The following is a 144179-nucleotide window of genomic DNA, read 5'->3' on the forward strand; positions in this document are numbered from 1 at the left end:
AGGGGGGGTTACAGGAAAGAGGGGAGGCTATGTTAAACAAAGTTCATTACTGCATGATGTAAATGAGTTTCTCACCAATGATGTCACTGATTGGCTGAGCTGCAGAGCTGGCTTCGAGCATGGCCGGATTGGCTGCTAGCTCTTCTGGTGCCTGCCTGCTTGGGCAGCGGTTGAACCAGATACTTTCTGTCTCTCTTGTTGTCGTTTGAAGCAAATCTTGTTCAGCCCAGCTGTGTCTCCATAGTAGTGGCACCCTAAGAGAGTCTCCCTCCTGCTTCCCACAGCCCGTCTGTGAGGCGGTCGCTGCTGTGAAATACCAGCGCTTGGCACCAAGCCCAGACAGCGTTCTCAGATCCATCTATAACACACACATACAAAAAGAAAAATTTTTTAAAAAGCAGTTCTTTCATCTGAATTGCATCCTAAGGAGGATTAAGAAGGCTTCTATTGCTACTGATTTGTGTCCTTTCAATTTGATGGCTAAAATAGTTTTTGAAACACAGTATCCTCTCATCTGCAGTAGAACACCATTGGTTCAAATGAGTTAAAAAAAAAAAAAAAAATAGGAGGGAAACCCCCTCTCCCATGTTTACCTTGATTACAGGAAAATAATTCTTCATTTCCCTCCTAAGCACCGTAACTGATGTTTATGGTCCCCTCCCAGAATTTTAAACTCTCAGCAGATTTCTAATTATATCCGAGTCATTATTTTCAGGTTAAGACAAGGGGTCTTAATTAGCATTCTCTTTTAGCTATGCAAAATGAGACAGGGCATGAAACAGAAACGATCTATGGAGAGGCAGAGAGAGAGAGAAAGAAAAAAAAAAATCTGTGCAGCTTTTACAGTTGAGCTGACACCCCCGCCTTCCCCACTCTCCCTCCACCCCCTTGCAAAAAAAAGAATGCAGTCATATGAACTTTACCAGACAATGGAGTACCTACAGGCTCTCCCCTAGACAAGTCCTTTATAACCAGCCAGTGCTATGTGCTGCAGACAGTGGCCAATCGGCAGGCTCCTTTCTGCAGCAGGGACACAATAGGTGCATTGGCCACACTGTCCTCCTAGCCCCTGACAGCAGTTCAGGTTCATTTATTGTACACTGGAAGGCACATATGTCTTTAATAGTCACTGTGAAATTATCAGTGAGGCTGTCTTTATTTCACCATAATTACATCAACCTAATTACTGCGCACAAGCTGCAATAGCACTGTTTGTACAGAGTGGCGCATGGGCATGCAAGCCGGAAAAATATGCATGAACATGCTTGCTTATTTCAATAATAAAATCCCCCAATTATTTCTTTCCTAGAGATTAATGCTTCCTCCAGAACACTCTAGTGGATATAGTCATCACTTCTTCTTTTCCAAAGAAAAAAAAGTGCAGATACATCCAAGTGTGTGTATGTGTACATGCATACGTGTATAATTTAAACACTATTTTAGCCATTTATAGGGGGGTAAGGTATAGGGGTGGAACCTAGTTAGCAAATAAAAGGTTGCTGAGGATCTAAGGCATGAACCCCTTATCACTAGGCATTAGAGCGAAATAATAAGCGAATCTGCACTCATCACCGTAGTCACACGTAGAAGCCGATTTATTTGGAGTCCAACTGTCATGAGCATTTGCATATGTCGCATTTATGTATTTCCATGTTACATAATTACAAAATTTTGGGCAACAATGACTCAAAATGCTTGAAAAACAAAAATCTTTACTTTTCCTCTATTAGTCAAACAGAGGTGGGTACAGTCTGAAGTGGGAAACGCCTGTTATTTTTTTTTTTATTTTATGCATGTTTCATTTACATATTCATGAACAGAATAGTTGTTATGACAGCTGATTCTGCAGCAGGAGATGAAAAGGCAGGATTCAGCATACAGAGTGTATTCATTTTGAGGGGGAGAGTGGCAGCATATGATGACCAGGAAGAGAAGATATTTGGGGTTTCATTTGGGAGTTACCTCATTATATAATAAAAGATCTGAGTAGACAACCTATCAAAAAATGTATAACGAACCTAGGAGGTAAAAGCAATTTGCATTGCTCATGGCCATTCAGTCAGTCACACTGTAAAGAAATATGCATTTTGAAACGGAAATTTCTGGCTTGAATCTTTGCAGGTAAATAAAATTGCATTTTGTTTTCTGGCTACTTAGACGATTACTAAAATGGAATGTGCTCAGCAGCTCTGTATTTCTCATTATTTTATAATTTACATACTTCTGTTCCAAAATCAAAATGCTAAACTTTAAGCACTGATTATAGTCTAAGATAGAATTTTACCAAATTTTACCTAAATTTCTTATATATTTTTATTTTTACCTTATGATTCTGTAATCAAGAATAGAATTCATCATCACGGGGGGCATATTTGGAGAAACAGTAACTCATCTATTTCCATATAGATACATGTATATAATACATATTCATCCCCACTACAGAGAAAGAATCCCATTAATGTTATTTTTATTGACATATTTTATCATCCCCTTTTTATTAACATTTGCAATATTTGTATTATAAAAGTATTCAAGTTTATTTTGCATTTTGTAAGCATGTGTATGTGTATGTGTGTGTCTGTGTTTTTAATACAGCTCTTCTATCTATACTTTCCCAAAATCTAGTTTTGGTAGGAGGGATAAGTGAGGCAAATTCCTAAGCAGACCGGTAAGAGACCACAAGACTCAGTTATAAAAAACAAAAATAATATAAGAAATGACTACATCTATAATTCTGAACTGCTATATACATTGAAATCAAAACACCTGAAATCAAAGGCATAATTTGGTTACTTGATACATAAAGTAAGATGCTTTTTCTCTATGTGATTGCAGGAAAACTTAAGAAGCTACTTGCAACACTTTATTGATGGTTTACCTATAAAAGATAGTCTTTCTAAATCTTCAAGAAAAACATGAAAAAGACTTCCTGGTAATCAAATTAAGATATGTAGACTTCTACATCTCTCTCATCCCTTTCTCCCTCCCTCCTCTCCTTCTCTCTCTCTGTCTCTCACACACACACACACACAGAGAAATAAACATATATAAAATCATGACTGTCCTTTTATTATAAGAATTTGCAATTCTTCTAGTTATCTCAATTGTTAGTCTCACTGAACAAAAAGCTTACAAAAGTCCAAACGGAAAAAGGTAATACTTAATTGCTAGTTATCCTTATTGCTAAGTAAAAATCAAAACAGGGGAGAAGGTTTCATAATATCGCATACATTTAGATTCCACTAGCACATAGAACATATTTGGAAATTCACTGTTATACAAAGGATTTTGATGAGTATGCTAATTTTAATAACAAGATTAGTTAATAGTCCATATCTGACTCCCTTAAACAAACAGAGATTTGCAAACAATGACCACTAGAAATAAAAGAGGCCTTCCTTAAGTACTACAGTTCATTAAACCACACAAGGGTTCCTACTCCTTGTTATAACATTCTGTCATAGTTTGAGTTACTAGATACATTTGAAAACATTACTTTTTTAATAATATTTTAGTATTACACTTTACTATTCTTCTTACATCTCAAATACAAAATGCAACTAGGAGCTATTAGCATGCTACCCAAACCAAAATAACTACAGTAAAATCTTATTTGGGATCATTGTACCAGAAAACTTAGAACTAAGCTATACCTTGGAGATTGAATCCATTCATTTTAGACATGAGACTAAAGAAAATTAATAACTACTTAATGTATTTCCACCCATTACCCTGACATCTATATTAAAAATATGGTTCTGACCTGTTGTCAGGATATTCTTAATTAGTAGAGTTTTACCAAAGATAGGGAATTCATGGCATCTCCCCATAAGATCAAAGACATGCATTTATAAGATAATGTATGGAGACTGCCATCTGTTTTCCCACAATGGAATTAAACTAACTCCTTTATAAAGATCAAAAGCATAACCTTAGACTTATAATCATGATCTCACCAAGAGTCAACTCAGCACAAATTGGCTGTAAGAATGTGAAATAACAGCCAATCACATTAACCTTATAAATAATAAAGGGCATTCCATATGTAGAGCCAACTTAGAGATGTGAAAATAATATGTTAAAGAGTAACTTGTCAGTCTCCTGATGTGACTCATTCTCATTAAAAAAATAATCCATTTTAATAAGTATGGGAAATATTCACAGTGTAAGAAACCACTGTTTATGTCTTTGTCAACACAATGACAAGCATCCAGATGACAAAACAAGATGCGGTTAATCATCAAGATAGCTCTAAATATCTGGCTTGTTTTTGCGCCCACAAACTCATTACTTGAAATATCAGTGTGTGTATGTTGGATTCAAAGTGAATATTCTTGAACTCATTAATAATGATCATCTTTATGGGATTTGAGAAACAGGATTTTTAGAGGCGTCACTTTTGGATTATCCAATACATAAATCTGTTTCCAAATAATACTTTTTAGAGCATAGTTATGATTAAGCTCATTTATGTTGACCTCAAAACTGTTAGCAGTGCACTACCTATGAAAATACAGCCCTTTATACCACAGTTTGTAAAACTCATTTCTCTTGCAATGTTTCCAGTTGTTTTAATTAAGATTGTTTTTAAAAGTGTACTTTATGGAAAAAATAACAAATTAAGACCTCTAAATACCCAATAGAAAAGAAAAAAATTTTTTCAAGCAGATTAATCACCTAAAAAGACTTGGAAAGAAAAATGAAAATCTTTCATCTGAGAAGTTGTCACCAAGTATCTGAAATATCTCAGTCTTTGTATAATAATTTTTTTCTAAGTAAAAACTGTTTTTAACATCTAGGATGAATAAAAAAGAAATGTTCTACATAAGATATATGCAAAATTATACTATGCAGTGGTTGCTAAATCTGTCATTAACAAAAAAAGTTAATCAAATTGTATCTCATAATATAATGCAGTGAAGTAAAAAAGAAAAAATTGAACTACAGCACAGATGAACAAGGAAATATGACTTCCCCATTTTAAAAGTGGTCTAATTTTTGTCAAATGCTCATCCCATTAGGTTGTTGGAGGTAGTAAGGGAAAATTATTTTCCAATTAATTTGTCATTCTTTTATGCTTCAATAGCCTCTTTTGAGTTATTCCCTGTGTGGCAGACATAATAATGGTTCTCCAAAAATGTCCACATCCTAATCCTCAGAATCTGTAACTATATTACATTAAATGGCAAAGGGGAATTAAATAAACTGATGGAATTAAGGTTGCTAATCAGATGATTTTAAATTAGGAAGATTAAACTAGATTATTTGCATAGGTCCAAATTAACCTCAAGGGTCCTTGAAAGTGGAGGAAGGAAGCAGGAGAGTTAGAGAGAGAGGTGATTATGGAAGAGTGGTCAGAGATGCAACATTGCTGACCTTTAAAATGGAAGAAGAGGGCTAGAAAGGTAGGCAATCTCTAAAAGTTAGAAAAAGAAAGAAATAGCTTCTACCTTAGAATCTCCAGAAACAGAACCTTGCCAGTACCTTGGTTTTAGCCTGGTGACACCCATTTTGGACTTCCAATCTCAAGAATTATAAGATAGTGTATTTGTATGGTGTTAAGCCACCGCTGCTGCTAATGTGTAGTAATTTGTTGCAGCAGCAATAGGAAACCAATAAATGCCATCTTTTGAATAAGTTAAGGTCTTAAGTTTAATCCCCCTGTCCTCTAAAATAAGAGGGGAGGAATGAACTTATAGATCTTGTGGTTCTGAGGAGTGGAGATCTGTCCTTGATGATATTTTCTTGACTATGTATTGTCTTGTCTCTGGGTTACTGTGTCTGGGTTTACTAAGGTAGAGTAGCTGATCTGGACCTATTGAAGCATTGCACTGGTTATGCAAATTCAAACTATTGCATATCACCACTTTTTCCTCCTCTCAGTATCTTCAGCATGTGTAGCCCCTTAATTCCAGCTTCAGGCTTTTGTTGCAAAATCAGCCCTTGCCATCTCATTGCATTTATGTACCTGGGTACCACAAAAATGTTTGAATACTCTATAAATTTTGTGATCATAATGAATTGGTAGATTATCTCCATGTTTTCATTTTCAACATCACATTCAGGGACTGCTAACCTCTTTTTTTAAATTAATTTATTTATTTTAGTTGGAGGCTAATTACTTTACAGTACTGTGGTAGTGTTTCCATACTTAGACATGAATCAGCCATGGGTGTCCATGCGTCCCACCATCCTGAAACCCCCTCCCACCTCCCTCCCCACCCCATCCCTCTGGGTTGTCCCAGAGCACCAGCTTTGGGTGCCCTGCTTCATGCACTGAATTTGCACTGGTCATCTATTTTACATATGGTAATATACATGTTTCAATGCTATTCTCTCATATCATTTTTTTTTCAATTTATGTCCAATTTCTTTGGGTATGAGAAGTTTCCCCTCTCCTTCTGCTCCCTTCAGTGGCAGCACAAAATTTATCTACTGGTGTATTTAATAAAAAAACAAAAACAACAACAACAAAAAAACCCTGGGACTTTAGCCCAGAGAAAGAAGAACAAGGACACACATATGTCCTATCTCTTGTTTTTCTTCCATTTGTCTTTCCCCACACTCACTTAGGTCAGAAGACTTAGGATTTTTTGTTCTCACATAATATTTTCTTTCATATAATACCATCTTCCTTCATGAAGTGGCACTCAACAATTCTTCTTCACTGAGGCTAAATAGAATGACAGTAGAGGAATATGGGAAATATGATTTTCCAGGATAAAAGTGTATTCATTTATTATTTTCTAAATATTGTACTCATGGACTTCTGGTTAAAATGGTAGTTATCATCTCAAAACTGTACTAAAACTACAGAAAACGTAGTATTAGTAAGGAAGAACAAAGAAGGAAAACAAAACAAAATTTTGAAAAGTGGAGCAAAATTTTGAGAGTTGGATAGTTACTGACTGACCTATAGCCCTGAGAAAACTAGATGCTAAGCCAGCAATAGATAAAGCCTAAAGGCCTCCCAAGAAATTTTAAAGAATCAGGAGCCCCAGATGCTTTGGGAAATGAGGATAGAGACAGGCATAGTTGAAAAATGGTTAGATTTTGTTTCGGTTGTGTTGTGTTGTGTTGTGTTAGTCGCTAAGTCATGCCCAACTCTTTGTGACCCCATGGACTATAGCCTGCCAGGCTCCTCTGTCCATGGGACTCTCCAGGCAAGAATACTGGAGTGGGTTGCCATTACCTTCTCCAAAGATTATGCTTACCAAGATGTCAAATCCTTGTAATTCTTTCTTCACTCCATGTTTGTAGGCAAATTCCTCTTTGTCACTGCAGTATAAGACTAGAACCTTATTTTCTGAAGAAGGTGAAACACAGTTCACATACTTGAGGAAGAATTCCCATACTCTAAGGAGTAGTTTTAAATCAATCTATACACTCTGGACTGGTGGAGGGTTCTGACAACATGTGGTCCACTGGAGAAGGGAATGGCAAACCACTTCAGTATTCTTGCTTTGAGAACCCCCAAAACAGTATGAAAAGGCAAAAATATAAGACACTGAAAGATGAACTCCCCAGGTCTGTAGGTGCCCGATATGCTACTGGAGAAGAGTGGAGAAATTACTCCAGAAAAATGAAGAGATGGAGCCAAAGCAAAAACAGTGCCCAGTTGTGGATGTGACTGGTGATGGAAGTAAAGTCTGATGCTGTAAAGAACAATATTTCATAAGAACCCGGAATGTCAGGTCCATGAATCAAGGTAAATTGGAAGTGGTTAAACAGAAGATGGCAAGAGTGAACGTTGGCATTTTAGGAATCAGTGGACTAAAATGGATTGGAATGGGTGAATTTAATTCAGATGACCATTATATCTACTACTGTGGGCAAGAATCCCTTGGAAGAAATGGAGTAGCCCCCATAGTTGACAAGAGTCCGAAATGCAGTGCTTGGATGCAATCTCAAAAACAACAAATGGATCTCTGTTTGTTTCCAAGGCAAACCATTCAATATTAGCATAATCCAAGTCTATGCCCCAACCAGTAATGCTGAAGAAGTGTAAGTTGAATGGTTCTATGAACCTACACGACTTTCTAGAACTAACACCCAAAAAAGATGTCCTTTTTATTATAGGGGCCTGGAATGCAAGTAGAAAGTCAAGAGATACCTGGAATAACAGGCAAATTTGGCCTTGGAGTACAAAATGAAGCAGGGCAAAGTCTAATAGAGTTTTGCCAAGAAAACGCACTGGTCACAGCAAATACCTTCTTCCAACGAGAGAAGACTCTACACCTGGACATCACCAGATGGTCAATTCTGAACTCAGACTGGTTATATTCTTTGTAGCCAAAGATGGAGAAGCTCTATAAAATCAGCAAAGCAAGACTGGAAGCCAACTTTGCCTCAGATCATGAACTCCTTACTGCAAAATTCAGACTTAAACTGAAGAAAGTAGGAAAAATGACTAGACCATACAGGTATGACCTAAATCAAATCCCTTGCAATTATACAATGGAAGTGACAAACATATTCCAGGGATTAGATCTGAAAGACAGTGCCTGAAGAACTATGGATGGAGGTTCATGACATTGTACAGGAGGCAGTGATCAAGACCATCTCCATGAAAAAGAAATGCAAAATGGCAAAATGGTTGTCTGAGGAGACCACAGAAATAGTTGAGAAAAGAAGAGACGTGAAATGCAAAGGAGAAAAGGAAAGATATACCTTGAATGCAGAGTTCCAAAGAAGAGCAAGGAGAGATAAGAAAGCCTTCCTCAGTGATCAATGGAAAGAAATAGAGGACAATAATAGAATAGGAAAGACTAGAGATCTCTTCAAGAAAATTAGAGATACCAACGGAACATTACATGCAAAGATAGGCTCAATAAAGGACAGAAAAGGTATGGACCTAACAGAAGCAGAAGATATGAAGAAGAGGTGGCAAGAATACACAAAAGAACTATACAAAAAAGATCTTCATGACTCAGATAACCACGATGGTGTGATCACTCACCTAAAGCCAGATATCCTGGAATGTGAAGTCAAGTGGGCCTTAGGAAGCATCACTACGAACAAAGCTAGTGGAGGTGATGGAATTCCAGTTGTGCTATTTCAAATCCTGAAAGACGATGCTGGGAAAGTGCTGCACTCCATATGCCAAAAAATCAGGAAAACTCAGCAGTGGCCACAGGACTGGAAAAGGTCAGTTTTCATTCCAATCCCAAAGAAAGGCAATGCCAAATAATGCTCAAGCCACTGTACAGATGCACTCTTCTCACACGCTAGCAAAGTAACACTCAAACTTCTCCAAGCCAGGCTTCAACAATACATGAATCGTGAACTTGGAGATGTTGAAGCTGGATTTAGAAAAGGTAAAGGAACAAGAGTTCAAATTGCCAACATTCATTGGATCATTGAAAAAGCAAAAGAGTTCCAGAAAAACATCTACTTCTGCTTTATTGGCTACTCCAAAACTTTGACTGTGTGGATCACAACAAACTTTGTGAAAAATTCTGCAAGAGATGGGAATACCAGACCACCTGACCTGCCTCCTGAGAAATCTGTTTTCAGATCAGGAAAAACAGTTAGATCCAGACATGGAACAACAGACTGGTTCCAAATTGAAAAAGGAGTACATCAAGGACATAAATTGTCACCCTTCTTATTTAACTCTTATGCAGAGAACATCATGAGAAACACTGGGCTGGATGTAGCACAAGCTGGAATCAAGATTGCCGGGAGAAATAACAATAACCTCAGATATGCAGATGACACCACCCTTATGGCAGAAAGTGAAGAGGAACTAAGAACCTCTTGATGAAAGTGAAAGAGGGGAGTGAAAAAGCTAGCTTCAGACTCAACATTCAGAAAACAAATATCATGGGATCTGGTCCCATTACTTCATGGCAAATAGATGAGGAAGCAATGAAAACAGTGGCTGACTTTATTTTGGGGGGCTCCAAAATCACTGCAGATGGTGACTGCAGTGATGAAATTAAGACGCTTGCTTCTTGGAAGGAAAGTTATGACCAACCTGATAGCATATTAAAAAGCAGAGACGTTACTTTGCCAACAAAGGTCCATCTAGTCAAGGCTATGGTTTTTCCATTAGTCATGTATGGATGTGAGAGTTGGACTATAAAGAAAGCTGAGCACAGAAGAACTGATGCTTTTGAACTGTGGTGTTGGAGAAGACTCTTGAGAGTCCCTTGGACTGCAAGGAGATCCAACCAGTCCATCCTAAAGATCAGTTCTGAATATTCATTGGAAGGACTGATGCTAAAGCTGAAGCTCCAATACTATGACCACCTGATGAGAAGAAATGACTCACTGGACATGACCCTGATGCTGCAAAAGAATGAAGGCAGGAAGATAGGGGGATGATATAGGATGAGATGGTTTGATGGCATCACCAACTAGATGGACTTGAGTTTGAGCAAACTCCGGGAGTTGGTGATGCCTGGTGTGCTGCAGTCCATGCGGTCACAAAGAGTCGGACTTGACCGAGTGATTGAACTGAACTGAACTGATAAACTCTAGATACTGAGAATACTCTTCCCAAGTTATTTTCTTCCCTAAGTGCTGCTGCTGCTGCTAAGTCATTTCAGTTGTGTCCAACTCTGTGCAACCCCATAGACCACAGCCCACCAGGCTCCCCTGTCCCTGGGAGTCTCCAGGCAAGAACACTGGAGTGGGTTGCCATTTCCTTCTCCAATGCATGAAAGTGAAAAGTGAAAGTGAAGCCATTCAGTCATGTCCAACTCGTATCGACCCCATGGACTGCAGCCTACCAGGCTCCTCCATCCATGGGATTTTCCAGACAAGAGTACTGGAGTGGGTTGCCATTTCCTTCTCCAATGCATGAAAGTGAAAAGTGAAAGTGAAGCCGCTCAGTCGTGTCCAACTCGTACGGACCCCATGGACTGCAGCCCACCAGGTTCCTCCATCCATGGGATTTTCCAGGCAAGAGTACTGGAGTGGGGTGCCATTGCCTTTTCCGTCTTCCCTAACTAGGTTGAGTCTAAAAACACTAGATTCTACATCTTCTCTTCTGAGCAATCTGATGTAGCAAGAACAATAAAATATATATACATTGTGGAAGTGATAACTGTGTATATAGCAAATATTATCATCTGTTTCCATAGCATAGATTTGCCCTTAGTAGAGGCTGCACAGACTGAGTCATATTTCCCATGCCCTACAAATATATATATGCAAAATGATGGTGATGAAATATGCGTGGACAAAATCTGCATCTCTTCTAGGCCTGGCAGGTCCATAAAACCTTTTTACATAGCTTTCCTCCATGTTCCCTTCTCTTTTGATCTGTTTGAAATTTATATGGCCTCCAAAGTAACCTTGAACATCATATATTACAGATGATAAAGCTGCCATTGGTCTAGACCACTAAATAATTGTGTGCAGAAGGGATGCTCTTTAACATAATTTTTGGTTCAATACTATTATATGAGCAAGAAGTATCTTTATATGTATTTTGGTTATTAAACACTTTGTCTTCACTAAGTACAGTAAATAGCTTCAGTTCAGTTCAGTCACTCAGTCATGTCAGACTCCTTGCGACCCCATGAATCGCAGCACGCCAGGCCTCTCTGTCCATCACCAACTCCCGGAGTTCACTGAGACTCACGTCCATCGAGTCAGTGATGCCATCCAGCCATCTCATCCTCTGTCATCCCCTTCTCCTCCTGCCCCCAATCCCTCCCAGCATCAGAGTCTTTTCCAATGAGTCAACTCTTTGCATGAGGTGGCCAAAGCTATACCTAAGTAATATACACAGTTTCACCAGATATAATTATGTATAGTGAAAATCATAGTTAATAAGCCTCACTCATGAACTCAGAGGTTCTGTCAGCTTTTTAATAATTATGTCTTAATCTTAAACAGAAAAAGAAATATATGGGATGCTGGAAGTGTAGCATAGAAGACAGGAAATGAAACAAACTAAAGAAAAAGTCAAAATGGAAGAATTAAGACTATATTAAAAAAACAAAACTTTTTAAATGACTATCATTAATGTTGTCAGAAAAAATATTTAAAAATATTATGTCCATGAAATAGTAAGAAGATGTTGCCAAAAAAATCTAAATAAGAAAAAGTTACTGAAAATTAAATTAAGATCATAATGATGAAAAAAAAAGCATCAAAAACTTGGAAGTTAAACTTAAGAAAACTCTTTCCTAAAGTAAAGAAAAAAGATGAATGTACAACAGAAGAGAAACTATGAGAAAGAAGAGAGATTTGGGAAAAGTAAAATTCAAACAATTGGAATCCATGGAAAGAGAAATAAAGAAAATTAAGGAGGAAAATCATCAATGACATAATTCAAGGAAACATTCTGGAACTAAAAACATGAGTCTCCAGAAATAGTTCCTAAGAAAGCCATGAGTGTGGATTCACAGCACAGTTATTAGTGCAGAATTTCCAAATACTTGAAATAGGAACTTCTAGCTCTGGTCATGGATGGAGTAGATAGCACTGAGCAATGTTCTTACTGAAAACAATTATAAAGTTGAATAAATATAAAAATTGACTATTTTTAATAACAACATAACCAAGTAAAACATTTTAAAAGTGACACCAAACATAAGCATACACTGCTGCTGCTGCTGCTGCTGCTAAGTCGCTTCAGTCGTGTCCGACTCTGTGCGACTCCATAGACAGAAGCCCACCAAGCTCCCCTTGTCCCTGGGATTCTCCAGGCAAGAACAACACTGGAATGGGTTGCCATTTCCTTCTCCAATGCATGAAAGTGAAAAGTGAAAGGGAAGTCACTCAGTCATGTCCAACTCTTAGCAACCCCATGGACTACAGCCTATCAGGCTCCTCCATCCATGGGATTTTCCAGGCAAGAGTACTGGAGTGGGGTGCCATTGCCTTCTCCAAAGCATACACTAGAAAACTAGAAAATGCCAAGTTGTATAGGTGTTTGCAAACATTTGGTTTATTCACTCTTTTTTTTTTTCACATTCTTCCAGATAGCTAAGATGATGTAGACATTTCCACAGTTAATATTTAAGAAGTGTTAAAATTGGTAGCATCTTCCTTCACTATGGAGGTGTAGAAATTAAAGTATTTACCTCCATTTATTTCTCCCTAAGATAATTAGCAATGAGTATTTCTGAAGTGGAAATTATGTAAAATGAATATTAAAGCAATCCTTAGTATACTGTATTGGTGTTTTTCTTCCTGGCTTACTTCACTCTGTATAATAGGCTCCAGTTTCATCCATCTCATTAGAACTGATTCAAATGTATTCTTTTTAATGGCTGAGTAATACTCCATTGTGTATATGTACCACAGCTTTCTTATCCATTCATCTGTTGATGGGCATCTAGGTTGCTTCCATGTCCTGGCTATTATAAACAGTGCAGCGATGAACGTTGGGGTACACGTGTCTGAGACAGCAAAAGAGACACTGATGAAATTAAGACGCTTGCTTCTTGGAAGGAAAGTTATGACCAACCTGATAGCATATTAAAAAGCAGAGACATTACTTTGCCAACAAAGGTCCGTCTAGTCAAGGCTATGGTTTTTCCATTAGTCATGTATGGATGTGAGAGTTGGACTATAAAGAAAGCTGAGCACAGAAGAACTGATGCTTTTGAACTGTGGTGTTGGAGAAGACTCTTGAGAGTCCCTTGGACTGCAAGGAGATCCAACCAGTCCATCCTAAAGATCAGTCCTGAATATTCATTGGAAGGACTGATGCTAAAGCTGAAGCTCCAATACTTTGACCACCGGATGCGAAGAAATGAGGACTTTTCTTATGGACTCTGTGGGAGAGGGAGAGGGTGGGGAGATTTGGGAGAATGGCATTGAAACATGTATAATATCATATATGAAACGAGTCACCAGTCCAGGTTCGATGCACGATACTGGATGCTTGAGGCTAGTGCACTGGGACGACCCAGAGAGAGGGTATGGGGAGGGAGGAGGGAGGAGGGTTCAGGATGGGGAACACAGGTGTACCTGTGGCAGATTCATTTTGATATATGGCAAAACTAATACAATATTGTAAAGTTTAAAAATAAAATAAAATTTAAAAATAAATAAATATATAAAATAAAAATAAATATTAAAGTAATCCAAAGGGAATAGCATAGACATGGCAAGGAAGAATAGGTTTGAGTCTTGGCTTTGAGGTAGAACATTCATTTATAAAACAGAGAAAATAAAGCTATTTTTAAAATGCTATGGTGATGATTAAATAACATGTTAAAATCGCCTCCTTGGTGCATGCATGCTCAGTTCCACAATCCCATGGACTATAACCCCCAGGCTCCTCTGTCCATGGGATTTCCAAGGCAAGAATACTGGAGTGGGTTGCCACGCCCTCTTCCAGGGGATCTTCCAAATCCGGAGACTGAATCCATCTCTCTTGTGTCTCTATTTTGGCAGGTGAATTTTTTTTACCACTACACAGCCTGGGAAGCCTCCTAGGCATCCAGCCCGAAATGTGTACTTGATGTATGTCATTTCTCTCTGTTTCCTTGATAATCAATATCCTAACACAAACAGCTTTTAGAATAGTTTTATTCTATTTATCTAATTCAGAATTTTGAAGATAAAGGTAAAGCTTCTTTACCCACCCTAGTATTTTTATATGAGCTTTATTCATATAAAGCTCAGAAAATTTTAAAATCCTTTTTAGGGTTAAAAGAAAAGATGAATTAGCCCTTTCCATAATTTGTCTGTCAGATGTAGGTTAGGAAAACAATGGAGTCTGACTCTCACATTGAGAACCTCCTGCCAGTATAGAATCAACAAAGTAGAATTTCAACAAAGACGGTCTTACAATATCTGAATTTTGAGAATGATGCTTAACTCTTCAAGGACTAATCCTTTTCTGTTTAATGATTATGTTCATAAGAGGTTGCTGATGTACCAGCCATCCAAGGGCCTGAATCAAAAGTCACTACTGTCTAAGTAAACTTGCCTTTTTCAGGTCTTCACACTCTGGCCTAGAGTAGATAAAGCCTATAGAATTATATATTAAAGCTTATAGTTTTGTTTTACCCTGGGCTTGCCGGTGAAAGTTTTATCTCTACTCTACACACGGAAAAGAAGCCTTGATTGTAGACAACATCACCACTCCAGGCAATGGCTGTTCAGGCTCCCCTGCCTGAAGCGATGTGTGGGAGGGGTAGGTTCTTACCTTTCTTCCTCAGTGGGATTTTCTAAAAGCAGGCGGTGTTCACATTCATTAAGACTGTCTCTAAAAAACTTCTTTTCCAAAGGAGAAAGTGCCTCATTTACTCTCTTAACCAGAACATTGATTTTTCATCAGCTGAAATCAACTTTTCTTTCAGCTACTCCTTCCAGGATGTACTGCCCCACTAAATAGAGCTTTCAAAAAGTGAAATCCCTGAAAACATAATCTGGGAGCCTCCCTAAAATGCCTCCATGAACCACAACAGAGACTTTGTTCCCTTAGGGCTCAATGAGAAAAAATTTCTTTTTTATCTTTTTCTAAACCCTGGTTAAAAGAAGGGTCTTCAGTGTTTCTCAGTGTCTTCTAAGCAAGGTCACTTCAATAAATCCCAGGGCTAGCAGTCTAAAGAAAAACATTACATCTTCAAGTGTACTTAGATGTTGTCATCAGAATATAAAAACTATCTAACCAAAAATGCCTCTCTTTTCACCTTTGATGTCAGAAATAGTGAAGCAAAACATGTTTTGCCAGTTTTGTAGTCTGTGTCTGCTCTTTTGCCTTGGTGGGATCTTTTTACTTTTAAATGTCTTCTCTTGCTCAGCTCTTTTATCTCTAATCTCTTTAGTCTTTTCTTAAATAGATGGGGTGATGTATTCATTCCCTATTGCTGCTATCACAAATTTAGTAATTTAAAAAGCCGGGACTTATCATCTTGCAGTTCTGGAGGTCAGAAGTTGAAAATGAGTCTCAGTGAGCTAAAGTCAAGGTGTTGGGAGGATTATGTTTCTTCTGGAGGCTGTAGGGTAGAACCTGAGTTTTGTTTTGTTTTGTCTTTTCTAGCTTCTAGAAACCACCCACCCACATTCCCTGCCTCATGGCATCATCCTCAGTTTTCAAAGCCAGCACACAACATCGCATCTCTCTGGCCATTCTGCCCTAATTACACCTCCTTCAGACTCTGTTGATTAGCAATCTTAATTCTATTTGCAATCATAATTCCTCTTTGTGATGTAATGGAATATATTTCCAGGTTCTGGGAACTGGGACATGAATGCCTTTGGGGACCCATTATTCTGCCTACCACATGGAACATGTCTTAAATTAACAATGCAGAATATAAAAAATATGGGTTGGGGAATCGTCTAGAGTCAAGAATACCAACGCACATCCCCTTGAAAAGGAGTGAGTAGCATTTGAAATAAGATTACCAGACAGAAATCATCAGGTTTGGGTGGGCATGGGATTGGAGGGTTCTCTCAAACAGACAGCTGGACAGACCTGGAAAGCAGACAGTCAACCACTAAGAAAAAGGGCCAAGATATCAAACCCCAGGTCACTCCCTGGTCTCCTTCCTCCACCAGACTCAACTTTTTTGTCTTTTGCTGGTCACAGATCTCTCATGGGCCTCCACTCCCAGTCTTACTATATGATTGGCTGATGCTGGGATTCAGAAATGTGAAGCTAAATATTAAACATGCAAAGTCAAGTGGGTTTTAGGAAGCATCATTATAAGCAAAGCTAGTGGAGGTGATGGAATTCCAGTTGAGCTATTTCAAATCCTAAAAGATGATGCTTGGAAAGTGATGAACTCCTTATGTCAGCAAATTTGAAAAATTCAGCAGTGGCCACAGGACTGGAAAAGGTCAGTTTTCATTCCAATCCCAAAGAAAAGCAATGCCAAAGAATGTTGAAACTACTATACAATTGCATTCATCTCACACACTAGCAAAGTAATGCTCAAACTTCTCCAACTTGCAGACATTCAAGCTGGATATAGAAAAGGCAAAGGAATCAAATCAAAGGCAAAGAGATCAAATTGCCAACATCCATTGGATCATCAAGAAAGCAAAAGAGTTCCAGAAAAACATCTAATTTCTGCTTTACTGACTGTGCCAAAGACTTTGACTGTGTGGATCACAATAAACTGTGGAAAATTCTGAAAGAGATGGGAATAACACAGCACCTGACCTGCCTCCTAAGAAATCTGTATGCAGGTTAAGAAGCAACAGTTAGAACTGGACATGGAACAACAGACTGGTTCCAAATTGGGAAAGGAGTATGTCAAGGCTGTATATTGTCACTCTGCTTATTTAACTTCTATGCAGAGTATATCATAAGAAACGCTGGGCTGGAAGAAGCACAAGCTGGAATCAAGATTGCCGGGAGAAACATCAATAACCTCAGATATGCAGATGACATCACCCTTATGGCAGAAAGTGAAGAAAAACTAAAGAGCCTCTTGATGAAAGTGAAAGTGGAGAGTGAAAAAGTTGGCTTAAAGCTCAACATTTAGAAAACTAAGATCATGGCATCTGGTCCCATCATTTCATGGCAAATGGATGGGGAAACAGTGGAAACAGTGGCTGACTTTATTTTGGGGCTCCAAAATCACTGCAGATGGTGATTGCAGCCATGAAATTAAAAGACAATTACTCCTTGGAAGGAAAGTTATGACCAATCTAAACAGTATATTAAGAAGCAGAGACATTACTTTGTCAACAAAGATCCGTCTACTCAAGGCTATGGTTTTCCCAGTGGTCATGTATGGATGTGAGAGTTGGACCATAAAGAAGGCTGAGCACCAAAGAATTGATGCTTTTGAACTGTGGTGTTAGAGAAGACTTTTGAGAGTCCCTTGGACTGCGAGGAGATCCAACCAGTCCATCCTAAAGGAAATCAGTCCTGGGTGTTCATTGGGAGGACTGATGTTGAAGCTGAAACTCCAATACTTTGGCCACCTGATGCAAAGAGCTGACTCATTTGAAAAGATCCTGATGCTGGGAAAGATTGAAGGGGATGACAGAGGATGAGATGCTTGGATGGAATCACCGACTCAACAGACATGGGTTTGGGTGGACTCCAGGAGTTGGTGATGGACAGGGAGGCCTGGCGTGCTGCGGTTTATGGGGTCGCAAAGAGTCAGACACGAGTGAGTGACTGAACTGAAATGAACTTAGTACACATTCCCAGATAGAACTTCTCAATTCAATTATTTCTATATTCAATTATATATTTTTCTATATTTAATTATATATATACGTGTATACACACACATCACTTCACTGAAATGTGTATTATCCCCAAATGAAATACAAAGCCATAACGAAGTTCTTTCTGTTATATATGTGTCCCATTTCTGCTCATTTTAGCATTTTTGGAGAGGGGGTTAAAACTGATTACCACCTTCTTAGTAATGTTTAACTTGCATATCTGTATACAACATACATATTTCATACATGGAAATATATATAAATTTATAGTAATAGTATTTGTGAAAGATGTACTTTTGCTTCTCTGTATACAAATACTCCAAATGTTACACTTACATATGAATGAAATTTTAAAGGCAAATAATATATACAAGATGATATTTATGTGCATACAAACATCACAATATTCAAATGTAATAAAATATTATATTTAACCCATAGGAACAAACATTGAAGATAATCAAAAGCATAAGAAAAAAAATCTGTTACATGCTATCAATACATATTGACTGGCATAATCCCTAATATTTGGCTGTTTTGCAGCTACATTATACCAAAGTAAACAGAATTGTAAAATGAATAGTAATGGAGCATGTGCTGACACAGACTCCAACTTACAAGAATTAATGTCCCAAAAGTTTAGCTGTAAGTTGACTGCTCAGAGTATATTTTTGTTGTTTTTTCCCCAACCCTATACCATAACAAATTTCAAGGTTTCCAAAAAGTTGAAAGAATTTTACAATAAGTAAGTGTATTCTCCCCAACCAATATTCTCTTGTTAACATTTACTATATTCACTATATCATCTATCTCAAAAGAATTAAATAATTACATTTTCTTTCTAATGGCAGGCTGCTGTTCAAAGTCACATAAATTGAATTAAGCTTACAGCATAGCACTAATTTACATTATGTTGTTTTACCTCCTCCAAATTAAAATGGTAATGTTGCATTTGTGTAATAGAAAACTAGTAAATGAAAGAAAATAGAAGAAATAGACCATCCATAAGTATATCACCAAAGATAACCATAGTAATAGTTTAAAAATTTTTTAAACATTTTAATTTTGCTCCCAGATTTTTTTTATATATTAGTAATCATATTTAGCAATTTTCATAGCTTTGGTTATCATTTTAAATAAGTAACAAGTAGCACACTGAATACATGTCTTAAATTTGCTTAATCATTATTTAAGCATTCACTTGTAATGTGATATTTGAACAGTTTCCATGTCTTGTTATCATAAAATGCTGAAATGAAGTACTTTGTGCTTTTTCTCCAACTGTTCTTCCTTAGATTCAGAAGTGGAGTTGTTATTTCAGTAGAAGAAAGAAGTGTTTTATTTACTTAATTCATATTAAGAATACTGGAGTGGGTTGCCATTTCCTTCTCCAGTGCATGAAAGTGAAAAGTCAAAGTGAAGTCGTTCAGTCGTGTCCGACTCTTAGCAACCCCGTGGACTGCAGCCTACCAGGCTCCTCCGTCCATGGGATTTTCCAGGCAAGAGTACTGGAGTGGGGTGCCATTGCCTTCTCCAGTATTAGTCCACATTTTATCTATTAACAAACATCCACGTTTTACACCTAAGGATGATAAAGAACAATAATGTCTTCCCTGCTGATATTTAAAATCTGCTTCTTTCCCATTTCAACAAAAAAAATGCCAGTCCAGGTTCAATGCACGATACTGGATGCTTGGGGCTAGTGCACTGGGATAACCCAGAGGGATGGTATGGGGAGGGAGGAGGGAGGAGGGTTCAGGATGGGGAACACATGTATACCTGTGGTGGATTCATTTTGATGTTTGGCAAAGCTAATACAATTATGTGGAGTTTGAAAATAAAATAAAACTAATTAAAATTAAAAAAAAAAAAGAAAAAGAAAAAAAAATGTTGTATTTCACATGTCTTTACATTGGGAAGTCTAATAATCCAAAACTTCAATATGTTTTTGAAGTATTCAGTGGGGAAAAAGCTAGGAAGAGTGTTCATTGCTATAGATGGAGACTGAAAGACAGGAACATGGCCACTCATTTCACTGAGACCAATCCATATGCCACAGGAGACAAAATCAAGCTAACTTGTGCTGAATTCTAATGCTGTCAGTTTCCATTTGACTTAGAATTTGCAGGCACACACTATCAAAATTATGAAAAATAGAAATACAGAAAAATTGCAAGTAATTTATGGAAGATTTTAAAGTGATTCTGCAGTGAGAGCTATGTAACAGTGTAAAGAAGAGTGAATTAAAAAGGATAGGAAATAAATTATTGAGTGAAAAATAAAAATGAAAAAAAAATCTAGCAGATTCGGTGCTAGGGAAAGGAGTATATTAACAACCAAAGGCAGAGAAACATCAAAAACTGTCTGAGGTCACACACTCTAAGATTGTCATACTATTATGATCTTTGTCTTTGATTGTATAACAATCTTGTTTGAATGATTAAAAACTCTAGTGTTCATACAACTGAGGAAGATTTCTTCAAAACAATATTAATAAAAAGCATTCTGGATCCTGGATACATTTATCCAGTTCCAAGGACATAACATAGTTTGTGAAAATCCTCTCAGTGACTATAATAAGAGAAATAGAAAGCTCATTTTATACATAGCTGACAGGGAACGCTCTCCTCCCACCCCAGGGTCATCATACAAGCAAGTTCAGTATAGAATATTACATCATGAAATATTACCTTTGAGTCTGGATATGTCCATGTTCAGCCCCAAGACACATCATTAGAATTCAGACATCACTACCTAAAACCTAAATATATCTTTTTAAACTGTTTTATGAATACATCACATTGACAGGCTGTTAATCACCTTCTCTATGTGCTACATTTCTCCATTCTTAATGGAAATTCTCATTGATTACTTAATCTTGTTATGCTTTCACTAAGTGAATTAATATGCTTAGGATATTAAATTGAAGGATCCCTGCTCATCTGCTCAAACTTTGTATTTTCACCAGGTTGACAGATTAATTTCCAAGAAAAAAAGATAATAGCAATAGTCTCCTCTCTGCTATTAAACATGACATATGAAATGAAAATAATTTGAAACAGCTGAAGCAGGACATTCCAGGGAAATATGTAAGGACTGTGCTCAGCGAAATATGAATCCATATTACTATGCTTAAATAAGGTTTGCTATATAGTTTAAAGTTCAATGTAACTTTTGGAGAATTGTCCCATAATCACTAGAAAGGAATGTATAGCAGTGGAAACCAGTTGCAGCTCTCCCCTTATCTGAGCCAAGAACAGAAAAAGGAACAGAAGTAACTGAAAGGATAAGAAAAAGATACCTCTCCAAAAAAGACATACCAATGGCCAATAAACATAAATGCTCAACATCGCTTATTATTAGAGAAATGTAAATCAAAACTACAAAGAGGTATCAACTTACACCAGTCAGAATGGCCATCATCAAAAAAAAAATCTACAAACAATAATTGCTGGAAAGGCTGTGGAGAAAGGGGAACCCTCTTGCACAGGTGGCACAGCCCCTATGGAAAACAGTATGGATATTTCTTTAAAAACTAGAAATAAAACTACCATATCTCCCAACAATCCCACTACTGGGTATATACTCTGAGAAAACCATAATTGAAAGAGACACATGTACCCCAGTGTTCATTGCAGCGCTATTTACAGTAGCTTCAACATAATGTAATAGCTTCAATGCAATATGGAAGCAACATAGACATTCATCCACAGTTGAATGGATAAAGAAGTTGTAGTACATATACACAATGGAATATTACTCAGCCAAGAAAAGAAAGAATTTGCATCAATTCTAGTGAGGTGAATGAATCTAGCACCTGTTATACAGAGTTAAGTAAGTAAAAAAGAGAAAAATAAACATTGTATGTTAATGCATATATACGGAATCTAGAAAAATGGTACTGATGAACCTCTTTGCAGGGCAGGAGTAGAGATGCAGATATAAAAAAATGGACTTGTGGACACAGAGGGGAAAAACAGGGTGGGATGAATTGAGAGAGTAGCATCAAAACATATACTTTACCATATGTAAAATATGGTAGCTAGTGGGAAGTTGCCATAAAACACAGGAAGCTCAACCTGGTGTTCTCTGACAACTGAGAGGGATGGGATGGGTAGGGAGATAGGAGGGAGTTTCAGGATGTATACTTATGGCTGATTAATATTGTAGTATGACAGAAAACAACACAAAAATGCAAAGCAACTGTCCTCCAATAAAAAGAAAAAAAGAAAAAATTTGATTAAAAAAGAAAGATTCTTGATACACTTTAATTATAATTGCTTGTTCACTATAAGTCACTGCCATTTTTCTAAAATCAATTACATTTTAGCTTTTGTATGTGGAATTGCTGAGGATAGTAGCTTCAGTCTAATACGTATTAGAAATTCATTTTCCAAAATTTAAATTACTGCAAACAAAATTGACTTTTTAAAAGGAAGCACCAAATCCTTAAATATTAGAGCTATATGCTAAAATATTTACAGATAAATTGATATGATGTCTATCTAAGAGGATTTGTTCAGCAGGGTGGAAAATTTGAGAAGAGTAGAGAAGATTAAATTAGCTATGTGTTAATAATTGTGTAAGCTAGGAAATAAGTACACGAAAGTTTTTATACTCTCCTCTCTACCTCACATACTCTTCACTCATAAAATTGCTCTTTAAAAAAAAAAACTCTAGAGCATTCATTTAAACTACCTCTAGTGATAACATATGTAAACATATATGAGAGAGAGAAATATCCAAAATGCAGAATGTTCTTAGTTTTCTAATAAACAAAATGGACTCACTCAAAGAAAGCACCCATTAAAGACAGGAGAGAAATCAGTACACGAATATCCTGATCAACAGGAAGAACCTAGAGATCAGTGGTAAAACTTTAGAAGTAGCTGGAGCTTCAGGAATTCTCTATTCTGACTCCTACTGAGCAAACTGCACCCAAGAATTGCAAAGTGACTTGTATACCACATAGTTGGTATACAAGTTTGTTGATTAACAGAACGTTTTTGAGCACATAATATGTGCCAATCATAAAATGAGGTGCTGAGGACATCAAGAAGTGAAGAACAAAATCATTCCCTTTAGTGAGGGAGATGATATTCAAATCAATAATTACATTATTGTTATGTGTATCAAACATATACATAACAAGTAATAGCGCCGAGTTATGAATAATACCATGGGAGAAGAGGGAAGAAAAACCCAATTCTTCACAGTAAGACCATGGCAAACTTGTGAAAGATCTGGGACTAGAATATATCATTTCTTATATCTAGTTTAGGGTTGTCTTTGTCAGAAAGACAAAGACATTTGGTCTAGAAAGAAAAAAATCATACTCAATCTAGATTTTCAAAGAGATATGTCATAAGGATACAGAGAATACTGCAGAAAATATAGGATCACAATAGCAGAAGATATTTTTAAAATGTAGGAATTTACCGAAAGGCAACTCTAGGGCTATATGCTTGCTTATTGCCACATCTTTTTTCTCCATTTGCTTTTATTTCTTTCTATGAACCTGCTTTCAGCTTACTTATCCACTTTCATATGAACCATATCATGGGGCTACCCTGAATTGAAGGGAAACATGTAATTCTAAACAACTCTGTTACAAAAATGGACTTAGTTTCTACCTGATTCCAAATTCCCTTGAGAGGAAATTTTGTGAATCATATTGGTATCAAGCATTATCCACCCTAAAATAATCTGCTGTGGGTCAGGGAGGGGAGGCCACTGGAGCTCGACCCTGTTAGGCTGTGGGTGAGTTGTGTGTGCTTGTGCTCAGCGGTGTCTGACTCTTTGCAACCCCATAGATCGTAGCCCGCCACGCTCCTCTGTCCATGGGATTTCCCAGGGAAGGATACTGGAGTGGGTCGCCATTTCCTACTCCAGGGCATCTTCCCCACCCTGGAATGGAACCCGAGTCTTTCATGTCTCCCAAATTGCAGATGGATTCTTTATCTGATGAGCCATCATTGAGGCCATGAGAGAGATGTGGTCCCTCGGACAGGGGCCCTGGGATGAAGGCTTGTGGTAAAGGGCTATTTCTACAACTTCTTTGATAATTGTATTATGGGAATTAATATCCTAACAGAAAGTTCTCTGACATTGCTAAAAGGGAAAGCTCTCTGATAATACTGTTACTTAATGTCGCCATAAGGTTGTCTTTCAGGAAAAAAAAAATCAAATATTAAACATCATAACTTAAGAGAGAAATTGTATCTATTGATCTTGCCAAAAGATGTTAGTTGATTTTTTGAAAGTTTACCCAAAACATAAACCAAAGTAGTAACAAAAATAGTACAATGAGAGGAGGAAAATTTGACTTATTTTAATAAAATTTCTCCAACTCCAATTCTTTAGTTTTCATAAAGAATTAGAAAATAAATATATAAATGCCCTAGTGTTACTACAATTAATCTTTTATAAATCAATGGAGTTGCATAATGTTGTGTTCAGAAAATAAAATAATCTTCAACACCAAAAAAGTCACTAATAGTGCCTCTAACACATATTGATTTCAATAAAACAGAGCATGTGAGACAGAAAGAGAAAAAAATTTTAAAAACATATTTAAAATCAAATGTACTTTATTTCCTTTGCCAGGAGCAGTTTGGCTGACACTTCTTCAATACTTCAGATTATAAAACATATATTCTAAAATAATTTTCAGCAATAATGAAACCACAAGAGGAGTTATGTGTGCAATAAATAATCTCAGACTAGCAGAAAGGGAATTAGGAATTAGAGATAATCTCATGCTAGGGGAGAAAGACATTTTGCCACACATATTTTTTCTGATGCCACACATATTTTTTCTTATTTACTCCTCCTATTTCATTTCTATCAATTCATTTTTACAATTAGTAGAATTGTAAAATAGTAATTACAGCAAAGCAAACAGGGTTAAAAAGGACAACAAAAATAAGAACACCAATAAAATATTTGTGTCTTGAGTTTCAAAAGTTTCAGAAGACAAGTCTAGGCTACTCATGGAATGAATTTCTGGGAAAGGCAGAAACTTAAGAACTGGCTGACAAAAAAAGTCTCTGCAAAAAATGAACTGAAAACAACAAATAAAAGTAGAAGAGTGGGAAACCTCTCTAATGCTTTACTGGATCTGCGTGCATGCTGTCATTTCTGACTCTGTAACTCCACGTACTGTAGCCTGCCAGGCTCCTCTGTCCATGGAATTTCCCAGGCAAAGATACTGGAGTGGGTTGTGATTTCCTTTTCCAAGGGATCTTCCCGACCCAGGGACTGAACATGTGTCTTCTGCCTTGGCAGGCAGATTCTTTACCACTTAGCCACCTGAGAAGATTTCACTGGACCTAGTGATGTAGTAGGAGAAGGAAATGGCAACCCACTCCAGTGTTCTTGCCTGGAGAATCCCAGGGTCAGGGGAGCCTGGTGGGCTGTCATCTCTTGGGTCGCACAGAGTCGGACACAACTGAAGGGACTTAGCAGCAGCAGCAGCAGTGAAGTAGTAAAGCCACGTGCCACAAACTTGGAAATTTTATCAAATACAGCACAATTTGGGTCAAACTGAAAAAAAGAAAAAATCATATTAGCTGAAACAGAAACTCTTTCCTTAAGAAAACATTTTGTTTTACACGAAATAACTGGTGAAATTGCCAGTGAAGCTCACTAATACTCCCCAGCTTGTAAAAACAAAAAAAAAAGGGGGATGTTTCATAGGACAGGGGAAAGACAGGTTTCCTGTTCCCCACTACTGATTATCAGTCTTCTGAAGCCATGGCCACCTGAGAGTGTGGCTATTCTCCAACCCAGAATCCCAGCAGAAGGCTGGAATCCTTGATTATGAGAGAGTCATGTTTATCTGGATCGGCAAGATCTGGAGGTGAGCTCAAGTCTGAAGTTATTAGAAATAAGAATCAACTTGGAGTGATTTTAAACTTAAGAAAATAATGTAAGAATGTTAAAAAAATAATAACCTGTATCATAACTGAATGCAGAAGCAATATTACAGAAAATCTAATCCACAGAATGAAATCCTCTACAACATAAAAGGGAACAGGAATGAAAGAAAAAGTTCTATGAGAAGACATGAAAATGAAAGACGTAATGATGATGGAATCTAAATGACTCAATGACTGTTTTTGAAAAAAAAAAAAGAACATAAATGGAAATAAAAAAATAACCAATTATAAAATAGACAAAATCTTGAGTAAACTGAAAATGTGAATCTTCAGATCAAATGTATTCATTATGTGGTAGGCCAAATTGACAAAATACAAAATCTGGAGAGTCTGGTAAAATATTCAATTTTAAGGATGGATTAAGGACTCTACAAGGTTCTGCTCATCAGCATGACTCACCAGAAGCCTACATTTACCATGCTTCCCTTTGGAAACTTGGCAGGACAAAAAGTCACTCATAAGAACAAAAATCAAGCAGGTGCCAGTCTTCCCCATGTACAATATTAGATGCCAGGAATGAACTAATAACTAGAGATAACTGACAAAGGTCATGATTCCAGAATTCTATTCTCATTTTTGCTGACATTTACTTAATAAAGCAACAGAAAGATTGAAATATACAAGAAATTAGAAACTATATATCTGCATTGTTTCATTGCCATGCAGAAAAGAAAAACTATCTGAAGAAACCTAAGAATGAATCCAAATAGAAAACTAATGATTTTAGAAATTGATATAAAGGTATTTTATAATAATTTGCTATGTGTAATTGTTAGTTTACAATTGGATTTTAAGGTAAGAGTCTAGGTCAATTAAATCAGATCCTTAGTGTAAATTATGTTGTTTGATATATAAAAAAAAAAAAAAAACACACTTTAATTCAGTAGCATCAAATGGTAGGGAAAGGGTCCCCAGGGAGAGAAAGGAAAGAAAAATGAGTTTATTACAACCCTGTCTACAGGATACAACTTTAGCCTACTTTCAGAGAATTTGATCTTCAAAATTTAGAATATTTTGGTAGTTGTCCCACAGGTGATTTGCAGCAGGAAATGGCTTCCTAGGACGTCTGCAGTTTCATAACTTGAGGGCAATCTCTATTTAAATCGTAAGAAGTAGTAGTAGTAATAGTAATGGTAGTAGCAGTAGTAATAGTAGTAGTGTTAGCAGTCATCCTCTGTCCAGAAAACTCCATGATTTCTAGAAGAGTGGCACTGACCATCTCCTCTCCTGCCCTGTGCCTAACTCATAGGTCTGCTCCCTTTATTATCACAGACACTTCTCAACAGATATCTCTTTATTTCCACCTCATCACAAGATTAGAAGGGCTTCCCAGGTGATGCTAGTGGTAAAGCATCTGCCAATGCAGGAGACATGAGACATGGGTTCGATCCCTGTGTTGGGAAGATCTCCTGGAGAAGTAAATGGCAACCCGCTCTGGTATCCTTGCCTAGGAAATCCCTTGGACAGAGGAGCCTGGTGGGCGAAAGTCCATGGGGTTGCATAGAGTCAGACACAACTGAAGTGACTTAGCACACATGCACATATGATTTAAAATAATAATAATAATAAAGAAAAAATATTTACAGTGGCAACCAAGCATTGAACTCACTTTTTAAAAGCAATACTTATGTAAAAATGGTTATACTCTAAAATGCCAGCATTAAATGAAACACTAAATATTATAGAATTCAATGTGAAAGTAATTTTAGTTAAATAAACTAAGGCCCAAATCTCACAATATATCAACAAAACTCGAAAAGTTGAGGGTGGGAGGTGAAGAAAAGAGGAAATACAAGTGTGCTAATTGCCTAAAATGTCATAGAGGAAATTAATACTTTTAAATTCTGAAGTTGACAAATACACGTTTGTGCATGTTACTGAAATCTATCAAAATAGCCCTTTATAGAACAACAGTAACATCAAAAGGCTGTGTACCTGCCATCAATAGATGACACAGATCTGTAGTCAAAAGCTGTGTTCTGGTAGTGATGGTTTACTGGAAGATAAGGTTGATTATTTCTATACTCCTAAGCCCACCTCATGGGAAAATACATGAAAGACTCTGGGGAACAATATTTAAATATCAGAAATATTCATTCATCTGACATAAGTGATGAGAAAATAGAATCACTTTAACTATGACAAAAACTAATAGTGCTCACAAATCAATATAGGTACCTACATCAAAGGGATCTGATGTGAAATACTTGCTTGTAGCAAACACCCAGGGCAAGAAATGACTTGTACCATCTTCTGTCTCCCTGTGAGCACCTTTCCCCACCAAAACATAGCATGTAGCTTAAAATCAAAATCAAAACTCTCAATTCCAATTCAGTTGCTTTCAAAGGACTTCAAAGAGAATTTTCCCCAAACTCTGTCCAAGAATATCATTAACTGTCAAAGAATGAGAATTTCTCCTTTGCAATTTCCACAGTAAGCTACAAAAGGAAAAAAGCAGCAATAGAATTAAAGGACTCCTTGAGCCAAATGGCCCTTAGAGGCATCCTCTGTCCCCCAGGAAGGACACTGACTTTGTTTCCCCGCCCTGCTCAGTCGCTGACTGGGAGCAGCTCATAGGAAGCATGGCTCTATCACACACCACGCAGTGGAGTTTTCAGGAGCTGGCACCCTCAGTCAGTTATACTTCCTGAGACTGGAGATCTGTGAATCTATGACCACCAAGCATGCAAGGCTTTGGAGGATAGACAAATTGCACTAATAAAAATTTAGAATGATATTTCCAACAGCATCTGCTGTTAGAAAATTATTTTAAAATATGAGGTTAAGCTTCTCTCTCTCTCTCTCTTACACACATACACAAACACACCTGCATTGTTCTGACACTATATTAACCACTGAGAAATTGGCCCCTGAGGGAGAGTGGAAAGGAAGTGGATCTCATTCTATAACTTTTACCATCCCTAAAAGGATTACACTAATACAAATACGTAGACTCCTTGCACTTGCCCTAAGGTTATTTGAAATCTAAAGGAGAAATGGACCGAACGTTTTTTCTGGATGTATTACATGTTATCTCACACCTCCTCATAACACTATCCTGATATATGTATAATTACCTCTATTTTCAGACATGAGGAATTGGATCTCCAATGATTTTTAAATTGGCTTAACATAGTCATTAGGTTTTGAATCTAGGTCTTTCTGTCAGCCTTTAAATTTATTCTACTGTACTCCACTGGAATCTTCCAAATAATCTTAGACTCAGAACAAATAGAATTCAAATTGAGAAGGAAGTGAAATTTTACTAAGTGATATATTTATATTTCTAAAAGACATAAAAATTCAGATACACATTTTGCTATAAAAATTCTTAGAGAAAATAATTCATTACATAAGCTATGAAAAAGAAAAGAGATGAAATGTAATATTCACCAATTATTTGAATCCGCAATACTTTGGCTATCTGATGTGAAGAGCTGACTCATTGGGAAAGACCCTGATGCTGGGAAAGAGAGAGGGCAGGAAAAGAATGGGGCAACAGAGGATGAGACGGTTAGATGGCATCAGTGACTCAATGGACATAATTTGAGCAAACTCTGGGAGATAGTGAAGGACAGGGAAGCCTGGCATGCTGAAGTCCATGGGGTCTCAATGAGTTGGACAAGATTTAGCAACTAAACAACAACTTCAGCATGTTATTGATCACAGAATACTTATTAACCTATATAAAAATAAGAATAAAATGTTCGCATCATAGAAATATTAAGAGATTGAATAGATATATGTGCAATGATGAGCTAACTACCTACAATTTGACTAAACTTCATAGCTTAAGGACATAGTCTTCCACACAAATGCCCTCACTTCAGAAGCCAGCTACAAACTTAAGGGTTCCTGCAACATTCACGCTTCTGCCCAACAGGCTAAACATTGGAAGATTTCCATTACCTCCTTGGATTCAATAATTTGCTAGAGGAACTCATAGAACTCAGGAAAGCAATGTACCTAAAATTACAACTTTATTATAGCAAAAATGGAAGCAGTGACAGAATTTATTTTCTTGGGTTCCAAAATCACTACAGATGGTAAATATAGCCATGAAATTAAAAAAGACATTTCTCCTTGGAATGAAAGCTATGACAAACCTAGAGAGCATATTCAAAAGCAGAGACATCAGTTTGCCAACAAAGGTTCATATAGTCAAAGTTATGGTTTTCCCAGTAATCATATATCGATGTGAGAATTGGACCATCAAGAAGGCTGAGCCCTAAAAAATTGATGCTTTCAAGTTGTGGTGCTGGAGAAGACTGTGGAGAGTCTCTTGGATTAAAAGGAGATCAAATCAGTCAATCATAAAGGCAATCAACCCTGAATATTCATTGGAAGGACTGATGCTGAAGCTGAAGCAAATTTGGCCACCTGATGCAAAAGGCTGACATTGGAAAAGACCCTGATGTTGGGAAAGATCAAAGGCAAAAGGAGAAGGGGGAGGTAGGAGATGAGATGGTTGGATAGCATAACTGACTCAATGGACATGAATATGAGCAAACTCCAGGAAACAGTGAAGACAAAGATGCTTAGCATGCTTACCGTCCGTGGGGGGCACAAAGAGTCACAAATGACTTAGTGACAGAGCAATATTACAGCAAAAAGGATACAAATCAGGACCTTCACAGAGAAGAAACACAAGCAGAAGCCTAGGAGGGTCCATCCCAACAAAAAAGGAAAGCTTCTAGGGTCTTCTCACCGTGGAATCAGCACACATATCTCTCCCAGTACATGATAAGCAACATTATGCAAAGAGAATCACTAACCAGAGAAGCTCATATGAGCATCAATATCCAGATATGTTATTGGGCTTTCATTGTGTAAGCATAATGACTGAACCACTGGTCATGTACTTAGACTCAATCATCAGTGCTTCCTCCCATCTCTGGTGGGCAGGCTGATATGATATAGACCAAATCCTTAATCCTCTAATCACAATGTTGGTCTTTCTGGAGTGGCCAGCTCCTACGCTGAGTCATCTTGTTAGCACCGATTATCCAGGACTCTCCACAGCTCACCTCATCATTATAAACTACTGTGATTTGTCATGAATAAAAAAGACACTCCTATCACTCAGGAACTTCCATGTCATTAGAGGCTAATTGCAGAAACAAGGGCCAGCCAATTTTTGATACTATTATTATACAATAATTTGTATAGCTCCCTGGTGGCTCAGACAGTAAAGAATCTGCCTTTGAGGCAGGAGACCCAGGTACGATCCCTGGGTTGGAACGATTCCCTGGAGAAGGAAATGGCAGCCCATATCAGTATTGCTGCCTGGGAAATCCCATGAACAGAAGAGCCCGGTGGGTCACAAAGAATAGGACATGACTGAGAAACTTTCACCTACGTGGTACAAAGCAAATATTGTCATGGTTGTTAATATTCATAGGATATTAATTAGAAAGAGAAAGTTTCAAACTGATCTATGATTTATCTTCTAGCCTCAGGGGCATTTCAGGGGTTGGCCTTTGCACATAAACCCAAGGAATCGTGAGAGCATACTAGAACCAAGGTTAATAAGGAGTCATCTGAGGTTACTCTTTTCCAGACTATACACTTACACATTATCATTGATAGTTTTTATTGAGTAACACATATACTGAGTAACACATTAGTATTTTCTTTATTGAGTAACACATACATATTCTGCTGCACTGGAAAATGGGGATCGGTCATATACATTTGAGGAAGATGTCATGTACATCTTCAAGGTATAAAAGCTGAAAGGATTTGCAGAGCGTAAGACTTTCCTGAATTGAGGTGGTTAGTATTTGTCTTATCTTGTCTCTTGTGACCATATTCATCTCAACAATGAAGTAAGGATATCAGAAGACATATCTAGGACTCCCAAGACATTTGACTTGTTGCTGCCATTACTGCAGTGTGGCCACCATATATACATACTGTCTTAAAGTTAAGAAAACTTAGACTTGGACAAAATGTATTTTGATTGTGAATTTAAGAATCAAGTAGAAGACCACAGCATTGCTACTGTTCAAGCAGACTGGCCATTATCCTAATGTTCTGTGAATCATTTTTTGAGAATTCACATTTTCACAAATGTGAAAAAATTCTTTAGAAACTCTAGACAAGGAAATTCAACAATGCTATAATGTTTTTAATGGTGAGAAACTATCTCAAGTTGGCTCAAACCTAAAAAGAAATTCATTAGCCCCCATAAAAGTCTAGAGACAGTATGAACTTCAAGTGGAATTCCATCTGGGTCTGTCTCGGTTCTCCAATCTAAATTCCTCTTTTTTCATACTGTCTGGTTTTTGTCATGGGTACAAAACAGTTTTAGTTGTTCCAGTATGATATCTTTTCGTAAAACTAGTACAGCCACTATGGAGAACAGTGTGGAGATTCCTTAAAAAACTGGAAATAGAACTGCCTTATGATCCAGCAATCCCACTGCTGGGCATACACACTGAGGAAACCAGAAGGGAAAAAGACATGTGTACCCCAATGTTCATCGCAGCACTGTTTATAATAGCCAGGACATGGAAGCAACCTAGATGTCCATCAGCAGATGAATGGCTAAGAAAGCAGTGGTACATATACACAATGGAGTATTACTCAGCCATTAAAAAGAATACATTTGAATCAGTTCTAATGAGGTGGATGAAACTGGAGCCTATTATACATAGTGAAGTAAGCCAGAAAGAAAAACACCAATACAGTATACTAATGCATATATATGGAATTTAGAAAGATGGTAACAATAACCCTGTGTACGAGACAGCAAAAGAGACACTGATGTATAGAATAGTCTTATGGACTCTGTTGGAGAGGGAGAGGGTGGGAAGATTTGGGAGAATGGCATTGAAACATGTATAATACCATGTATGAAACGAGTTTCCATTCCAGGTTCGATGCACGATACTGGATGCTTGGGGCTGGTGCACTGGACGACCCAGAGGGAGGGTATGGGGAGGGAGGAGGGAGGAGGGTTCAGGATGGGGAACACATGTATACCTGTGACGGATTCATTTCGATATTTGGCAAAACTAATACAATTTTGTAAAGTTTAAAAATAAAATAAAATTAAAAAAAAAAAAAAAAAAAAAACAACCAGAGGAAGAGTTGACCTCTCATGAGTACAAATATCAAATGAAATTCATGGTCTTCACTACACAGATGCTTAGATGCTGCCCAAATCTGAACAGTCACTAGTCAAAGTGGTGCTATGCACTAATGGTTTAGGTCCAGCCTTCATGTTTATCACTAAACCAAACATTGCTTACTTAGAAATAGAATTAAGTCTATTGGGTTGCTTTGTTTGTTTCAAGGGTAGGAGTGAGAGTAGAAATAATAAATAAGAGCTCTGTCTTTCCTTCCCAAGTTCAGAAACAAAGGCAAAATATCACATACAGGATAGACACATGGAGAGCAAAATATCTCCTTTGCTTACATAGACGGAGTGGAGAATATGATTTGGACTGTAGCTCAATGGGCTTGTTCACATTTCAACCAAAGATGTCTGGAGACCCTCGTTAAGGCAAAACTTGTGCTACTAAGGTTACTCGTGCTGCCTTGCTGAGGGGGAGAAAATCTAACAAGAAGGAAAAAGGTTGAGTTGAGAACACTGGATTTCTCCTTCCAGCTGACAATCAGCTATTATGTTTTTCCATAGGTAAGACTGTAGGAAGAGCTGAGAGTGTTACTCCACCTGAAATCTCTCCATATGGAAAAATAAAGCCAAGAACTAGAAGATTCTGGACTCTCCTTCCCATCAATGATAATGATTAGCGTGAGTCAAAAGGGCCCTCTTCTACAGAATCATATAGCGGGTAAATCAGAAGTCCTATTAACAATGGGAAAAGAGAAAAATGATTCCAGGGAGCTAAGTAGCTTTGTCCATCACAGAGAGTATATGAATATATCATGACTGAAAATTCCTTAAAAAAGTGACAGACACACATTTCTGTCTGCCTCCTCCAAAAAGAAAATGTACATACGTACAAGAAAAGAAGAGACACATTATCAAGAAATAAAACTATTCATGCAATTAAGTATGATAATAATATATTAATAATACTCATTCCTGAATAAACAAGTAGAATGGTTAAAAATGCAAATGTATCTCATCACAATATTAACTAAAATTATGACTGAAGTGGCATTTACATAGCCTAAAAAATAAAATCATTAACCCACAAGGCCAGAGAAAATGATAAAAGAAATAAAAGCATCCTAGTGAAGTCAATAAAATTTTGGAAGCATATGGATGGAATAACAGTAACAAGAAGCTAAGTGACTTTTTGGACAGCAGCCAGGATAAATAAGCCAATTTATGTCATAACACTTTAGAAAGACTCAGGAATTGAAGGTATGCACTATCTCCAGAGGAAAGGATAGAGGGCTGTGGGGATAAGGCATAAAACAAGAAGACTGATAGAAAACCTGAATCAAAAGTATTGTTTATATCGCCATTTTGAGGCTGTGATTAATCACCCCTCACTATAGCTGAGGTGTTGATTTGTGGAGAAACTGTGCCAAAAAGCAGAGAAACAATTGACAACAAGTATGAGATACAGAATTGCCAAAGAAGGAATAAGTGAAAGTCTGAATGCTGAATTAGAAGAGAAGCCCTCCAAACCCCATCATTACCCACACAACTATCCCAGGCTGACGAGTGTTGACAGCTCCGCCCATTGGAAATGTTGGGCATCCCTTTCTAAACACCCTTCAGTAAATACAAGCCTGTAAGCCTTGCCAAACCAGATAGAACTTCCCTTAAGAATGCTGGCAAACTATGAGATATAAATCAGTTCCCTAAGTTATTAAATATTTGCAGCTATTTTTGCTTTCCCTTCTTTTCAGATCAAGAAAAAAAAAGGTACATGAGATTAAGTAGAATGGTAGCGTATCATGATTTAGAAAACTTAGCTGAGAAATTCTACAACTGCTCAATAGAAGACCATCACAATAAACAATTCAAGAAAGGTATATAAAAATAATAATTCTGATAAATATCATTTTAAAAATATTTGTCCAAATTTAACAACTATTTACAAATAAAAACCAGTGAAAATGGAAATAAAATCTGATTACTTGTCAGGATAATGAATGTCTATCCTGAGATAACTGTCATAATATACTGAACAGAGATGTACATACATATAAGAAAGGAAGAGACATACCATTATCAATAAATAAAACTATTACATGCAAGTAAGTATAAGATAATGATATTATACCCTAAATTATCCCTAAATAACCAAGTAGGATGGTAAAATAAAGAGTATCTCATCACAATACTAACTAAAACTATATAAAACAAAAATCTGAATGAGAATATATATGACATACATTGCAAAAACTAGAAAACTTTGTTGGAAGAAAATTACATTCAACCAAATGTAAAGAAATAACAGGGCTTCCCTGGTGGCTCAAGACAGTAAAGAATCTACCTGCAATGCAGGAGACCATGGTTCAATCCCTGAGTCCAGAAAGACCATGGTTCAATCCCTGAGTCCAGAAGATTCCCTGGAGAGGGAAATGGCTACCCACTCAAGCATTCTTGCCTGGAGAATTCCAAGGACAGAGGAGCCTGGCAGGCTACAGTCCATAGGATCACAAAGTTTTGGACACAACTGAACAATTAACATATACATAAAAGAAATGACATGTTCCTGGATAGGAGGAGACAGTCATGTATAATATTCAGTTCAGTTCAGTTCAGTTGCTCAATCATGTCTGACACTTTGTGACCCCATGAATCGCAGCACGCCAGGCCTCCCTGTCCATCACCAACTCCTGGAGTTCACTCAGACTCAAATCCATCGAGTCAGTGATGCCATCCAGCCATCTCATCCTCTGTCATCCCCTTCTCCTCCTGCCCCCAATCCTTCCCAGCATCAGAGTCTTTTCCAATGAGTCAACTCTTCGCATGAGGTGGCCAAAGTACTAGAGTTTCAGCTTTTGCATCATTCCTTCCAAAGAAATCCCAGGGCTGATCTCCTTCAGAATGGACTGGTTGGGTCTCCTTGCAGTCCAAAGGACTCTCAAGAGTCTTCTCCAACACCACAGTTCAAAAGCATCAATTCTTCGGCGCTCAGCCTTCTTCACAGTCCAAGTCTCACATCCATACATGACCAATGGAAAAACCATAGCCTTGACTAGATGGACCTTTGTTGGCAAAGTAATGTCTCTGCTTTTGAATATACTATCTAGGTTGGTCATAACTTTCCTTCCAAGGAGTAAGCGTCTTTTAATTTCATGGCTGCAGTCACCATCTTCTGTGATTTTGGAGCCCCAAAAAATAAAGTCTGACATGTTTCCACTGTTTCGCCATCTATTTCCCATGAAGTGATGGGACTGGATGCCATGATCTTCATTTTCTGAATGTTGAGTTTTAAGCCAACTTTTCCACTCTCCTCTTTCACTTTCATCAAGAGGCATTTTAGTTCCTCTTCACTTTCTGCCATAAGGGTGGTGTCATCTGCATATCTGAGGTTATTGATATTTCTCCCAGCGATCTTGATTCCAACTTGTGCTTCTTCCAGCCCAGTGTTTCTCATGATGTACTCTGCATATAAGTTAACAAGCAGGGTGACAATACACAGCCTGGACATACTCCTTTTCCTGTTTGGAACCAGTCTGTTGTTCCATGTCCAGTTCTAACTGTTGCTTCCTGACCTGCATACAGGTTTCTCAAGAGGCAGGTCAGGTGGTCTGGTATTCCCATATCTTTCAGAATTTTCCACAGTTTATTGTGATCCACACAGTAGTATAACATTAATTCTTTTGAAAAATAATATGAATGTTTAATAAAAACTCAAAATCAAAAGTTCCTTCTTGGACCAAAATATTCAAATGATAAATTTTTTTGGACTATTAATTAGTAAAGAATATCTGAGAATAGTCTCAAAAGAAAAATAATTGAGGAACTAGATTAATTGGATATTAAAATATATGCTAATCAATCAGTAGAACAGTGTAGTACAAACATCAACACATTACATTATTGAGAAGTTGGGAAAACTGAAAATTAACCCATACATCAAAATTTTTAAATATGTTTTGAGTTAAAATATGCTTAGATAATAGTTTTACATGTATGGGAAAAATATCTATTCATATGATCACAAAATATAACAGCTCATCCCAAAACATTTTGGCATGCATTGTATATCATTATACAAAATATTAACAATATCCAAAATGCCCCAAATAAAATAAACTGGATGGTTAGCCCATAGTGGAAGGGTGATATGAAGTGGTAGTTGATAAATTTTGAGCTAGCTAAGAAAAAAAGGAATTTCCTTGCCCAAAACCAAATGAAATTATATAAAATTTTGGAATTATAGCCATAAATAAAAACTTAAAGTCTTTAAAAAATTTGGAGTAAATGTAACAAAAATTGATTAAAATGTAATTATACTTCCTGGTTTACCAACTAAGCTCAGGATACAAATGTGCAAATTCACCAGCAAGCAACTGTAAAGAATACTATTTTAGTAAGGAAATTAAAATATTTAGCCTCAACTATATTTCAAATGTACAATTTAAAGTCAGTGATATAATTGTTTACTGTACTAGTAAAATTAAATGATTTGTGCTTTGGCAGATAATATCTTAAAATAGGCATCTTCTGGAGAAGATCAACATGTCCTTTCACAAGAATGACACAGCAAAACAGGAAACATTTCATTTTTAAAAGAATACACTGAGAATACAGAATGCAAATCTCTGTTAATTTAAAAATGATAAAGTCATAATGAAACAATTCACCAAAATATGAAGTAATTTGGTATTCATCATAACTGTGAAAAAGATTTCTATTATTAATTCAAATCAGTGTGACATTTACCATTTGTTTAGTATGCATTAGGCATTATTCTAGTGCCTCAGAAAATTAAAGATTGAACAGTAAATATACAGTCTTATGTCTCTAGGAGCATATGATTTGCTGTAAGACTAGAAGTGGGACAGTAAAAAAAAAAAATTTTTAATTGGATGTAATACATGTTGGAAAGTAACAAAACTAATATATATGCTGTATTATGAAATTTAAATTTTTTAAAACCCTTTTAGAAAGAAGTTTGGCATTTCATACAATGAGCCATAAACATTTCATAACCATTTTTATTCAGTAATACGATTTCTGGAAATTTAGTCTAAGGAAATACATCCAAGGGAAAAAAAGCATAATGAATTAATTTATTAAGGCAGTAAGACCTGAAGGGTATTCTTTGGAAAACTGGTTACATTTAATAATCATTATGAAGATCATAGTAGTCAACATTAAAATTATACATACATTGTACAGACACATACATATGTATAGAAAACTTGAGATACATAGTTTTAGTATTACATTAAATGTTTCAAAAGCATAAACTTGGAAGAAGTCTGGAAGGAAATGACAATGTAGAGATGCATATGGTTGGATTAGGGATGATTTTCATTTATATTCAACATTTTTTAGCTTGCCAAATATATAGACTTCCCCTGGGCAAACATTCTCTAAAGCTATTGGATTCTTTAATAATTTTAACACAATTTAAAACAAAGGAGTTTTAGACCCTTCGCTAATACAAATTTTTGAACCCAAGAGTCCTACTCTTCTATTTTATTAGGAGGTCTTTTAGATTTACATTTTAACCTTCCAAGCTTTGACCATCCGTACTCTGATGCTAAGAACCGACTTATTGGAAAAGACCCTGATGCTGAGAAAGATTGAGGGCAGGAAGACAAGGGGTCGACAGAGAATGAGGTGGTTGGATGGCATCACCAACTCAATAACATGAGTTTGAGAAAACTTCAGGAGAGAGAGAAAGGCAAGGAAGCCTGGCGTGCTGCAGTACATGGGGTTGCAAAGAATCAGACATGACTTAAGCGACTGAACAACAACAACTCTTAGTTCCTTGAAATTTGACTTTTGTCTCTCAGTCCTTCAACACTGGACTTAGATTGGGGGTACTGAACTTTATCCAAGATTACAGAATCTAAGGCAATGTGGTTTTATCCTATTACATAGGAAAGAGGAAGTGGAACAGCATATTAGATGTTGTATGTAGGTGCAGGGAAAGGATAAACATTTTACCTATATTTTGCAAGGCATTCATTTAAAGATTTACTGTGAATAAACTGAGTAACAAATAATAGCATTAACTGCATGGTGCCCAGAAACAAACCCTCATCCATCTCCTGACTAATTCATTCCAAGAGTGGGCATACTCCTTTCCTTGACAACCACCCCAGCAACACAACCAAGTGAAATACCCAAGAAGCCTCAATGGTTCACAACATATTTCTCAAAGCTGTAGGCATTCCACCTTCAATAACCCACATGAGGCACATTATGACCATACTAAAAACCCAGCACTTAATATCCTGTTTGCAGATTTAGGTGATCTTCCTTTTCTCCCAAGGGCAAGACCACGAAAGTGAAAATGAAAGTGAAGTCTTGTCCAACTATTTGCGACCCCATGGACTCTAGCCTACCAGGCTCTTCGGTCCAGGGAATTTTCAAGGTACGAGTACTGGAGTGGGTTGCCATTTCCTTCTCCAGGGGATCTTCCTGACCCAGGGATCAAACCAGGTTCTCCCACACTGCAGGCAGATGCTTTTACCATCTGAGCCACCAGGGAAGCCAATAAGTTACTTGAAAAAATAAAAGTGCTAGTCCCTCATTCATGTCACACTCTTTGCGACCCAATAGAGATCTACCTTGTTGTTTTGGGTCCATACAGTCTCAGATCACAAAGAAAATCAACTTTTAGAAAAGAGAGAGTAGTTGGTTGTTGATGGATTGGAAGTGGAAAAGATTATTTCAGATTGAGGTGACTGAGGAAAAAAGAACTCAGAGGCTTTATTCTGCTTTGCTGGTTCAGGGAACTGTACTTAGTTCAGAGGGACACGGGGTTTAAAGTGCCCAAGAAATGCAACAGGACGTGCAGCCAGAGACTCAGGCTGGTACCTGGTCACTGAAATGTAAGGTGCTACACATTAACCTATGTTGTTTGCATTGCATAGGACAGATTGTTGTGTTATTTAGTTGCTAAGTTGTGTCTGACTCTTTTACAACCCCATGGACTGTGGCCTGTCAGGATCTTCTGTCCGTGGGATTTCCCAACCCACTGGAGTGAGTTGCCATTTCTTTCTCCAGGGGATCTTCCTGATCCAGGGATTGAACCTGAGTCTCTGGCATTGAAAAGCAGATTCTTTACCACTGGGTCACCAGGGATGCTCTTCCCAACTCCTTATTCATTGGAACACCCAGAGTGCAGAGCTGGAGCTATAAAGCCTTGTAAAGGGCCGTCAGCTGAGCCAGGGCTGGTTCAGGAACTCAGCTGATGCCATTCTGTGGATGACATTCCCTAGAGCAGAGACCTGACTTAGAACATGTATGTGACCTAGTCTGGAAAAACCGGCAAGACGCAAGGGTTTCCTGTGGACTTATGGGTATGAAGTTTTCTTGGTCTCTACGGAGAACCATCCACCACAAGGTGCTTATTCTTTGGTTGTCAGGAGTGAGAACGACCACATGGTACTGCTTCAACCAGTTTGTCATCAATTGGGAACTCTACAGCTAAAGGATGAAGTCCACACAGATGAGAGCAGAACTAAAGAGAGAAAAATAGTTGGAGAAATGGGCTTTCACCTGCCCCAAATTTCTTCCTGTTTCTGGACTTTAAGGTGGTTGTTGTTGTCCAGCCACTAAGTCATGTCTGACTCTTTGCAACCCCATGGACCTGCAGCACACCAGGCTTCCCTGTCCTTCGCTACCTCCCAGAGTTTTCTCAAAACCATGTCTGTTGAGTCAATGATGTTATCTAACCATCTCATCCTCTGCCACCCCCTTCTCCTCTTGCCCTCAATCTTTCTCAGCATCAAGGTCTTTTCCAGCTCTTCACATCAGGTGCCAAAGTGTTAGAGCTTCAGCATCTGTCCTTCCAATGAATATTCAGGGTTATTTCCTTTAGGATTGACTGGTTTGGTTTCTTTGCTGTCCAAGGGACTCTCAAGAGTCTTCACCAGCACCACAGTTTGAAAGCATCAGTTCTTCAGCACTCAGCCTTCTTTATGGTCCAACTCTCACATACATACGTGACTACTGGAAAAACATATCTTTGACTATACGAACCTTTGTCAGCAAAGTGATATCTCTGCTTTTTAATACACTGTCTAAGTTTGTCATAGCTTTTCTTCCAAGGAGCAAATGTCTTTTAATTTTGTGGCCGTAGTCACCATCTGCAGTCATACTGGAGCCCAAGAAAATAAAATCTGTCACTGTTTCAACTTTTTCCCCATCTATTTGCCATGAAGTGATGGGATAAGATGCCATGATCTTAGTTTTATGAATGAATTTAAGGTACAGAAAGCAATAAGCAGAGTAATATTCAAAATATGAAACAAGCTATATGCTATGACATACATGTTTATATGCAACATAAATATAACTCATACATCAGTCACAATATCATTCTGATAACTTCCAAACTTTTCCTTGATTTTAGAAACTGTTGTCTTGATCATTTCTTTGATATGCTACCTCAAGCTAAATGATACATCTATTTAAGTCATATTTGACAAAAAAAACTCCTTTCAAAAATTTCCCATGAAATTATTATGTGACATAATCTAAATAGAGAAATATAGTTCAGTATATGGAATCTTTTCCATGTTTCTGCTAAAATTAACAAAATTATATTCAAAATATGTCTAGCTTATAATGCTCTCGGTTTTTATATATTAAGTGTCTAATTCATGAGAACCATTTATTGGAATATAATTATTTAGCCTAGTTATATTGATTTTTATTAATCTTCAATCTACAAATAAAAATATTATTTGAAAAGAATTCAAAATAATACATTAAACAAACTTTGATGCTTATTAAATATTTTACTTTGCTATCACTTTTATGTGAACTTTCAGTGTATGTTATAATCTTTTCATTAGAATTATTTTGCTTCAAATGTTATAACATGCTTTTATATCTATATCTTGCTCTCTTTTTTAGATTTTTTAAATTTAATGTATATATTTAATCATTTTATCATGCATTAATCAGACAGCTTTAATAAAACAATTTTTTTCTTGTAAAACTAAACAAAGTGGAAAATATACTACTATTCAAACTCTAATTCCTTGAGGAAAAAGTCCACTTTCCCAGCTCCTAATTATTCCCACTGCAAAATTTCTACTACAATTGACTTTTGGATGCTTCTTAAAGTTTCCAGACCACATATGCTGCTCCAGTGGCACAGACTGCCAACAGAGATACGAATACTCCTCCAATTTTCATGATGTCAATTCCAAGCAAGTTAGTGTGTCATTTAATTCTCTCAAATATGTATCTAGGGCTTCCCAGGTGGTGCTAGTGGTAAAGAACCCGCCTGCCAACGCAGGGGATGCAAGAGACACGGGTTCCATCCCTGGGTCAGGAAGATTCCCTGCAGAAGGGCCTGGCAACCCACTCCAGTTTTCTTGCCTGGAAAATCCCATGGACAGAGGAGCCAGGTGGCTGCAGTCCATAGGGTTGTACAGAGCTGGACACAAGTGAAGCAACTTAACACACATACACACAGTGGTATCTAATACATGATGATAAAATCCATCAAGAAAGGAATTCAATCACGTATTGTTTACATGTCCTATTGCCTTATCGAGAAATAATTGAATGTGATAATGTACTGCCAAATTAAAACATCCAGAAATTTTAACAAAAATCTGGCTTAAACTCTAAACATTTTCCTTCCTATTATATTGGCCCAACTCTGTAAAAATATAAGATTTCCTTTCAGATGTTTCTCATTTAAGTTATTTTTCTTGAACACCAACAAAGAAGATTGGTAAGTTATTTCAGTAATTATATGTTTTCTCACAAGTCGAGCCATAAGTCTGAATTACAAAAATATGCATATAGTAGTAGAATTACTTGTGAAATCCTGTTAATATTTTATATCTAGACATGACTGAATATTTTTAATATAAAATAAAGTTCTAATGGTACTTTCTAAGTTATTTCAATATACTTTATTGATATTCTTTTAAGAAATCTTTTGGGCAGTTTATATTATTTCAATTATTTTATTATGTGATGTTATAGAGGTGATATTATATGAAACTGAACTGAAGACTAATGATTTTCCCCTTTGATGATTACAAATTTTCTCAATATGAACAATGAGCTTTAATGAAACAAGATTAACATTCTGATGAAATACATGTGTTTAGCACTTTCAATCATTATTGACAGAAAATTTTTGAATGCTCAAAACCCATGATAATATACTTATACATTTTCTTGAAATACAAATGATTTGTTTTCTTTTGTATTAATTCTTGCACATTATCTGAACTTTTCTGATTTTTTGCTCAACATCAGTTGTCCCAGGAGTAAGTTTATTATTTTATTTCATAAAATCATTGCTGTGCTCCTCCAAATTCTAAACATTCATCTTTATAACATCTATTCCTACATAAATTCTGACAGTCCCAATAGATTCTTAAAGTAAGAGATACCTATATTTCAAAGCAATAATGATTAACTAATTAAAAGACAATGGAAAATGTCAATTCTCCTAAAAAAAAAGAGCACTTTTTTCAGAATACATATTATGTGATACAGATTCATTTAGTGTTTGGAACTGCCAATATTTTGGGTATCACTATGGGAAGAGGACTACTTATTAATTCATAATGTGACATCATATGACAATTAACTTGGATCAACCAACTTGTAGTTTGATTTTTATCAGTGGCCTCACTACTTCACTATTCTTTGTATCCATGTCTTTGCTATGTAGCTTTGCAGTGCCATCTCAATCTGTTTCTGGGCTCCAAGTGACTTACTTGGGCAACATGATATCAGTAAGTATGATGCAGGTAGAAGTTTGAAGGAGACACAGGGAACGTAGTTTCAATCCCTGGGTTGGGAAGATCCCCTGGAGGATAAAACATCAACCCACTCCAATATTCTTGCTGAGAAAATCCCATGGACAGAAGAACCTGACCGTCTAGAGTCCATAGGGTTGCAGAGTTGGACACTACCGAGGGACTGAGCAACACGTTAATGGGTATGCATTTGCTTCCCTGTCTTTGCCAAGAAACCATACCTAGGCTAACTTTCTGCAGGATGGTCTGTGTGTGGAACAGAGCTGAGTCACTCCAACTGGGTAACTCAGAGTCATCCCTGAGAAATGCAACAAAGCCAGACAAGATCAGAAAGACACCTCCTGACATGCAGCTGACAGAAGCCACTTGAACATATACAGCTGAGATCAACTGAGCACATGAGATCATCTAAATCCTAGAAAAATCACAAGCTAAATGAATGGTATTGTTGCACACCACTGTGCTTTTGTGGCCATAGACACAAGTTTTATGGCTAATTTCTATTCATTAATTATTTTTACTCCTTATTGCCATTACTATTAGAGATTTAGCAACCAATGAAAACACACTATATATTTTTTAAAACTAGCATAACTATGCTGGTATGAATTGGCTAAACATCAGCCAAGCAGTGAGTGTCAGAATTTAGAGCTGTTTGCGTGGGTTTTCTGTTACCTATGTCCAAAATCAACAAAAATGATGTAATTTGTGCTTTCATCCTGGAAGTAATGGGAAAACACTCAGTGATGGCAACACTTCAAAGTCCCACAACATAATGGCCAATAATTTGTCTACATTTTCTGCACATCTGCTTGACCCAGAAACCAATTTTCCAATTTGAATATAAATATCTTACCATCTTCCTTTCCATTCTGAGCCAAGAATGATCACATGACTTTTAGTAACTTAGAGTAGTCATAAGTACAGAGATCAACATCAAATAACATCATATGAGGCCAGTAGAAACTTCAGATAAAACTTAACTTTTATAAATTTGATAGTTACTGAATTAACGATATTGGAGGGAAGAAGTTATACCTTAAAAGATAAAAAACTATTGGTAAACTGGAAATCAACATTTGTTTTTCATTTCTACAACTTTTTTTTTAATTTAATTTTATTTTATTTTTAAACTTTACATAATTGTATTAGTTTTGCCAAATATCAAAATGAATCCACCACAGGTATACATGTGTTCCCCATCCTGAACCCTCCTCCCTCCTCGCTCCCCATACCATCCCTCTGGGTTGTCCCAGTGCACTAGCCCCAAGCATCCAGTATCGTGCATCGAACCTGGACTGGCATCTCGTTTCTTACATGATATTTTACATGTTTCAATGTCATTCTCCCAAATCTTCCTACCCTCTCCCTCTCCAACAGAGTCCATAAGACTGTTCTATACATCAGTGTCTCTTTTGCTGTCTCGTACACAGGGTTATTGTTACCATCTTTCTAAATTCCATATATATGCGTTAGTATACTGTATTTATGTTTTTCCTTCTGGCTTACTTCACTCTGTATAATAGGCTCCAGTTTCATCCACCTCATTAGAACTGATTCAAATGTATTCTTTTTAATGGCTGAGTAATACTCCATTGTGTATATGTACCACAGCTTTCTTAGCCATTCATCTGCTGATGGACATCTAGGTTGCTTCCATGTCCTGGCTATTATAGACAGTGCTGCGATGAACATTGGGGTACACGTGTCTCTTTCCCTTCTGGTTTCCTCAGTGTGTATGCCCAGCAGTGGGATTGCTGGATCATAAGGCAGTTCTATTTCCAGTTTTTTAAGGAATCTCCACACTGTTCTCCATAGTGGCTGTACTAGTTTGCATTCCCACCAACAGTGTAAGAGGGTTCCCTTTTCTCCACACCCTCTCCAGCATTTATTACTTGTAGACTTTTGGATCGCAGCCATTCTGACTGGTGTGAAATGGTACCTCATAGTGGTTTTGATTTGCATTTCTCTGATAATGAGTGATGTTGAGCATCTTTTCGTGTGTTTGTTAGCCATCTATATGTCTTCTTTGGAGAAATGTCTATTTAGTTCTTTGGCCCATTTTTTGATTGGGTTGTTTATTTTTCTGGAGTTGAGCTGTAGGAGTTGCTTGTATATTTTTGAGATTAGTTGTTTGTCAGTTGCTTCATTTGCTATTATTTTCTCCCATTCTGAAGGCTGTCTTTTCACCTTGCTAATAGTTTCCTTTGATGTGCAGAAGCTTTTAAGGTTAATTAGGTCCCATTTGTTTATTTTTGATTTTATTTCCAATATTCTGGGAGGTGGGTCATAGAGGATCCTGCTGTGATGTATGTCAGAGAGTGTTTTGCCTATGTTCTCCTCTAGGAGTTTTATAGTTTCTGGTCTTATGTTTAGATCTTTAATCCATTTTGAGTTTATTTTTGTGTATGGTGTTAGAAAGTGGTCTAGTTTCATTCTTTTACAAGTGGTTGACCAGATTTCCCAGCACCACTTGTTAAAGAGGTTGTCTTTAATCCATTGTATATTCTTGCCTCCTTTGTCAAAGATAAGGTGTCCATAGGTGCGTGGATTTATCTCTGGGCTTTCTATTTTGTTCCATTGATCAATATTTCTGTCTTTGTGCCAGTACCATACTGTCTTGATAACTGTGGCTTTGTAATAGAGCCTGAAGTCAGGCAGGGTGATTCCTCCAGTTCCATTCTTCTTTCTCAAGATTGCTTTGGCTATTCGAGGTTTTTTGTATTTCCATACAAATTGTGAAATTATTTGTTCTAGCTCTGTGAAGAATACCGTTGGTAGCTTGATAGGGATTGCATTGAATCTATAAATTGCTTTGGGTAGTATACTCATTTTCACTATATTGATTCTTCCAATCCATGAACATGGTGTATTTCTCCATCTATTAGTGTCCTCTTTGATCTCTTTCACCAGTGTTTTATAGTTTTATATATATAGTTCTTTTGTTTCTTTAGGTAGATGTATTCCTAAGTATTTTATTCTTTCCATTGCAATGGTGAATGGAATTGTTTCCTTAATTTCTCTTTCAGTTTTCTCATTATTAGTGTATAGGAATGCAAGGGATTTCTGTGTGTTGATTTTATATCCTGCAACTTTACTATATTAATTGATTAGTTCTAGTAATTTTCTGGTGGAGTCTTTAGGGTTTTCTATGTAAAGGATCATGTCATCTGCAAACAGTGAGAGTTTTACTTCTTCTTTTCCAGTTTGGATTCCTTTTATTTCTTTTTCTGCTCTGATTGCTGTGGCCAAAACTTCCAAAACTATGTTGAATAGTAACGGTGAAAGTGGGCACCCTTGTCTTGTTCCTGACTTTAGAGGAAATGCTTTCAATTTTTCACCATTGAGGATAATGTTTGCTGTGGGTTTGTCATATATAGCTTTTATTATGTTGAGGTATGTTCCTTCTATTCCTGCTTTCTGGAGAGTTCTTATCATAAATGGATGTTGAATTTTGTCAAAGGCTTTCTCTGCATCTATTGAGATAATCATATGGTTTTTGTTTTTCAATTTGTTAATGTGGTGTATAACATTGATTTATTTGTGGATACTGAAGAATCCTTGCATCCCTGGGATAAAGTCCACTTGGTCATGGTGTATGATCTTTTTAATGTGTTGTTGGATTCTGATTGCTAGAATTTTGTTAAGAATTTTTGCATCTATGTTCATCAGTGATATTGGCCTGTAGTTTTCTTTTTTTGTGGGATCTTTGTCAGGTTTTGGTATTAGGGTGATGGTGGCCTCATAGAATGAGTTTGGAAGTTTACCTTCCTCTGCAATTTTCTGGAAGAGTTTGAGCAGGATAGGTGTTAGCTCTTCTCTAAATTTTTGGTAGAATTCAGCTGTGAAGCCGTCTGGACCTGGGCTTTTGTTTGCTGGAAGATTTTTGATTACCGTTTCAATTTCCTTGCTTGTGATGGGTCTGTTAAGATTTTCTATTTATTCCTGGTCCAGTTTTGGAAAGTTGTACTTTTCTAAGAATTTGTCCATTTCTTCCACGTTGTCCATTTTATTGGCATATAATTGTTGATAGTAGTCTCTTATGATCCTTTGTATTTCTGTGTTGTCTGTTGTGATCTCTCCATTTTCATTTCTAATTTTATTGATTTGACTTTTCTCCCTTTGTTTCTTGATGAGTCTGGCTAATGGCTTGTCAATTTTATTTATCCTTTCAAAGAACCAGCTTTTGGCTTTGTTGATTTTTGCTATGGTCTCTTTTGTTTCTTTTGCATTTATTTCTGCCCTAATTTTTAAGGTTTCTTTCCTTCTACTAACCCTGGGGTTCTTCATTTCTTCCTTTTCTAGTTGCTTTAGGTGTAGGGTTAGGTTATTTATTTGAGTTTTTTCTTGTTTCTTTAGGTATGCCTGTATTGCTATGAACTTTCCCCTTAGGACTGCTTTTAAAGTGTCCCACAGGTTTTGAGTTGTTGTGTTTTCATTTTCATTAGTTTCTATGTAAATTTTGATTTCTTTTTTGATTTCTTCTGTGATTTGTTGGTTATTCAGCAGGGTGTTGTTCATCCTCCGTATGTTGGAATTTTTAATAGTTTTTCTCCTGTAATTGAGGTCTAATCTTACTGCATTGTGGTCAGAAAAGATGCTTGGAAGGATTTCTATTTTTTTGAATTTACCAAGGCTAGATTTATGGCCCAGGATGTGATCTATCCTGGAGAAGGTTCCATGTGCGCTTGAGAAAAAGGTGAAATTCACTGTTTTGGGATGAAACGTCCTATAGATATCAATTAGGTCTAACTGGTCTATTGTATCGTTTAATGTTTGTGTTTCCTTGTTAATTTTCTGTTTAGTTGATCTATCCATAGATGAGAGTGGGGTATTAAAGTCTCCCACTATTATTGTGTTATTGTTAATTTCTCCTTTCATACTTGTTAGCATTTGTCTTACATATTGCGGTGCTCCCGTGTTGGGTGCATATTTATTTATAATTGTTATATCTTCTTCTTGGATTGATCCTTTGATCATTATGTAGTGACCATCTTTGTCTCTTTTCACAGCCTTTGTTATAAAGTCTATTTTATCTGATATAAGTATTGCTACTCCTGCTTTCTTTTGGTCCCTATTTGCATGAAAAATCTTTTTCCAGCCCTTCACTTTCAGTTTGTATGTGTCCCCTGTTTTGAGGTGGGTCTCTTGTAGACAACATATGTAAGGGTCTTGTTTTTGTATCCATTCAGCCAGTCTTTGTCTTTTGGTTGGGGCATTCAACCCATTTACATTTAAGGTAATTACTGATAAGTATGATCCCATTGCCATTTATTGTTTTGGGTTCGAGTTTATACACTGTTTTTGTGTTTTCTGTCTAGAAAAAATCCTGTAGTATTTGTTGGAGAGCTGGTTTGGTGGTGCTGAATTCTCTCAGCTTTTGCTTGTCTGAGAAGCTTTTGATTTCTCCTTCATATTTGAATGAGATCCTTGCTGGGTACAATAATCTGGGCTGTAGGTTATTTTCTTTCATCACTTTAAGTATGTCTTGCCATTCCCTCCTGGCTTGAAGAGTTTCTATTGAAAGATCAGCTGTTATCCTAATGGGAATTCCCTTGTGTGTTATTTGTTGCTTTTCCCTTGCTGCTTTTAATATTTGTTCTTTGTGTTTGATCTTTGTTAATTTGATTAATACGTGTCTTGGGGTGTTTCGCCTTGGGTTTATCCTGTTTGGGACTCTCTGGGTTTCTTGGACTTGGGTGATTATTTCCTTCCCCATTTTAGGGAAGTTTTCAACTATTATCTCCTCAAGTATTTTCTCATGGTCTTTCTTTTTGTCTTCTTCTTCTGGGACCCCTATGATTCGAATGTTGTAGCGTTTAATATTGTCCTGGAGGTCTCTGAGATTGTCCTCATTTCTTTTAATTCGTTTTTCTTTTATCCTCTCTGATTCATTTATTTCTACCATTCTATCTTCTAATTCACTAATCCTACCTTCTGCCTCTGTTATTCTATTATTTGTTGCCTCCAGAGTGTTTTTAATTTCATTTATTGCATTATTCATTTTATATTGACTCTCTCTTATTTCTTCTAGGTCCTTGTTAAACCTTCCTTGCATGTTCTCAATCTTTGTCTCCAAGCTATTTATCTGTGTTTCCATTTTGATTTCAAGATTTTGGATCAATTTCACTATCATTATTCGGAATTCTTTATCAGGTAGATTCCCTATCTCTTCCTCTTTGGTTTGGTTTGGTGGGCATTTATCCTGTTCCTTTATCTGCTGGGTATTCCTCTGTCTCTTCATCTTGTTTAAATTGCTGAGTTTGGGGTGTCCTTTATGTATTCTGGCAGTTTGTGGAGTTCTATTTATTGTGGCATTTCCTCGCTCTGTGTGGGTTTGTACAGGTGGCTTGTCAAGGTTTCTTGGTTAGGGAAGCTTGTGTCGGTGTTCTGGTGAGTGGAGCTGTATTTCTTCTCTCTCCTTTCGAAGACTTGGGTTGCTTTTCTGGGTGCCTGATGTCCTTTGCCGGCATTCAGAAGTTGTTTTGTGGAATTTACTCGGCGTTTAAATGTTCTTTTGATGAATTTGTGGGGGAGAAAGTGTTCTCCCCATCCTACTCCTCCGCCATCTTAGCTCCTCCCCCATTTCTACAACTTTTAAGAGGAAATAAATCTAACAAATATCATCTCAATTCTAAAAAAATAATTTAGGAAGAATGTCACTCTGAAATATGATTTGTTTTAATGAAATGACAGCTAACATAGTGACTTTATCATCAGAAGGAAAGATTTTATCATCATGAGGAACAAGCTTTTAAAATGTTACATTTAAGTAAAGAATAACACTAATTATCTTTTATCCAAATAGCAAATATGACAATAATAATAATAAACCTAGATGGAGAGGGTACCAAAGTGCTATCCTCAAAAGTTTTTGGAAAACAACGTATCAGTGTGAATTATAAGATGTAAAAGTGTTCATTTTTTTGTTCAAATCGATTGCATACTTTTGTTTTACTATGAAATGCCGCCTCAAAACTTAGCTATGTGAATCAACAAGCATTTTTTTTTGTTTGTTTTTAAACTGGGTAGCTCTGGCCATGCTTGTCTCACTCTGTGCAAATGCCTCAGTTCCTTTACCACTAGCTCCAGGGGGCCGGGTTGTCATACTCTCCTCCAGGTGGTGCTAGTGGTAAAGAACACTTTGGCCAATGCAGGAGACATGAGAGATGCAGGTTTGATCCCTGGGTGGAAAAGATCCCCTAGAGGAGGGTATGGCAACCCACTCCAGTATCTTGCCTAGAGAATCCCATGGACTGGGAAGCCTGGCAGGCCACAGTCCATAGGCTCACAAAGAGATGGAGATGACAGAAGCCATTTGGCATGCTTGCACACCACTCAGTGATGGACTGACAATTGGCTAGAGAAACAGGGGCAAATGGGTTACATGTATCTCATGGATCAGCAACTGGTTTAATGGCAGCAAGGATTCTAAGAATCAGATGAGAAGCTGCAAGGCACCTTGAGACCTCAGTTTGGAACAGGAATAATGGTTACTTCTGCTTCATTTTATTGGCCAAGGTAAAGGAGAGATAAGAAAGCCTTCCTCCGTGATCAATGCAAAGAAACAGAGGAAAACAATAGAATAAGAAAGACTGGAGATCTCTTCAAGAAAATTAGAAATACCAAGGGAATATTTCATGCAAAGATGGGCACAATAAAGGACAGAAATGGTATGGGTCTAATAGAACCAGAAGATATTAAGAAGAGGTGGCAAGAATACACAGGAGAACTGTACAAAAAAGATCTTCATGACCCGGATAACCGCATTGGCATGATCACTCACCTAGAGCCAGATGTCCTAGAATGTGAAGTCAAGTAGGCCTTAGGAAACATCACTATCAACAAAGCTAGTGGAGGGGATGGAATTCCAGTTGAGCGATTTCAAATCCTAAAAGATGATGCTGTTATAGTGCTACACTCCATATGCAAGCAAGTTTGGAAAACACAGCAGTGGCCACAGGACTGGAAAAAGTCAGTTTTCATTCCAATCCCAAAGAAAGGCAATGCCAAAGAATGCTCAAACTTCCACAGAATTGCACTCATCTCACATGCTAGAAAAGTAAGGCAAAACATTCTCCAAGCCAGGCTTCAACAGTCATGAACCAAGAACTTCCAGATGTTCAAGCTGGATTTAGAAAAGGCAGAGGAACGAGAGATCAAATTGCCAACATCCATTGGATCATCAAGAAAGCAAGAGAGTTCCAGAAAAACAAGTACTTCTGCTTTATTGACTACACCAAAGCCTTTGACTGTGTGAATCATAACAAAATTGTGGAAGATTCTTCAAGAGATAGGAATACCAGATCACCTTACCTGCCTCCTGAGAAATCTGTACGCACGTTAAGAAGCAACAGTTAAAACCGGACATGGAACAACAGACCGGTTCCAAATCAGGAAAGGAGTACATCAAGGCTGTATATTGTCATTGTGCTTATTTAACTTCTATGCAGAGTACATCATGTGAAATGCCAGGCTGGATGAAGCACAAGCTGGAATCCAAGTTGCGGCAGAAATATCAATAACCTCAGACATGCAGATGAGACCACCCTTTTAGCAGAAAGTTAAGAAGAACTAAACAGCCTCTTGATGAAAGTGAAAGAGGAGAGTGAAAAAGTTGGCTTAAAACTCAACATTCAAAAAACTAAAATTATGGCATCCAGCCCCATCACTTCATGGCAAATAGATAGGGAAGCAATGGAAACAGTTAGAGACTTTATTTTCTTGGCCTCCAAATCACTGAAGATGGTGACTGCAGCCATGAAATTAAAAGACGCTTACTCCTTGGAAGAAAAGCTATGACCAACTAGACAGCATATTAAAAAGCAGAGACATTACTTTGCCGACAAAGGTCCATCTAGTCAGACCTATGGTTTTTCCAGTAGTCATGTATGGATGTGAGAGTTGGACGATAAATAAAACTGAGAGCTAAAGAACTGATGCTTTTGAACTGTGGTGTTGGAGAACACTCTTGAGAGTCTTTTGGACTGCAAGGAGATCAAACCAGTCAACCCTAAAGGAAATCAGTCCTGAATATTCATTGGAAGGACCGATGTTGAAGCTGAAACTCCAATACTTTGGCAACCTGATGCGAAGAAGTGACTCATTGGAAAAGACCCTGATGCTGGGAAAGATCGAAGGCAGGAGAAGATGGAGATGACAGAGCATGAGATGGTTGGATGGCATCATCAACTTGATGGACATCAGTTTGAGTTTGCTCAAGCTTGCTCACAACTGGGAGTTGGTTGTGGACAAAGAAGCCTGGCATGCTGCTGTCCATGGGGTCATAAAGAGTTGGACACGACTGAGCAACTGAAGTGAACTGAAGTCACAAGTTCTGATTCAAGTAGTGAGGGAACAGATTTTACTTCTTAGTGGAAGAAGCTGTAAAATAACCCTGCAGATTGCGTGGGTAAGGGAAGCATGGAGAGTTGTGGTCAGTTTTGTAAACTATCACATAGACTCTGACAATATCATCCAAGCAACTATCAAAAATATGGGGACTAGAGGCACTCTTTGTACAAAGATGTTTATTGAGGTAAAATTAGAGGAAACACTATTTCCAACTCTTTTGAAAAATTGTCATATACATTATGAAAATTTTTACTTTGTGGAATAATATGCTGATAGTATTAAAAATCTAAGGAATAGATACTTGTAAAGTTGAAAAACAAAGTAGACCTAAATGAAAGTAATATGATTACAGTTGCACTCAACACTGAAAATACATCAAACTGTGCATAGTAACATGTCTTTACTAGGTAAGACTATAGATCACTTTGTCACTTTGTCTATATTCCTGACTTACAATCTTCTCTATATTGAGTGTGTATAGCCTCCAGGATACGGGACACAAATTGATTACAAGAAAACATCCCCTCCACTATGTCTTTTAGAAGACATTTTAAAGATGATACATGGAGAGCAACATTACATTTTCGAGTGGGGGAGGGATTTTTTTTTTTTTTCTTCCTCAAGGAAGAAGTGACCCATATGACTTGAAACACCAAATCCATTATGAAACTGAAGCAACCAGAGGGAGCACAGGTAGAGACATAGTGCATTATCGGTAGAAAGACAGAGACGTTCAGTAAACAAGAACCACAACATCCACTGAACATGTGAGCAAGACTTTATTGTTGTTAGCTGGTGCTCCAAGTTCTACTTTAAGGGAGTACATCAGTAAACACTAAGATATTTCTGTCATTGGTAACCTGGGACCTGAAGCCAAAGCACTCATTTGCCTAGTTCAAATTACACAAATGAGTACCAGAGAAAGGATCAGAGGAACAGAAAAGTAAACATTTAGCTACTCCAGCTAATAACTATAAAATTACATAGCGAGAATGGTATAAAAATATTTATATATACTTCATAACTTGTTGGAGATATATATATGTGTGTGTGTGTGTGTGTGTGTATGTGTGTGTGTGTGTGTGTGTGTGTGTATCTATATATATAGTACATAGAGACCATAATCACAATCACATTCAACAAGTTACGGACTTTTTATGACAAAAGGCATCCCTACCCTAGTAAAGTTGAAGCTTCACTATTATATGTCCATTACAGTGCATAGTTGAACCCTGCTTGAGTATCTTTTTTCTTCCCTAATCTACACATTCTTCATATGTTTAGGATGACTGTCTTCCAAGATTGCCTCTGGCATCAAAATTCTACAATTTGATGATTCTGCATTGAATTTGTTGTTATTCAGTAACTCAGTCCTGTCCGACTCTTTGTGAATCCATGCACTGCAGTACACCAGGCCTCCTTGTCCATTACCAACTCCCAGAGTTTACTCAAACTCATGTTCATTGGGTTGGTGATGCCATCCGAACACCTCATCCTCTGTCGTCCCCTTCTCCTCCCGCCTTCAATCTTTCCCAACCATCAGGGTCTTTTCAAATGAGTCAGTTCTTCCAATCAGGTGGCCAAACTACTGCAGTTTCAGCTTCAGCATCAATGCTTCCAATGAATATTCAGGACTTATTTCCTTTAGGACTGGTTTGATCTTCTTGCAGTCCAAGGGACTCTCAAGAATCTTCTCCAACATCACAGTTCAAAAGGATCAATTCTTCGGTGCTCAGCTTTCTTTATAGTTCAACCCTCACATCCATACATGACTACTGGAAAAACCATAGCCTTGACTGGACAGACCTTTGTCGGCAAAGTAGTGTATCTGCTTTTAATATGCTGTCTAGGTTACTCATAACTATCCTTTCAAGGAGCAAACATCTTTTAACTTCATGGCTGCAGTCACCATCTGCAGTGATTTGGAGCCAAAAAAAAAAATAAATAAATAAAGTGTCTCACTGTTTCCACTGCTTCCCCACCTATTTGCCATGAAGTGATGGGACCAGATGCCATGCTCTTTGTTTTCTGAATATTGAGCTTTAAGCCAACTTTTTGACTCTCCTCTTTCACTTTCATCAGGAGGCTCTCTAGTTCTTCACTTTCTGTCATAAGGGTGGTTTCATCTGCATATATGAGGTTACTGATATTTCTCTCAGCAATCTTGATTCCAGCGTGTGCTTACTCCAGCCCAGCATTTCTCATGATGTACTCTGCATAGAAGTTAAATAAGCAGGGTGACAGTTTACAGCCTTGATGTACTCCTTTCATGATTTGGAACCAGTCTGTTGTTCCATGTCCAGTTCTAACTGTTGCTACTTGACCTGCATACAGATTTCTTAAGAGGCAGGTCAGGTAGTCTGGTATTCCTATCTCTTGAAGAATTTTCCATAGTTTGTGGTGATCCACACAGTCAAAGGCTTTGGCACAGTCAATAAAGCAGAAGTAGATGTTCTTCTGGAACTCTTTTGATTTTTCAATGATCCAGCAGATGTTGGCAATTTGATCTCTGGTTCCTCTGCCTTTTCTAAAATCAGCTTGAATATCTGGAAATTCATGGTTCGTGTACTGTTGAATTCTGACTTGGAGAATTTTGAACATTATTTTACTAGCGTGTGAGATGAGTACAATTGTGTGGTAGTTTGAGCATTCTTTGGCATTGCCCTTCTTTGGATTGGAATGAAAACTGACCTTGCCCAGTCCTGTGGCCACTGCTGTGTTTTCCAAATTTGCTGGCATATTGAGTGCAGCACTTTCACAGCATCATCTTTTAGGATTTGAAATAGCTCAACTGAAATCCCATCACCTTCACTAGCTTTGTTTGTAGTGATGCTTCCTAAGACCCACTTGACTTCACTTTCTAGGATGTCTGGCTCTAGGTAAGTGATCACACCATCATGATTACCTTAGTCATGAAGATCTTTTTTGTACAGTTCTTCTGTGTATTCTTGCCACTTCTTAATATCTTCTGCTTCTGTTTCATTCAGTTCAGTTCATTTGCTCAGTCATGTCCGACTCTTTGTGACCCCATGAATTGCAGCTCGCCTGGCCTCCCTGTCCATCACCAACTCCCAGAGTTCACTCAGACTCACGTCCAGCGAGTCAGTGATGCCATCCAGCCATCTCATCCTCCATTGTCCCCTTCTCCTCCTGCCCTTAATCCCGCCCAGCACCAGAGTCTTTTCCAATGAGTCAACTCTTTATATGAGGTGGCCAAAGTACTGGAGTTTCAGCTTTAGCATCATTCCTTCCGAAGAAATCCCAGGGCTGATCTCCTTCAGAATGGATTGGTTGGATCTCCTTGCAGTCCAAGGGACTCTCAAGAGTCTTCTCCAACACCACAGTTCAAAAGCATCAATTCTTCGGTGCTCAGCTTTCTTCACAGTCCAACTCTCACATCCATACATGACCAATGGAAAAACCATAGCCTTGACTAGATGGACCTTTGTTGGCAAAGTAATGTCTCTGCTTTTGAATATGCTATCTAGGTTGGTCATAACTTTCCTTCCAAGGAGTAAGTGTCTTTTAATTTCATGGCTGCAGTCACCATCTGAAGTGATTTTGGGGCCCAAAAAATAAAGTCTGACACTGTTTCCACTGTTTCCCCATCTATTTCCCATGAAGTGATGGGACCGGATGCCATGATCTTCGTTTTCTGAATGTTGAGTTTTAAGCCAACTTTTTCACTCTCTTCTTTCACCTTCATCCAGAGGCTTTTTAGTTCCGCTTCACTTTCTGCCATAAGGGTGGGGTCATCTGCATATCTGAGGTTATTGATATTTCTCCCAGCAATCTTGATTCCAGCTTGTGTTTCTTCCAGTCCAGCATTTCTCATGATGTACTCTGCATAGAAGTTAAATAAGCAGGGTGACATTATACAGCCTTGATATACTCCTTTTCCTATTTGGAACCAGTCTGTTGTTCCATGTCCAGTTCTAACTGTTGCTTCCTGACCTGAATACAAATTTCTCAAGAGGAGGTCAGGTGGTCTGGTATTCCTATCTCTTTCAGAATTTTCCACAGTTTATTGCAATCCACACAGTCAAATGCTTTGGCATAGTCAGTAAGGCAGAAATAGATGTCCAGATATGACCTAAATCAAATCCCTTATGATTATACAGTGGAAGTGAGAAATAGATTTAAGGGACTAGATCTGATAGATAGAGTGCCTGGTGACATTGTACAGGAGACAGGGATCAAGACCATCCCCATGGAAAAGAAATGCAAAAAAGCAAAAGGGCTGCCTGAGGAGGCCTTACAAATAGCTGTGAAAAGAAGAGAAGTGAAAAGCAAAGGTGAAAAGGAAAGATATAAGCATCTGAATGCAGAGTTCCAAAGAATAGCAAGAAGAGATAAGAAAGCCTTCCTCAGCAATCAATGCAAAAAAATAGAGGAAAACAACAGGATGGGAAAGACTGCTTCTGTTAGGTTCATACAATTTCTGTCCTGTATTGCATCCATCTTTGCATGAAATGTTCCCTTGGTATCTCTAATTTTCTTGAAGAGATCTCTAGTCTCTTCCATTCTATTGTTTTCCTCTATTTCTTTGCACTGATCACTGAGGAAAGATTTCCTATCTCTCCTTGCTATTCTTTGGAACTCTTCATTCAAATGGGTATATCTTTTCTTTAGTTCTTTGCTTTTCGCTTCTCTTCTTTTCACAGCTATTTGTAAGGCCTCCTCAGACAGCCATTTTGCTTTTTTGCATTTCTTTTTCTTAGGGATGGTCTTGATCCCTGTCTCTTGTACAATGTCACGAACCTCCGTCCATAGTTCATCAGGCACTCTGTCTATCAGATCTAGTCCCTTAAATCTATTCCTGATTTCCACTGTATAGTCATAAGGGATGTGATTTATGTCATACCTGAAAGGTCTAATGGTTTTCCCCACTTTCTTCAATTTGTCTGAATTTGGCAATAAGGAGTTCATGATCTGAGCCAGAGTCAGCTCCCGGTCTTGTTTTTGCTGACTGTATAGAGCTTTTCCACCTTTGCCTACAAAGAATAGAATCAATCTGATTTCGGTGTTGACCATCTGGTGACGTCCATGTGTAGAGTCTCTTCTTTTGTCTTTGGAAGAGGGTGTTTGCTATGACCAGTGCATTCTCTTGGCAAAACTCTATTAGCCTTTGCCCTGCTTTATTCTGTACTCCAAGGCCAAATTTGCCTGTTACTCCAGGTGTCTCTTGCCTTCCTACTTTTGCATTCCACTCCTCTATAATTTGTTAAGAATATTAGAATCATACTGCTCTGTTGGTTAACGCAATAATAGGAAAGTAATATACATAGTGCCAAAACATAATACAATTGTGGGTTACTGGAGTATATACATTTCTTCAATCTTTCTGCCTACATTTTCTGTCTAGGCTTTTGGAATGGACTGAACCAAATTTTGAAATCACATAGAGAAATAGTTCCTCCAAAGGCAATGTATTAGAAAGAGTTGTTTACATTTTATCACCCTGAGTGTATTTTATTTCTCAGGAATAAAAGACACTTGAGGAAGAGTGATAGAATAATAATAAAACTCTTTAGAATTCCAAGATCCATAAAATAAACTAAAAACCTTCTCAGGAAATGAACATAGCTAAGAGCAACAGTACTTAACAATATACACCATGATGGACAAAGGAGACATTGTAAAATATAAAAAAAAATAAACTAAAACAAGCAAAGAAAATAAAGGAGAACACTGTTTCCATTTCAGCTTGTTTTGATCATATCCACTCATAATTATTTATTTTTATGAGACAGACCTTTATAAATAGACATTTTATCAAATAGATGAAACATCTTTATATGCTGAACTTTTAAAAAGATTTTTATTTAGTTAACCTGGTAAATTATAATATTTCTAAATGAAAATTTGACCAATTCATTTTTATACCACTTGAAATAAACAAGACTGAAATACTGACTTTTTCTTATAGCAACAATTTTTGTGATTGTTTTATATGTTCCAAGGAGGAATATTTTACTAGCTATGAAATGCTTACTTAAGAAGAAAACTAACATAATCTTTAAAAAAAAAAAAAGTGTTTAGAAGAACACCAAATTTAAAGTTTATCAATCAGGTAAAGAACAAAATATGAGTAGGAAAAAAATCTTAAAATTTATTTGGTAAATTTTAATCATCACTCTATCCTACTAGTTATATAGGATTTAAAGAAGAGTAAAACTACACTTTGATAATACAGTAGAAATACAACAAAGGCATTTGTAAAAGTTTAAGCTCAATGTCTAATCTTCACCACAAAATATCTAATTCAAAACCTTGCATATTTAAGAACATAATTATTTTTCTCACCAAACCATTTTTTTAAATTATCATTTTAAAATTTTTTCTTATAAGCTATGAGTCAGTATATTAGGTTTCCAAATAGCTGCTAAAATCAGAAGCAGTGCTAAAATGTTCAATTCCATTTAGTCTTTAAAATATATTGTACTTCTTACTTTTAATAGCAACCTACAAAATTTTCAATTCTTAGTTAATATGATTACATGTAAATTAAGCTGTGATCATACAATTCATGTTAAAAGTTTACACCTCTTATGTATTTCATACATCACAGCACAAATATGTTTACACTGTCATTTAATCAATTCAAAGCTAAAAACATATGCTGCCCTATTGATACGTCAGATAGTATGACTAGTAAAAACATTCTTAAGTGTTTTATCATAAGCCAAAATTCAACTTGGCCTATAATGGAAATTTTAATCTGTAATCTTCCTTGGAATATTGAAACATTGTATTCTATTTATAGGATTGGCCAAAAATTTCATATGGATTTTTCTGTAAGATTTTATGGAAAAATTGAAACAAACTTTTTGGCTAACCCAGTCATTTCCATACAAATTGGTCTTCTTACTTTATGTATGTTTACATCAAGCCCAGGTGAAGGAAAGAACATGTGAAAGAGAAGGATAATAATAAAGGTGAGAGGAGGGTCTGATCGCTGAAAATCTTTGACATCATCTGCAATAAGTGTATGTTTGTTCCTACAGGCATTAGGAAGGCATTGAAAGGTTTTATGTAGGGGAATAGCATGACATATTTGTTTCACTTACAGTAAGAAAGTATTAGAGAATTATACTCATTGAAAAATAGGGTTTTCCTAGTGATTCAATGGTAAAGAATCCACCTGCCAATGCAGGAGACTGAGGTTTCATCCCTGGGTTGGGAAGAGCCCCTGGAGAAGGAAATGGCAACCCACTCCAGTATTCTTGCCTGGGAAATTTAATGGACAGAGGAATCTGGTGGGCCAAGAAGTCCATGGGGTCGCAAAGAGTCAGACATGATTCAGCAACTAAACAACAGCATAGTATAACATATTTAAAATCTAGTAAACTCACTCTGGAAGCAATAAGGGTGGTAGAATAATGAAGAAAAGAAGAATGATCTTCATATCAGGAAAAAGGTTATCTGAGGTATGAGGAAATTTTAAACTATGACACCAGTAAGTAATCTTAAAAGGATTACAGATTCATTCTGGGAGTTATGAGAGAAATAGACAATTCACTCTTTCTGACTTAATGGCTAGTTGGAAATGCTCACTGACATAAAAAGTACAAAAGTCAGAAGTAATGTCGGGGTGATGGGTGGAGACAAAGAGTTCAGTTTGGCAAAACAATTGCCTATGCCTGTAAGTAGTCAGCTAGAAGTGTCCTGTAAGTTGAAACTTAGTAGTATAGAAGCTGAAGATAGAAACATAGATTTTGTGATTACAGATGATCAGTCATCCCATTAGAAAGAAGGATGATGGTTAGGATGGTTGTATAATTGAGAACATATCAAAAACAATAGCCTGAATGACAGAAATTTTTGGAGAGTGGGAAAAAAGACTCCAACAGAAGAATCTGAGAAGAAATAATTAGCAAGATCAGAAGAGAAATGGGACAGAGTGACATTTTATAAACCAAGGAAGAAGGAAGTGTCCAGAGGAGAAGAGTGGTGAGTAATATCAAATACAGAGATGTCAGTATGATGAGGATTTAATGGAATTCATTGAATCAATTCTCCTTATTTTAATAACATAAAGGCTTCTGCAATTTTAAGTCTCTTGCCAGTTATTCAAGCAGAAATAATTTTATTTGTTTCAAAGAATAGTAGCATTTTATCCCCATTGTGAAGTCCATTTTGACTAATCATTATGCTCTTTCTCCAGCTTTTTGACAATCTTTAGCAGAAACAGAGATCCTGGGCAGTTTTTTTAGTATATATACACAAAATAAAAGCAAATGTAAACAAATGCATTTGGATATGTATAAACAAAATATTTACTTTTCACATATTAGGCATTCATAGAATATCCAAATGTGCTTTATGACCTTGCTTCTCTTACAACTTTTTTTCTCTAGTTAGAGATGCTTACATGACCATCTTACCCATCTCCTGAGAAACCTGTATGCGAGTCAAGAAGCAACAGTTAGAACCCTGTATAGAACAACTGATTGGTTCTAAATTGAAAAAGGAATACAACAGGGCTATCTGCTGTCACCCTGTTTGTTTAATCTATATGCTGAGCACATCATGAGAAATGAAATGCCATGCTGGATAAATTACAAGCTGGAATCATGGCAGGTGGGAGAAACTTCAACAACCTCAGATATGTGGATAATACCACTCTAATGGCAGAAAGCAAAGAGGATCTAACAGCCTCTTGATGAGGGTGAAGGAGGAGAGTGAAATAGCTGGCTTAAACTAAATATTAAAAGAAACTAAAGTCATGGCATCTCTGGCCCCATTACTTTCATGGCAAATGGAGGGGGAAAAGGTGGGAGCCTTGACAGATTTCCTCTTCTTGGGCTCTAAAATCCCTGTGGATGATGACTGCAACCAGGAAATCAGAAGACGATTGCTTCTTGGCAGGAAAGCAATGACAAACCCATACAGTGTGTTGAAAAGCAGAGACATTACTCTGGCAACAGTGGTCCATACAGTCAAGGCTGTGGTCTTCCCAATGGTCACATACAGTTGTGAGAGCTGGACTGTAAAGGAGGCAGAGCACCAAAGAGTTGATGCCTTCAAACTGTGGTACTGGAGAAGACTCCTGAGAATCCCTTGGACAGCAAGGAGGTCAAACCAGTCAATCTTAAGGGAAATCAATCCTGAATACTAGTTGGAAGGACTGATGCTGAAACTGAAACTCTAGTATTTTGGTCATCTGATACAAAGAGCTGACTCACTGGAAAAGTCTCAGATGCTGGGAAAGATTGAGGGCAAAAGAAGAGGGTGTCAGAGGATTAGATGGCTGGATGGCATTACCAATGCAATGGACATTAACTTGGGGAGACTTTGGGAGATGGTGAAGAACAGGGAGGCCTGGCATGCTGCAGTCCACATGGTCCCAAAGAGTCAGATATGGCTGACTGAACAACAACAACCTAAGCATCAGCAATGAGGGAAAGGCACAGGACAACTGTGGTGAAGCCTTCCATAGGCTCTCTGAGACTCCTCCAGGTGAATTGACATGGAAAGTAAAGTGACCAGTCTTAACACTGCGAATTAAAAACAGAAGCCCAGCAGTAAAGGCAGGAGCAGAAAGAGAGGCTATAAAGAAGATGGGAAACAGGTCACTGAGTTCATGCTAGTCAGAGACAGAAATGCCAGGTAGAGAAAACACTAAGGCTCAGGGCAAGTTGGAGAAGGAATCAGAATGCCTAATATATTTCTGAGAAGATGTCATTTCTAGGTAAAAATTCTTATAAGCATCTCATTTCTACTTTTAGGTAACTTGATGAATCTGTTCTTTATAACTAAAGCTTAAAAATAAAAGATTAAAAAGAATTTTAAGCTCAGGAAAGAGAAAGCAAACAAGTGAACAAACAAAATAATAGAGGAAAACTTTCTGGAGAATGTAATATTTGAACTAAGCTGGTTCATCAGACAAGTGGGTTGTGCCAATACATCTGTCTTTCAGTTCAGAGAATGACAGTCTTGAAATCAGGTCTGAGGTCTCCAATGAACAGTATTTTGCATTTATGACCTTGAAAAATATTTCTACATTGAATAAAGAATATGGAAGCATGAGAAATTGCCACCAAAAGTCCACTTCACTCCAAAACAGCTCAACATAAAAATGTGCGATTTGATTACAAAGACAACTTAAGAAACCACTAACAAAGGTGTCTCTCTGTATTTCTTCAGTTCTGGAGTTAATCAACCATTTTTATATAAGCCCTAACATCTATCTGAATTTTATTGTAAGAAACATTTTATTCCGCTGAACACCAAAGAATAATTACAATGGCCTCCAAATCTTTTAAAACATGTATTTTACTAATATATTCTTGTATCCCAGATTTTAAGACCAACCAAATAAAAGTGAAACCTTAGTCTTACTACATTAACTTAATTTCTTGAATTCCATGCTTCTTGTTCATATGCAACTACTGAAAAGATTTCAAAAGTTAAGCAAATGAACTTCATATATGGGAATACTTATAGCGATACTATTTCAAGTTCTTGATTGGTGATGGTGTTACTATTGGCAGCAATGAAAATATCTCACAATATACAAAAGTGTCTTACTCTTCCTCATGGTTCCTTGGCCAACAGTCTCATCCCCAAATATCACGGCATAGAGGAGAAGTGGTGTTGGCTTAATTTAGATTTGATTTATGTACTACATCATCAGGAACAGACAAACCTGCATAATAAACAGCATATGTTGGCCTCGACCAAGCATGTGGATTCTGTAATATTAAAAGCAAATGTTCAAGTGACAAAATTAATATTAATGTGTTTTGCAAAATCAAAGTCAGGAGCTACTTTTGGAGGAGCTGAATAATTACAGACCCTGCTGTAGGCCAAATCTCACTTCTTGCACATAATAAAAGAGACCGGGTGGTCCCCAGTATTGAAGCCCACAGGTCTAGTACTCAAAACTAAGTTTCTTTTATTCCTCATATAGAAAGTTTCTCTGTGAGAAAAATACTTTATAAAAATGGCAATTCTAGTTTTTGACAAGAAAAATGGAATTATCTAGAAGATAACCACCACCATTGCACAATTCTCCCAAGTCATATTCACAGTTATTCTGTGTTCTAGTTGCTCCACTTCATTTTGGAATCCTCAACTACAAAGATCATAATAAGCAATAAAGGGAAGAAATTCCTTTAAGGATAAGGGGCAGGGCAATTGATTTCCATCTTGCTCTAAACTTTGCTATTGGAGATACATCTATAATCACTAAAAACTCATACAATTAAACAGTGAATGTTTAAAAATTATTCGATAAGAATCCCAGGAGGCCAGTTTCCCTGAAACCCCATATTCTGATCCCACTTTTGATTTCTGGAATGACATTTCCCCATATATTCTTATACCATAGGTGTACTTTTACATATTTACTGCCCCTCTTCTTGGGTCTGTCCTTCTGTTTCTCATTGTGTCCACTCTGACAAATGATAGTTGTCAAGGCTCCACTCTCCTCACAGATGGAACATGGAAGTGTTTTCACTTTGAATTACACAACTCCTTTCTACACAGGCTTGCAGCCAAGCTGCTTAGAACCAAGTGTTCCACTGTCGATATTTCTCTGAAACAGTCAGAAATAAATCTGTCCATTTCATATTAATGTGTCCTCATATCTTTAAATTTCAGAATGAATTGCCTTGGGGTTCTGTTGTTTTATCTGAGAATTTTCCAAACATATATTGCCGGTTTCCCTATCATTAAACGTCAAATCTCAGTGAGTCAAATCTCATCTCAGTGAGTCCAAATTCTATATATCTGCCCTTGTCATGTAAGCATGAAGGGTAGAAAAGAAGAAAACTGAGAAAGTACTGAAAGGCTTCTATGTTTAGTTGTTTATAAAGAAATGAAAAAGAGGTCACTAGCCTGAAAGGCATTGTTATTTTTATTTTTTATTTATTTTTTTAAATTTTATTTTATTTTAAAATTTACAATATTGTTATTTTTAATCATCCCATAATAGTGAGCAATTTTTTTTTCAAATGTGATTTTCTCAAGATTCTAAAAATCTGAAACATGTCTGCTGCCTGAGGTTCAGTGTCAAAAGTCACTATTGAAAATGTTGCCACTCATTTTTTAAAATAACATATTTTCTCAAATATTATAAAAGTGCTTTCTTTAAAATAATTCCTAAGAATAAAGAAAAACATGGAGAAATAAAGATAGACTATGATCTTTTACCCAGACATACCTATTCTCAATTTCTCATGTACTTTTACAATATGTATATGTGCATGCACATGTATTGTCAAAAGATTGAGGGCATAGTAAAATTTTATTTGAGGGAACATTGATTGGAATTGAGCAGCATCCAATCTAGTAGCTAAGGAAAGAATGCTGAGGAGCTGTACAAAATGAAAGACAAAAAGACGAGGGAATGAGGAAGTTATATCAGGCAAAAAAGCAAGTTGTTTATTGTAAAGTTACTTTCCTTTGCAGGATGGCAGGAGTCTATCAGCCAAAGCAAAACACTGATTAAGCAATCCCTGATCCACTGGTTTAAGATTCCACTTCTAGGAGAGCAAAACTGTAATTAGTTTGGGAAGGTTTAGCAAACACAAATGTTGTATGTCTGTTACAGAAAAAAGATCATATAGTTGCATAACCAACTTTTTACACCTGCCAGCAAACATATCATGAGACTTTCTCACCACTAATAAGTGCATCTTTACATCATGTCTAATGGCTACACACTATTCCATTGTATGCCTGTTACCCAACTTTTAAATCAGCGATTAGGATGTTTCTAACTTGTCCCTATTGAAGACAATGTCTTAATGATTATAATTGAAAATATATCTTGGTACAAAAATCTCAATGTCTCCTTAAGATAAATTTTTAGAAATTAAGTTGCTGAGTCAAACTGCAAGCATATTTTAAAATCTGACCCATGGTGTCCAGGTGCCTTCCAAACTGCAGTAGATGGATACGGTGTCTTGCCCTACCTTTCATTCATTTTTCAGAGGCAACACACGTACTTTCTAAGTCCTAGGACATGTGCTGGTATAAGACAAGGGGCTATGGAAGGAATAAAATATGGTTCCAGCCAAGTTCTCCCAGAGCTTATAGCTTAGTTAATGGGATATAAACATAATTTAAATGCAATGTTATATTTGACAGAGTTTGAGCAGTAATGTTTAATCCTCCTTAATCAAAGAGGATAAATAACATGCATTAAACATGAGCTGGGTGCTTTTGCCTATTACCTCATCTTCTACTACAAACATTATGAGATGGGTCTTCTTATCTTCATTCTATTAACACACAGAAAAAATCTAAGACCCAGAGAACGTAAGCAATTTTTAATAGTTTGACTGCTCTAGTCTCAGCTCCATAATCCGCTAGGTTTGTGATTCTAGATTTGTGAACGTCTCTAAGATTTGCTTTTCTTTTTCTGCAACGTGAGAATAAAATGAAGTTCAAGACTGTAAAGGACTGAATTAAATGTGAATTATTGGAATATGTTTAGCACGGTGCTTCCTTGGTGGCTCAGATGCTAAGGAATCTGCCTGCAATGCAGGAGACCCAGGTTCGATATCTGGGTTGGGAAGATCCCCTGGAGAAGGAAATGGCAACTCATTCCAGTATTCTTGCCTAGAGAATCCCATGGACAGAGGAGCCTGGCAGGCTACAGTCCATGTGGTCACAAAGAATCAGACACGACTGAGTAACTAACACACACTTTAGCACATAGCAATCATTGGATAGGTATCATTAATATCACCACTGCCTCTACTAAGTATCTGTATCACAGAAGAATGAGAATGGCCACTCTGCTTATAATCCTTTTCTTAATCAGAAATATTTCTTCAGTGTTCAACCTAAATCTCCTCAGCACCCTTCAGTGACACCTGGCAACATAAAAAATAAATAAATAAAATAATATTAAGTAATTGAAATATCTCCAAGATATTCTTCCCACTTATAATTTGCTGGTTCTTTAATTATTTTTATGAAAACTCTGCTGCCTCTTAAGGATGTATCACAGTCCTGCACTTGGTTTTGAACATGTGAAGATGTTATTATAAATTCAGTTTCTAAAACAATTTAAAATACATTTAAAAAAAATATTCTAGCAGCAGGAGCAATTACCTCATGGCATTATCTAAAAGCAGGAAGAACAGACTGCAGGTGATTCAAATAAGTTACAGGTGTAGAATTCCAAGGTAAGAAAACATCTTTGAACTACTTCCATGTTAGCATTTCTCATTTATGTAAGATACATAAAAATTCATAAGTGATATACTCTGAGCCTCTCAAGTAATCTATTAAACCAGATCATCTTTTCCATTAATTGTTCCAGAAACTACTCACAGTCAAAGGCATAACTGGCATTTGATTCTCTTATTTGAATTTTTATAGTGTTTCTAAATAGAAGTCAGCAAGTTACTTTTGCTTATTTCTGTTAAACAGAAAGATTTCATTGACAGAGACACAGAGAGAAAAGTTTTTATCTGTCTTTATGCTTCTAATATTCATTTTAATCAGTTAACAGGCTCTATTTGGGTTTTAGAGCATGAATAAAATAGCCCTCCAAGTGAAACTATCTCAAGCATTTCACCAAAAACACAGAGATGTTCTTCATTAAACATGTAAAGATGCAGATGAATTATCTGCCTAAAAATGCTCAAGTAAGCAGCAATGATGAATGTAAAAAGGGTTAATATCAGTATCTTGAAAATTTACTGTACTAAGAATCTGCCTGCTTTGCTCTTTATCATTTACCTAAAATTAGCTCCACAGGGTGTTTCTTTAGTAAATTCACTAATTATTGATATCAGTTGCTTTAATTTCAAGTTTTAGGGTAACAAGTACTGGTGGAATATTTGTCCCAAATTCCAATATAATTTTGCTTTTGTTTTCAGTGACTTAAAAACTGTGGATCACTAAGCCTTAATTATTACTATAGCAAAGAAATTCATTTAAATCATCTCAACAAAGGATTACTCTTAATGCAATATTATTACACTGAGAATTTGTGGGATGTCATGAAAAGGAAAAAAGCATTCCACCATACTAGGAAATATATACACAGGACTTACAATTAATGTAATTCATGTAATAAAAAATAATGCTTTCATCTGTTACAAAAATCTTTATTAGCATGGATATTGGATTTATAAAGCCATTAATAAATTCAAATTGCTAAACAGCAATACAAACCTACTCCTAAAAATGAATGATACTCACTTTTCTTTTTCCTACTTGAAGTATGCTTTAAAAAGTCTCTCTGGCCAGAAGAGAACCATATTATCCAATTGTAGTGAACATTTTTTTCTTATAAATGGAACATCAACCTTGCATATGCAGTGTCAAAGAATTTACTAGTGCCTGCATTTGAAGGCCAGAGAGCTTCAACTCAATTAAAAAAAAGAAAGATTTGTTTTCTCTAAGTGTCATATACCCCTTCAATGACTTCAAAGTCAGACCCATTTCCAGTCCTCTAAGACATAAAATGCAGTACTCATGTCAAGTGAATTTTCTAGTGGGTTATTTATTTCCATCTGTCTTATATTTATGGGCGGGTCGAGCACAAGATCTGAGCCTGCTTGAGAGGGAGATGAAAGACAGACTACTCTAAAGAAAGCGTCAACATTAAACAAGAAAATAAGAGTCAACATAAGCAAATTAAACTAAAAAGCTTGGGGGGATGTCTACCTTTTAGGCAATTTCATGTGCAAATCTTAATTTGCAAGTATGGAAATTTAGCCATCTCCACTATATACAATATAGTTAGAAATAATCATTTATGTAAACAAAACTGATGGATGTGTATTTCCTAAGTAGCATGATGCAGTTTTATCTGTTGAAATCTTCTTAGTTCCTATAACACTGTTTCAGTTTCCCAAGTTCTCTTTCAATGATATACTATCCATTTTTAGCACTCTAATTTACCTTTCCATGAAATTTCATTTTTCATTAAGGTTTATGAACCTTATTTTCTGCCAATAATTAAAAGCAGAAAAATAAATATTCTGGTGTGTGTTGGACAGAGGTTCTTGACTCATCGCACATTAAACTGTGCCTAATTTATGCTAGTGTTAACTGCAGATTTACAGTCTTTGAACTTTTTAAATAAGTCAATGCTTTATTTCTCTAATGTAAACACTGTTGTTTGTTCAGATTTCTATAAAATATTTAACAAGTTACTCTGATGTCCTCAGGTAAAAGTAACTTAAAAATGAGACCAGCCTAATTGAATCAGATACTTTGTAGCTTTCTGTGCTAAGTGCCTTGTGCTAAGTCGATGTAGTCCTTTTTGACTCTTTGCGAGCCCATGGACTGTAGCCCTCCAGGCCCTCTGTCCATGGGATTTTCCAGGCAAAAATGCTGGAATGGGTTGCCATTCCCTTTTCAATGGGATGTGCCTAACCCAAGATTGAACTGACATCTCTTTATGTCTCCTGCATTGCAGGTGGGTTCTTTACCAATAGAGCCACCTGGGAATTTTAAGGAGTTTTCTTCCTGTCCCTGCTGCTGCTGCTAAGTCGCTTCAGTCGTGTCCGACTCTGTGCAACCCCATAGATGGCAGCCCACCAGGCTCTACTGTCCTTGAGATTCTCCAGGCAAGAACACTGGAGTGGGTTGCCATTTCCTTCTCCAATGCATGAAAGTGAAAAGTGAAAGGGAAGTCGCTAAGTTGTGTCCGACTCTTCGAGACCCCATGGACTGCAGCCCACCAGGCTCCTCAGTCCATGGGACTTCCCAGGCAAGAGTACTGGAGTGGGGTGCCATTGCCTCCATAATTATAGATAAAAACCAATGTTATTTACCAGAAAGAAAATACATACAACTTTAATCAGTCTTTTGAGATGGTCAAAATGTTAACAATGTAATGTGATTAGAATCAGATAATTTACCTCTCGGAACAATTTTGGGGGCATGAGAGTCAGTTTTAGGAGAGCAGAATTTGCAAACAGGACTTCTCAGCATTCTCCTAGGTTAGCCTATAGTAGATAGTCTTTATTGTGAGCAGCTTTGGTTTCTTATTTAAGTGGTTCCCTACAATGTTTACTGAAAAATAATAATAATAGTAACCCACCTGAGCTTTTCCAATTGGTAAACCTTTTATAAATTTGATCTTAAAAAATCATTAACTCCAAATCTCAATGGCTTAGCACAACAATATATGTCACTTCTTGCCCATATGCATGAACAAAACTTTCTCCTCTGGATAGGTTGTTAGGACCTGGACTAACAAGAGATTTTACTGTCTCATGCCACGCCTTGTGATGCTTCGGCATTGGCCACAGCAAAGGAAGACAGAGCACAGAAACCCACAGCTGCTCTTAAGAGAAGTGCTTCATCTCTGTTTACAGTTCATTGGCAAGTTATGTCCCCAACATAAACTTCAAGGGATATTAGGAAATTTTCAAGCAAAGTGGAAAGAGTCAACTATAGTGAAGTCTAGTAAACTCTGTCACCTTCTGTTCACTAATTATTCAGCTTCTTCTTCTTGCCACATATAACACATATCCAGTAACTCGTACGGAGACAGCCTAAATCTCAATCGGTCAACACCAGAATCTCAAAGTCCAGTATGTCCAGGGAAAGTTAATAGTCCTTACCAAGCCCAGATGTGGCTTCTCTTGGTCTGGAGATTTATGAATTTAGAAGCCAAATTTCCTGTCTCTATATACACACACTCTCTCTGTCTCTCTCTCAATTTCTTTCCCTCCTTCTTTCTCAATAAACAAAGGCATGACAGAACCAGAGTAATTACAATAATATACTCACTTTTAGAAAGAAGACAATTACTGCTGGCTCAGATGGTAAAGAATCTGCCTGCAATGCAAGAGACCTGCGTTCAGTCCCTGGGTCGGGAAGATCCCCTGGAGAAAGAAATGGCAACCCACTCCAGTATTCTTGCCTGGAGAATCCCATGGACAGAAGAGCCTGGAGGGCTACAGTTCATGGGGTCACAAATAGTCAGACACAACTGAGTGATTCACACACACACACACACACACACACACACACAAATCAGGCATAATCAGCAGCGCATATAAACCCCAAAGTCCTGCCGTGCATACTCAGAGAAGATTCCCTACCTGTATGTGCCACCCTATGGCAGTTCTTTTTCTCCCCATTGCCTTCTTTGCTTGTATCTGGAAATAAGTCTCGGGGCTGAAGAGCAGCCTCCTCAGGCTCCTTATTCACTTAAGCTTCTGAGCACAAAGGCCATTTTCAGCTTCTCCAGTCAAAGGCGCCTTCCGTCCAGGTTTGTGGTTTCTTTGGCAGTACACTTCTCTCAAATACTTAAGAGGCTTCTTCTCTATTTGTCTCATCAGCTCCACATGCCAGTAACCACACCCATGCTTTTAAATACCTAGTTCTCAAATCTCCAGTAGCCCTTTGTTTTCTTCACTGCCTGTCTTTTTCTCTCAATTTGATGGTGGCTCTCTGAAGTTTATCTGTAATAACAGGTGGGAAGACCTCATTTAACATTTTTAACACTTTCTCTGTCCTTGCGCATGTGTGCTCCGTCATGTCTGACTGTGACCCCGTAGACTGCAGACCACCAGGCTCCTCTGTCCCGGAATTTCCCAGGCAAGAATACTGGAGTGAGTTGCCATTTCCTCCTCCAGAGCATCTTCCTGACCTAGGGATCAAACCTGACTCTCCTGTGTCTCCTGCATTGGCAGGCAGATTATTTACCACTGCACCAGCTGGGAGACCATAAGTCCTATAATCAAAAGAAAGTTTTCGTTGACTATTTGTTACTTAAAGCCTCCATAAAATTTCTTTGAGTATAGTTTGGGTCTAGAAGCAGTTGACTTTTCCAATACTATGGGAATCCCCATTTCTAGACCCTCTTTATATCTTCATTTCTGCTTCTGAACCAGTCAGTTCTTTCCTGGGTTCATCTTTATGTTTGAAATAGCTTGCCAAGCACAGCAAATGGCAGTTAGCATACACTGCTGTGGATCTGTTTTCTACCTCTTCCCTAGGAATAGTTACATAGGTATATAATCTGCCTTTCAAGTTGTGACATGCAAGAGCTTCACCAAATGTTTTACTGCCACACAACATTCGTTTTCTTCTCTGTCTCCTCCAGCCTCATTTTTCTCACTGCCTGTCCTGTACATATCCATTTTTTTCTTACAGTACAGTCTTCATTTCTAAAGCTAATTTCTGTATTAGTGAGATCAGCTGAGGTTAAACTGTGGTAGCACAATAACTGAAGAATCTAATCTGTCATAACACAGGTTAATTCCTTGTTCACAGAAAGTGTATATATTACAAGAAAACTCTCCTCCATCAAGTCACTCGAGGAACCAGGCTATCTGTGGTCCATCTGTCTTTCCCCTGGCCATCTCAATCTGCAGCTCTCAAGGCTGCCAAGTCAAGAGGAACTTACAATCACACTTAAATGCCTCAGACTTGAAGTGACACACGGCAGTGCTCTCCTGGCAAGAGAGTCTGGGAAACCTTTGAATGTGTTTAGGAAGAAGAGTAAGACTGAGTATTGTGGGGGCTAGTCACTTCTAGCTTCCAGTACTTTTAATGTTGAGATAAACATGGAAACATAGATAAGTCATAGTAATGTTATTTGACCACTTTGATGGAGAAATATTTGTCAAATAAAATAATTGGATCATATAATAAATGTAAATGGAAAGTAGGAATTTGATCCATTTCTTCAATTTTGAAAACACCTATTGACTAATATGGGCTTCCCTGGTGGTTTAGTGGTAAAAAATCTGCCTGCCAATGCTGGTGACACAGATTTGATCCCTGGGTTGGGAAGATCCCCTGGAAAAGGAAATGGCAACCCACTCCAGTATTCTTGCCTGAGAAGTCCCATGGACAGAGTAGCCTGGTGGGCTACAGTCCACAGGGTTACAAGACTCGGACATGACTTAGTGATTAAGCAACAACAAGAACAGATTGACTAATATGCCATACAAGAAACGTGTGTGTGTGAGTGCTAAGTCGCCTCAGTCATGTCCGACTCTTTGCAACTCTATGGACTGTTGCCCACCAGGCCCCTCTGTCCATAGGATTCTCCAGGCAAGAATACTGAAGTGGGTTGCCATGCCCTCCTCCAGGGAATCTTTGCAACCCAGGGATTGAACCAGCATCTATGCTGTCTCCTGCGTCAACAGGCAGATTCTTTACCATTAGCACCACCAAGAAAGCTATATGACAATATAATTAGCTCTTAATTTTTTACAAAAAGTCCCTCAAAACTAGTGATGCCACATGGAAAACAAATGTTTGAAGAAAGCTAAGACACTAGCAGGAAACACTGAGAAGTGGGGCAGGAAATACAAAGGGAAAGAGGTGAGTAGATAGGAGGAAAGTAAGAGAAAAACATCCAGGAAAGATTTAAAATGCTATAGAACATAAGGTATTATTTTTTTTAAGATAAGTAAGGAGTCCACATAAGGCAGTTCCTTACAACTTCAAAGCTTTATCATAGTTAGGACATCAAGGTTGAATACAAATAGAAGTATTCTAAGTGATTCTCAGAAGTGGATATTCCTTAACATCTAGGTCAAGAATGAGAGCTGTAAGCATTTGGATGAGAAAATGATGACCCAGATAATAAATTATTCTCTCCACCATTCATAATAAACAGGATAGTATTTGCCCTTCTAAGTTAAAGGACACTATTCATCATCATTCCAGCACCCCATGCACAGGGGGTCTGAGAGAAAGAGGGAGCAGAGATAGAAACCATCAGGGCTTGATCAAGCAAGAAAAAGACATGCACTAAACTATTTGCAAGAAATATTTCAAACAAGAATAAATAGTCTTACTCCATAAAAGTTCATTCAAGTTAATTTTTTTTTAAATATTTTTTTTAAAACTTAGCCCTCTAAAATATGACTAAGGAATCATAAACTCTTTCTGTAGAGTGCCAGAGATTAAACATTTTAGCTTTTGATGGTCATACAGTCCTATCAAAACTACCTGCCCCTGCTGTTGTAGCAAGAAAAACATATATATTATAAGGAAATTAAGGAAATGAATGGGCCTGTTGTGTCTCAATGAAACTTTATTAACAAAAATAAGTAGAGGTTGAACTGGCCTATAGCCCACAGCTTGCCAACCTCTGCTCTAATACGGAAAAAGGGCAAAGAATAGTAACAAGAATTTTTAAATAAACTGGTCCCAAAAATAGTAAACCATATTCAACCACACTAGTCATCAAAGAAATGCAAAGGAAAACAATGAAATCCTATTTTTCCTTACAAGATTATGGGTTAAATACCATGATACATGGCTAGAAGGTGGAAGTGCATATAGACATAAATTTCACAAACTTTCTGAAAGTCAAATGTATATGCAAATATAGATAGAGAGACACACATACATTATAGACACACACATATATATAGACAGAGAGCGATGGGAGGATGGGGGAACCATAGAATTAGAATTAGCAGTTTTTACTTAGGATGTGTGGTGATTGGTTTGAATTTTAAAACTGTAATTAGTCCAAAAGCTATCTATAGATGAATCCAGAATGAAACTACTTCTGAGTAGCCACATGATTTACTTATGTACTTATGTCCACTTTCCTAGCCCCATTATTTACCTGGATGATAAAAAATGGTAAGAAGTGGGAAAAGTCATATAACCTCTCTACTGGTTACAGTATTTCTTAATGGCAACCTGAGGTCTCCTACTCAGTCTTCCTGTATCACATTCTTTCACCTCATGGATGGAACAACTTTCTAGAGAAATAGTATTAAGAAATAGCCAGACACATACTTCTAGCCGTAAGACATCTACCCTCTATGAGGGATCCTAATATCCCCCTCTGTCTATGGGTCCAACCACCCCTGCCTAAAAATATTTCCCTAGCATTTTGAACTGTAAACATAATAACTACAAAGATCTTTGGGTGTTATATAAATGAAAACTTCACTAAAAGGAAAGTAAATATTCCTCACTGTCAAATGTCACAAAGAAAAATTTGAAGTGAAACAGTCACCCATGATGCCAGAAATTAGAGATAACTACAGTAGGTATTGTGAGGTATATTATCCCCATTATATACATATATATGGGTGTGTTTACCAAACCAGGGTCTGCCAAACTATTTTTAATGTGCTCTATTTCACTTAAAACAATATAAATAATTTTAATGTACATGAGCTCATTCACTTTTAACCACATTGCATTTTACTGGAATATATGCACAACAATTATTTATGCAGCCTTCTGATGGACATTTAGATGGCAAAATTATTTTCACTGTCATACACTCTAACATGAACATTTTAGTCCACATATTTGAGTGAGCTTGCCCAGTTAGTCCCCTTAGGGAAAATTCCAAGAAATGCAATTTTTCATGTCGAAGAGTATTTAAATTTAACATTTTACATTATATTAATAAATTACCCTCTAGAAAAGTTGTAACAATTTACTCTCTCTTCCAGTGTCCAATATGAGCATGTTTAAATAAATTATGGTATTTCCACAGACTACAATCCTGTGTTGAAAAAATTAATGACATTGCAAACTATGCATAGGACTATATCAAGTAAAACAAGGTACAGGATACAGCAGATCACTGAGATTTTACTACAGACATTCTATATGTGGAGGAATATATGCACACATATATATGGCAGAAATTGTCACAACTGAGAGAAAGAACTGAGTAAATCTCTAAAATTTCTTTAAAACTCTTTTATATTTATTTGTTCAGTTTCCTAGAATTTCTGCATATTTCACTTGCAATCTGAAAAGCAATATGCTAAGAAAATATTGTAAATCTCAAAGCTGAAAAAACAAGTCTTCACATATCCTGCTGGTCATCTAATGTTAGACATACACTTGCATAACAGCAAACTCCTAGTGAGCGCTCCGATCTGGAATGTTTAAACATGCGGCACTGAAATACTTTTGCCCAACAAAGAATTTGTTTTAACTCAGGAAAATCTTCATGCCTCATAGCAAGAAGGATAAAACCTTTCTCTTCTCCACTGAGAAAACAAATAGAATGAACTGTGAGATCCCTGAAAACAGAAAACTATCTCTTCGAACGAGCTGTAAGTCCCTGGCTGCAGGCATTTTGGAAAGCATTTTGGAGCGGAACAAACCATTAATAAAGACTCAGTACTTACACTGACCTTTGAGCAATTCCAGATGTAGACATGGAGAATTTTCCACAAATAATAAAGAAGGGTCGGCTATAAGAAGTGACAGTCCCAAACAGGCTCGCAGGAGGTTAGAATTACACGGGACACTGAAAAGAGACTCAGCAGAAATGAAATAACGCACAAAGAATGCACATCCTTGACCAAACATAACCAGAGATTTATTCTCTCATAAGAATTTTCACCAGCTCCTTAGTGCAGAGGAAATACAGACTATATTATATTTTCTGGATATGATTAGTTTCATCAGTCTTTATAATACACTTATCCCCCATGCTATGACTATGCTAACTTTTTATACAGAGTAACTCATTTAGTCCTCACTAAACCTAACCTGGTAGACTGCTATTCACATTTTACAATTAGAAAAATGAGGCCCAGAAATTTAGGGAACTCGGCCGAAATCATGCTTCTCGAACAGAGGTCAGCCAGCTTTCCCTTAAAGGACCAGAGAGTAAATATCGTGCTTGCCAGTCACAAGGTCTCGGTCACAGATACTCAACTCTGTTGCATAGTACAAAAACACACAGAGACAATATTTCAAGCAGTGAATGTGGTTATGTTATAGAAATGGGTGGTGGGTCCACTGGCCGTTGTTTACCTGGAATGTGGGAAAGCAGGATTCAAACTCAAGTCTATGTATTTAATAACTAAACTGCTATACAATAATATACCAATAATTGATATAAATGTGGATCTACTCCCATAATGTGGGTTCACTCATTTTCCAATATTCATTTCCCTCTCTGTACAGTGCTGCTCTAAAAAATCTTACCAGTTAGTAGGAATTGTCACTTACTGTGATTTTGTGAGTAGAAAGATTTGGACGCCCTGAGAGCATAAATAAGACACGTAGTACCTACTTTGTAGTTAAACATGGATTTAACAACATTATATTAGGAGAGATGTGCGGATCTGAAATTTGGGCAGTACTCACCTTCTAAAATGGAAAAATAGAAGGAGATGACTCTGGGACCTTTTTAAAATATGGCAATATTTAGTTTAACAAATCTGTGTATTTTTTAATTTCAAACTTATTAGTGAATTTGTCTCATTTAAGTATAATGATGTTGGGCAATATAGCTACATCCATTATAAGTTGTTCAAAATTGAAAATTGTGAGGAAAGGTATTTCAATCGCATTTAGCTTTTCTTGTGTTTATAATGTAGCAATGAAAATTAATCAACAGATTGAGTCAGTTGTTTGAATTTTTAGTAGTAGATCTTCACCAGAATTTGAGAGCCACATCCATGAATACAGAATGAGTAAAGATGATATAATATTCCTAAAATAACTGAGAAGTTACAAACTCTGGGAAAGAGAATGAAAAGTCAGAAAATTTACGCTTCAGACTTAACATTACTATGGGCCAGTCATTTGACCTTCAACCAACTCTTTCTAAATCTGAATCTTCTTTGAAAAAATAGTAGTCATATCATCTGTTATCATTTGAGGGTCATTGTGAAAGTTATATGAAACAAAATCCATAAAGTTATCTTATAAAACACTGTATTCATTAAGGCAGTCTTCTAAGACTTGCAATCTGTTTTTACAAAGAAAAAAATATATTTTTTAAATGTTTTCCTTTTTTTACAAATCTGTAAATATCAATAACCTCAGATATGCAGATGATACCACCCTTATGGCAGAAAGCAAAGAACTAAAGAGCCTCCTGATGAAAGTGAAAGAGAAGAGTGAATAAGTTGGCTTCAGACTCAATATTCAGAAAACTAAGATCATGGCATCTGGTCCCATCACTTCATGGCAAATAGATGGGGAAACAATGGAAATAGTGACAGACTTTATTTTCTTGGGCTTCAAAATCACTGCAGATGGTGACTGCAGCCATGAAATTAAAACATGCTTGCTCCTTGGAAGAAAAACAATGACCAACTTAGCATATTCAAAAGCAGAGACATTACTTTGCCAGTAAAGGTCTGTCTAGTCAAAGCTATGGTTTTCCAGTGGTCATGTATGGATGTGAGAATTGGACCATAAATAAAACTGAGCGCTGAAGAATTAATGCTTTTGAATTGTGGTGTTGGAGAAGACTCTTGACAGTCCCTTTGACTGCAAGGAGATCAAGCCAGTCCATCCTAAAAGAAATCAGTCCGGAATATTCATTGGAAGGACTGATGCTGAAGCTGAAACTCCAATACTTTGGCCACCAGATGGAAAGAACTGACTCATCTGAAAAGACCCTGATGCCAGTAGAGATTGAAGGCAGGAGGAGTAGGGGACGACAGAGGATGAGATGGTTGGATGGCATCACCAACTCAATGGACATGAGTCTGAGTAAGCTCCGGAAGTTGGTAATGGACAGGGAGGCCTGCAGTGCTGCAGTTCACGGGGTCACAAAGAGTCAGACACGACTGAGTGACTGAACTGAACTGAATCCCTTTCACCAGAAACAGAAAGGAGAGACCCAGAGTTCAGAAATTACGCTGGTCCATCATTGTGAGAAAGCAAAGTAAACCCATAATTCTATTACCATTTTATTTTTTAGGATCTTAAAAATTTTTTTCCTTACCATTTATAGTAATGACTAACATTTCTAAGTATTAAATATATTATATTCCTAAACATTTCCTTTAGAATTCTCAGTGACTAAAAAAACTAAACAATGATATTTATAGAACACAAGTTAGTTTAATAGGCAGTTTATACAAATGAGATGACTAAAATTTTGACTAAATTTCTAAGAAGTAGCATAAGAATACTGTAATATTGCATTATTTTTCACAATAGATTGTGTTACTTTTCACAAATATTTGTAGTCCATCTCTTGGGAAGAATTATACTCTCCTACTCCACTGGTATTAGCCTTGGTCATATGAATTTTGTAAAGTGAAATTTACAAGTTGATATTTTAAAGGCCCTATATAGTTTACCAGGTTCTTGCAAACTGAAAATTTAAAAGTCACCAAAACTTAACCAGGGTCTTTTTTCTATTGTGCTATAAGATCAGAATATTCCAGGTATTGGGCTGCTCCATCAGCCTGGGGTCCAGATGAAGGCAATGTAACACACCACTGAAACCAACCCACAAGACCACACAGAATGAGCGAGAAGTATTATTTTGTTCCTGTGAGTCACTGATATTTTAAGTCACTTGCTACCACAGAATTGCCTAGGCTATCATAAACGACTAATTACAAGAATGCACAAGTCCAGGTATTCTACATATGTTGACAATTAGCATAATTAACATAAAGGTGGAGGCAGCATAAAATCTAATCTATTCAGAAAGAAACAAGCATCCCAGTGCTTTACTACAACAGGATATAAAAACCAAGCTTTGCACTAAATCACAAAGATGTTGTGTAGGATCCAGAATCCAAAAGGACTTTTTAAAGTTACTTTTAGGATAGAAAAACATAAAACCAGAGGATCACACTCAGAAACAATGTTGGCCATCATTTAGGGATTATCTGTAACCCTAGAAAGTAAAGCTCTCATCATGTTTTTCTATAATCACTTTTTTCTGTTTCTATTTTTAACCAAGAAACTTCAAAATTATTTTCAAAGAGATAAGAAATGATCTTCAAAATGCAATGGCAAAATTCAATAGATTTCTTAAATCCAAAGATTGGTAATAAATATAACATTTTCACATCTAGAAGCTATCCTAATATTACCTAGGTCATATCAGGATTTCTGTTTTTAATTAACAGATAAATTATGTCATTAGTGTTTTTAAGCATAAAATCTCTAATATGTAGCTTAACACATAAAACATATGATTTCAGGGATAACATTAGATAGGCCTTGCAATTTCAGGAAATTATCAACACAGTATCAGGGATACCCTGCCCTCTACTGTCAGTATTATGTATAATTTTGTATGTTAAACTAAATTAGTTAAATCATTTCATTTAAAATCCTAGTTTTTTCCCCTCTACATATTGGTGTTTAAATATTGGGTTTCTATTCTATTAGCTGCTTTCTTAGAAAATTTAACAAGTTTCACTTAAAAAAATAATGTTCATCAATCTTCTTATGCTGCTCCTGAATAAAGGAACTCAGAATGCCTTAATACTAATTAGTTATCTCCCAACTTAAAATTTCTTATTTTTCCATGCATATTTCTCTTAGTTTTTATCTTATCAATTATAAAATGATGTGATTGTCTAATGTGATAAATTTGCTTAGAGTTATAGAGACATTTTCTATTTTATTGCTCACCATTCCCTCCTACATCTAAGACCTTCCTTTGAAATCAGTTTATCTGTAGAGCAGGTCTGCTGGTATGAAAATCTCTCCATCTCTGTCTATAAAAATCATCAGTTTGTCCTTCTTTAAAGTTTCAGTGGTATACAATTCTAGATTCACAATTATCTTCCCTCACTATTTGAAGATAAGACTCTCCTGTCTTCTACCTTCTGATGTTGTTAATACCGTTCAGCTCCGTACTTCACTGGGCTCTGGTTCTCTCTAGCCCCACTTAGTTTTCCAATGCCTGCTTAATCACTTCAGTCGTGTCCGATAAATTGTCCCAATAGCAAACTCACAGTCTAGTCAAGCTCTTGTCAATTCCACTTGTGGAATTTTCCAGAGTTTGTTGAGAAATCTCATATTGTCTTTGGCTTCTTACTTTACCTATACCATAGGTTCCTCAATTTCATTTGGTTTCCCTATGTATCTGTCATTTCTTATGGTTTTCAGAATTTTCTTACCATGTGACCTCTAAAAGTTAGCTTAAAATATATATAGATGTAGTATATATGATTTACTCATCTTCATTTATGTTAATGAGGAGAAAACATATTAACGCATCACCATGTAGTATTTTGCGTCATCCTGGTATTCTGGGTATGTACCGATGGTGTTCTTTATAGTGACATTCAAATTGTTTGAATTGCATACTTTCATTTGTCAAAAAAATGGAGTGCTCTACAATATATTATGTTTAGTAGCAAATCACATGCATATTCTCCTATCAACCCTAACATTAAATAGTATGTAAAAGTCACTTAGTTGCGTCCTACTCTTGGCAACCCCATGGACTATAGCCTGCCAGGCTTCTCTGTCCACGGAATGCTCCAGGCCAGAATACTGGAGTGAGTAGCTGTTCCCTTCTCCAGGAGGTCTTTGCAACCCAGGGATCGAACTCAGGTCTCCTGCATTGTAGGCAGATTCTTTACCATCTGAGCCACCAGGGAAGTATGGTTTTAATATAAAAACATTAAATAGTAGTGAAATATATTTTTATTTTTAGACAAATAAATGTAAACAAAACATATTGGAAAGATCTTACATTATTTTCGAATGTATGTCCCACCTGATACTATAAAGGGTCTTAGAAGCTTTAACATTGGCAGGCTTGCTGTCTGAGAGCTAGTCCTGTTCTTTGAACACACTAGATATTTTCAGAGTCTTTTAGATAATTCAAGAAATAAGTCTTAGAAAATACAAAAAAAAAATGTCATTTTTTAAATTACTAAATATGGTACTACTCAAATAACATTATGCCGCAAGGAATATACAAATAAAATGGGTGCTATTTTACCACTACTCAGAGTACCCCTCATTAATTCAACAAAATTTGTTTTCTAATTGTAAAGTACTTGGTGCTACTGCTGCTGCTGCTAAGTCGCTTCAGTCGTGTTTGACTCTGTGCGACCCCATAGACGGCAGCCCACCAGGCTCCCCCGTCCCTGGGATTCTCCAGGCAAGAACACTGGAGTGGGTTGCCATTTCCCTCTTCAATGCATGAAAGGGAAAAGTGAAAGTGAAGTCGTTCATTCATGTCCGACTCTTAGCGACCCCATGGACTGCAGCCCACAGGCTCCTCCGTCCATGGGATTTTCCAGGCAAGAGTACTGGAGTGGGGTGCCATTGCCTTTCCATGTGGGAAGCCCAAAAAGCCTCTTACCAGAAACTAACAATGAAAAAAACCAACACAGTGAAGTAGGATGAATGCTACACTAGGAAGAAAAGTAGAGCACACTAAATGAGAACATAATTTCATAAACATTTTGAAAAGATTCATGTTCTTATGATTTGGCTGGAGATTATATCTAGACAAACCTTGATAAACACCTTTGCTACTTTTTAGCCCTGACAGTTGCATCATATCTCCTTTGTTCTCCCTGCATTATTTGAAATCCGAGATGGCCACTAAAAACAGTTCATGAAAAATTAAAACTTATTAAAAACATTAGTGATGATTTACAAACAAAGCTTGGTAAACATAGTTGCAAGTCAATGCAATTTTGAAAGGGCACCTCCTACGATGGATGAGTTTACTCAAAGTGCAGATTATTGGAGATTTGGTGAATCATACAAATATATCTAGGTTCTCTGAAATCAAAATAGAGTAAGAGGAAAACAACAAAAATAGAGAGGAGATGATATATGAACCAAATATACTTTTAAAGGTATACTGTACCAGTTTAAAATTTGATCTGGTATAACATGATCCTGCACAAATTTAAGGACCATCACATAATAGAAGGTTATAATGACTGGAGACTCACTAAAATAGAGGTTCTATTTTAAGTACAACTACACAATAAGCATCATCTTGAAATGAAGTTAAATGACTCATGTTCTTCTTCTTTGTAGTCTCTTAATTCAAGGAGGTTACAATAACAAGAGGTTGTACATATAAATACTCTAAGAGGTATATAGTTGGAGTGATGTGCCTAGGAGTTCAGCAAGTCAGAGTGAAAATACAGCTCACCTTCCTGGCATGTAAGATTTACTTAATTGTATATAATTGAAACATTTATATGAATTATATAGAAAAACACATTTGTATAAAAGTATATGACTGGATATATGATTACATGATTCACTTGCGTTTGTGGTTGTTCATATTTGCTTGTAGCCTAATCTTGGAGTTACTTGATCACAGCCTATTTGGGTATATTTCAAGACATCTGAAACAACTGTTACTAGAAGGAACCCTCAACCAGACACAGAAGGCCTGGCTTTGACGATACCTGAGTCCATGCCTATGGGCGAGGCTTTGACTTTCTGGGTTTTTAATAAGTGTCCGAATTCCTAAAATGGGATGTCTGAGGCTCTTCATATCCTCACATTCTGTGTTTCTGTGTGGTTCCTGTTGATGTTTATTGAGTCTCAGGCGCACAGGAAGGGACTTCCCTGGTGGTGGGGTGGATAGGAATAGACCTGCCAATGCAGGGGGAACGTGAAAGTGAAAGTCACTCAGTCCTGTCCGACTCTTTGTGACCCCATGGATTATACAGTCCATGGAATTCTCCAGGCCAGACAACTGGAGTGGGTAGCCTTTCCCTTATCCAGGGGATCTTCCCAACCCAGGAATCGAACCCAGGTCTCCCACATTGCAGACGGATACTTTACTGAGCTGAGCTGAGCCACAAGGGAAGCCCCCAATGAAGGGGACATGGGTTCAATCCCTGTCTGGGAAGATTCCACATGGTCAGTCCATGTGCCACAACTGAGCCCACATTCTAGAGCCCGTGAACGAAAGTCTGAGTGCTGCAATTGCTGAAGCACATGTGCCTGGAGCCTGTGCACCACAGTAAGAAAAGCTGCCACAATGAGAAGTCCTCACACTGCAATGAAGAGTAGCCCCCACTTGTCACAACTAGAGAAAGCCCAAATACAGCAATACAGACCCAGTGCAACCAAATAAATCAAAAAATTTTGAAAGAACACATTAAGTCCACCTTTCCAAGAAAAAAAATTTTGAGTACCCTGTGTAATAATGGATCATGTTTATTCATTGCCAGCACATGTTCAAGGAATGTATAAGGTTTGTTGGTGGCAGTTGGGAAGGGTGAACTGGGGCCAATGAAGGATGCACATATATAAATATCCACCCTCAGATTGTCTTGTGTTATTTAGTTCTCTAATGTTAAGTAATGGAGAAGGCAATGGCAACCCACTCCAGTACTCTTGCCTGGAAAATCCCATGGACGTAGGAGCCTGGTAGGCTGCAGTCCATGGGGTCGCTGGGAGTTGGACACGACTGAGCGACTTCACTTTCACTTTTCATTTTCATGCATTGGAGAAGGAAATGGCAACCCATTCCAGTGTTCTTGCCTAGAGAATCCCAAGGACGGGGGAGCTTGGTGGGCTGCCGTCTATGGGGTCGCACAGAGTCGGACACAACTGAAGCAACTTAGCAGCAGCAGCAATGTTAAATACAATGAACATTATTTCATCCCAGACTGTAAATTTTACATTGTAGGAATTATATCATATACTTAATTCTGCTACTCAAACAGCTATTTCTCAGTAATATCTTGATTAATATCTAAGCTAACTTTTAAAATAATCAAGTCATTGTTTGGGACATAGGGTTTTTACCTGCTTTATATCAGACAAAACTCTGAAATAAATTTCTTAAATATAAAAAATAAGTTAAATAACACTTCTCACTTTTATTCCCATAGCAATTACTGGAAAAGAAAGGTAAAGAGAAAGAAAGAGTGAAACATTTAATTTCAAAATAAGAGTGAGCACAGTCTTGTTTTATTAATACGAAACCTCACCCATCATTTTCATGTTAAACATTTATCTTTAGCAAGTTGCTACATGAATTATTGGTCTGGAAATTTTTTATAAGGAAAAATGGCTTTTAAAATAAACCTTGTCTGTAAGAATATATGAATAAGGACTTGGAAAGCACCTCCCACAGGAGAAAGCTGCTTAGGCTTTTAGGTATAAATATTAAAAAAAAAAAATTCTCTCCTCATTTCACCTCTTCTCTGAGGGCCAGATTGTTCTGTAAACTGAACCTATTCCAACCTGAATATACTTAATATGAATGAACATTATAGCAAAAGCTAACAAGGCCAAATTCTGCTACCACAAAAATTTTAAAACAAATAATCACCATAAGGAAAATAGTCATAAACCCTGGCTTATAGCCCATGCATGGTTGAGTTTTTTAAATATGTTATTCAAAATTATTCCACACAATTTTATCAAGTCCTTAACACCCATTACTCAGTGCTTTTTAACTTTTTACTGTGACTTCCAGTAAAAAATATATTTTATGTCACGGACAAGTATATGTATGGATCTTTCTTTTTATATCTTAATATATATGTGTCTGCATGAGTGCTTAATTGTGTCCAACTCTTTGTGACTTCATGGACTGTAGCCCATAAGATTCTTCTCTCCACGGTATTTTCCAAAGATACTGGAGTGGGTTGCCATTTCCTCCTCCAAGGGATCTTCTCAACCCAGGGATCGAACTTACATCTTCCATGACTCCTGCATTGACAGGCAGATTCAAGACTGAGCCACCTAGGAAGCCCAGGTTATATATATATATATATATATATATATATATATATATATATATACATATATATATATATATACATATTTATATACACACATATGTTAAACTGTTTGAATCACAAAAAAAAGACTGGAAAATTCTTAAAGAGATGGAAATACCAGACCACCTTACCCGCCTTCTGAGAAACCTGTATGCAGGTCAAGAAGCAACAGTTAGAACCAGGCATGGAACAACAGACTGGTTCAAAATTAGGAAAGGAGTACATCAAGCCTGTATATTGTCACCCTGCTTAAATGCCGGGCTGGATGAATCACAAGCTGGAATTAAAATTTCAGGGAGAAATACCAACCACCTCAGAAACGCAGATACTACTACTCTAATGGCAGAAAGTGAAAAGGAACTAAAGAACCTCTTGATAAGGGTGAAAGAGGAGAGTAAAAATTTGGCTTAAAATTAGCCATTGAAACAACTAAGATTATGACCTCCAGTCCCATCAATTCATGGCAAATAGATGGAGGAAAAAGTGGAAAGAGTGACAGATTTTATTTTCCTGGGCTCCAAAATCACTGTGGACGGTAACTGTAGTCACAAAATTAAAAGCCACTTGCTCCTTGGAAGAAAAGTTATGACAAACCCAGACAGCATATTAAAAAGCAAAGACATCATTTGCTGACAAAGGGCCATATAGTCAAAGCTATGGTTTTTCTAGTAGTCACATATGGATGTGAGAGCTGTACCATAAAGAAAGGGGAGTGCCAAAGAATTTATACTTTCGAATTGTGGTGCTAGAGAAGACTCTTGAGAGTCTCATGGACAGAAAGGAGATCAAACTAGTCAATTCTAAAGGAAATCAACCATAAATATTCTTTAGAAGGACTGATACTGAAGCTGAAGCTCCAATACGTTGGCCACCTGATGCTAAGAGTTGACTCATTGGGAAAGACCCTGATTCTGGGAAAGATTGAAGGAAGGAGAAGAGGGCAACAGAGGATGAAATGGTTGGATGGCATCACTGACTCAGCTGACATGAGTTTATGCAGGCTCCAAGAGATGGTGAAGGATGAGGAAGTCTGGCATGCTGCAGTACATAGGTTTGCAGAGTCAGACACAATTTAGTGACTGAACAACAACATGTTATACATAGCTTTATATATATATATATATATATATATAAACTGTATATTTTGATATATTATGTGAAATTATAAAATAGAAAAAAGTTTTATAAAATAGTGCTTAACCTTCTATACGCTATACAGTCTGGTATTTTATGTTTTCCTCTATTTCCTTTTTTAAAAAGCTATTTGAGTCTTAGATAATTGATTATACAACTCATGTACTCATGTACTATATCATGAACCAATGCACAATAGAAAAAAATAGGGACAAAGTATTCTTTTCAATAAAATGGAGAAAGAGCAAAAGAAAGACAAAAAGTAAATGAGGGTAGAGACAAGAAAAGAAAAGGATGAAAGAACATAATAGATAAAAATGAGTCATAGCTCTTTGGAAATTATATAGCCATCATTTTATCAACTAGAAAAAAAGGAAAAATTACAGAAAATTGTTATGTTTGAAAACTTCAAATAATCATAAATATTTTCCTCTCAGACATATGAAAACTAACAACTTCACAGATTAACCATGATGTTCATTAAATACATGAACTATGTCCAAACTACAGACTAGATAAAAAACAAGGTGTGTGTTGTATGCTAAGTCACTTCATTGGTGTCTGATTCTTCGTGACCCCATGGGCTGTAGCCCGACAGGCTCCTCTGTCCATGCGATTCTCCAGTGGGTCACCATACCGTTCTCCAGGGGATCTTCCCCACGCAGGGACTGAAACCACGTCTCTTACGTCTCCTGCATTGGCAGGCAGGTTCTTTACCATTAGTGTTACCTGGGAAGCCCAAAGCCCAGGGTACCCTTGCAATTTTTTAAGATGTGACATATTAATTTTTGTGTAACATATTTATGATTCACAAATCTTAAAATAATAACTATCCATTTCATTCAATAACTCTATCAAAGGCTTTCTTTACAAATTTCTACATCCTCAACGTATGCTTAACTCATAAGATTAGCCAACAACTGTGCAAAGAGCACAGACTTTAGAGTTCGAAGAGCAAGTGTTATGTTTGAGTCTAGGTGTCATGATTCTGTATAAAAGGGTAAATGAGAAAACATGGTAGAAACACTTTGTATACCGGATCGCCAATCCAATGTATGTAATCCTCATCCAATTACAGTACCATTACATTGTCATAGTTTAGAATTAGAAGAAACTTTTTTGTAGGAGAGCCATTTATAGTATGAGTGTTTCTCCTTTTTTCCCCAACCATTCTAAGCTTTCTATTTAATTTTCCTGCTGCAAAATAGTCCGTCCAGAAGATTCAGACATTACCTCTTTTTAGCTGTAAGAATTCAGAAAATATCATCTTAAAATCTATCATAAAAACAAAAGCTTATTAGATTGTCTTTGAAATTAAATCAGAAAATGCTGTTGCAGATATTTCAGAGAAGTGATTTTTGTCTTTCTTCTATCAGGCTGAGGTTTAGTTTAAAAATTCCATGCCCTATGAATTTTATTATCTTCATTAGTAATTATTTCTAGTTGCTTTACTTCTGTAGTTCTCAAGACTAGTTTCAGATTTGAATTCCCCAGGGAACTTTTGAAACTATGGGATAGATTAGAAAACCCCATTTCTCTGCCGTGGGTGGGGGCTTGGGCATTGATTGTTTCTATGTCCCCAAGTGATTCTATGGGGCAGAAAAGATTGAGAACCACTCCTTTAGTTTGTCTCACTAATCAAAAAGCAGCTAAGAGACTCAGAAATCAGTCAAGAGATTCTAAACTGATTCAGTCAAGCAACATAAAAATTACATCCTTACATTCCAGTGGGAAAACAAAAAGTTATGACTATATCAAAGATATTCTAAGAATAATTATCTGAATTTCTGCATCAGTAATTTTTCCTTCTGAGCATTCAGAGCATAGAAACCATTATTTATCCCAACTTAAAACATTTAAAAATAAAAACTGCTCCTAATTGCACAACCCTTCCTCACCGCCACTTCATTTTTTCTGATTTTCTTGACAGCAGAACTCAAGAAAGGATTTATACTGGTTATTTCCAATTTCTCTTCTCATTCTCTCTGGAACTTACTCCAGTTGGCCTTTCCCCACTACCAACACTTCATTTAAACTGTTTGTTGCAAAGGCACTGATAATTTGTATAATCCAAAACCAAACGGTCATTCCACAGGCTTTATTTTGTTGGATCCTTCAGCAGGCTTTGGCTACAGTTGGCAGCAGTTGGATGACTTCTCCCTTCATTGCACACTAATTCACTCACTTCTAGGAATTAGCTTTCCCAGTGGCTATGCCTTCTCCTTTAGCTGGCTTTTCTGTTCCAACCACACCCCAACTGCTGGTCTGCTCAGTGCTCAACCAGAAGACCTCCTCTCTTTTCTCTGCTCATTCCCTATCTGGTACTGAATCAGTCTTGGAGCTTTAAGTATCGACTAGATTTTGAGAACCAGCAAATTAAAATCTCCAACACGTCTCTCCATCCCAGTGTCCTTATACTCAATTCTGCCTACTTGACATCTCAATTAAATTTCTGTTAGTCATTTCAAACCTGATGTGTTTGAAAGCAAATTCATATCATTATACCAGACTTTCTCTGTATAGTCTTCCCCATCTCATCTCCACCACCTTTCTAGCTTTCAGGCCCCAAACTTTGGAATCATCTAGCACTGCTCATTCTATTATACGCTATGGTCACTCTTTCAACAAGCCCCACTGATGCTACTTTTACAAATACACCCAGAGCTCAACCACATCACACCACCTCTACTACTTCCCCTCTCGTCTTAACTACATCATCTTTCACCTGGGTCAGGAGAGCAACTTATAAATGAATCTCTTTTCTTCTCTTACTCTTCATGTCCACACAGATGCCAGAGGAAGGATTTTTAAAATCCACATCATATTATGTGTTTCCATCACTCAAAACCATTTCGTTTTATTCAAAGTAGAATTGAAAGGGTTTACCATTTTTTACAAGATGTTATGTGATTTAACTTTCTATTTCCCGTCTAAACACATTTCTTATGCTTTCCCATTACATGTACTGCTCCAGCCACACTGACTTCTGTGCTGTTCTTAGAAGCTACAGATATGATCTCACATCACGGCCTGTATATTGGGTTCTTCCATTGCTAGGAATGGTTTTGCACCTCTCCCTCTAATACACCAGGATGTTTTCTCTCTCCATTCCTTTAGGTCTTTCTTGCTCAGTGGTCTTAACCTGGCTGGGTTATTTAAAATTAGAATACCTCTCATAGTCTCTATAACTCTTTCCCATGCAGCTGACCCATAACAGTTATCTGCTTTCACCATCTGATATGTGTGTGTGTGCTCAGTCATGTCTGACTCTCGGTGACCCCATGGACTGTAGCACACCAGGCTCCTCTGTCCATAGGATTTCCCATGCAAGAATACTAGAGTGGGTTGCCATTTCCTTCTCCAGGGGATCTTGCTGACCCAGAGATTAAACCCACATGTCCTGCATTAGCAGACAGATTCTTTACTGTAGAGCCACTTGAGAAGCCCACCATTTGATGTACTGTAGGTTTAATTGTGACTCTTACTCCCATTAGAACGAAAACACCATGAAGGAAGAAATTTTTGGTTTTGTTTCATTTTTTTGGTTTTTCTTCAGGTTTTCATTATTATTTTCAACTTCAGTATAATTGACAAATTGTAAGATATTTAAAATGTGCACTTGATGATTATATATATGAATATATTTTGAAAGGATTCCCTCCATCAAGTTAATTAATACATCCTTTACCTCACTATTTAGCTTTTTAGTTGCCGTTGATGAGAACATTTAATTTCTATGTCTTAGCAAATTTCAGTTATACAATACCATGTTATCAACTTGCCAACTACAAACTAGCACTTGCCATCTAGGTCTATAAGGATTAAATCACATGCTGCTGCAGCTGCTAACCTTCAATACCCCTTGAAAGGAGTTCAGGGCAGAAAGCAGAAATGAGGCACTCTGTTCCCTGGGAAAAAATGGCAAGATATGTCTTTAGACAGTTAGATATTTTCAGGAGAAGATTTCATGAGCCCCATTTTTGCATCTCTGCATATCTAAAAAAGCACTAAAATCCTGCATGGTGAAGTCCGCTCCTTGTGATGAATGGAAAGCTTCTGCAAAAAAATATGTGCTTGATTGCATATATTCCCCCTTCATCAAAATCACATATATCCTGAACGTCCTCCTGTATCTTTGGAGCCGTTTCTCAAAGTTGAGAGGTTGCCTCTTGGTCTATGGTTCTCATTTTGCCCCAAATAAAACTTAACTTGCAACTCACGCTGTGCATTTTCTTTTAGTTGACAAACCATAGTCACCATGTTATACATTAGAACCTCAGAATTTATTCATCTCATAATTGAATCTCTGTACCCTTTTACGCACTTTATCCTATTTCTCTCAACCCCAGCCCCTGGCAATCACCTTTCTACTCTTTGTCTATGAGTTCAACTTTTTTTTTAAGACTCCACATATAGAATTTGTCTATCTTTTCAAAAATCCATCTCATAGTTCCATTGATCTTTATATTATCATCTTCATCTCTATTATTTCCATTTTGATATTTGTATTGCCTTCTATTACTAAGTTTAGGTTTTTTCTAGTTTCTTGAAGTATAAAGTTAACCCGTTTGTTTAAGACCTTTCTTTTTCCTTTATGAAGGCATTTATCATTATAAATTGTCCTCTTAAAACTGCTTTTGCTGCATCCCATAAGTTTTGGTGTGTTCGGTGTGTTTCCATTTCATTTGTCTTAAAACATATTTTGACTTCTCTTCTTAGTTGTTCAGGAGCACATGTTATTTCACCTCCATATATTTGTGTATTTTCCAGCTTTCTTCCTGTATTGATTTATAGTTTCATACCATTGTGGTCAAAAAAGATACTTGATGTGATTTCAACCTTCATAAATTTATTTAGACTTATTTTGTGCCTACCAATATGGTCTTTCTGGAAGGATATTCCATGCGCTTTTGAGAAGAATGTGTATTCTGCTGCTACTGGACTGAATGTTCTATAAATGTCTGTTAAGTCTATGTGGTCTCACATGTAGTTTAAGTCTAATGTTTCTTTATTGATTTTCTGTCTGGATGATCTATCCATTGTTAAAAGTGTGATTTTTGAAATCCCCTATCGTTGTACTGCTGTCTATTTTTCCCTTCAAGTCTGTTAATATTTGCTTTATATATTCAGGTGCTCCTCGGTTGGGTACATAAATATTTACTGTTATATCCTCTTATGAATTGACCACTTTATCATTATACAATAACCTTCTTTGTCTCTTGTTACAGTCTTTGTCTTAAAGCCTGTTTTGTCTGACACAATGATAGCTACCCCTGCTTTCTTTTGGTTACTATTTTCATGGAATATCTTTTTTCAGATCTTCACTTTCAGTCTGTGTGTGTTCTTAAAGCTGAAGCGAGTCTCTCACGCGACCTTGCCAGGGGCAAGTTTATGGAGAAAGTGTGCCTTGGCCTCTCCTACTCATTTTGATATAGGCATATTCTCATTTACTTGGTATGTAGAAATCACTTAGCTAGTTTCTGGGTGTTTCTCACAGCTGGTTGCTCCATGTGTAGCTGTGCAGTTGGTGTGTCCCTGAGACGAGGGACATTCAGGATCTCTATATCACCTCCCTAGTTCAATCAGTTTGCTTTTGTTTTCTTGACAGTGTCAATCCCATTGACTAGAATTATACTAGGCATATAGTTGATATTCACTATTTATTTGTTGAATAAGTCAATAATAAGTTTCAACATTGCCCTAGATACTTTAAAATTTATCCTAATCTAGATCATGTGCCTGCTAAATCATTTCAGTCGTGTCCTGCTCTTTGCAACCCTGTGGACTGTAGCACAGCCAAGCTTCTCTGTCCATGGGATTCTCCAGGGAAAATTACTGGAGTGAGTTGCCAGTGAGTTCTCCAGGGGATCTTCCCAACCCACAGATGGAACCTGCGTCTCTTATGTCTCCTGCATTGGCAGGTGGGCTCTTTATCACTAGTGCCACCTGGGAAGCGGTAATCTAGATTAGGTAATCTCTAAATTACCTTCCAATTCTACAGTTCTGTGATTCTAACACAAACCTCATCTTAGTCTGTTTGATGTCTCCTTTCCTAATTCATTCAAACCAAATTAGTTCATTGCCTCCCTCGCCTTTATAGTGCTCTATTCTTGCTCTATAATATCAGCATTTATCATAATATTTTCCCCAAAATTTAACCCAGAGTTAATTAAGGGCAAGGTATGTTTTTATCTGTTTCTTCATTTCCTTGTTATAACATACCATGCAATCCAACACTCATAGTGTTAGGCTTTCAATAAATATTTATTGATTTAATGAATGTGATGTGTAAAATAATGTTTTAGGGGATGGGGATCTGAGAATATTTTGGGGGGGGAAATATTTTTCTTTTTAAACATTTAGCTGAAAGACAAAAACTAGAGGGGAATCTCTTTAGTGGGTCATTGAGGAACTTTTTTTTCTCTTTTTCCTAGTCTTGAAGCCCAAGCACTCACACAGCAGGTTTTCTGTTTTTGTTTTTCTTTTCTATGATGTTTTCTTTGAGGGGAATTCAAAAATTATCATTAGTCTCCTGGAAAGTAAGTATCATTTAAAAGGACAGAAGCATATCTAAATCTGCCAAGGTAAGTGAGAAGCAATCTTGAAGTTTTCAGAAATAGATATTACCTGAAATCTCCATTTCTATAATTTATCACAATTAAAAAAAAAAAAACGAGGAAATACCTATCATTGAACATCATTTTAACTGCATCCTCTAAATCACAATATTTAAATAAAATAAAGAGAAAGAAATAACATTGTAAAATAAGAAATTTTTTAGATCACATGTCTAATCTAAAGGAAAAGTCAAGGAATTATATGTATTTATTTTAATTATACATCTACAATAAGAATTTATATTTACTCATTATTGTAATAAAAAAGGTCATCATTCTGTTATAAGATGTTACAATATAATATATATATTATATTTGACTCTATCATCACTCCTTTCCTATAACTTATTTGCTACACAAACAGAATAAATTTATTTGTGGTATGAATTTTCTGCTCTTTGAAAATGAAAATGGATCTCAACTTCACTGAAGTAAAACTCAGAGTTGCCTTTGGTTTATATTTTGTTTTTAACTTTCCATAACCAAAGCACTGCCTCTAAGTGTATGCTCCAGATACATTCAAAAGTTAAAAAACAACAACAACAACAAAAATTATAGCACTGTTACCAGAAAATTGCTGCAGTCCATGGGTTTGCAAAGAGTCAGACATGAGGTAGTGACTGAATAACAACAACAACCAGCAAAGCCCATTAACAATTCCTAGGGATAAAAATAGAATTTGAGTATCTGACCTGTTCCTTCCTCCGTGTTTAGTCCAATGTCTGTTGCTCATAGGGTGCTGAGGCCCCATACCAGGCCATTCAGACGAGAGCTCCTGGTGCCAAATGGCTGCTCTGAAACATCAGCTCAGTGATCAGGTGCAGAAGATGGATACAACACAGCAATTCAAGATGGCGGCAGTGGGTCTTTGCTGTGCTTGGCACTTGGTCTGTAGCCTGAGCAGCACAGCCGTGCCCACCTCATGAGAACTCCTCCCACTCCCTTCACAGCTGACAAGGATCCCTATAAAGTAAGCTCCACCCACTGTAAGGAGCCTGTGTGCTCTAGAGCAAGCTCCCACCTCCCCATTCTCTGCCAGTCTCTGATCAGAATCAGGCAATACTTTTGCCTTTCCCTCTGCCCCAAGATTAGTCTTCTTCTATTGGCCTGACTGACCTCAGACAAGGTTTCCCTGGCGGCTCACTGGTAAAGGATTCACCTGTCAATGAAAGAGTCCTGGGTTTGACACCTGGTTCAGGAAAATAGGGCTTCCCTTGTGGCTCAGCTGGTAAAAAATCCACCTGCAATGCGGGAGACCTGGGTTCAATCCCTGGGTTGGGAAGATGTCCTGGAGAAGGAAATGGAAACCCACTCCAGTATTCTTGCATAGAGAATATGTTTATATTTATATTTACTTACATTTAATATAAATACCGAAATCAGTTTGATTATATTCTTTGAAGCCAAAGATGGAGAAGCTCTATACAGTCAGCAAAAACAAGAAAGGAGTTGACTATGGCTCAGATCATGAACTCCTAATTGCCAAATTCTAAACTTAAACTGAAGAAAGTAGGGAAAACCACTAGACCATTCAGGTATGACCTAAATCAAATCCCTTACAATTATACAGTGGAAGTGACAAATAGATTCAAGGGATTAGATCTGAAAGAGTGCCTGAAGAAATATCAAGACCATCCCCAAGAAAAAGAAAGGCAAATGGCTGTCTGAGGAGGCCTTACAAATAGCTCTGAAAAGAAGAGAAGTAAAAGACAAAGGAGAACAGGAAAGATATACCCATTTGAATGCAGAGTTCCAAAGAATAGCAAGGAGAGATAAGAAAGCCTTCCTCAGTGATCAATGGAAAGAAATAGAGGAAAACAATAGAATGAGAAAGACTAAAGATTTCTTCAAGAAAATTAGAGATACCAAGGGAACATTTTGTGCAAAATGGGCACAATAAAGGACAGAAATGGTATGGACCTAACAGAAGCAGAAGATATTAAGAAGAGGTGGCAAGAATACACAAAAGAATTATACAAAAAAGATCTTCATGACCCAGATAACCATGATGGTGTGATCACTTACCTAGAGCCAGATATCCTGGAATGTGAAGTCAAGTGGGCCTTAGGAAGCATCACTACAAAGAAAGCTAGTGGAGGTGATGGAATTTCAGTTGAGCTATTTCAAATCCTAAAAGATGATGCTGTGAAAGCACTGCACTCAATATGCCAGCAAATTTGGCAAACTCAGCAGTGGCCACAGGACTGGAAAAGGTCAGTTTTCATCACAATCCCAAAGAAGTTCAGTTCAGTTCAGTTCAGTCACTCAGTCATGTCCGATTCTTTGTGACCCCATGAATCGCAGCACACCAGGCCTCCCTGTCCATCACCAACTCCCAGAGTTCACTCAGACTCACATACATCGAGTCAGTGATGCCATCCAGCCATCTCAAACTCTGTCGTCCCCTTCTCCTCCTGCCCCCAATCCCTCCCAGCATCAGAGTCTTTTCCATTGAGTCAGCTCTTCGCATGAGGTGGCCAAAGTACTGGAGTTTCAGCTTTAGCATCATTCCTTCCAAAGAAATCCCAGAGCTGATCTCCTTCAGAATGGACTGGTTGGATCTCCTTGCAGTCCAAGTGACTCTCAATCCCAAAGAAAGCCATGCCAAAGAATGCTCAAATTACTGCACAATCACACTCATCAAGTAATGCTCAAAATTCTCCAAGTCAGGCTTCAATAGTGCATAAACTATGAACTTTCAGATGCTCAAGCAGGATTTAGACAAGGGAGAGGAACCAGAGATCAAATTGCTAACATCTGTTGAAACATCAAAAGAGTAAGAGAGTCGCAGAAAAACATCTGCATTATTGACTACAGCAAAGCCTTTGCCTGTGTGGATCACAGCGAACTGTAGAAAATTCTGAAAGAGATGGGAATATCATACCACCCGACCTGCCTCCTGAGAAATCTGTATGTAGGTCAGAAACCAACAGTTAGAACTGGACATGAAACAAAAGACTGGTTACAAATAGAGAAAGGAGTACATCAACACTGTACATTGTCCCTCTGCTTATTTAATTTATATGCAGAGGACATCATGAGAAATGCTGGGCTGGATGAAGCACAAGCTGGAATCAAGATTGCCAGGAGAAATATCAATAACCACAGATATGCAGATGACACCACCCTTATGGCAGAAAGCAAAGAACTAAAGAGCCTCTTAATGAAAGTGAAGAGGAGAGTGAAAAAGCTAGGTTAAAACTCAACATTCAGAAAACTGAGATTGTGGCATCCGGTCCCATCACTTCATGGCAAATAGATGGGGAAACAATGAAAACAGTTACAGACTTTATTTTCTTGGGTTCCAAAATCACTGCAGATGGTGACTGCAGCCATGAAATTAAAAGACACTTGCTCCTTGGAAGAAAAGCTATGACCAACCTTGACAGCATATTAAAAAGCAGAGACATTACTTTGCCAACAAATGTCCATGTAGTCAAAGCTGTTGTTTTTTCAGTAGTCATGTATGGATGTGATAATTGGACTGTAAAGAAAGCTGAGCACTGAAAAACTGATACTTTTGAACTGTGTTGTTGGATAAGACTCTTGAGAGTCCCTTGGACTGCAAGGAGATCAAACCAGTCAATCCTAAAGGAAATCAGTCCTGAGTATTCATTGGAAGGACTGATGCTGAAACCAAAGCTCCAGTACTTTGACCACCAGATGCAAAGAACTGACTCATTAAAAAAGACCCTGATTCTGGGAAAGATTGAAGGTGTGATGAGAAAGGGATGACAGAGGATGAGATGGTTGGGTGGTATCACCAGCTCGATGGACATGAGTTTGAGTAAGCTCCAGGAGTTGGTGATGGACAGGGAAGCCTGGCATGCTATAGTCCATGGGGTCACGAACAGTCAGACACAACTGAGTGACTGATCTGATTATATTTATATTTATATTCATATTTATGTTTATATATTGCATGCCTGATTAACCTTGTCTTGTGACCCCATGGACTGTAGCCTACCAGGCTCCCTGGGGATTTTCTAGGCAATAATACTGGAGAGGGTTGTCATGCCCTCCTCCAGGGGACCTTCCTGCCACAGGAATCGAACTCACATCTCTCCTGCATTGGCAGGCAGATTCTTTACCACTGAAACACCAGGGCTCCCAGCAATATTAATAATATCTACATCTAAACATGTTCTTAAGTTAAAGAAAGAGTATTAGAGTTTATTTGTAATTTGGACTCAAAGTGAAGAGAAAGTTGAGGTATTAGTCCTTTTGCAATAGACATTTCTCTTCACATTCAAAATAGTTATCCTTATTTATGAGATAGAATTTTATGTTTTTAAACATACTAGGAAAGGTGAAATCAAGTAACTTTAAAAATGTCTTCTCTAAGCTGAGCAAACTGTGCTTTCATTATAGGGTTTGATTATCTGAATTATTTAAATCAATATTTTCCAATTTTTAGAATGATGAATTGCTATCATATAATTACTTTCATCTAAATATGTCAATCATTTTACCAGTAAAAGAAGAGGACCCTGATAACCACCTTGAGCCTTTAAACCAACCCTTGTCAGACACTCAAACATCCTATATTCCTTTAACAAGAAATTTCTACAATTATATATCTGGTACCACGGTAGCTGGGCTTCCCATGCGGTTCAGTGGTAAAGAATCTGCCTGCCAATGCAGGAGGCACAGGTTTGAGCCCTGGAGAAGGAAATGGTAACCAAATCCATATCCTTGCCTAGAAAATCCCATCGACAGGAGCCTGGTGGGCACAGTCCATGAGGTCTCAAAAGAGTTGGACACGACTCAGCAACTCAACAATAACAACTGTGCTAGATATATAGGTTTTAAAGATAAAAGTCCCTGCTTCCTTCTGTAAAGAATTAACAAATGGAAAGCAAAATTAAGATAAATGCTTACTAGAATATGAAGTATTCTGTGCAGGATGATTCAAGTTTTATAGGGCTTAAAATTTGAAGGACCTTTTTTTGTTTTTTAATTTATTTTGTGGAAGTATAAATGGCAACCCATTTCCAGTATTCTTGCCTGGGAAATCCCATGGACAGAGAAGCCTTTCAGGGATCACAAAAAGAGTTAGATTGACTAACCAACTAGACAACAAATAGTTGAGTTACAATATTGTGTTGAATTTCCGCTGTGGAGCAAAGTGAGTCAGTTATACATATGTATATTCTTTCTCATATTCTTTTCCGTTATGGTTAACTACAGGATATTAAATACAGTACCATGCGCTATATAGTAGGATTGTGCTGTTTATCCATTCTGTATATCATAATTTCCATCTGCTAATTCCAAACTGCCAATTCATCCCTCCCCCTTGACAACCACAAGTGTGTTCTGTATGTCTGTGAGTCCATTTCTGTTTCATAGATAAGTTTATTTGTGTCATATTTTAGATCCACCTGTTCAGTTCAGTTCAGTTCAGTCGCTCAGTCGTGTCTGACTCTTTGTGACCCCATGAACCACAGCACACCAGGTCTCCCTGTCCATCACCAACTCCCAGAGTCCACCCAAACCCATCTCCACTGATTCGGTGATGCCATCCAACCATCTCATCCTCTGTCATCCCCTTCTCCTCCTGCCATCAATCTTTCCCAGTATCAGGGTCTTTTCAAATGAGTCAGTTCTTCGCATCAGGTGGCCAAAGTATTGGAGCTTTAGCTTCAGCATCAATCCTTCCAATGAATATTCAGGACTGATTTCGTTTAGGATGGACTGGTTGGATCTCCTTGCAGTCCAAGGAGTCTTCTCAAGAGTCTTCTCCAACACCACAGTTCAAAAGCATCAATTCTTCGGTGCTCAGCTTTCTTTATAGTCCAACTCTCACATCCACACACAGTATTCCATACTACTCACATTTTTTTATCCATTCACCTGTCAAAGGACATTTTACATTGTTTGCATGTTGGTTATTGTAAGTAGTGCTGCTATGAACATAGGGGTACTTGTATCTTTTCAAATTAAAGTTTTATGTGGAAATATGCCCAGGAATGGGATTGCTGGATCTTACGGCAACTCTAGTTTTTGAGGACCTTTCATGGTGGCTGCATCAATTCTTGAGGGAACTTCTTTGTGGAAAAGAATATAAAATTACAAATGTGAAATTAGGCATGAATGTGAATATTTAAAATGAGAAAATAAGTCACATAAAATTACAAAATTTAAAAAGCTGAAAATACTACAATTTTCACAAATTTGATTGTCAAATTCTGTCTTTTCTCTGATACAATTTAATAAAATTATTTTAGTATTGATATTTTAGAAAGCTTTTACCTTCACAACTTGTTATTGGTAATGTTATAAAAGTGTTTAAAATTGTCATCCAGTTTGAGAAAACTTTTATTAAGTTTCTTTCACATAAATAAGATTATTGGCACTTCAAATATTCCAGCACACTGACTGTCTCACATACTGAGTTAACAACACTTATTAACCAGTTTATCACAGACATCTTCATTACTTTGATGTCATTAGGAGTTTCATGTTATCTTTATCAAAGTCAATAATCTTGTCCAAACAACAAAAATTTAAGTCATTTTCCACTGGGTTCATATGACTTACTTATTCACTAATTTGATTTTCTAACAATTTATAACTATTCAGTTCCTTGTCTCAGAAAAACATCTCTCTCTTTATTAACATGGAAATAGTTTAGGTATGATTTGAACATATTTTGTTAAAATTTCCTTCTCATTATCAGAGTAATTTTAATTAATTTTCTTTCTCACCATTTTTTTCTTTTGTTTGTATATTTTAATGATTTTATGTAAATTTTCTCCAATTTAAAATAAAGGAGTCTATGATTTCTCACTTGCTGTATCAAAAACCTTCCAAAAAGTATTTATTGCAGCTAACATGGCTTCTCCTTAGTCTTATCCCAAAAATGGTCTAGTGACTGCGATGAGTGGAACAAGACTCAAATCATAACTACTTGCAGCTAAATTATGTTTAGCTCCACAGTATATTTGTGTTATGGAAACATGGAAAGGAAAACTAACTGGGTCTGGTAAGTTTAGGGAAGTCATCAGATGTATGTGAATATTAGAGCTGACTTTTGCAAAATAAGTCAGCTTTCACAAGGAAGGGAAGACTTTGGGGAGGAAACTGTGCAAAAGTTCAAAGCCCCAGAAACCCAAGATTCTGACCCTGAAATCACTATCATTTTCTTCCAGTTAGCTATCCATCATTCTCATTGTCCAATTTCCACCTACTCATGTACAGTAGTAATTATGGATTTTGTAACTCAAGGGCAATTAAAATAAGCCATGTGGCATATAAATTTCCAGGTGAAAATAGAATAAAGACAGCTTGAGATTTTGGGTTTGGAAAGGTAAAATGGAGTGCCATGCCCTCCTTCAGGGGATCTACCCAGTCCAGGGATCAAACCCATGTCTCCTGCATGGCAGGCAAATTCTTTACTGCTGAACCACTGGGGAAGCTCAAAGACCAGGAGAAGGATATATTTGAAACATAGTAAATCACGAAAGAAATGCTTGTCTTCAAGTTGTGGATGTACTAAATAATGGAACACATTCTTGAAACTTGGAGGCATTTTTGGAAAATGAATGTACACTTTCACTCAGTGGGTTTCACCAACCTGAAAGATGGTAAAGATTACAATCAGGAGTTTGAGGGAAGCTTAAATGACATTAGATGAAAGATCTTTATCAAAAGGAAATTATACTACAGAGCCTCCAGTCACTACTCTTTGTGAGAAAGATCAAGAAAAGGAGCTGTCATCCTCTCTACATAAGGGGTCTTATTAAAGTCAAATACTCTGGAGTCAGGTGAGCGTTCAGGGTGACCTGACCTGATGTTCTAAGTTTCTCAAACATCTTTAAAGCCTTTAAGAAAAATAAATATCAAATAGATAATCCCAAAGATTAAAGACAAATGCATACCACATACATGGTTTCCTTTTTCACTAATGTCATGGTTAATTTTATGTGTCAACTTGACTGGGCTATAAGATGTCCAGATATTTAGTCAAACATTATTAGATGTGTCTGTGAGGGTGGTTTGGATGATATTAACATTTGAACCAGTAGACTGAGTAAAGAAGATTACTTTCCCACTGTGACTGGGCCTCATCCAATGGATTGAAGAACCCTGGATAGAATGAAAAGGCTGACTCTCCTATGAGTAATTGGAAACTCCTCTGCTTGATGGCTTGAGATGGAATATTGGTCTTTTTCTGCCTTCAGATTCAGACTGAAACACTGTCTCTTCTTGGTCTTGAGCCTATCTATGAGTTCCCCTAGTTCTCAGACCTTCAGATTTGGACTCCTACTATACCAGAGGCTCTCCTGGGTCTCCAGCCTTCAGACTGTAGACCTTGGGACTTCCCAGCCTCCATCATCACTCATGGACCACTTTCATATAATATATATCTCCATGTATTTACATATGTGTGCTATGTGTGTGCTCAGTTGTGGCCAACCTTTTGCAATCCTATGAATTAAAGCCCATCAGCTTCCTCTATCTATGGAATTGTCCAAACAAGAATACTGCAGTGGGTTGCCATTTCCTCTTCCAGTGCATCTTCCTGGCCCAGGGGTCGAACTCACGACTCCTGTGTCTATGGCACTGCAGGCAGATTCTTTACCACTGAGCCATCAGGGAAGATATATTAAGATTTCAGATATGTGTGTGTGTGTATATATATATATATATATATATATATATATATATGGACCCCTTTCATATAATATATATCTTCATATATATAAATATATGATATAGATATATACATATCCTATTGGTTCTGTTTCCCTGGAGAATCTAATACAACTGATTGAAATTAGATGAAGAATTCTGTATGATAGCTAGCTTCCTTTGTGGTTCAGACAGTAAAGAATCTTCCTGCAATACAGGAGACCCGGGTTAGATCCCTGGGTGGGGAAGATCCCCTGGAGAAGGAAATAGCAACCCACTCCAGTATTCTTGCCTGGAGAATCCCATGGACAGAGGAGCCTTGTGGGCTATAGTACATGGGCTCACTAAGAGTTGGACATAACTGAGCAACTAACTTTCACTTTTACAAGGTAGCTAAGAGAATATCTCAATTAATATTTATGGCTCAGACGGTTCAGTCCCTGGGTTGAGAAAATCCCCTGCAGAAGGAAATAGCAACTCACTCCAGTATTCTTGCTTAGTGAGCTACAGTCCATGGGGTCACAAAGAGTCAGACACAACTGAGCAACTTCCACTATCAAATTAGATGAAGAATTATATATGGTAGCTAAGAAGATAATATCTCAATTAATATTTATGCTTATTTAGTCTGTACATTTGTCGTTTGCCAGTTAAAATATGGTGTTGTAAGGAAACAAAGACATACCCCAACCATAAACTTATATCCATGAATGTTAAGTTGGTCCACTTTACAGATAACAAAAAAGGAACACAGTGAGATTAAACGTTTTTACCAAAGATACACAGCAAAGCAGTGGCGGGACCCTCAGTGGCACACCTTTTCTGAATTCTAGTCTATTGTTCCAGCCTTCACACCAGACTTCTCACTTCACACTTGATTCTTCCCACATTTTAGTGGTGTAACATGTGAAACAATCTCTGAAGCGAACTCCCACTCCCCACTTCATTTCCTGTGTACCATTTCTTTCTTTAAAATGAGTAAGTTCAGCTGAGTAAAACAGGTCCTTGGGTTGGGCGAGGAGTACACTTATGCTTTAGATGAAGAATGGCAGTGAAGGGTCAGAAGAGATCATCAGAATGCCTCTGGCTCATGAGGCTCAGCCAGAGAACACTCTGAAGTCCATCCCAAGATGAGGGGAGTAAATAGTGAACTAATACCAAAGTGCTCAACTGCAAGGAGAGTTGTGAATGGTGGGGGCGGTGGGTGGGGAGGAAATGCCAAGGTCTACTGGGAAGCAGTATCCTGGAGCCTCCTTAGACCACCTCATCTCCAGAGAAGGCTCTGGTAACCTGAACATGTGTAAAGAAAGCTGACACTAAGAAACACAAAAATTTGCTTCAAAGAACTTTCCCTTAATATTCTTATACGAGGTGCTCACTGTCCATCAACTAACTGCTTTTGGTAAATTTCACCACTACACTTAATCAGTTTTCATACCCTTGGAAGTCTCACTCAATATTTAATGATATGCTGGCTTGGCAAAATAAAAGAACTGTAGATTAATTTTGCAAAACACATCTGTTTGCTACAGAAGACAAGTAAGGAAAGGAAAATAAGGCATTGATTCAAATTTCCCTGGACAGCTTTTAAAGTCAACTGAAAAAAATTATATCAAAGAATACTTCCTAATTTCTAAGAAAGGAAATAAAAGTCACTTAGAGAATGTTTATCACAACTAGTTATATCACTTTTGTCAAATCTATAATGATACCTTTTTTATACAACTAATATGTTCAGTATATTTTCCCCTATTATTTGATTTCAAGCAAGATTTCACTAGTTTGCATTATGCCAGATTTTTATAGTTGCTATGCATTTTGCTGTTTTGCTCTGATTAGTTTTATGTTGGGTCCTTGATGAGAAATATGACACCTGTGACACCATTACAATTGTTCCTATGAGAAAAATCAATCTTTTTTGACAATGAAACAAGTCATGACAATTTTCATGAACACCCTCTAGTGAAAAGAAAGGGTGGATTATTATATGCCTTCACTACACAGAAAGGACCAGAGGGGTAATATCCTAGAGTTTGCTTTGAATAAATCATTCTGATTTTATGGGTCCTTGCATAGATCCATTCCCTGTGTCAGAACCAGTGACAAGTTTCTAAGGGAACTTCATAGAACTCAGGGTGCTACTAAGCTGTAGTTCTGCCTGTCCTTAGACATGAAGGTCAATGTCTAGGCCTACTTATATGAAGTGTTTAACATATTATATGATGAGTAAGCTGTGAACCCTGGGATATATTCAAGAGCCAGTTATTTGTGACTACAACTATATACTCATTTCTGATGCCTCTATCTTTGGGGATGGATGGGGATAAAATTTAGATGTCTAATGAATGGAATTGAATGCTTAATCTGGATGGTGGTAAGATATTTAAGAAGAGAAGCAATTCTCCACATATAAAGAATAAACTATTTTACCTAAACAAAAGTTATTTTTTAGAAGGATCTGTGATCGAAAGGTGTCTGTGAGAGCTGTATGTTTCTTTTCTGACCCACCACTTTCATAATGTCACAAACCATAAATAAATATATCATACCGTTATAGCTTAAAAATTAGACTCTAATCAAAACTTTCCTTCTTATCTGATGCTAACTTTCATTTCTGCCCATAATATCGACTGTTTAATGGAAACAGTGTGTCAGTTGTCAGGAGTCATGGAAATCTGACAGTGGAAATTGATAGCCTAAGTGAAATTACAAATTTTGCAGAAGATGTGGAATTCCATGAAGTTCATGAAAGTTTTTTTTTTTTTTTTTGAGGACTGCTTTTACTTATACACACAGAAATAATTGAAGAAAAGACTTCCACACAAAAACATGACCAAGTACCAAAAGATTAAGAGAGGATTGGGGGAAAAGTTATCTTTCCCAAAAATAATTCTCTCAATAATTATAGAAGTTAAACATGTGGGCTTTTGGCCTTTACAAAATTTATTTACCTGTTGCAGTTTCGTAGTAGGTGTAAATGTCAAAAGAATTAAATCTTTTGACCACTTCCTCCCATTCCTATGGGCTTCCCTGGTGGCTCAGATGTTAAAGAATCTGCCCGCAGTGTGGGAAACCTAGGTTCGCTCTCTGGGTCAGCAAGATCCCCTGGAGAAGGAAATGGCTACCCACTCCAGTATTCTTGCCTGGAGAATTCCATGGACAGAGGTTCCTGGAGGACTACAGCCCATGGGGTCTCAAAGAGTCAGATATGACTGAGGGACTAATACTTTCCCATTCCTATGGTGATCTACTTAGCCTATAACAACCTGATTAACCAAATACCTCTCCTCTATGCAGACTCTGTTTTTAGTTTCTCATCAAAAAAATGCAGAGGAATCTTTATTATGAAAATGGAATGAGAACAGAAATTGACTTTCTATCCTGGAAAGAGATGATTTGCAATATAGAACAAGGTTAAGGGAAGATACCAGACTATCAAAGAAAGGGAAAGGAAGACACATGGTTTGAGAAACATATTCAGTATATTTACTTTAAATTTTACAAAGCAAACAAAAAGTACTGTGTAGTATCATCACAGTAAATAATACAACCCATAGGAAATAAACTTATGAAATCTTCATAAATTATAAATGTATATGATACTGTGACTTAAAGAAAGTATATTAGAATTAGAAGGAAAGGAAAATTGAGAATTTTTTCTGAGATACACATATGTAGAAAAAGTGAGAGAAACACTGGTCTTTGTAAACAGACAAAAAATAATTTACAGGTGGGAGCAAAATTCCATTTGGTCATTTGAGGATTGATCACATCTATTTACTCAAAACTTTCCCTCTAATAAAATAATAAATGAGCTGATTTAAAGGTGGTGAATCTAATTCGACATTCTCTCTTTTCCTACCTGGATACAGACCGCTTTAGCTCCAGAACTGACTCCTTTATTTGATGAACAAGGATGGCCAGGGGAAGGCAAACACAGACATACCCTCTTTGCAAGCTCAGTCTGACACCCTAGTATTAAAGGCAAGTCATATATTTGATACATTGATCTTAACTTTATTTATAAAAGCAGAGTTTTCTGTTGATTCCATAACTCATTCTGAGTTCTGAGAGGTTTGTATAAAGGTCAGCTGTCATAATTTTTCATTTATTTGGGAGTGTTTTTTAACATTTGTAATGAGATCTTGGGATTCCTGATGTAGGGATATAAAATTTCTCTTTTCACTAAACCCTTTAGACCGACTAGGAAATCCTAGGCAACAGAATCCTAGGCAAATTCTGTTTCCTAGGATTTAAGCAACAAAATTTTAAAGCCAGAACTGACCTTAGAGATCATCAGTTTCTTTATTTTCATAAATATGAAAACCAAGGCCCTGAAACCAGAGTCTCAAACTCATGCTTACATAGCAATGTAGCAGAGTACAAAAGATTGCAGGATTTGGAAGCCAAACTTTTGAATTCAAATCCTTACTCTGCCATTTATAATTATGATATACTGGGTAAATCATTTAGCCCCAGAGGAAGATATTTTGATGTGACTGAAGTTAAATAATTTTACCATACACATCAGTTTATCTATCTATAAAATTAGGGCAATAATAACTAGGCACAGTGGAAAGTGTCAAACTTTATTTTGAGGGGCTCCAAAATCATTGCAGATGGTGACTGCAGCCATGAAATTAAAAGACGCTTACTCCTTGGAAGGAAAGTTATGACCAACCTAGACAGCATATTCAAAAGCAGAGAGATTACTTTGCCAACAAAGGTCCGTCTAGTCAAGGCTATGGTTTTTCCTGTGGTCATGTGTGGATGTGAGAGTTGGACTGTGAAGAAAGCTGAGCGCCAAAGAATTGATGCTTTTGACCTGTGGTGTTGGAGAAGACTCTTGAGAGTCCCTTGGACTGCAAGGAGATCCAACCAGTCCATTCTGAAGGAGATCAGCCCTGGGACTTCTTTGGAAGGACTGATGCTAAAGCTGAAACTCCAATACTTTGGCTACCTCATGCAAAGAGTTGACTCATTGGAAACGACTCTGATGCTGGGAGGGATTGGGGGCAGGAGGAGACAGGGATGACAGAGGATGAGATGGCTGGATGGCATCACGGACTCGATGGACATGAGTTTGAGTGAACTCCGGGAGTTGGTGATGGACAGGGTGGCCTAGCGTGTTGTGATTCATGGGGTCACAAGAAGTCGGACATGACTGAGCAACTGAACTGAACCAGGCTTCAGGGTTATTGATATAAATACAAATAATATATAAAAATGCTTTTAAAATCTTAAATGCTTTTCTTTACTAGAAGAAATTCCAGAAATCCTAGATCTCCACTCTTTGTTCTGTCTAACTAAAAGATGATATTAGTATAAGCTTTAAAAATCTGATTCATTTTTTAAAAATTCCTTTAGTAAAATTACTAATTCCTTTAGTGTATTCCAACAACATCACAAATAATTGACAAAGAGTGAGTCTCAACAGTAGACTCAGGAAGCTCCAGGAAAAATGAGGCACATGGCTCAGGTAGCGCTGTGTATGCTATGTGTTCTTCGTTGCTTCAGTCGTGTCCGACTCTTTGCAACTGCCTGGACTGTAGCCCTCTAGGCTCCTCTGTCCATGGGCTTCTCCAGGCAAGAATACTAGAGTGGGTGCCGTGCCTTCCTCAATGCTATATGCTATGGCTGTAGACCAAAGAGAATATATTATAATAGGGAATTTATAATATCCCCTTATTAATATTAATATCTAAAAGACTTCTAAAATATCCTGCAGGAAGGAAATCTATGTATACTAGCTTAACCAGTTCCTTTGGCATCCTGAATAAATATCTGTTAATATCACATAGACTTGTGTCACCTGGACAAAATCCATCCCCAAAATAACTTACAAAAGTGCTGCTCAAGGCACAAGTCAACTGAAATGAAATGGATTAAATAATGGCTTACATTCCTTCTGAATGTTAAGTAAATAAAATAGCAAGCCAATTCATTCATTTTTACTTAAAAATGTTTATACATAGGGCTAGGGAGAGCTGGGCAAAGCTGCTGGATACATTGGAGTTTTACCTTGGGGGATGGAAGTGTTTTGAACTAGAGAGAGGTAGTGGTTGCAGAGAACTGTGAATGTAATAAATGCCATTGGATTTTACTTCAAAATGGTTCCATTTGTTGGGCGAATTTCAGCCTCAATATATTATCTTTTAAAATTTCACACATGTATAAAAAGTACAATTTCAAATCTTAAAATCTAACTGTTTCAAGTGTTGTATGAGAAACCTACAAAAAGTTTCAGCATTAAAACATGTATTCCTACAAATATCCAATCAACACATCTTATACCTAAAACTAATACAATGTTACGTCAATTATACCACAATTTAAAAAAAGAACACACATCACCAAATCAACGAGTAAGTTTTCTTAATGGCCTGTAAAATGTCTGTATGTATTTGTAAAAATAAAAATCAATACTCCTTTTAAGCTCTGAAATTGCAGAAGCTATGTAATAAAGTCAATACTAGGGGGAAAAAAAGGTATTTTCTACAGGTAGCTAATATTTTACAGGCAGATTACAAACCATCACGAAACACATATTGACAGAGATTGACTGCAGCTGCTGTAACTTAATCTCTGCATTGGTGATCTCAAGCCTCTTGAGTCTCACTTCATGGTTTTATGATACAGTTACATCACAACCCCTCAGCAGAATTACAGCTTTGTCACTAATCTCTCCCTATCAGTTATCCTGGAAGGAAGGAAGCTGGAAGGCACCACGAGAAAGAGGCAACGGCATGAATGATTGTGTTCAGTCTCTTTCCACCACAATATCTGTAAGTCTGGCAGTGATAAATGGCACCCAAGTTATAAACGAGCAACAAGGTCAGTAGCACCAAGCAGCCAAGAGTTCAAAGAAAAGTCACAATTCTGATGGGTTCAAGAAAAGGCCACATACTGCTGGCGTGCATCAGTACAGATAAATCCTCCGAGATGCCTTACTGCAATTACAAAACAGAATTAGAAAAGCCTGTTATGGAAGAGCTAAGAGTTCTGTCCAGGAATTGAACAAAGAACATGGATTAGAATAAAAGTCATTCATTTTCTAGAAAAAAAAGTCAAGAATCCTGGTGGAAAATGTCTTCAAAATGTTAAATAATTCTTCGACACTGAAAGTCAAGAATCCTGGTGGAAAATGTCTTCAAAATGTTAAATAATTCTTCAACACTGAAAGATGTATATCTGAGCAAGTCTGCTTTTCTTCTTGGTCTTCTCCCCTTAATCTCTTAAATACATCTATAAAGAATCCAGAAAAGACATGGAGGGAAGTGGCGTGACTCTCTAGATATTATTTTAGACTGAGTCTTCATCTCTTTATCAATTTCCTTAGGTGAACTGCATAAAATGAAATGTAATCTTTTCTTATAAACTAAAATATATAAATCTCCTAAAAATATAAGGAATAAAAACCACTTAATGTTGTAATGGTAAGTTGACCAAGAAATAAATCCCCTTGTTTGACCGTTTGTGTAATGTGTGTGTGTGTGCTCACTCATGTCTGACTCTGCAACCCTGTGGACTGCAGCCATCCAGGCTTCTCTGTGCATGGGATTTCCCAGGCAAGCATACTGGAGTGGGTTGCCATTTCCTACTCCAGGGAATGTTCTCAACCCAGGGATCGAATCTGTGTCTTGCACCTTCTGCAGTGGCAGGCAGATTCTTTACCACTGTACCACCTAGAAACCTGAAAATGTTGAGGATTTTCCCAAAGTTATATCATTGGTAACTGACAAATTAGGATTAAAATCACTGGACTCTTGAAACTTACTCCTGTCTTCTTTCTCCTTAATAAAATGTCCTCTCAAATAGCTTCTGGAGTTCTTGCAGCATCTAGCTCTCTCATTGAAGGGACTGTTGTCCTCAAGTTTTCATGCTCTGTATATTTGTAATAGATTTCAATAATCTTTGCTATTGCTCATTTATTTGTTTGTGAGAATCAAGACAAGTTGTACCATATGGGAAAATTTGCTAACCATTCTGATGCAAAGCTGAAGAATACCAAAATTGAAAATCACTGAAATCTCCACTCTTCCTCAGAGAAAGAATCATTGAAAGCACTTCTCTCCACTTTCACTCTCATTCCTCATTAAGGAGCCTCATGTTCCACCTGTGACAGCCATAGAAATTTTCCTCTTTGTTTTAAACAGCCATGTTGGAGTATAGAAAACTGCACCACATCTCCCATGAGTAATTAACATTAGGGTAATTATTTTCACAATGCTTTGCCTTAAACAACAGAATATGAAATGTTAAAAAGCTGTTCATTGCATCCAATAATGGAAATGTAAGGTACATTTTGTTTATGGATGCTTTTAAGATTCAAATTGATGTTACAAAGTTTTCAGGACAGGAAAAAAATACATTTTCAACAGTGGCCTAAAACTAGTTCAGTTCAGTTCGGTTCAGTCACTCAGTTGTGTCCGACTCTTTGTGACCCCATGAATCGCAGCTTGCCAGGCCTCCCTGTCCATCACCAACTCCCGGAGTTCACTCAGACTCACGTCCATCGAGTGAGTGAAATCCAGGGCTGATCTTTAGTATTAATCAAAGAACACAAGAGCTCTTATTGTCCAAATTGGTGGACAATCCAAGAAAGAATTACTCATCTTTTAAGACCATTCTTTATAGTTATTTTGTGCATGTCTAATTTTCTGAAACTATTCAGACTAAGTATTGAAATTATACCATAAAGCTTTAAAGATTTCTTTATTCCATTGTGTCCCATAAATGCCTCTACAACACTTCCTAATTTGCTGTGAGAGCACTTGACTGGCATTATGATCAGCCCCAAAGAATTTCTGCAAACTTGCTGAGTCACACCTCTCTTGAATATGTATAATAATAGTTTTGTTTCAAAGGTATCTCTCTTCTTGCTATGCTAAACTTGAAAAGCATAAGATGAGTATTTCAATCAAGTACATCATTAAGAAGTCTAGACCATGAAAGTGAGATTTTTTTTACTGGATAATGAAAAGAGGGAGTGATCAATAGAAAGCTACTCAGCTTCAAATACATGTGAGAGTTATGAAGAGTTGTGCTCTGATGGGAGAGTAAGATCAATAAAAATATATATAATCACTGAAGTGTTCTGTGTACTCTAGATTCTAGAAAAATTATAGTTCAGGGCAAAGCCTTCTACAACCACTTCAAAGTGTCTGAATTCTTTCCTTGTGCTGGAATGTTCTAATTATTATGGCTAGAAAAACCAAGTTACAGGATAATTAACTACCTCCTCCATTAGAATCGGACTGAAATAAAACAGATCTCAGATGCCCTTGGACTTCCTTTGGCACCTTTACTTTCATTTGGGTAGGTTTACTTCATGAATATGCAAAATACAGAATTAATCATTCTCTCTTTATTCCATGAAATAAATTACTCCTGCAGATTTATCCTGTAAGCAATGCTGTGTGCCCTGTTTCGCTTTCCTCTTTTGCTGTAGGCTTCCAGAGTAGCTGTTTACCCCTCTTCAGAGAAAGCACTTCCTGTAGTCCTTGCTGAGCCAGAAAATCTGCATTCGTTATTATGGAGGGAGATCACAAAGAGAGATATAACCTGGATAAAAGGCACGTTTTAACTTAATTAAGACCGCTATTATAATGAGACCATTAAAGCACAAATAGTATTGGCAATCAGCTGGAGCTGAGAGACTTTTTCTTTAAACCTGTGGTGGATTTTATTGTTGCTATAATGGTTTTTACCATAATGAAATTTAGTGCATTACCAGGAAAAAGCCATGCCCTGTGGTAGGGTGCTGCTTATATTTCGAAACACGTTAGCGTGAAGCTACAGTGAGATCTAATAATAGAAATGAACTTACCTAAAGATGCATTGATTTTTATATTAGGTCATGTTGAGAATTTACAAAGAACATCGAGTCCACGAAACAAAAATCCTCTTGAGAATAGCATTGATTGCAAGAAGGGTAATATTAGAAAAATGGAAATCCTCTCCTCCCAGAATGGCATTCATTCGTATAATGGATTAAGTGCAGGAGGTAGTTTAGAAAAGGTCATCTTTCACAGAAATGATAAATTTGACAAATTTCAGTAGATTTAATCACCCTTGAGATTTGCTCAAAACAGCAATGAGATAACAATATCCATATAATTGGCTTATTTATTATAACTTCTGAAATTATAAACATTATTTCTATTAGCATGATCTAGTCAATAAAATTCCTCACAAAATAAATTCCTACCATTTTAATACACAGCCCAGTCATTGTGGAGAAAGAGTGTCAATTGTCAGACCTGTCCAACTCTTTACAACCCTGTGGACTGTAGCCCACCAGACTCCTCTCTCCATGAGATTCTCCAGGGAAGAATACTGGAGTGGGTTGCCATGCCCTTCTCCAGGGGATCTGCCCAACCCAGGGATTGAACCCAGGTCTCCTGCACTGCAGGCAGATTCATTACCATCCGAGCTACCACAGGAGCTCTAATCATTGGATGACTTCAAAGAAGTTAAGGAGATAGTCCAAGTGAGAAAGAACAGAGAAATAATGCAGGATTCAATTACATCCTTCACAAAAGCAGAGAACCACCCCCCTGCCCCCACCTCCTGAGACATAAGGGATTCTTATGCCTACATCATTAAACTTGAAGTCAGCATTCAACAGTTTATATATGTATTCAAAAAACATTTTGCTATCAGTTTTCTTCAGCGTAGTATATACCTTCATTTTCATCATTCTAGTTTATGTTGCTTATCCATATTCCCTATTATAATGTATTTTGTCTTGAAATGCTATATTACAATTTTCATATCTTTGAGAGCACATCTCTTGAGAATTTTCTAATCTGTAGGGCCATTCTGGTGCTCTTTACTTTCTCTTTACCTGTATGAAATTGGTACAAGATTCAGCTGTCCTTTTTCTATTGCTCAAGTTTATGTAAAATGAGGGTTCTGGTCTTATTTGAAAGAAAGAATGAACCCTGCTATCTTTCTCTACTTCATGGCTCTAGAGCGCCCTCTTTTGTTGTTTTCTCAAAGTGACTGAAATAATAGAGTCCTTCCCTTTGTCATTTTCATGCAGAAGAGAGACAAACCACTGCCTATGGAGCAGACATGGATCTCTGGCCTATTTTTGTACTGCCTTCAAGCTAAGACTGTCTTCATGTTTCTAAAACATTGAAAAGAAAAAGGAAAGGAAGGAAGGAATAAAGGAAGATGATGCACAGAGATGCAGTTACCCCACAATAAAGCTGGCAGATTCACTCTCTGACCCTTTAAATAAAACACTGCCATCCCGAGTCCCAGGTCAACATTTTTCTTTGAACTTGTCATTGTCCCGTACAGTGACAATTCTATTCCCAGAATTTTCTCCTGGTTCAAGCAAGACTTTGACCTGAAAGAGAGCTTCTAGTTTTCAGTCTCAAGAATCTTTAGGGTCCAGATTTTACATGGGTCCCCATGCACTAACCATTAAATTTGATCCTGAGGACCCCCCCAGTTTTGCCTGATGTTTTCAGATTGCCACTATTTCCAGCTGGCTTTCTTTCTCTTATTTGTGGAAAGTTTCAGGAAGAACTGATGTTTTCGCCACTGCCTCCATCTTCCCAAAATCGAGTTAAATTTTTTTAACTGAATAATGAAGAGAACCTGGAAAGATTAGGAACATTTCTGCTTTCTCTCTAAGAACTGGAATGTGATATTTTTAAGGACCAAGGATGTGTTCAATAAATGCTTATTAGCTTTAGTGCTTCTTTCTTATCTCTAATAAAATATTCAATTATATTTTACATATGTTAATAAAGCTGATCAAATAAATAATTAAATTTCAATTTATGTACCATTCTACAATAAAATTAAATTCCCCTCAGAAAGAGCAGACTGTTTCTCATGGGTTAATTCTATATCTCCCCAAATAATAAAGCCACTCTCAGGGAGTTGAAGCTATTTTACTCTCTTTGTTTCAGATTTCCTTTTCAAGAATGTAGCACAATATGAACCTTCAAAATTAAATTTATTCTATGAGAATGATGGAGTCATTTATACTGAAACCGTAACTATTCAAAATGCTAAAGAAACATGAAAAGTAGCTCTGAGGAAACCCTGGAGAGTGAGCAAAAGCAGGAAGAACCTGGAGGGCATTTGATTCTCTGGACAAAGAAAGGAAGCACACCAGCTGAAATCCTTGTCTCCAATGCTTTGGGATGAGAACATGCACCAGACCACACAGAGGGAGGGGAGAGAAAGGTACTGACACTCAAGCAAAGGTTCAGACTTGCCAGCTTCCTAAGTCAGAGAAGCAAGTTTGGGATTCTAAGTGGCTGAAAATTGAGAGGGGAGAATCAAATTAAAAAGACCACAGTATGTCTTTTCGAATTATGGTTTTCTCATGTATATTCCCAGTAGTGGGATGGCTAAGTCATAGGGCATCTCTATTTTTAGTTTTTGAGAAGTCTCTATACTGCTTTCCTTAGGCGCTGTGGCAATTTACATCCCCACCCAGAGTACAAGAGGGTTCGCTTTTTTCCACGCCCTCACCAGCATTCATTGTTTGTAGATTTTATGATGATGGCCATTCTGACTCCTCATTATAATTCTGATTTCCATTACCCCAATAATAATTAGTGATGCCTCCTGGCTGTCTGCATATACACACTATCACTGCTAGTGGGAAGCTGCTGCCCAGTACGGGGAGTTCAGCTCTGGTGCTCTGTGATGACCTAGAGGAGTAGGATGAGGGCCTGCGAGAGAGGCTCAAGAGCAAGGGGATATGTGTACACTTATAGTTGATTCACTGTTATACAGCAGAAACCAACACAGTATTGTAAAGTAACTATCACCCAACATAAAATATAATGCAAGTTAAACAAAAGACCTCTTTTGTGACCCCATGGACTGTAGTGCACCAGGCTCCTCTATCCATGGGATTTCCCAGGCAAGAATACTGGAGTGGGTTGCTATTTCCTTCTTCAGGGGATCTTCCCAACCCAGAGATCTAACCCAAATCTCCTGCTTGGCAGGCGGATTCTTTACCACTGAGCCAAAAAAAAAAAAAAAAAACACAAAAAACAGGGCAATCTTGAAAGCTAAAAATCCCTGCCAATCCCTGGATGGGGAATGGCCCATCCAGAATGGGATATGAAGAATTTCTGGTTTGCAAACTTGGGAAATGCCTGGGTGAAATCTGAAACTGGGCCCAAGGTATAGCCAGGAAGGAGAGCCCCAAGAAAGAGGCTTACTTGGATTCTCTTCTATGGAATTTTACCTAAGGAAATCCCCCAGTATCTCATTCTTTATTTATTTAATACCTTTGATGAAGACCTATAACATGTGCTAAAATGGGCACTACAGGAGATACAAAATGAATGAGACAAATCTTTGCCTTACAAAGAATTTATGATCTAAGTTGCAGAAGGAAATGGCAACCCACTCCAGTGTTCTTGCCTGGAGAATCCCATGGACGGAGAAGCCTGGTAGGCTGCAGTCCATGGGGTCGCACAGAGTCGGACACGACTGAAGCGACTTAGCAGCAGTGCTTTACACTAGTGGTGTATATGCTGTGCTGTGCTTAGTCGCTCAGTCATGTCCGACTCTGAGACTCTATGGACTATAACCCGGCTGGCTCCTCTGTCCATGGGAATTCTCCAGACTAGAATACTGAAACGAGTAGCCTATCCCTTCTCCAGGGGATCTTTCTGACCCAGGAATCAAACCAGGGGTCTCCTGCATTGCAGGTGGATTCTTTACCAGCTGAACTACAAGTGGTACATATAAACACACACAAAAAAGCAAAATAAATATAAATAATTAAAGAAGAAAAGAATTAGGGAGTTGAGGTGGTTCACCTAAGGAAACATTTACTTCTAGGGCGATTATCTAGAGAAGATAGTATTGTAGGTAACTTTTGAAAATGAAACATACAGTCAGAGTTTTGTCAGGTGCATGCATTTGTATAGGGCCTTCTAGTGGATAAGGCCACATTCATCAATGTTCACAAATCTGTTGAAAGAACAGCTTGCAAGTTCCGATATTCTATTTTATACCATCATTATTCTGTCAAGGCTGATGCAATTTGAATTTTATGTAAGTTTAAAACAATCTAATTTGAGATTCAGTAACAAATCTCACTACATTGTTATGAGAGTCATCCCTCAGTATTCATGGGGGGGTCATTCCAGGACTCCTGTGGATACCAACATCTAACCTACACACAACCTCCCATATATGGTAAATCATCTCTAGATTACTTATAATACCTCGTGTGATGTAAATGATATGTAAATAGTTACCATCTCTCAGCAAATTCAGATTTTGCTTCTTGGAACATTCTGGAGCTTTTCCCTCCAAAATACTTCCAGTCTTTTGGTTGGCTGAATTCAAGGATGCAGAGGGCTCACCTTATCATTGCAACCAAAGAATCAGGTGTTAATCCCCAGCAAATATAAGAAATTCCTCATGATTTACTCTTTTTAGAAATAAAACAAATAAAATCATACAAAGACATGAAATTGTGCATATTACAATTTATGCACCCCCTCAAGTGAAAAGAAACTGAAGTGCTATTGGCCATCTTTCATATCTCAGGTATAATGGGATAACTATGTATGTGTATCATTATTTCGTGTTTATTTCCACTCTGTGCAAACCTGTGCTAGATCTTACAGAAAAAGAAAAATAGGTATTTATTCTTTAAGGAGTATGCACGTCAATGAGGGAAACACACATGAGCTCAGTTACCACAAATGAGGTCTATGCATTTATCAGTTCAAAGTCATAAATATGCCTGGCTCTTCAGAAAAAGGAAGCATTTTCCCCTTACCACTGTCTGACTTACAGCTCTGTCTTCAGAATCTTCATTATTGTACTGCTCTATATTACAATACTTAACTGTATTTTAACTGTGTGCTTGACTTGCTCTTTTGACACAGTAAGATATGAAAGGGAAAGACTGAGGTATCATCTCTTTTTGCCTCAGCATCAGGGAAGTCCTGGAATATTCCATCATTCAATAAACATTTCATTAAAGGAGGAGTAAGTAGATAATCAGTAACTTTAAAATAATTTTTTTTTAATTGGGGTATAGTTTCTTTACAATGCTTTGTTAGTTTCTGTTGTACAATGAAGTGAATCAGCTATATGTATACATATATCACCTCCCTCTGGACCTCCCTCCCACCAGCCACTTTCATTCCACCCATCTAGGCCACCACAAAGCACAGAGCTCAGCTCCCTGTGCTATACAGTCAGTTCCCAGTAGTTATCTGTTTTACCTATGGCAGTGCACATACATCGATCCCAATATCCCAATCATCCCCTGCCCCCATGTCTACATGTCAGTTCTCTACATCTGCGTCTTTATTCCTGACCTGCGAATAGGTTCAAATAGCCAGGACATGTCCATCAACAGAGGAATGGATAAAAAAGATGTGGTATACATATACAATAGAATATTACTCAGACATAAAAAGAAATAATATTGGGCCATTTGTAGAGACACGGGTGAACCTAGAGTCTATCATACAATGTGAAGTAGATCAGAAAGAGAAAAACAAATATTATATACTAATGCATATATGTGGACTCTAAAATAAATCATTTTTTACTGTAAAATTTTATTTAACAAAAGAGTACCCTCATAACCATAGAGATTATGTAGTGATAGAGTAGGATGGGACATAAAATGATCCATCTATCATTTTATTTTCTCAACCTGACTTCTATAATCTTCTCCCAAAGCAATTTCAGCATCTGAATTAAATGCATATGCTGCAAAGGGTAACCTATAAAATACTTTGGTAGTATATGCCAAAGTTCAATTAAACACTTGCATTCATATTTAATCTAAATTCTACTCATAAAAAGTTCTCATCCTTTCTCTGCAATAGAAATAGAAATATATCATGTCATGGAAACTCTTTTTTTAATCATGTCCTCCTTAGAGTTTAAAATAATAACACAGCTTGTGAGTTTTTACTTTTTCTGAAAAAAAAAAAATTTTAGAGGAACTTACAGTAAAACTGAGCCAAAGGTATAGATTTCCTGTATACCTCCTGCCCCACATACACACAAGCCTCTCCACTGTCAGAATCCTGCGCTAGAAGGAACATTTTGCAGCTAATAGACCTACATTAACACATCATTATCATCCAAAGTCCATAGTTTACCTTAGGCTTACTGTTGGTGTGGTAGCTTCTATAGGTTTTAACAACTAGGTAAGGACACATATCCACAATTATAGTATCATACAGAATAGTTTCACTGCGGTAAAAATCCTTTGTGCTCTGCCTGTTCATTCTTCCTCTTCCCTAACCCTTGGCAACCACTGATTTATTTTTTTAATAGACCTTATTTTTGGAGCAATTCAAGTTTCACAGCAAAATTCAGCAGAAAGTACAAAGATATCCCCTTCCTATACCCCTAGCCCTAGCCCCACACATGCACTTTTTAATCACTTCTATTGCACAAAGGGAAGTGAATGCAGAACTAGAAGCCAAATGTTCTACTTCTAAATTCTGTGTTCTTTCTACTTTATAGCAAATACTCCTCTCTAAACACAGTCTCTACAGACTGGCTCTATGGACCCACTCTATACAAAGTTCATTCAGGTGATTATGGCCCAAATTCCTTTATTAAAAATGCTCCTGAAAGAATCATAAAAGTTACCCTTTAAATATGAACCAACTTTTAGTGACTACAAATGGTCAGAATTTGATTATTTGTGAAGGCCAACCTCTCAGAGTTTTGTGTATTCACATTGCACTGTCCTTCAAAATTCCATTTCCTGTTAATAGCTCCATGTAAGTAAGGAGTCAGTCACCTAAGTTCCTTCATTTTTAACAAAGGTCCTTGTGAAGTAAATTGTCAGTTTATTTCCAGCAATAGAGTTCAGTGATGACACAAACATTCTTTTCTGTCATAGAATTAGAATCTCTCAGAAAAAGTCTATTAATTTAAAAAATGAGACTATTATGAAATATTCTTCTATTTCCCAAAGTGACTTTTTCTCTATATAAATACTGACATATTTTAAATCAGCATTTATAATAACTTAATGTTTTCCAACCCATTGCAAAATCGTTCCCATATAATTTTCCTTACGATTTAACATGTGGAAAAAATTATATGGAAACAATTTAGCAATGTGTTGGATAAATCATTATTAATAAAGTTATTGGGTTGGCCAAAAAATTTCATTCCAGTAAATGTCACAGAAAAACTCAAATGAACTTTTTTGGGCAAACTGATATTATTCAGGTAATTATAGTTATGTAGGTGGTTATAATCACTTTATAATGTTGATAATTAATAATAATTGCTAATGGTATTTTATAAAATTATTTGATGGCAAATCAGAAAATAAAAATATATCCATGAATGATATTTATATATTGTAGAAAATGGTAAGAGTGTAATTAGAATCTGCTAGGAGATAGGATATCTGAAGGAAATATTTATCGGTACTTCTCATCAGATAACAGCTTTCCAGAAATAGAGTGGCTTGCTCACATCTCAGCCTCTGGAGAATTACAAATTTGGAGAGGAACTTTAAAAATATTAGAGAGTGATTTTCCCTGTAAGCTGTAAAGAAGACGCCTTAATAGGTATCACACCTTCCAAAATAATACATGTGACTGAAGCACAGCGTCTCAACCTATAAGAGGCTTGGGAACTCCCTCTCTATTGTGAAGGGAAGGTGCTTAAATGCCAGAGTCTCTCAGGAGTGTTCTGTCAGCAACATACTCAAGGCTGACACTTCCTTTCATGTGGATTGTAGGGTCCACCTTGTTGAACTAACCCCAAACTAGAGAAACCAGGGCGGGTGAGGGAAGCTAACTGGGATCAGGACAAACAAATCTCTTTTAATTGTAAATTTTTGCCCTGAAGTGCCTTTCTTAAGGCCTTGTTCTCAGACATGCTGTGAAAAATAAAATACTGTAGGTTATTATCTTTCATTAGAACTTCATATATCAAGAATGCTGGTTTTTCAAATTGCTTAGATTTGCTAAAAATGGATACTATCTGTAGTTTTGCTCTGCTTCCATCTGAAAAAAAGCTAAGATAAAGGACTTTACAGGTTATGCAATGAGAGATCACATTCAAGTTACCATTCCAAAAGTGAAAATGAAGATGGAACCCTTTAAAACTATAGATGAATGTTACCTAATGATTCACACGACTTCTCCAGTTTTTATTAAAACTATCAAGTGAAAAAATCAGGTTCATAGAAACTGACTTTTGACTTATGAGTAAGATGATGCAGTGGTTCACAGTTTTATTCCTAGATGGTAAGATTTAGAAATCTGCCCCTCTAAAGTACCAGAATCATAGTAATCTCAGAAAATAAGGAAAAGACAAGAGCAGCCACTGCCTGTATTTTCAGAAGGAAATCTGACTTCTTATTTTATTTACTGAACAACTCCTAAAACTTTACAGTATGATGATTTATACTTCCTTTAATTTAAAGCTAATGAGGTTGATTAGGTGATTAAAGCAATTACTTTGCTAAAAAAAAAGAAGTGATGCTTGAATTCTAGTAAATGTCAAAGTGATGATCATTATTTTCTGATTCTAAAAATGCAGCCTAAATAAAGTTTGCTTCAGCCTTTGCTCCAGTTAACTATCTACACGGCTCACACATGAGTCAAGCACTCTGTTCTTTAATGATGAAAAGCAGGAAGTTCAACCAAGTTCAAATGCGGAATGTAAACAGAAAGGAGATTCAAAATATGCATGTATGACAGAGGAGATTCAGTTAAAAGACTCACGTTTCCTATGTATAAAAAGGAAAATAACTGATTATAAAGATTGCATTAAAAAATGAAAAGTTATATTGCTTTGTGAACACCTATCGAGAGAGATTTTAAACTTTTGAGGAGGGTGGGGGATGTTTATCGACCAAAGAAATCTAAATGATGTTAATATTTACAGCGTCAGATAGAAAATAATCGAATTTTTTGGAGCTGGAATATGCCCTTATTAATCAAATCCTCTCTTGAAATTTTAATTATTCATTGCATCTCATTTCTCCACTGAATGAAGTTATCCCAGTGTGAATAAAAATACCAATTGGAAATTGAATAAACTCCTTTAGCACAGTGACCTAACTTTTTTAAAGATTAAGAGCTCTCAAAAGCATGATTTTAAGTCACTTGCCCCAGCTTTGAACTTATTCAAATATAGACATTATACAGACCATCTCCATTTTACGATGGATTGATTTGTGATTTTGTGACTTTATAATGGTTCAAAAGAGATACACATTCAGTAGAAACTGAAATTTCTGAAATTCAAATTGAATTTCCATTCAAACGTTGAATTTTGGTCTTTTCCCCAGGCTAGTGGTAAGAGGCATGATAGTTTCATAACCGTAGTTGCTGCTCCACTCAGCCATGCAATCACAAGGGTGAATAATACACGTACAGTGATTCTGCTCCCAGACAACCTTCTGTTTCTCACTCTCAGCACAACAGTCAATACATTATATAAACTTTTCAACACTTTATTATAAAATAAGCTCTGTTAGATGATGACTTTGCCCAAGTGTCGGCTAAGGAAAGTTTTCTGAACATGTTTAAGATAGGCTAGACTAAGCTATGATGTCCACTAGGTATTTTAAAGGCATTTTTGACTTACAATATTTTCAACTTGTGATAGGCTTATTAGAACATAACCCCATCATCAGTAAAGGAAGACCTAAATTAAAAACATTTCTTTTCTGCTGTTGCCTGTTACATTGTTGTACATGTCACCATTTACTTAATAATATTTAACACTCAAGTTATATTGCAGCATGCTGGGGCCATCTCAAAGATAATTTGTATCCCTGAGACCTGCATTATTCAATGGACTATATCCTTCAGCTACATCTACTTCACTTTACCCTCTCCTGCTTTCCCACATCCATTATGTTCTATTTCTGCCTCATCCATCATCACAGACGCACTTGCTTACAACTGCACTTCCTTACCCTTCACTTCTGAAATCAAGGGTTCATACAAGTTTAAGCAGTTTACATGAACTTTCTCTTCTTATCCTATTTAAACCTGGATTTCCCCTGAATATACTATTTTCTCTATAAAAATCCTATACTCATAAAAGCCAGATAATCCAGGGCTCTATTCCTCTACAAGGAGTCTATAAAGACTTGAAGAAAAAACAGTAAAAGGGATTGATCATGTGATTTCTCAAACCATAGGCATATACTCCCTATGGGTAGATGTGGGTATTTCGTGATGATAATGATAGCTGACCAGGAAGAAGATATTTCTCCTCTGCATTTTCTTAATACTTCCCCACCCATCCTTCCTAAAGAGAATTCACATTATATCCCAATGAAAGACTAAGCTATTCTTTATTTAAAGCTGTACAGTGCCCAAGAATGGGAATATAATTAACAAAAAACAATTTGATGCAGGTACCTGAGTATTATGTACCACACATTCTCCTGGGATGTCCAATAATATTCTGAAACAATGACTAAATCCCTGTTCCTTTTGTGTATCTTGTAAATCTCACAGCCCCCAATCATTCACTTTCAAAGATTTTTCTTCTCTATTTGATTTCTGCTGGTATGCATGGAGATTAAGAAGCCTTGGTCTCATTGTTGGTTGGGCATATGAGGCTTTCCACTTCAGCTTTTGACAAAATCTTTCTTTAAATCCACCAATGGGTTTTCCTTTTGTCTCCTTTGCTGAAACTTGGTCACATGGTCTCTATTAGGTACAATAGAACCTAAAATCCCAGTATACAGCAGGGGATCAACATGCCATGTGTGGTTTAGAGCAATAGCATTTTACCACCTGGGGACATGTTATCACATGAAAACATCTCCATCCTCCACACATGAGGGTTCTGGTAGCAAGGAAAAAGGTAAAATGGATATTACACAAACCACCGTGTCTACCAGTCAGTGACTACAAATTGCTCATTGTGAAAAAAAGCTTAGTGTTAAAATTCATAGAAAAGAAGAAGAAAATGGAAAGCTGTATGTTGTCAATAATGTGTATTTATGACTACCCAACATCCGCTGGATCATCAAAAAAGCAAGAGAGTTCCAGAAGAACATCTATTTCTGCTTTATTGACTATCCCAAAGCCTTTGACTGTGTGGATCACAATAAACTGTGGAAAATTCTTCAAGAGATGGGAATACCAGACCACCTGACGTGCCTCTTGAGAAACCTATATGCAGGTCAGGATGCAACAGTTAGAACTGGACATGGAACAACAGACTGGTTCCAAATAGGAAAAGGAGTACATCAAGGCTGTATACTGTTACCCTGCTTATTTAACTTATATGCAGAGTACATTATGAAAAACGCTGGGCTGGAAGAAGCACAAGCTGGCATCAAGATTGCCGGGAGAAATATCAGTAACCTCAGATATGCAGATGACACCACCCTTATGGCAGAAAGTGAAGAGCACCTAAAAACCTTCTTGATGAAAGTGAAAGAGGAGAGTGAAAAGGTTGGCTTAAAGCTCAACATTCAGAAAACGAAGATCATGGCATCTGGTCCCATTACTTCATGGGAAATAGATGGGGAAACAGTGGAAACAGTGCCAGACTTTATTTTTGGGGGGCTCCAAAATCACTACAGATGGTGATTGCAGCCGTGAAATTAAGACGCTTACTCCTTGGAAGGAAAGTTATGACCAACCTAGATAGCATATTCAAAAGCAGAGACATTACTTTGCCAGCAAAGGTCCGTCTAGTCAAGGCTATGGTTTTTCCAGTGGTCATGTATGGATGTGAGAGTTGGACTGTGAAGAAAGCTGAGCGCCGAAGAACTGATGCTTTTGACCTGTGGTGTTGGAGAAGACTCTTGAGAGTCCCTTGGACTGCAAGGGGATCCAACCAGTCCATTTTAAAGGAGATCAGTCCTGGGTGTTCTTTGGAAGGAATGATGCTAAAGCTGAAACTCCAGTACTTTGGCCACCTCATGTGAAGAGTTGACTCATTGGAAAAGACTCTGATGCTGGGAGGGATTGGGGGCAGGAGGAGAAAGGGATGACAGAGGATGAGATGGCTGGATGGCATCACCGACTTGATGGACGTGAGTTTGAGTGAACTCCAGGAGTTGGGATGGACAGGGAGTTGGACATGCCTGAGCTACTGGACTGAACTGAACTGAATATTCTCACATTTCATTTCTTGTTTATTATGTAACAATTTCATGAAACTTATGAAATGTAGCAAAATTTTTTCTGATAGGATGAAACCCAAAGGAACATCGATAGAGTGGGAAGCTCTGATTAAAAAAATGTTCATCAATTTTATAATAGAAATAGCCAAGCCTGATTTCCAATGGCTTTGGTAACTGTCTACCAAGGCAATCTATTCCATACTGAGAATATAAACAGCATTTATTTCTTATAATTAACCAAGTGAAAATGTGGTAATGGATATAGAGCTGTGTGTTAAGAAAGTGTCTATATTTTCTGATAGAAGGTAGAAGCACCTCTTAGTAACAGTGCTGAGATTGAATTAAAAGCACTGTAAAAAAAAAAATAACTCTCATCTTTTATTCCTAAAGAATAAGAAGGGAAAAAAATGTACTATTGTAAGATTAGGGTGAGTCTTACAAATGGCAGAAAGGCACTGACATGATTGTTCATAAGGAATGAAGAGACCACAGAAGTACCAACTCGCTCACATTTACCAAAAATTCCAGCATGACAGCCCCAGATGAAGCAAATATACTAAGAAACAGGAAGTAGGATGTTATTGTGTCTCTCTTCCCCACAACTTTAAAAAGTCATTTCATCAGAAAAAATTTCATTATATGAAGTTACAGGAACCACATGGGAAAACAAATTAAATGAGAAACACTGTATTTCACAATCTCATAATTATTTTTATGTAGTTAAATCCCTGTAACTGTCAGGTAACTCCATGATTTGATATACTCCATTTCTTTGCGAGCAGTTACAGCTAATGGAAAAATTTTCTAGTACAATTATTTAGTACAATAATTAGTAAAACACAAAATGAATAAGTTATTATAACTATTACAGAGCTTTTTTAATATGCTAAAGATATTTGCCTACAATAGTTAAAGCTATAGTTTTCCCAGCAGTCATATATGGATGTGAAAGCTGAACAATAAAAAGGGCTGAGCGCAAAGAATTGATGCCTTCAAATTGCTCTCCAACTGCCTTCAAACTATAGAGTTGGAGAAGACTGTTGAGAGGCCCTTGGACTGTAAGGAGATTAAACCAGTCAATCTTAAAGGAAATCAATCCTGAATATTCATTGGAAGGACTGATGCTGAAGCTCCAATACTTTGGCCACCTGATGCAAATAACTGACTCATTGGAAAAGACCCTGACGCTGGGACAGATTGAAGGTGGGAGGAGAAGGGGATAACAGAGGATGAGATGGTTGGATGGCACCACTGACTCAAACACGAGTTTGAGCAAAGTTCCAGGAGATGGTGAAGTACAGGGAAGCCTGGCATGCCGCAGTCCATGTGGTCACAAAGAGTTGAACACAACCAAGAGGTTGAACACAACCAAGAGACTGAACAGCAACAACAAAGATCTTTGAAAAAAATAAAGGCTTCTCTGACTAGTATTATTGCTGGGAGCAACTGAATAAAGCATAGGAGGCCAGATTCCCCTTTTAAAGTTTCTATACAGTTCAAGACTCTACTTTCAGAGATCATTTCTATAGTTTCAAACCCAAGTCTCTACACAACTCTAAAGGTGAAAAGTATGTTCACAGAAAAGCTACATGAAGTTTTTTAGGTAAGATCATTCATTTGCTTCTTCCTTGGTGGCTCAAATGGTAAAGAATTTGCCTGCAATGCAGGAAACCCAGGTTCAATCCCTGGATTGGGAAGATCACCTGGAAAAGGAAACGGCAACTCACTCCACTACTCTAGCCTGGAGAATTCCATGGGCAGAAGAACCTGGTGGGCTACAGTCCATGGGATTGCAAAGAGTCAGACATGACTGAGCAACTAATTTTTCTTTCATTTGTTTATAGTCTTAAGCATAGGGTTGATAGTAACACACCTCATACTTCAGAATTATTCCAATGGAATCAACATAACCCTGGAGGTGGGCATGGCAACTTCTCCAGTACTCTTGCCTGGAGAATAACCTCTATCCAGGATAGAAGAGCCTGATGGGCTACAGTCCATGGGGTTGCAAAGAGTCAGACACCACTGAAGCTGAAGTTACTTAACACACATGCACACAGAGTCAACATATAATGACTAAATTTGGCCATATGTTAATTAATCAAACTAAGCAAATTTATAAATGAATGACCGAGGAATTCACTGAATAGTAATGTTCTAATAAAAGATGAATCCTAGCTAGTCACTTCTGTTAGGATACTCAATCGACAATTGAAATTCACTATGAACCAAATAAAAGCATCCTGAAATTTTATAATTTTAAGAAATACAAATGTATGCATTGGACCAAAATTAAATAGTTTTATTATTAAAAGAAGAGATGAATCTAATACCAAATTTGAGTTGAAAATAATATACAATAGTATTAATATAGTTTTAAAGTTAATAGAAACAAAACATTTTAAAGAGTGAAGTAAGAGACATTGGACCTGACCCAGAGTTATCCCACACTCTTTAGTAGAATATGTCCTTAAGACACAACATGAGGGGCTTATCAGCAAGACTTTGTCTGCAGGGGAGAGGAGTATTTAAAGTTCTTTTGCCCAGGATCAATCACTTATTTTGACTCTATACTCACTTAGAAAAATCTGTTATGATTTCCTTGAGGAACCTATAGGTAGAGAACATTATAGCCTACCACCATCATAGCTAGTCCATATGGAAATAACATTTATCTTTAAAAACAAATAAAAAATGGCATTTCTCTCTATGCCTTAGACTCCTGTGGATTTAGTTTAGTTTAGATACATGCTAAGTTGCTTCATTGATGTTCAACTCTCTGCAACCCTATAGACTGTAGCCCATGAGGCTCCTCTCTCCATGGGGATTCTCCAGGCAAGAATACTGGAGTGGGTTGCCATGTCCTTCTCCAGGGGATCTTCCCAACCCAGGATCGAACACATGTCTCTTACATCTCCTGCTTTGACAGACAGGTTCTTTACCACTAGCACCACCTAGATAACTGACAACATATATGTATTCTGTTCCTACAAACCAAAATAAGGGGCCCCTATCAGAAAAGGGGCTGGCTGCCTTGTGCTAGCTGTCACCTCTTCCCCATTCTTTCAAACCCTACACTGTGCTCTGAATATGAAAACTGCATCACAATTCTACTCTTAATGAGAGGTATCTAGTAATATCTTGAGAACTTGAGCTAGATTCTGCTGCACAACAAATACAAGACTTTTACCAACAGAATATAAGTGAAATTAAATTTAGAGAATAAAGGTAAAATCTATGGTCAATTATGGGAGAATTCATATCTAGCATACTCAGTTCCTACTGTCAACTCATTGAGTTACCAACCCAGATGTTATTCAGTAAGAAGCCTGACTTGGCTGCCAAGGACAACCTAGATTCCTGGAAAATTCTAGCAGTGTATCAATGAGACGACACCCCTTCTAATTCCCCTGTGTATTTTTAAAATTTAATTATTGCCTTCTTCCTGTAGTTTTTCTTCCACTTCGACTACTGAGTAAACTAATCATAATCATTGTTACATCAATTCAGATTTGTCTTGGCAGAAATTCCAATAATCTATAGGAAAATGTACAGCATTTTATGTTTATATGATGACTGAAAAGATTAGGTAACACTAATTAGGGCATTTGTTGTCCCTTTTTCTGGTACAAATATATAGATTCAAATATGGGTCATTAAGTAACTTTCAGAGACCATTTAGCAAATGAATAAAGGGAAGGTTTTCTGATGTCCTGAGACTTAACTCATATTGTGGCCTGTCCATATCACAGTCAGAGCAAAAGTTAGGGTAGTGAGCCAGTTGGAAGAGAACCAGACTTGAAATATGATAAACCCAGGAGGGGAGGCCCAGGACAGGAAGCTGGAAGCAGTATGGTGCTGGCTCATGCCACACTCAATCATCTTCTAGATTAAGTTTTGGCCAGGTTAGCTTGCTGCAGAAAAAAATGTGAAGCAGAAACTTGCTCATTATAGAGGTGTAAGTTGACTAAAAACAGAATAATACTGTTTAGTAATTATCACCTTTTCCTCCCAGCTGCTCCATGCCCCCAACACACACATCTAATAACAAATGGATAAATGGCATGAAAGTCTTTGGCACAAGACAAACAGATAATGAGTCCAGGAAATGTGCCCCAGGAAAGAGTTGTAAAAACAGACACTTGGAAAATCTTCACTTTGCTGCCTTAGGTTTATCGATGATGTCTTCCCCAAAAGACCAATTAAAATTCTCCTCCAAAATCCAAAAGTCCTTCTAGGTCACCAAGAGGCGGTCTCTCTTTTTTTTTTTTTTTTATACTAAAAACAAATATTTTAAAATGCTTACAGCTAAGAAGGAGGGAAAGTTCTTTTATCTATAAATGTCCTTTTGCATTTATATTTTGTCTCCTAAAACTCTTGAAAATGCATGGCAAAATAAACCACTAGGCATAATACAGTTTAAAGTCAATACAATAAAGGCTGGTTGAGGGATGTTGCTGTCTTAGACTTTTAAAACATAGTAAGTAAGATAATTACATTGATATATATTAAAATAAATATGTCACTGCATTTGTGAGAGGAGAAAAGGTTCATTTTCTTGACACAGAAGGACTTAGACTGGACATTTGTATTCATAGAGCACCGCTGAAGAAGTGTTAGGCTTTTTTGGGAAAATGACTTACTTCAAATAAGAGCCAGAAATTGGTGCCCTCTGGGATTGCACACAGCCAGTTTTTTGTCCCTAAATTGCTGGAATTACATCTCTGTTTCTCTGTCTTCTCATTCTGTAATTGGCCCTATAATTTAGTTTTGACCTGTTCCCTGCCTAGGACTCCACGCTGACTCCAGTAGCCTTCCCCCATCTAAATAACAAAGCCCTGTCCTGAACCCTAACCAGCAAGGTGGACCTATGCCTACCAACAAGTCAGTGGTGCAAGCGATGACCACTGTCTCCTTGGCTCACAGTATTCCCTGTTTTCTGGTTTACTCACTACTAATCTGACTGGAAAATGACTTTTTCTGCATTGCAAATTAGACTGCAACACTCCTCAAAGATGAACCTCTGATTCATCACCCACATCCCATCAGCGTTTATATCGAGTCACTTCCTCTATGTCAGTTCTTCCCCATAGAACAGGTTTTGTAGTGCCACCTGAACCTGTACAGGCAGGTTTTTGGCTCTGTTTCACTGTAGAAAGACATCAGTATTGGGCACGAGTCATCCCAAGATGTGGTATTATATGCAGGATTTTAAAGATGTGATGTTCCCCTATCAAGATTCCCATTCCCTGAATGTTCAAACATGTATCTAGACACTGTTCAGTTCAGTTCACTGTTAGCATATGCAATTAAGATCATTAATCAGTTGACCTTCAAGAAAGGATACTATCCTGGTTTATCAGGGTGGATTCAGTATAGCCATATGAAGACATATGAAGAAAAAGATTAAAGAGTGCCTCCGAGAAATGCATTCAAAGAGGAAGATGAGAGATACAGCAGAGAGAGGAAGCCAAAGAAATTCCAAGCAGGAAAAGGGCTCAAATGTACATCATTGCTGGCTCAGATGTGGGGGCCCGTGTGCAAGGACAGGCAAGGGTCTGGAGGAGCCACAGGAAAACCCCAGCTGACAGCCAGCAAGAAAACCTTGATTCTCCAACCACGAGGAACTGGATTCTGCCAACAATCGGAAAGATTTTTTTTTTAAGTTTATTGGAGTAGAGTTGATTTACAATGTTGTGTTAGTTTCAGGTGTAACCCTGAAAGATCTCAGAAGTGGATTCTTTCCCAGAAGTTCCAGATAAGATCCAAGATCACTGACATCTTGGTTTCAGTTTTGTGAGACAAAACACAGAGAAAGGAAACCAATGAAGTCATCTGGACATATGACCTGTAGAACAGTGAGGCCATGAATTTGTTCTGCTTTAAGCCATTGACTTTATGGAAATTTGCTTTGACAGCAATAGGAAACGACTTACAGATGTTCTGTTGACTCATAATTTTGGGGGGAAAAATAATTCTTAGGTCAGGACGGAGGAGATGTATGTATACCTATGAGATGGTTAGATAGCATTGCCAACCCAATGAATATGAATTTGAGCAAACTCCAGTAGAATGTGACAGACAGGGAAGCCTGGCATGCTATAGTCCATGGGGTCACAAAGAGTCGGACACAACTTCGCGACTGAATAACAACATCAAAAACATGGCTGATTCATGTTGCTATATGGCAGAAACCATCACAATATTGTATAGGAATTATTATCCAATTAAAAATAAAATCAAATTTTAAAAAAGATTTCTTAGGAAAAGACATCTCTGGTTAAGGTTAACTTCTATATTCTTTTTCATACACACAGTTAGCTCATATTTCGTGTAATTTCACCAGGACTTTACAAGTAGCAGATTTTTGTAACCAGACAGGTCTTCATTCACTAGACATTTATTGAGCATCACCTCTGCCCAAAGGTTTTTGACAAATATAAAGAATTCCCACCTATGGTTTCATCCTCATATGGAAGATGGGCTGACCCTACATGACAAAGCCTAACCACTTTAACACAGCACTCACAGTCTTCAGTCATCTACCTTTGGCCTCTGATTCTCCTCTTCTCCTTATGATCTGGCCTGACATGATACCAGCTTCTTTCTAAATCCGTGATATCCTTTTCATGCCTTTGAAACTTGGAACTTACAGCTCCACTACCTCAAGTAAGCTTTTTCCTTTGTCTAGAAGACTCTTCCCCAAGATAGCCTCATGGCTTTCCCATTCACCTTCTTCCAGTCTTTGCCACATTTTGTTCTTTTCCGTACCCTTACCCTGACCACTCTATTGAACGCTGTAAGCTACCCTCACCTCCAAATTCTGAATTGACCTTCTATGTGTGTATGTGTGTATTAGTCGCTCAGTCATGTCTAACTCTCTGCATCTCCATGGACTGTGTCATACCAGGCTCCTCTGTCCATGGAATTCTCCAGGTAAGAATACTAGAGTGGCTTGCCATTCTCTTCTCCAGGGGATCTTTCTGACCCAGGGATTGAACTCAGGTCTTCTGCATTGCAGGCAGATTCTTTACCATCTGAGCCACCAGGGAAGCCTGAATTGACCTCATCCCTGTATGATTTCTATTCCATAACACTTAGCAATCTCCAAAGCACTGTATTACTCATTTATTGTATTCATTGGGTGCTGTCTCCTTCCTCCCCAATAAAATATAAAAATTTGCACAAGAAAGTGACTTTTATCTGCTGTGTTCACTGAGTTATCCCCAGCACCCAGAACTGTGCCTCACTCATGGCAAACAGACTCTTTAAAAATAGTAACAGATCAATGAATTATGATCTTACCAAGACTGATTGACCTTACCAAGATCATATATTTTCCATAGTTATCTGCAGCATGGAGTTTGCAAGAGCCCAGTGGATGTTCATGAAAAGTAGAAAACTGGAAGGTCCACAGGTCATCTTGCTAAGATCAGAAAGTGATCAGGGCCTAGGACTTCACAATTGTCAAGTGTCTAGAATGCCCAACATTCTTCTAGGACTGATCTGGAAGTAAGGGAAGCATTGCTAGACAGGTTTTGGTGAAAATAGGGTCAACCTTATCTATATAGGATGCTACCAGGATGAATAACTTTCAAATTCTTGAAAAAGAACAGGAGAGTTTATGAGTCTCACTCATAAATCCCTTTTCACAACTATCCCTTTATGTTTCAATAAAGACATAAAAAATGCTTAATTGAATGCGATATTTATTACTTCTACATGGCCATCCCTATTGGCTCTCAATCTTTTTTATAAACTTTCATGACTGACATTTTCTCCTAGTCTTTAAAAAAATATATATATTTTAACCTTGTTAGTCAAATACCTGAAATGCAAGGGTGAAAATTGTAAAGATTTGAGACTGTTTTCTCTCCTCCTACAAATACAAGTTGTTCCCTTTGAGGTTATTCTTTAACATTTTCTAATTTCTGACTCATTTTCTGAAGTTGTACCTAAAAGAAAAAAGGTTGCAAAGAGCTATAAGCCCCTATGAAGCCACATATGGCTGCCAACACATAAGCCAAAGCCACAAATTGATATGTATACAACTTCGAAAGTTTAAGAAGGTGCTTCTGGGATATGTGACCGACACTGTCAGTTCTAATGAGGTGAACGCACCTGGCGCCTGTTTACAGAGTGGAGCAAGTCAGAAAGAGAAAAACCAATGTCATATATTAATTCACACATATGGAATTTAGAAAAATGGTACTGATGAACCTATTTGCAGAGTCGGAACAGAGATTCAGACATAGAGGACCGTCTTGTGGACACGGTGGGATAAGGAGAGAGGGGGACGAACCCAAAGAGCAGCACTGAAACAAATACATTACCATGTGGAAAAGAGAGAGCCAGCGGAAAGTCGGAAAGTCAGCGAAAGTGAAAGTCGGCACGTTAACGCAGGGAACTCAGCCTGGGGCGCTGTGACACCTAGAGGGGTGGTGCGGAGCGAGGGACGGGAGGGAGGTGCCGGAGGGAGGGGACCTATGTCTACTTAGGGCTGATTCACACTGTTGTGTGGCAGAAACACAACATTGTAAAGCAATTATCCTCCAATTAAAAAAAATAATTTTTAAAGGCACTGACACTGTGAATGACAAGGAGACAGTGTGCTCCCTGATTGGGGAAAAAAAAAAAAAAAATCCTAGCTCGTGCTGGCATCGTTCACCATGCTTGAGCTTGTCCACTATTTAGTAGGTTACAGCGTGCCAACTTTGCAGAGGAAATGTTTATGAAGGAAAAGTTTCAGCTCTCTTTTTCTTTAGCCTTCTGTATCTTGTCCAAAGCAGTTTTGCCAAAGCCAAAGTTTTAAGGGCTGGGCTCAATTTCTCCATTTTAAATAGGGAGCACACATTAAAGTGCCAACCAGTAAGAATAAATGGGGTGAGCTTCTTGCCCAAAGTGGTAGACTTCATTTGGCTAGCCATGCCAGAGCAAATACATCCACTGCTCGTTCAAAGCCAGTCAGATGTGGACTCGGTCCCAGCAACAGAAGTGGAAAAACTCAGTCCTCAAATCACCTCATTGTGGGTTTGCATGTTTTGAGTTATGCCTCCTGCAACCTAAATAGCAGCTATTTCAAACATGTTTTCATCCCCCAAATCCTAAAATGGATCTAATCACATAGTTTCATTTAAGTATGTTGTGCTTTTAAGTAAACACAACAAACATGACCAACTTTCCCTTAAAACTAGAGGCATAGCAGATAAACAAAGATAATTTAAAGCCCAACATATTTAGGTACGAAGGAGGAAAAAAATAGCAATTTACTTTTTGAAAAATGATGAAAATAATTTTTTTAAAGAACTTCCAATCTGCCTGGGAAATTTCAATTTTAAAGGCAATTTCAATAGTCTAAAATATTTGTATTAAATATTCCAAAGCATACTCACAGTAGACTGACTGCCATGGCTACAAAGCCTCTGGTATGTGCATGTCCTAAGGTAAACTTTGGCAATAGTGCCTATTAGAATTATCTGAAGAATTTTTTTTAAAAATTAGATGACCAGGTCTGACCTTTGACCAGTTAAAGAAGAATTTCGGTGAGTTCAAGTGATTCTAAAATCCAGCCAGGGCTGTAAGTTGAGAAGGTCTACAAACAAAAGGAAGGTAATAAGAATTGAGAGAAAAATGTTTTGCACACCTGCCTGATGATCCGTGTCTCCCGGAATGCTTCTGAACACCTGTCGCATGCCAATTTCTGGAGAAAAGCTTCAGAAATAATATATTTTTAAACAGGAGCACAACAATCTTTATCACCAGGAGCCTGTCTCCTGGAAGGAGAAATGTAACAATATACAAACTTAAGCAGATATCCATGGAAAGCACTGGAGAACAAAATGTTATTTAAGTTGGCTTCCAAATCACCACCCGAGCCTTTTTCAGGTAAGGCTTAAGTGTTAGTCACTCAGCTGTATCCGACTCTTTGTGACCCCATAGACTGTAGCACACCAGGCTCCTCTGTCCATGGAATTCTCCAGGCAAGAATACTGGAGTGGGTTGTCATTTCTTTCTCCAGGGGATCTTCCCAACCCAGAGATCAAATCCAAGTCGCATTGCAGGCAGATTCTTTACCATTTGAGCAACGAGGGAAGCCCTAAGGTTTAAGGTCTACATTAACTGAGGCACACTTCAGCGGACGTTCAAGCTTCCCTTAACATTTCTCATTGAAACCCCAAGGAAAAGATAAGGTGAAAAAGGTCAAGAGCCAGATGACATTGTCAGACACTGGGCCATAGCTTTGGAGGACGGGGGATTTTCTAGAAGAGTTGGACTGGGGGCAGATCCCCTCATGTCATCTTCCTGTCTCACATAGATTCACTCTCTTCACATCACACACTGTGTTCTGTTCACAGTCTTTTCTCGTGTTGAGCTGGGGCCTGGAGTTCCTTCAGAGGAGCAGGGATCTTCAGCTCCACAAAGCCTGATAAGACATTTGATTTGGCCATTTAATTGTATGCTAAAACAGTCTTTTAAGTATCTGATTGCCTTGTGCTATTTGTCTTACTTTTATTATTTTATTTTTAGTAGCTTGTTTTGCTATTTCCCTCTTGGAATACTGGAGTATTGTGGTAGTCATTGAAAATCCCTCTATCTACACAAGTCCCCAACCCCTGAGATCTAATGCCGGAAGATCTGATGTGAAGCTGATGTAATAATAGTAGAAATAAAGTGCATAATAAATGTAATATGCTGGAATCATCTTGAAACCATCACCCCACACTCCATGGAAAAATTGCCTTCCACAAAACCAGTCCCTGATGCCAAAAAGACTGGGGACTAATGCTTATCAAACTATAACATAAAGAGGGCAAAGGCAGGCTTTCACAGTGCACCATTGAATTTCCTGCATGATTTGGCCTGTGAGACCACATGACATCAGTGGCAATGCCCAGAGGAACAACAGAGAAGCTTGATGGGCACAGAAATATTCTAGTGGGATACAACAGTATCACCAGTAGGACATGGTGATACCAGGAACTCCATGCCAAGGAATGCAGAAAGAATCTTAGGAACCAATGGAGTAACCACTAGAGTAGTGAGACAAAACTTTGTTTCAATTTGAGCATGACTTGAGGTTCTATGAAATGAAGACCAAAGCCAGAAAGACTGAAGAGGTTACCGCACCACGTGTGTGTGTACTTGCATGCTAAGTCTCTTCAGTCGTGTCCGACTTTGTGCCACCCTATGGTCTATAGGCTCCTCTGTCCATGTGGATTCTACAGGCAAGAGTACTGGAGTGGGTGGCCACGCCCTCCTCCAGGGGATCTTCCTGACCCAAGGATCAGACTTGCTTTTCATAAGTCTCCTGCATTAGCAGGTGGGTTCTTAACCACTAGCACCCTCTGGGAAGCCCACCATGCCTACATCTCTACCCAAAGACAAAGGAGACCTAGAGATACTTATATTTAATCAATTAAAAAAAAAAAGCAGGATGTAATAACATTCATGCAACAATTTGAGTTGTGTTAGAGAAATTGGATGCATATTTTAAAACCTTAATGATATAGAAGACATGGTTAACAGTGTTTACTTCTGGCTAGTAGGTTTGTGAGTGACTATAGGGATTTTTTTTTCTTTTTGCTTAATTCTACAATCAATATTCTTATAATAACACAAAGTATTAAAGTTATATAATTACAATTGTTCAAAATTTATGGTTTATTATATCTGCATGATTTATATATTTATTATATATATTTATATATTTATTATATCTGTGTGTTTATTATATATGTGTGATTTAAGGAACTCAAGTTTTCAAGCATCATTATTTATTATTGGTTTAAGCCTTTCTCATAGCAACAGGTTGTTAAAGAAATAAATATGTATATAATGGTATTCAAATTATATATTAATCATGTCTTAAAGGAATAATAGTGTTCATGATTAAAATACAAGAATGTATGTATTAGTCACTCAGTTGTGTCCAACACTTTGTGACCCCATGGAATTTTTCCCACCAGGTTCCTCTGGCCATGGAATTCTAAAGGCAAGAATATTGGAATGGGTTGCCATTCCCTCCTCCAGGGGATCTTCCTGACCCAGAGATTGAACCCGGGTATCCTGCATTGCAGGCAAACTCTTTACCATCTGAGCCACCAAGGAAGCCAAAAATATAAGAATACTGTAGTATATTTTTATTATCTAATATAAATATTCTTCAATAATAGTTATTCACTGTATTGGCTAATATTTTTTCAATATACCCTTATTCTCTTACTTTAGACTCTGTGCTTTTTTTTTTTCTTTTCCCTATAGTTTACTACTGTAAATACCTTATATTTTTTTAATTTAATTGTAGGCTAATTACTTTACAATATTGTAGTGGTTTTTGTCATACATTGAGGCAGACATGACTGAGGGACTTTACTTCCACTTTTCACTTTCATGATTTGGAGAAGGAAATGGAAACGCATTCCAGTGTTCTTGCCTGGAGAATCCCAGGGACAGGGGAGCCTGGTGGGCTGCTGTCTATGGGGTCGCACAGAGTCAGACACGACTGAAGTGACTTAGCAACAGCAGACATGAATCAGCCATGGGTGTACATTTGTTCCCCATCCTGAACCCTCCTCCCAGCTCCCTCCCCATCCCATCCTTCTGGGTCATCCCAGTGCACCAGTCCTGAGCACCCTGTCTCGTGCATCAAACCTGGACTGGTGATCTGTTTCATATGTGATAAAATGCATGTTTCAATGCTATTCTCTCAGATCATCCCACCCTCGCCTTCTCCCACAGAGCCCAAAAGACTGTTCTATACATCTGTGTCTCTTTTGCTGTCTCGCTTACAGGGTTATCGTTACCATCTTTCTAAATTCCATATATATGTGTTAGTATACTGTATTGGTGTTTTTCTTTCTGACTTACTTCACTCTGTATAATAGGCTCCAGTTTCATCCACCTCATTAGAACTGATTCAAATGTGTTCTTTTTAATGGCTGAGTAATACCCCATTGTGTATATATACCACAGCTTTCTTATCCATTTGTCTGCTGATGGACATCTAGGTTGTTTCCACGTCCTGGCTATTATAAACAGTGCTGTGATGAACATTGGGGTTCACGTGTCTCTTTCAATTCTGGTTTCCTCGGTGTGTATGCCCAGCAGTGTTATGAGGAATCAATATTGTCAACATCACTGACTGTGAAGAACTGCAAAACTCAGGTTCTTTAGTTCTGGAACCCAAATCCCACCAGTAGCTCAACTGACCAGCATGGTCACCAACATAGTTCTCATAAGAACAATTATTTTAGCTAAAAGTCAGATTCTTCTATACACAGAGTAGAAAATCCATGATTCTATTTAGTTATTCCTTTAACAAAAAGCAGAATTTTATAATATGCTTAAGTACAATCCACCTCCATTTATATTAAATTTAATATATTACTCTTAACTTTAGTTAAACATAATGTATCCAACTATTAATAAGGGTTCAAAATATGCTTTTGAACTATGGTGTTGGAGAAGACTCTTGAGAGTCCCTTGGACTGCAAGGAGATCCAACCAGTCTATTCTAAAGGAGATCAGCCCTGGGATTTCTTTGGAAGGAATGATGCTAAAGCTAAAACTCCAGTACTTTGGCCACCTCATGCGAAGAGTTGACTTGTTGGAAAAGATTCTGATGCTGGGAGGGATTGGGGGCAGGAGGAGAAGGGGATGACAGAGGATGAGATGGCTGGATGGCATCACTGACTCGATGGACATGAGTTTCAGTGAACTCCGGGAGATGGTGATGGACAGGGAGGCCTGGTGTGCTGCAATTCATGGGGTCGCAAAAGAGTCAGACACAACTGAGTGACTGATCTGATCTGATCTGATTTGTTCCATGAAGGGTCACATGTGAAAAAGTGCCATCTCTTGAGGATTTTCTTTGTAATTCATATTTTCTCTTTGTTGTGCAAACATTGAAGTTTTCGTCATCACAACTCAAGGTATGTTTTAAGAGAGATCTAACAATACATCTGTTGGATGGCCAACAGAAACACCACCTATCACCTTCAGACCCCAGAGTGGTGTACACCAAAATGGGGAGCTGGAGTTACCACTTACTATCATAGAATTGTAAACTCACAGTGAGTAAATTTACTGCCTTCCTCTCTTTCTGATGAGGTACACTCTGAAATGGAATGACCTCATCAGACCCAGTAGAATGAAATGGCAACCCACTCCAATACTCTTGCCTGGAGAATTCCATGGACAGAGGAGCCTGGTGGGCTACAATCCAAGGGGTCACAAAGAGTCAGATAAGACTGAAGCGGCAGAGCTCACGATGCAATAGTCTATTGACTTTATAAAAGTATCTGATGAAAATTTAATTTAGTTAACTTTATTAAATAGAGAGGTATATAAAGGCATATCAGAAATGTTGCCATCTGAAACAGTGAACTTTTATTCTGGGTTATGGATGTCTATTTATAGATGGGTTTTCATAATTTTGGCCTCTGTACTTCTGAAAAAAAAAAATTTCCATCATGGCATTCAAGAACAACATGCTTACAATAATCCTACAGCAAAAGTCATAATCATAATCAACATTGTCAATATCATCCTAGTTACAATTAAACTATAACCAAGAGCCACAGTTTTAAATCTCACCTTTGCCTTAAGTCATGGCTCTGGCACTCTCCTGCCATACAAAACAGTCTTTTAAGAAATAATATCCAAAATTAGAGGCATAAACTGACAGTAAAAATCAACTAAGATTTAAAAAAAAAACATTTCATATTGTGCCTTAAACCATAAGAATATAACGGTATGATGAAAGACACAATTGATATACTTTGATTTTATATTGCTTATTGAAAAAAAAAAATCTCACATTGAAGTCTCTTCTTCTGTGACTTAGTATCCTTGAACATGATCATTATTAGTCTCTTATAGTGAAAGTAGTCCATTAGAAAATAAGCTACAACTATGGACTTAGATGTATAAAAATATTAGCAGTAGGATAAATTTACTTGTAGTACTGAGGCTAAAAATTGGTAAGTGTAACTAAAGAGGAAGAAAACATGCAGAGATTCACTGAAACTCTGTCATAAGCAATACATAATAAGTGGAAACTGCATGTTCTGTAGCCATAAGAAATTTTATTGAGTTGTATTTTTAAGCAGAGCCTACAGGCAAAATGTATGCCCAGGAGGCATGTTCCAATTGTGAGGGATACTTGGGTAATGACTACAGTGACAGGGAAAAGACTATAGTTATAAACCAAAGCACAATAGTCATCTGTGAAAACTGAACCTGTTAATCCTATCTGAAACATACAGATCATACTTCCCACTCAAGTCATGACTATAATTACAAAAATGAGAGGATAATAGAATATATTTATTATACAGGTCTAGAATATAGCTGTGTTGAATACTGTTTAAACAGTAACATTAAACTAATCTGTGTTAGAGGAACTAATGGGCAGAAAGAGTCAACTAAGAATATATAGTTGCAGGATCAATTAAATCAATTAAAGGATCAATATAACAATGACTAAAACACAGAATAATGAAAGCATTAAACAACAGGCATTACAAAGAAATCAGTCCTCCTTTGACTCAGGAATATACATGAAAAGCATTCATTAGAGAAAACAGGTAAAAAGTCACTATCCATTGTAGTACTCTCTATGTGGTTGTCTTTTCAACCTCTTAATGGTGTCATTTCAAGGTCATTTAATTTTGTTCTAGTCCAAGTTATCAAATTTTTATTATAATTTATGCTTTTGATGTAATATCTATGAAATATTAGCTTACCTAAGGTCATGAAGATTTTCTCCTATATTTTATTCTAGAAGTGTCATTGTTTCACATATTGCACTTCACTACTTATTGAGACCAGATTTTCCATTGGATTATCTTGGCATAATTGTCAAAAATCAATCGTCATAGATTTAATATAGTTAAGAAGACAATGCTCCAAAACTTGATCTACAGATTCAACATAATCCTTATCAACATTCGAGTTGTTTTATTCTTTTTTTGACTTTTGACATATTGACCATAAAATTATGTATAACAAAGGAATCCAGAATATCCAAACAATTCTGAGAAAGGAGAACAAAGTTGGAGAGATCACACTTCCTGATTTTAATACTTACTACAAAACTACTATAATTGACTCTGCATGGTGTTGGCTTAAGGATAGACACATAGATCAATGAAATAGGATTGAGTGTCCAGAAATAATCCCTTTCATTTATGGTGTATTGATTTTCAACAAGGGTGCTGAGACCACTCAATGGAGGAAGAAAAGCCTTTTCAACAGATGGTTCTGAAAAAACTGCATAGCCACACACACATACAAAATGAAGTTGGAACCCTTTTTTATCTGTACATAAAAATTATCTCAAAATGATCATGGGCCTAAATTTTAGATCTAAAACTATAAAATTCTTTGAAAAAATATAGGAGCAAATCTTCAGGATCTTGATTATGAAAAGCCTTCAGAGATATGATACCAAAGCACAAGAGATAAAAGAAATATTAGATAAACTGAACTTCATCAGAATTAAAAACTTTTATCCTGTGAACTATATCACCAAGAAACCAAAAAGATAATCCATAAGTGGGATAAAATAATTTAAAATTATATAACTGATAAGGAAATTGTAGACACAGATGTAGAGAATGGACTTGTAGACAGAGCAGGGGAAGGAGAGGAGAGGACAAATGAGAAAGTAGCATTGACATATATACACTATCATTTGTAAAATAGATAGATATTGAGAAGCTGCTATATAACACAAGGAGTCCATCCTGGTGCTCTGGTGCTCTGTGATGACCTAGAGGGCTAGGATGGGGGTTGGGGAGGGAGGCTAAAGTGGAAAGGGAGATATATATAATTATATATTCTATAATATAATAATAATATAATATATTGTATATATAATTATGACTGATTCATACAGCAAAAACCAACACAACATGGTCATTTTCCTCTAATTAAAAAAAGTTAAAAATGGGCAAAGAATCTGAAGAAGATATACAAATGAAAAATAAACATGTGAAAATATGCTCATTAGGAATATGCAAATAAAAAACATAAGGAGATACTAGCTCATATCCACTAGGATAGCCATAATGAAAAAGACAGATAATGAAAAGATGGTGGTAAAGATGTGGAGAAACTGGAACCCTCATACATCGCTGGTCAAAATGTAATATGATACAGTGACTTTGGAAAATTGTTTGGCAGCTCCTCAAAATATTAAACATAGAGTTACCATGTGTACATGTGTGCCAGATTGCTTCAGTTGTGTCCAACTCTGTGCAACTCTATGGACTGCAGCCTGCTAGGCTCCTCTCTCCATGGGATTCTCCAGGCAAGAATACTGGAATGGGTTGCCAAGCCCTCCTCCAGGGGATCTTCCCAACCCAGGGATCAAACCCACATCTCTTATGTCTAACCTTCACTGGCAGGTGGATTCTCTACTACTAGCACCACCTGGGAAGGCCAGAAGTTACCATGCTGCTGCTGCTGCTGCTAAGTCGCTTCAGTCGTGTCCGACTCTGTGTGACCCCATAGACGGCAGCCCACCAGGCTCCCCCGTCCCTGGGATTCTCCAGGCAAGAACACTGGAGTGGGTTGCCATTTCCTTCTCCAGTGCAGGAAAGTGAAAAGTGAAAGTGAAGTCGCTCAGTCATGTCCGACTCTTAGCAACCCCATGGACTGCAGCCTACCAGGCTCCTCCGTCCATGGAATTTTCCAGGCAAGAGTACTGCAGTGGGATGCTATTAAACCCAGTAATTCCACTCCTAAGTATCTATCCAAGAGAAATTAGAAGATATGTCCACACAGATGTTCATAGAATTATTAGTAGTAACCAAAATGCAGAAGCAACTCAAATGTCCATCAAGTGCTGAATAGATTAATAAATACAATATACCCATACGATGGAATATTATTCTGCCAGCTGATTTTTTTGCAAAGGTGCAGAAATAATTCAGTGGACGAAGACTTTTCAACAAATGGTTCTAGAGCAATAAGACTTCCAAGGTCAAAAAATCTGAATCTCAAACCTGAACCTCATATCTCGTACAAAGATTAAGTCAGAATGGCTCACAAATTTAAATGCAAAATATAAAACTCTTTTGGGGGGGGGATGTACAGAAAAAAATCTTTAGAATCTAGGAGTAGACAGAGAATCCTAATAAGACTTGATACCAAAATAATGATGCATAAATATAAAACCTGATAATGTAGATGACATCAAAATTAAAAACTCTTGTGTGTTAAAAAAAAATCTATGAAAAGACAAGCTACAGATTTGAGTGAAAATATTTGCAAAACACATATCCAACAAAAAATTAATATCTCAAACTCAGTAATAAAACAATCCAGGTCGTGGACAAAAGACATGAACAGACATTTCACTGAAGAACACACAGATAGCAAATAAAACATAAAGATATTCGGCATCATTAGCAATTAAGGAAATAAAAACTCACACCAAAATGAGATACGACAACATACCTACCAGAGTAGATAAAACTAAAATAGTGACAACATCAAATTCTGATGAGGACCTAGGAAATCGCCCTTGTTCTGCTGGTGGGAATGTGAAATAATACAGCCTTTCTTGAAAACAACCCGGCCGTCTTATGAAACTAAATATGTAACTACCATACAACTTAGAAATTGCACTTTGGGCACTTATCTGAATGAAGTATTCATTGTATAAACACAGAGTTCAATGTCCTTGCTGTCAGCCATCCCCAATCTACCTTTCTTCTTTAACTTCAATTTAGCCTGAATATTTTTTATTTAAATGAGTTGGATGAAAGTATACGGTTGGGAAGTGGGCAAGAAGAGAAGTGAGCTTTACTTTGGACTGTGAATTTAGTAAACATCTGTTTTCCATCTGTTAGAACTTACCAATATATTCTAATAGTTCGATAAAGTATTACAAGAGTAATAAGTCTGACAAAGACAAATAGTATATTTTTCACTTATATGTGTAACCTAAAAAATAAAACAAAGGAATAAATATAACAGAACAGAAACTACTTCACAGATACAGAGAACAAACTAGAGGTCACCAGAGGGGAAAACTGGGGGAGGGGCAAGATAAGGGTAGGGGATTAAGAGGCACAAAGGACTAGATGCCATATACAAAACAGAATATGGTCATTACTTTATAACAACATTATATGGTGTATAATCTATAAAAATATCAAGTCACTGTGCTATATACCTAAAACTAACATTGTAAGTCAACTATACGTCAATAAATTAATTAAATATTATATACCAAAAAAATTAAATTGCAAAGTACCATGAATGTATACACAGATGCCATTCTTTGTAAAAGCAATACATGTCTTAGTCCAAAATTAAGGACTTCAGTTACAAAGGATATTGCACATGAATGTTTAGTTACTGAGATTTGTTAGTATATTTGTAAGACACAATTTTTTAAATTACTTAATGGTCTTGTGTGTCATAATGTTATCAGCAGTGATTCTAGTAAACTAACATATTTGAATTATACTTTTCTGAGAAGTAAATCACTTGGGACTAAAATGCTGCTTTCTATATTGCCACCCAAACAGGAGAGACCCCGAGTTCTAAAATCTGCAGACAAGGTTGTGAGAAATGAGTCATTTTTGGGTGAGACAATATTTTTCCCTTTGATCATTCTTAGTTTATCTTTTGCCTAAGCTTCTGTTTCAGAATAACAGACATTTCTTTTGGAAGTCCTTGTAGTGTGTGTTCTAAATAAATCAGTTCTGTCACCAAATTCTAATTTCTATTGGCTTAATAAAACAATTTCCTAACAATACAGGCTTGGGGTTGAACGTGATTGTGGATGAATTTTAACACACTTTCACATCATATTTATGAAGACATTATTTCTATCAATAGTACAGACAATGGACAATGGGATAACCACTAATCACCCACTTGTCCGTTAATTAAAATTCCTTGTCTATGTAGCTTTTGTTAATTACATGTGACCATTTTGGGGACCACATCATGGACATCTTTGAAACACATCAATGCACACTTTTTCTCTCACTATGCTTTACAAACTGCTCGTATGAAGCTG

The 144179-nt window shown here is 37.3% G+C and overlaps 1 long non-coding RNA gene across 1 annotated transcript; it reads left to right on the forward strand.

Annotated features, from left to right (window-relative positions):
• The first annotated feature begins 16157 nt into the window (after positions 1-16157).
• Positions 16158-106013, forward strand: LOC133253835 (uncharacterized). The gene is made up of 3 exons (XR_009738477.1): positions 16158-16300; positions 33694-33810; positions 105906-106013. It is a non-coding gene; the product is annotated as an uncharacterized LOC133253835 (long non-coding RNA).
• Positions 106014-144179: the final 38166 nt, after the last annotated feature.

This window comes from Bos javanicus, chromosome 1, assembly GCF_032452875.1.
Source record: "Bos javanicus breed banteng chromosome 1, ARS-OSU_banteng_1.0, whole genome shotgun sequence".
Classification (NCBI taxonomy): Eukaryota; Metazoa; Chordata; class Mammalia; order Artiodactyla; family Bovidae; genus Bos; species Bos javanicus.